This window comes from Echeneis naucrates, chromosome 13 (assembly GCF_900963305.1).
Source record: "Echeneis naucrates chromosome 13, fEcheNa1.1, whole genome shotgun sequence".
Classification (NCBI taxonomy): Eukaryota; Metazoa; Chordata; class Actinopteri; order Carangiformes; family Echeneidae; genus Echeneis; species Echeneis naucrates.
This window is the reverse complement of record NC_042523.1, coordinates 6346906-6491084: the sequence shown is the minus strand read 5'-3', so window position 1 is coordinate 6491084 and position 144179 is coordinate 6346906. Positions and strand designations below refer to the sequence as shown.

At 41.1% G+C, this 144179-nt stretch overlaps 1 protein-coding gene across 4 annotated transcripts; it reads left to right on the top strand.

Moving 5' to 3' along the window:
- Positions 1-31830: 31830 nt before the first annotated feature.
- On the top strand, positions 31831-139636 carry tenm4 (teneurin transmembrane protein 4). 4 transcript variants are annotated; one of them, XM_029516814.1, is made up of 31 exons: positions 31831-32053; positions 32648-32920; positions 48610-48621; positions 63673-63916; positions 66709-66807; positions 67680-67915; positions 74079-74249; positions 76441-76655; positions 77813-78023; positions 81853-81954; positions 82576-82770; positions 84256-84456; positions 88289-88474; positions 90610-90636; positions 93244-93390; positions 94287-94503; positions 99176-99295; positions 102890-103151; positions 104582-104849; positions 104954-105097; positions 107489-107738; positions 108137-108157; positions 111490-111722; positions 112463-112617; positions 117850-118727; positions 122907-123079; positions 126061-126296; positions 129988-130284; positions 131267-132881; positions 134996-135138; positions 138076-139636. In XM_029516814.1, the coding sequence occupies exons 1-31, from the start codon at positions 31831-31833 to the stop codon at positions 138832-138834; spliced, it is 8313 nt and encodes a 2770-aa protein (XP_029372674.1). In that variant the 3' UTR covers positions 138835-139636. The 4 variants fall into 4 exon arrangements, with proteins under 4 accessions (XP_029372674.1, XP_029372673.1, XP_029372672.1 ...); XM_029516813.1 differs by lacking the exons at positions 48610-48621; positions 66709-66807; positions 90610-90636 and adding an exon at positions 52835-53056; XM_029516812.1 differs by lacking the exons at positions 48610-48621; positions 90610-90636; positions 108137-108157 and adding an exon at positions 52835-53056 and having other exon boundaries at positions 63667-63916; positions 74079-74243.
- Positions 139637-144179: the final 4543 nt, after the last annotated feature.

Here is a 144179-nt window from a genome sequence, read left to right as displayed (position 1 = left end):
AGAAGCGAAGGGGCTTTCTTCTTGTTCTTCTCCTTTTTAGAAATTATTATTATTATTATTATTATTATTATTGAGAGAGGGGGGTGGGGGGCAGGGGGTGGCCGACGCAGACTATATTGGTGAATTGTCAACGGGACCGGCCTGCTTCGTTGGATGTCTCTTCAGAATGGTAAGGTAAATGTTTTATTGCGATAAATGTTTTATTTTATGATTTTTTTATTTTTTTTGCCAGTGTTGCAGAAAAGGCAGGCGGCTGCACGCAGGCAGGCATCATGCAGTATAGCGGAGCCGACACCGAGAACTCATGTAGTGGTTATTATTATTATTATTATTTATTTCCGCTTCTTTCCTCTTCTTGTTTGTATTTGCTTCGTTTTGTTTGTCTGTACAAATGTGTTATTCCTCCTCCCGGGGAGGGTGAGTGGAGGTAGAGGAGGGATGGAGTGCAGAGGGGGGTAGGTGGGAGGGGGGGGGGGGGGGGGGGGCAGCTGGTTGGAGATTTAACGGTGTTTCGTGGACGGCGTAGTCCGGGGGAGGCTACCTGCTCGTCGGCTGGAGCGGTTGAACGGGTCCGCCGTGAACGCCGCACCGCGGCGGATGTGATCGCCGCTCGGGCTTTGAACAAAGTCCGCTGCTGGCGCTCCTCCTGGCGGCTCCGGGAGACGGGGAATGGCCGCGGATCGTCCCGGATGGTGACAGATAGGTACATAAATAAGGAATGAGGACGGACGTAGGCTTGCTTTTTGTGGATTCAGGATTCAGAGGCGGGTTAGGCTGCCCTGCTGTGTGAGGAGCGTTCACGGACACTCACCTTGTGTTCCCCAGCTCCTGGCTCTCGCTGTGTGCTGAGACTTGCGTGACTGTAAACGCTGCTGTTTGGGATTTAAAGGCCCAGAAAAGGGTAACGTAGATTTGTTCTGGTCAGGATAAAGACACCCCCACCTTCCCTTAATTTTATTTTTATTTATTTATTCATCTTTGTTTGTTTGTTTGTTTGGAGGTGAGCCCACATTAAACTTTGTAGTAGACTACCCCTGTTGTGGTGTTGTCTACAAAAAGCCCTTATGGATTGTGGTTTCGTCTGCTGGTCTAGTTTTGTTGGACCAAGACTCAGTGCGACTAAATAAATACCGTGGTTTATAGTTTATCCTCAGATCAATAACAGAAAAAAATTTAAAGAAATTCCCTGACAGAGCTCCACCCATGAATCACTGGGATTTTTAGCAACATCTATAAACAAGACATCACTCATGAACTGTTAAATCTAAAAAAAAAAAAAAAATAAAAAAAAATTAACTAGCCTTTATTTGGTTTGGATTCTTTCTACTGTTTTCTCCTGATAATTATATGAGATGAAGTCTTCAAAAATGCATCATCACACGAGGTCACAGTAGTACCAGTTGAATTAGGTGAAATAAATTAGGGGACCTCTCCGTTCTGCAGTTCCCAAACATTTGAGACTGGTGGAGTAAAAGCTTGAGTAGGACCCCTGGGAGTCATTGTTGGGGCCCTACACACTGGCCCTGCATGCTGATTGGGCAAGTTGTGAGAGTAACACATACACACAGATTTTGGATGCTGAAATTTAGCAGTACTTCAGCTGGCTGTACATATTAGTTCACACCAAATCCCACTTATTATGATTGCAACTAGAGATTTTCTCCAGTGATAATAACAAGAAGTTTAGCTGAAGCGAATATATTCCACTTTTGTGTCAAACCAAGTCTTGAAAAAATTCTGTCAAAAATAACTTAAAAAGTCACATTTTCTCTGGCAGAAACTAACTGGCAGTTCTGGCTAATCTGTTCTATCCTCTCATCTCAGTATTAGAATTAGACATTAAAAAAGTGAAATTGCCCTATAGTGGCCGAAAAGAATTTTGATGTTTAATCACAAATTGAAGAAAACTTTTCTCAGACCATAAAGAAATTTAGTATCTGTGTGTGTGTGTGTGTGTGTGTGTGTGTAGTTTTTGTGGTGGTGGTGGACGTTTTGCATATAACAGAACTCACAAGTGCCACAATTGGCTCTCCGTGACCCCAGATATTAGAGGTTAAATCCAGGGGAATCCAGGGGTCCTCCGTCCTCCATGGCAAATGTTTGGCAGAGGCATCAAATGAAAAGTCTGAAGTTGTTAGGTCCCGTCGAGGTTAACCTTTGTAGAACAACGCTGCATTCTCCCAGTTGTCTTTGTCGTGCTGATGAGCTCTGAGAAGCAGCCTCAGCACTATAGTTCTCTGCATGATAAGAGGGGCAACAAGCCTCCCTCTGTGGTCACAAATGAAAAATCTGTTGCTTGTCTTTTCGCCTTTGTTGTTGTTTCATTGTGAACAGAGCGCAGAGCTAATCTCTAAAGGACAGATTGCTGAAAGAAAGATGATGTCTAAGTTGGGGTTGGACCTTGTTATATTCCATAAACGATTGTTGTGTTTGAACTAACGTTGGCAATGTACGGGGGCAGAACAATGAGAGAGCGAGGAAACAATGAAATGCCTCTTTCCCTCTGGAGGTTTCCAAGGGGATATTGTGTATTTCAAATAATAATTGTTGTGAGAACTGTACGGTCATCTAGGGAGGAGAACGGCTGAATTTGGGGAAAATTTACTGAGGGTGGTGAAGACGTTCACTGTCATCTTGTGTGGCTCAGGGGAAAAGAATGACAATAAAAAATGGTCATATTCATTGAAAAATACAAGATAATCAACAGAATAGCTTCAACCTGCTTTGCACAGCAAAAAATCTTGAAATTATATTGATTTGGTTCTCACTTTGATATTGACATATGCATTATGCATCACCTTTTCTTTTTAATCTGTACAGTGTGTGATCTATACCTGCTTGCTCAACTTAACAGAACCGAATGCAACAAAAGAGAGGTGAATTTTCTAGCCTGGAGCATTATGTTTAGTCAAAGCTGCAGTCTGTCATCTTGTGATTTATCACACATAGAACTAATGGCTAGCTGTCACAATTACACCACTTTATTGGACATGAAAGCTGGGTACTGCATTCCTTCTCCTTCGCCCTCCCCCCTTTATCTCTGTCCTTTTCTCACCCACACACATACACACTCACAACTCTCTCATTTTTTCAGATGTTGGGTAGGACAGCTACAGACCTTGTGAGATAAGAGAAATCAAAAACATGTGGTATTGGCTAGTGACCAATTGACTGTTGCAAAGCAGTTTCTCCTTTGTTCATAGTCACCATTTTCATTCTGAGCACAGTTGATCTGCAGTCCTGCTACATTAAAATATGTATAGAAACTTCTGATTTGTGTGTTACTTCTGAAAATTGTTTTTCTGCAGCGTGACTCCTGTTCGCTTGTTGTCGTGTTCACAGAATCCAAAATGTGCCCAAACAACTGAATGTTCATTATAGGGATAAACTGTCAGGGTCCATGCTCGGTGTCTTGTGCCATTAAGCTTTGCTTCGAGTGAATGCAGACTAATGTTAGTTAGATGGGGCAGAGACACACGACTGGAGACGAGGTGGTATTTTTTAAAATGGATGGTTAATGATCCCACACATCGGGGAATTAAGCAACACCAGCAAGATTAAGTTGGCAAGAGGTTCAAAATGTTGCTTTGGATACTTTTTTAGCTAATTGCTCAGCCCCAATATATGGCACCCACGTATATTATTTTCAGGCACAACCCAAAGTAAAGTCAAGTCCTGACAATATCATTGAAAAAAGCCCATTAGCTCCCAACAACGAGAAAGCACTTGGCAGCAGTGAAACCCCAGACAGAGGTGGACTCAGGGTGGGTGGCCGTCTGTCTGGCCGGGTTGAGAGGAAAGAAATGGGGGACAGAGGTGAAAAAAAGGGGGAGGGGGGTAATATAAAATCTCAGTTTGGTGCTTATTGTGTTGCATCATTCTAATTGGACAAGCAGAGAGTTTAAGTAAAAGTTATTTTCGCTGCCATTGTCAACCTGACCTATATTGTTCTGCAAAGGCAGTTTGTGTGTTTGGTGCTTTCATAATTTTTTTTTACGAGATGGTGAATTAAAAAAAACCTTAAAAGGCAAAGGACTTTTTAAATAACTAAAGGGCTTGAATGTTACAGTGCAAAGCAGTCCCCAGTCAATTTTTCCTCTGCGCTGTTCCTTCCAAAATAAACATAAAGTAGAGAAGAGATATGAAGAGAACAAAGAAACATTTGATCTTCCATCTTGGTATTCTGAGACCCCAAACAAAGCCAAGACTCAATTTTATTTATTTATTTCTGCATCTTGATGAGCGATAAGCCACCTCATTAACAGAATTAAGCATTAATTCCATTTTGTTGGATGTGTTATGTATCGGCACAAGCTGTGCTCTCCTGGAGTGTTCCCTCCAAAACTATCAGATCCTTTTTTGAAGAACTGGAATCTCACACCTGCTTGGTGTTCTGAAAGTCAGAATCACTCAAACCAAGTACTTGAGGAGTGAGTTTGAGGTTGAAATTATGCACTTGAGCCCTCAGACACAGTGTAGTATTTCTCTTCTTGGGCACACAGCAACAGACTCCCCTTTGTGTCCGACATTTCATAGTGTGCATGTAGCAGTTTTTCAGATGACTCTCATTTCTTGGAAAGCCAATGACAATCTGCAGGTGTGGCACTCTTGCGCTATTCTACAGCAGAACATTAGCCCATTCAGGTTTTCCTTTACTGAAAATCGACTGTCCTCCCTTTTTTAAGCTTCAGACCGCTCTATAAGATTTCACAAAGCAGAAACATCTTCCTCAGAGCAGACTAGGGTGTAGGTGAGGTGAGAGCACATCTACAGTTATGGTCACCGGAGCAAGTCCCACTTCATGCATTAATCCTGCATCTTGTACATTAATAATGCAAACAGTCCTTTGTGTCTGTTATGCAGAAGAGACAACTTGTATATATTTTTTTGTAGTGGAATTTCTCACCATCCGACAGCCCTGTGTTTTATTTTGTCCGAGAGTCGACACGGTGTTTTTTCCCTGTTTTCATTTATGAAGCAGCAAAAGATATGAGGTTTTCAAAGAAATATAGCTTCTTCAGTGGCTATAACGCTTTCTCTTTTCCCTCTGGCTACTTGTAAGTCTGCTGCCTTCCTCTCTCTGTGTCACGGAAAGACCACCAATTTTTCGAACATGCATAATTAGCACACCAGGGTGTGTAAATAGTGGTTGTGGACATTTTCTCAGGTGTATGAGTATGGATATTAAATCTTAGAATCCAAGACTGTAGCATTTTTGCATTTTGATTAGCAAAAAGTCATATCAATAATAGTATAGATTTTCCTCCTTTTTTGCTTTTTTGTGCATGTGTAGATGTTTCAGCAGCGAAGAGCTTCTCACTTGCAAGAACAAATAATGAGCTCAGTTCCGAAGGAGGCAAACACAAGGCTGAAATTCAGATACGAGTGGCAAGAGGGTCAGATGGTAAAATGAAAATTGAGCTGTGGTTAAAGAAGCTGTAGATTCTCTGCAGCTTTATAATTACTCCAGAATTCCCCACTGTCTTAAAAAAAAAAAAAAAGGCTTAATCTTTAAAACGCACAAAGCTGGTAATTTCAACAAACCTGCAAAACACAAGCACACTGCATCGGTGAGTGTTCAGCAGGTGAGACCATTTAACATTTGATTAGCCAAAGCAAGTTGTTATGATCATCTTTCATTCTTTCTCAAGCACTGAAAGAGGCTAACTTTGGAAAGCATGAGAATGGCTTAGCCCGACAAAATCTCATTCGCACTTTTAAACATGGCTGTGGACTAGTAATGGGATGGGATGGGCAGCCATCTCAGGAGGGTCATTACATCTGATGGTTGCCTTCCATGGCTATAATAATATGAGGCCATTTTATGGGACCAGGTGCACTTAGTGTTGCAAACAGTGTACGCTTAGCATATCCCCATTTTTTCAGATGATCATATTCCCAGTCAGGCACCTTCAAGTGTGATTCCTGAACGCTAGTAAGCCGAAGAAACGATGACCCTGGACCAGGACAAAGTTGGGTTTTCTCACATAATGCGCAAATGTAGAGATATGCTGTTCTGTCTTTCTAACCATCAAATTTACTTTACTTTACTACAAATGCCAAAGAACATAACTGTTAACTGGCCCACTCAACATGGACTGAGAATGAGAGCCTGACTCTAGCGTCAGAAACTGTGACACCGGTCGTTGGTTACCCCTAAAAACATTTGATTGTTTCTTTAGGGTACACTATGATATATGCTTGGTATCTGTGTAATAAGTAGTGTATTTGTGCACCAATAACATGGTTATAAGGCTCATTAGATCATAATTAAACAATTTAACCAATGAAAAGATTTTTGGCCTTTGCATATTTTTAGGAAATACAAATAAAATTGAGACCAGTGGCAGAAAAATAAAGAAAATAAAAAACAAGCAAACAACAAAAGCCTCATAAATTATAGTTCAAAGTAAGTGCCATCAAACAATTTTCTGTATTAGAGCGGATTTGGCACTGCTGACATAACAAATCTGAGTTTGATTGCCCAGCACACTAAAAACTCACCACTGATGGAGCGAAATTGAGGCTGACCATTTGAAACAGCTCCCAACTACTGGTCACAGACTCACTCCGTCTCACTCCGCCAGTGTGTTTTACAACACCAGTGTTAAATGCCGCAGCAAAGTGCTCCACTCATGCTGTTGTGCGTGTACTGTGGCCTGGTTGCCCTTCGAACAGCAGATTTCTTTTGGGTGGGAGGTTAAAAGAAGAAGAAGAAGAAAAAAAAAAAGCCCTTATGAATTCATGACTGAACTTCAGCCCATGGTGAATTTGAAAAACAGTGGAAGGAATAAGATGTCTAGACAGCATTTGAAGGTCACATTATGAGGGTGCTTTCGTTGACAGGCATCACGTTCCTTGCAGCCATCAGACTAACAAAGCTGTATTCTGTATTTTCTGCATCTTCGAAACTTCCCATCAGAGCAACCTCCCTAGTGGCATTTCATCATGACCAGGTTAATCTTATGCAAGATAGTGAAACGGCAGTTAATTTGCAGGTAATTAAACCCCAGTGATTTACGCTTGGAAAAGCAACATATACAGTCAGGTTGCAGTCAATATATTCTTTAACATTTTAAACAATGATATGATCGCAGCACTATCGGAAACCTATTCCTATCTAAAACAGTGTCATGGTTTTGTCGAGTGGAGTGGTAGCAGCTCATAAAAATGGATATCTGCTGATCAGACACTGATATGTGAATGTGGCATTTCATTGTTTGCAGCAATACTGAGCACACTGGTAGCTCCCGACATGAACAGGGCATTTAGTTGAAAAGTTTCAGCAGTCTGCTGTAAATTCAATCAGATTCAAGTGTTGAAATAACTGTGCTATACAGTCTATTTTCCTTCTTTCAACCTATTCATGTGTTATTAAAAAGCCAACTTTTAATCTGGAAGCCATTTTCTTTTAATTGACAACAGATGGACGAATAACATCCAATTTCTATACAGGCTTAAGGAGGGATGTTTTTGGATGTTAGCATGACAAATCAACCTCCTGGATATGATACTGCACATACTAATAACCCGGACCCATAGCATGGAGACAGACAGAAAGTCCTTGACTCCAGCACTGACTTCCTGTCAGACTTCCTGCGTTAATTTGTTAGTGTGAATTTGAGGTGTGATTGCTGTGACAGAGGGAGGGCTATGTTATGTGCAAGACATTTACAAGCTTATGTTACTCCTTGCTGAATGAAGTCCCTACTCAAGACATTAAACAATTTCCAGATCAGTTGTTCTTTTTTTTTCTCTTGAAGTTGGCACCAGTTTGGTGACAGCACCTGCTATTACCTTGTCTTACAAATTGCATGCAAGTCATTTTATATGCTCCTGAAATTCCCATGAAAGTTAATGAGAACTATTTCAAAGGATGTAATTTATGCATTTAGTCCCGATAAAGGGGATTAAATTTGGTTGGGTCCTCAACCAACCCCCCCCCGATGATTATGCAGATACTTTCTCTGCTGTTTCAATGTGCAGCTTGAAGCTATGTTAATTTAGCCCATGGATGTCCATATGATGAAATAGCAACTCCTCTCCAAAGTCAGGAAATATGCCTCTTTTAAGATCAAGGTGTAATGTCTGCTGCTACCTGAACCCCTAGTTAAGAAATGAAAGCAGGAATAGCATTTATAAGTTTACAGGCTTTCAAAGCAAGCGAGAATTCAAACAGTATGATACTTTAGAAGCCAGAAGTTGATTTGACAACCTAAGTATACTTGGTGGACATGCTACAGTAACCATGACATTATGGGATAGTGTACTCTGCGCCTGTAGCCATCAGGATGTCTCTGGAAACATTTATTGGGGATAAAAACAATTGATGAAATAATTTTGCGGTCTGTAGTCTGTGTGTCTCACTATTCCAAGCAATCAGACATCTTCTTAGGAAGGAAACTCTCCCCCTCTGATTATGTCCATGTGCACGCCAAAAAGTTTATGTCTGACAGGGGACTAGTGACATGTGTAGTCTCTCTCTGTACAGTAAAGGACCTGGGCCAAACCTTTTTTTTTTTTTTTTTGTGAAAACTGGATCACACTGGCTGGCTGTACTCTGTGATATCACAGTGCTGCCAACAAGGCCTGCTTTTCTTCATCCAACCAGACACCAGGCTGACATTTATGACATGACATCATGATTGTGCCAGATTCTTTTTTTTTTTTAATTCAATAAGAGAAAATTTCAATCCCAGATCTTTTTACATTTCCTTTTCAGGTCTTTTAGAAATGACATCAGCTTCCCCAGTTGTGTTGGTTATTAAATAAAATGGGAATAAAGGTCTTTTCTTTGTTCCACTGGAGACCTGGCTTTTGTTTGAAACCTGCTGCACACCTGCATTGGGAGATTTTCAGGGGCAGGGGAGTGTTGAAAAGCAGTAGTCAATATATTTTGTAAGTGTTAGGCAGCAAAGTAGAGTGATAGCTCTCGGGAAGGCTGGCCTTAAGCTGTTATTCTATAAATATTAATAAAGCCCACTAGCCTGTCTGGAAGGAAGCTAACAGTTTGCTCATGTCACAGAACGGGCATCAATGTGACAAGTTGTGAAAAGAGTGATGAGATGACAAAGAGGTGGGAAGATGACATTTAGTGACAGGCCTCATTTTTCAAATATGAAATGCCATCACTGAAAATGGAAGCTGAGTCTCCTGACCTCTCTCTTAGAAAACCGTGACACAACCAACAATACCCCTGGTTGGGCTTTATGTTTTGTTGATCTGTTTATTTTGAAGCCACCACATAGCAAAATGAGAGCACATGAATTATTGGACAAAGCCGCTGGATAATACTAAATACTGAATATTGAACAATCTTGCATTTCTCAGTATGTAATCTGATTACTCTCACTGAAGTTGGGGACATTGAGATAAATTTATTGTTTACATTATCACCTCCAATCACGATGCGCCATTGTGTATAAATTGGAGTTAATGTGATTCCACGCTGTAATAACCTTAATGTCCTGATTTCTGAACAGTTTTCACAAATGTACCATCTCAGCATTGTATTCGAATCTCGTAGGCATGGAACACAAATAGAAGAAATTTTGCAGCCAAACATAGCAGGTCTGCCTGCAGCCACTGTTGCTCCTGTGCAATATGTAGCATCTCTGTGTTTTTAATTGCTGATAACTACAAAGTGTTCTGTTCAGATTTTTTGTTGTGATCTGCAAAATAACCACAAATAGCTATTGCAAGAAATAAACATTCAAAATTATCCATGAAAAGGGTACCTCTAAATACATAAATAGGACGAATTAAATTGAATTAATGGGTTTTCATGACAATGGAAAAACTCCTGTAAGCCTGAGGAAAATGCTCAGATTCTTGCCGGGGCTTGAGTTAGATCCACGTGCTGCCTTTCCATTTACAAGATACACGGGTGTCAGATTCAGAGCCACACTGCAGGAGTCAGAAAGGAACAAATAGTCAGTAAATAGCATGTTTCTCGCATTTGTTCTGTCCAGCTCATGTCACTCACCTCGATGCTGTGTACGTTAGCAGCCTGGCTCATATGCAGCCACACCGGATAGCTTAGTCCCAATGTCCAAAACATATATGGCAAGCCAAAGTAAGGCTAAAGCGCGCTTTAGTGTGTTTCTGGTTGTATTAAAAAAATTCATGGCTGTTCTAGCAAAATTATCGAAACAAACTGAAATTGATCTTTTTTTTTTTGGGATGTTTTAATTCAAAGCAATTATTAAGTGAGGGACTCCAAAGCGTCGGTGCAGCAGCAGACCTACTGTGTATACTGAAGCTGGGTTAGGAGCAAAAAAAAAAAAAAAACCTGGAATTTGGCTTGACAGAAAGATGAAGTTCAGCAAACATTGCTGCTCAACAGCAGCACTAATATTGGCTGTGATGTGCACATACCACCCGTGTCCCAAATTTCGCTTTAAAGATGGAAACAATACAGCGTTCATCAAATTATTGCTGCTTTAAATACATTTTTAATAGAGATTAAAAGGCATTTTAGGCTTATCATTCAGGTCATTAAGCTTCAGCATAGATGCAATATTCACATTTGCCATTGCTAAATTACAGTACACAGCACTCTGATTTTATCGTTGGAGAATGAAACCATCTCTGAAGAACAAACAAAAAAAAACGAAAATAAAATAAAATGAAACTAAACTGTATTTACCACAGTCAAACCAAACTGCAGGACAGTGTAAATCATGCTATGCGTTGTTTCTGCATTTCTTTTCACATTCCTGTCTCACATTACAACCTCTGAACCAAATGTAAGTGTCTTTAAACGTCTTCGACTGCCTGGCAAGTTATTCCCCCAGTGTTCCCACTCTGAATTGCACGTCGACACGATTCACTCAGTGCCTGAAAAATTGAAACAGTTGCATTCACAGACAAGATTTAAGTATGGTAACCTTTACGTGGTTTCCAGAGCATTTATATTAATGGCATTCCACACCAGTGAGGAGATAAGCTGTGTGTGTTAAGGTGTAAAATGATGTTAAGCGGTTAATTTAAGATTCAAGATGATGGTGTTAATTAGTTAAGAAAAATCTTTCTAGTATTTTTTTTCCCTTAATCCCTTTGGCCTGAGATTAGGTTTCTACATTTCAGAACACAAGATAAGAACATTGATTTACACATCTAAGAACCGCTACCTGTATACATTTTTATTATTAAAAAAAAAATCACAAGAAGTCTCCCCGACGTTCTTTCACTTCAGACGCTCATTTGTGAATTTGGTTTGAATAGAGTATGAAAATTGCCTATATGGCTCTCTCCCAGTGGGACGGCTTTGGTGGGTTATATTCAATTCCTGAATAAGCCATTTTTCATCAAGGCACCTACTTTCAAAACTGCAGCATATTAAAATACTGTAATACATTTTATATAAATGGTCTTCAAGGCCGGTAAAAGGTAAAAATTGTCCAGAGCGACTATTTGTGAATGTTTCGGTGGATTTGTGGATGGTGAAAAGCCTCAGTGAACTGTCCCAGTAAAATCACAGCAGATCGAGAGCGGTGAAATTAAAGAGCTCAGGGAATATTTACCTTGACAGCTCGTCAAAGTAAGCAAATGTGGTTTCCGTGAGTACATACTGTACATACCGTACAGAAACAAGGAGCGACGGGGGGGGGGGGGCCAAACTGGCTTTCATGTGGAAAAGAAGGGCTGGTGTAGCCTTTATAGCACCATGTAGTACAATGTTTGATCCTCACATATATTGCCTTGAACAAGTTCAGATAGATGTCTTTTATTTGTTCCAATTAAAGAGAATGTCAGGCAAGATAAAGGAAAACATGGCCACCTTGAAAATGTACCATGGCTCTGCTCGAAAATGATAGTGGATCTAATGGTAGATACATATTGGTGTGGACTCTGGGTTATGCCCCCCCCCCCCAACAAAAAAATCAGATAAAAGAGAATCTTTACTTTGGCGATGTTATCTAGATAAGAATTGTCCAAACTACAAAATGTCCTTGTGTGTCTTCAGCTGCAGTTGTGGCTACAATTGTGTTTAGCATTCATTCCTCACAATGTTAATAGTCATCTGCCAACAAAGAAGTGATTCAAATATCCAATGATAGAAATGACCCCTAATCCTAACCCAGTTTCTAATCAGCAAAAACTCAAAAGTATCTCTGATAGATAACATTGTCATAATAAAAGCCCTCTAGCAGCTCTCCACAGTAGAGCTATGATACTGGAGCATTTACAGCAGTGATGTTAATACATGCAAGGCGAAATTTAGAGCAGGAGGTGTATGAGTCCAGCAAACTCTGAGTATGACTTGAAAACAAACAAAGACACGAAAAATAAAATACAACCAAAATGTAACTATGCAAATCCATTTGAGGGGTACATTGTGTAGCCAGAGATGTTGTGCCAGTCAGTTCCTGGTGACGTCCTCCCGATTTGAGTTGAAGGTGGGAACCCATCATGGCTTGGCCCGTCTCCCGGGCAGGGCCTTTCTGTTGTGCATCGGCTTGGTCATCCCCTGCTGCGATGATGCAGTGCAAATATAGGTTTCTGCGGAGCTGGGAGTGTGCGATATCCCGCCAGTGGACAAAACGACATTACAGTGGTACATCATCTGTCACTTTTCTTCAGTTGCCAAGTTGTGATGTGGGCTGCACACGGAGCGAGCAGTGGAGGGAGGCAACAGCAGCAGCGAGATGGGGGTGACTCGCCTCTTTCGGAGAACCTGCACTATGTTCTGCTAAAATGAACCCTTACTAATGAGGCAGCGGCAAGATTTTTTTGTTTGTCATATTTAATTGTGAGTGTCGTGAGAAAAATATTACATGATGAAGTGGAATAAAAGAATATAAATAACACCAATATTCCACCCCCCTCAATTTTTTTTTTTTATTATTATTAAATGTTAATTAGTTTTTTGATGTTTTTTTTTGTCAAACGCTAAAAAAGCAACCAACACTGTTGCTGATGCTGTGCTAAATTACCCAGATACAATTGTCTTTTAGTTATTAAAGGACAAAGTCAATCAGAGTCGAATCCCTGGTTAAAAATACACCGGCTCTCTTCACTTCTCTTCAAATGGTGCAGTTGCATATTTTGAAATACTAGCAGCTGTTCGCAACAACAGTCTCAGTGCAAAGTCTGGCATCACGGTGCTTTTGTGCATGCCACTCTGTGCGTGTGTTTGTTTTGGCGACTGGGTGAATAAAAGTAAGCAATGGAGCGCGAGACTGGGAGACACAGAAAGGGCGGCTTAAAAACTGCTCGTGTCTAATTTGTACCTCGGCACCTCAACTAAGACATGACAGAGCTGGAGCAGGAGGCAATTCAAATAAGCCTCAGGTCTTAACCAGCATTTGGAGAGAGTGTGTTTGTGTGTGTGTGTGTGTGTGTGCGCACGTGCGTATTATGAAATTAAATGAAAACACTGTTATTGGCAATCAGTGTTTTTCCCACTTTTTTTTTGGGGGGGGTGAATGTGTCTAAATGGGTGAGTTGGGGAAAGCTCTGGGCTCTGGCACGTTTTTCATTTCAGCTTGGGTTCTTACATAGAGGACATAATTCTGTTGGTAGTTTGGCATTTTCAGCAGCCTCTGTGTAAGTATTAGTGTAAAAAAATATTGCACACAACAGTACATGGTGACATTTCATTCCAAAATGCAAAGGACAAATGTTTCTTATAACGATATTAGAGGAACGTGATTTTGAGAAATGCAAACATTTCCCTGTGTGCTGTATTCCTCTGAGCTGCCGGGTGTTGCAGTGCGTGAAGCGATACTTTTACCTGCCAGTGGAATAAAAGGATGGATCATCTGTCTCCATATACCATAAAGCTCTTTTTTTTTTTTTTATATTCAAGTAATAGTTGGGCCACCCAAAAACTTTGCATGGCTCTGACTGTGTTTTTTACGTCATTTTGTTTCTGTAGTGAAACACTTGAAAACACTCTTGTGCCAGTTACTGAGGCGTCAGAGTGCACGGCTTTAAAAGAAGAAGCTGTGAACATTTTCTAGATTTCTTCTTCTTGGATTACAACAGCTGCGGTGAACTGAAATCCAGTGGCAGTAAATGTTTTGACTACACCTTGGCTTGTAGCCTTAATAGTCCCTGCAATTCCATCCAACTGTTGTTGTGCTCTCTGCTCACAGCAATACGTCGTACAAGGTACAGCTCACACGGAATCGAACATTTCAGGATAAAGCTTTTTTTTTTTTTTTCTTCTTCTTCATTGTACTTGTTGTCCTCAGATCTGTAGCTGATGATGTCCAGGGAAAGGAGAAGCTTCAGATTTTTCTTGGAAAAATACCAGTAAATGTATTAGTTAATTTTATCTGCATTTAGCATCAGCAGAAGTCAATCGATGGCAGTTTTGGCCATAAATCAAAAATTCACAAGTTAAATATGACAATGTTTAAGAGAAATTATTAAATAATTACAAATTTCATTCAAAAGGTCAAAAGTCAGTTTCACTGTGATATCCTAATGTGACAGGACTTTCCTGGCGACATTTTAACACCGTCTCAGGAACATAAAAGGGAGATTATCACCATATTTCACACATGGGTAGATGCTGTGTTGGTGACACTAATCTTGAATGCCCACCTTGAAGCTGTGATGATGCTGAGATGCTCTGTGCTGTCGGGTGGAAAGAGAAAAATTGCCACAGCTCACATTTTGAATCTGGACTGACAAGGCCATAAAATAGAACTTGGCTGGCTGGCAAAAGAAATTCTTGTTGTTGTTGCTGCTGTTTTTTTTTTTTTTTTTTTTTTTTTTTTTCCCTTGCATTTTTTTTCCTTTGATAAGCAATGTTCCAAATTGTAAAAATGGAGCAAACTGTGTTTTGAACGCTTTAATTAATTTAACGACCTTTGAACAGAAAAGACTAATAAGCTCGTAAGCATTGCTGCTGCTGAAGGAACATACTGAGGATAGAAACAGTTGGATGGTCCTTCCACATCAGCATGTGACCTTTTACACAACAATGCAATGTATCCTTGGATCAGAGAGCATATTCTTAATTTCACATCTGGCATGCGTTTTCAGATGTCCCACTTGCAGGTTCAAGTATTTTGTGGCCATTTAATAGGTCATACATGTGTGCTGTTGAATAAGTAATGGGCTTGCCGCAGCATGCATGCATTTACAGTGCAGATCAACAGGGCTGCTCAATGCACTTCAAACCCACCCAAGTGCCCTCACAGCTTTTTTTTTTCCAGTTCGAGGCATCTGCTTTAAAGCCACACAACATATTTTCATGTATAAATACATGCAACCTATCAGCCTAAATCATAAATCATAAAAAAAAACACCCCCCACCCCCTCTTACTGCAGTGAAATAAAAAAAGATGGCCGACCAGGAGCCTGGTACATGTGAGCGAGCTGCGTGTGGTTTATTGATAATAAATAACTTTGTGCTGCAATTTAGTGCCAACAACATACAAAATCAGTTAGTTCCGCTTTTATCTGTTGTTACTGTCTTACCTGCTGATTATATGCCTCATTAGTAATGCCATTGATTCATATACTCCAGTGTAACAGGTTGCATACTGTCTGATGAGGCTTCTTGACCTCAGTTGACTCCCAGGCTGCGTAATTTTCACACTGAATGTGTAGTTCAAGTCCTGTCGTATTCAGTTACTGCCCATTTTTCCAGCAGAACAGGCCTTTGCTCCCAAAACATGTTCAATAAAAGCTGATCTGAGAAGGACATTGTCAGAATGTCACATTGCAGGCAGAAGTGTAAGCATAAACCAAAAAGTATATGCAACTCTCTCAAAATGGCAAACTTCAAGATCAGAATACGTAAGTACGGAAGTAGGTTGACCGTTAGCCTTAACTTCAATTTCCAACTTTATGAAAATAGAATAGTTGTGAGTTGTGTAGAATAAACAACTCGGTGGAAATGTTCCGGGTTTTTTTTTTTTTTTTTTTCTTTTTTGGTTTTCTTTTGGGATTTTTGCATTCCCCTCATCTTTGCCGTGTTATTTTTGCTCAGTTTGGACTACAAAATATTTACAATCAAATGTGGAATTATTAGTTTTTCTGCTTGGCCCAACTGGACCAGTGGCATGACAAATTTGCTATATTTTCATCAGAAGAATGGCTCTGATATAGGCACAGGATCATCATTGTAAAGCAGTAGGCTTTCCACTTTAAATATAAAACACCAATCATGTATTTGATGCTTGATTTGTTATCTCAGCATAGTTTTATTTGAATGCTTACTGCATCCTGATTTTGGGAGAATCAGGATGCAGGTGGTCTCAATCTGCGACCAAAGATTAGACCGGGCAAGTTGATTTGTAAATTGCATTTCATACACAAAGGCAATTCAAAGTCCTTTACAGAGAAAATAAAATAAAAACTGTGACCTGCATAAAATCAAAGTCATAAAATAATTAAGATGATTAAAAGAATATGCAGCAGATAAGTTAAGACAAGGTACCGTGCAGGTTTCATGCAAACGTGCATGAGGAAAGAAATGTTTTTAACCTGCTGATTTTGCTTCCACTGGCAGTTTGTTCCACTTGTTTGCAGCATAAAAGCTAAATACTGCTTCTCCATGTTTATTCTGGACTCTGGTCTGGGTCCATGGATCGAAGAGTCTAATTAGTGCACATATGGTGTTGCATGTTACTGCTGAACTCTGCTCTCTGTTTATTAACATATAACTTGTTGGGGTTGATTTTCATTTGTAGCTCACATTATTTCCTTGGGCTAATCATTCATCATAAGTATGTTTCAGATGATTGAGAAAAGAGGAGGACTTCCAGAAGCGAGGAACGGATAAGCCATATCTTTTTTCTTTTTTTTTTTTTAAATGAATATCTGTTGAAAGTACTATATAGGCTTTGTGCTGGAGGCATTGCCACTAAAATGTACGCCGTTAAAACAATGCAAAGTGAGAGGACAAGGTATGAGAAACTTCTGTTTCTGTGCTCAAAGAGTGCTCATATGACTCACCGCCATTAGTTACTTGTATTTTCTTCTCTCTCTCTAATTCCGGCCGGGGCCTTCTTGGCTGTAAGTGGTGGTCTGGATGTGCCTGAAATGTTTTTCGTATGCACCTTAACATGAGCAGAAACAATGAAGGGGATTATGTGATATAGAGCACGACTGGGATAGCTGCAGTTGTGCTGAGTTAGAAGAATATCACAGTGAAGGAAACTGCTGCGGTGTAGTACTCAGCTTGACCCATAGCAGGGATTATTTACTGCTGTCAGCTGAAAAGCTCAAACTCCTGTTTTAGTGATTTATTTTTATTTGTTAATGTCATTCCAAGGACTGCTGTTGCGCTGCAGATTTGGAAAAGTCCGTACAAGTTCCCTTCACTGGTAACTAACCTGAAACCAAGGTGTGTTGCTAAACAGAAACAAGTAATGATTAAACTAAATTGATGGCTATATAAGTATTGTGAGATATTTAGATAGCTTAAATGGCTTTTAATGTTTGCCAAACTGCTCACTGAAAGAGGTAAAGGAAATCAAAAGAACTACAATGTACAAAGTTAAGTTTTAGGAAGTCACCTGGCCTGTTTCTGCCAGCAAGGTCTGATCTGATGTGCTCCCCACAGGAGCTCATGCTTATAACAGAAGTAGCTTTAATGAGAGAGAGCCTATAAAAACCTCTGGCATATAAAATGAAATAAGTCATCACACAGAGTCTGCTCATCTGTTTTGTAATAGTTGAAATATTATAGATGATAAATGAAGTGAACCTTGGAATAGTTCAACCCCCCTTCCAAAAGAAAAAATAAATAAATTTAAAAAAAGAACATTGTAATTGATTGTCACCTTTCCATGTTGCCCTGGAAATACCTCAGTAACAAAAACCTGGACCATTGGAAGCTGGCTTTGCACTTTGTAGGTCTAAAGAAGAGGTATGAGGTTTTCTTATATGTAGAACACTTACAACAAACCAATTTGTGCATGAAGAGGTTTAGAAAAGTGGAAAATCTACGCTGACTGTGTGTATGTGAAGGATTGTGACAGGAATATTGTTCCGGAGACACATGTAGAGCACCTTGAACGTGATGCACCAAAATTCATTGTGAAGGTTTAAACTTAAACTGGTGCAGCCACAACATAGAGAGACACAGAAAGTAGAATGCAGTGTTTAGAAGAAGCAAAAATGATTTCTGGAGTGGTTGTTGTGTGTACGGTGTGTCTGGCTGTCAGTAGACTGCCGTCTCATTCAGGCTACTGATCTGTCAGCGAAATCCGGATTGATAAACAATATTGTTTTCTTGCGTTGAAAGGTCAAGGAGCAGATGACCAGGCAAAATAAGATAATTAGAAATGTTCAGCTTAATTAAAGTGTCAGATGATACATTGAAACAGTAACAATGATTATGTAGAGGGGGTTCAGATCTGCTGTGTCACTGAAAGCACAATACGTTTACACTCATTCCCTCATTCCTTTCCCTTTTATTACACATGAAACAGAAGATTTTGATACATTTTTGATCCTGACTCTGTCATTCTGGCGGCCTTTTGAATTGGTAATTTTGGAAATGAACGCATCTAAGGGACAGGCGTGGTGTCTGATTTACAATTACGATTACAACAGGCTTTAGAACGTGATAGGTTGCTAGTCTGGTGTGAAAACGGCCGTAGAATAAATTCATAAAACAAGTAAGTTCTTCATTTTACAGCTTTTTTACTTAAGGCCTTACCAGTTGTCAGCTGTGTCCAGCTCACAGCTTGTGCTTCCTTAGTTAAATCAAGTTGCTTCTCCTTTATGGTTCCCTAATTTCAGACCGCAGGGGGCAGCTACATGTGCTCGCATACTTTGATAGGAAGTGAAAGGAAAAATATTTCCATTTTAAATGTAAACCAGAGTCTAATTCAATTGGCCGGCAATTTTTTTTTATAAAACAATTTTATAAAAAAAACAACAATTCAACAAAAGCAGTCCAGCCAGCTAACAGATTCATCTAAGATATCCTCAAATACTTGGACCGGACTTTGATCTAACCTTACTGGAGTTCTCAGCTCTAAAAAAAACAAAAAAAAAAAACAAATAAAAAATAATGGGAAATCTCATGAAAACTCACTGCGAGCATGGAATAGTTTGCAACAGTCCATTGTGGATCTGTGTTTCTCCCTGAATTTGAGGAATTATCAATGAGAGATATTGGCACGTCCCGTCTCAGTTGAAGAGTGAAAAGAGTGTTTCAGTCAGTTTAGCGTGAGCAGCACTACGGCAGGGAGACGAGCGTAAATGCCAGGATTTTCTCCTGCTGTCGTGGAGTGGTGAAACACCCTCCAATGAGGATTTGAAGGAAACCCCTGCTTGTTTCCAAACTTGTTAAACACAGAGACTGTGTTAACATGCTTTGTTTCACCACTGCTGCACAACCCCCACCTCCACACACACACACACACCCTCAACTGCCATATCCAACCCCCCCCGCCAGCCCCCTTTTTCAAAGTTGAGTAAACCTGCAGGGTAGCAGTGGAGGGAGTTTGGCCCTGATTTCAGTGCAGTGGAGGAGCCAGGGGGCCCAAGGGACACTCAGGTTACTAGCATCAAATCCTGCAGTATTAGCAGGGCGCAGTGAAATAACAGCCTGCCATCTGGAACCAATGCTAAAGCCATCCTACCCTCGCAGCGTTCAATCACATTGACCTCAATTAAGTGTTATTTGTGCAGTATTTTTATTCACCTCTTGCTTCGCCTCCAGATCTTTCTGTCTCATGCCATAGTAGGCCATGATGCACTGTGTAAGATCCAGATTGATGGTTAGAGTTAAGGTTTTTCTGCTCTTGTTCGAGCTCCCCCATTAAACTTTAAATAAGTCCATCTCAGAAGAGGCTTCCAGGCGAGAGCATCTTAAGTGCAGGGGGATAAAGCTCGTCTTTGTGCCGGGGAGGCGCTGCATGGTATGCTGGGTTAAGAGTGGATGTTTTTTGGTAGAGGCTTCATACTTATGCCTCAACGTGGTCTTTCTTGACCCCACTTAAATAGAAGACAATGAACACACTTGAGCTGGTCTTCCCTTTTTTGAACCGTCATGCTCCTCATTCTACACTACACGCAATTTTTCTTTTTCACTGTTTTTTCCATCATGAGTACGCCACGAGAAAGTTACAAGTCAACACTGAAGATAAATAGGGTCAATTTCCTTTAAAGCAACAGCAGATAATCACAAACTCGGTAGATGTCAACTAAATGGCTAATATCAAGTCTAGCCTTTCAGTGTCTGTCCAATGCGGCTTTGTGGAGTTGATGTGATCCTTTCACACAGGTTGCACTACATTTACTTGTAGAAATCACACTATCCGCAAGTAATAAGTTCTGTTTTCAACTGAACCAGAAAGAGTTTCTTACTGATTGAATAGGAAAAAAAGTCACCGCAATATTGTTTAGTCATTTATTATTGAAGTTGTGCTTGACTGCATTTATTCTGACTTGATTTTTTTTTTTTTTTTTAATCTAGATTTATTTTACTATTATTTATTTTGTATTTAAATCAGGTTTCTGCTACATGTGAAACGGATATGTGTTTTATTTGTTTTTTTTTTGGGGGGGGGTGGTGGTGGGGGGGACTCTGGCAAAGTTGGCCACTGCTCTGATCTGAATTTAAGATGTTCTTGTTCTGAATACTCATATTTTGATATGGCCTCCTAGCCATTTTGAGTTATAACCCCTGCCACTTAACTCCTGACAAATTGGATGTGGCCCTTTTTTGTTGCACCCGTGGTTGGATTCCTTAGAAGTTGTGCTGAGTTTCCGCTGCGTTTTAACAGACGTACATCCAGAAAATCTCCTGTTTTGCTTATGTGCGCGTGACTGTGAGCATTATTTCTTAATTAAAGTTTGTTGTTGTGACCTTTCAGCGTGTGGGGGATTTATTCTTGCAAAATTACTGAAGGAAAGTGCATCTCTGTTAGAACTGTGTTAGGAAATGTCATGTAATGTCATACAGCCTGAAAAACATTTCAAAAAGAAAGAAAAACAAAGTCAGTGCCGTGGCGAGAAACTGACTAAAGTGCTTCAAAGTTTTATTTGAATCACACATCCACTTTCACCCTCCTGATTTCATAGTTCATTTTTCACCAGTTTTGTTAACAAACTTTTATTAAACAAGTATTTATGTTTAACTTCATGTGAGTTTCAGGATAGACCAGAGCAAAGGAAAGCACTGAGTTGGTAATTATTTTTTAAGGGACATTACGGACTTCTGGAACAGGGGCTACTACATGTCTTCAGTGTAAAAAGGGGGCAACAGGCAAAACACACCAAACTGCACAGAACGTTACAGCGGCCTTGGCTGACAGGTGATCGATCTCCTCCACTTTGTGAACGAAGTGGTGTCAGAAATTTGAATTTTTACATTGCAGCAACTACCAATATTATGCATAACTTTTCAGTAAAAGGCTTTCATGGTTCAGATTTCATAGCTTTATGCTTCTCAGGTCTTGTGCTTTCTCACTTCTAAAAGTTTCAACTCTGGTTTCAGAGGTTTAGGTTTTTGATCCAGAGAAGATATGGAAAAAATAAAAGCGAATGTAGAAAAGGAAAAATGAAGCTTAGGGGCAACAAAAGATGGCGGTATCATGATTGTGGGGAGTTAAAACACAGGGGAATATTGGTAATGTAGAAGATGCACAAAAATAAGCTGACTCTGTGAGCCTCTCGCTTATGTGTTTACCTTTTGTGATAAGTGAACTCTGGTCAAAAATCGCGTCGTGCTGTCTGCCACCCTGTCAGAATGTCATAGCGGGTGCAACAGATGCCAAGGATATACAGGTGACACAACTAGCGTTTGGAATCCTTTACAAAACATCTGCTGCTATCAGTGACAGGGATCAACAGGAAAGCGCAGTTTTTAATGACCAACGAGACGAGTCTCAGAAGTATTTGAAGCAGGTGACACAGGGAGTGTCGCGGGTGGTTCCTGAGCATTGTGCTGTCATCTCATAGGGCTTTCCGTTTGCACGGCATCCCTGTGAAGCACGGGGCATCATAACTACTCCGAGCGGACGACGTGAACGCCTACCTAACTGCGGCTTTCGGAATTTTACAGTAACTTAATATCAGACAGATGAGCACATTTCTCTCAGGCTATGTTGTTAGCATATACCAAACAAGAATTTCTCCTCTGAAAGCAATTTACCCCTGTATCCATTTGGTTAATAGCTCCATTAAGCAGCATGGCGTGAGTGGAGTGCGGCTGCTGTGTGGAGTGCAGGATGACGTGTTAATTCTGGGTAATTTATTACCCTGGGTGTTGCTGGGAGAGGAGCTCCTGACAGATCTTGTCTTTAGCCAGGCTTCCATGTGCATCGCCTGCTTAGCGGTGACTCCCGCATGTGGTGCTCACAACCGGTGATGCAAGTATGATGTAAAACCCCTTAGTGCAGGAAAACAATGGTGAGGGTGCACATAGAGTGGCATTATGGCAGACAGGCAGCCTTTGAAGGTAGGTGGCTAAAAGCACACCTGTGGAGAGGGAGCAGGTAATCAAATTTCCCCCACAGTGTTATGAGCACTTGCTGGCTCTCATATGTCTTTTATTTATGGAAGTATCCTTTTCTGTCTAGGGCCAGGCCCCGATTAGATCATGGATGCTGATTGTGGCCTAGAGCTGTGGTGATCAATCCTAATTTACTTGGAAAATTAAATTTATATATAGCAGGATGCTGTGCCCTGCCCTGATAGATGAAAGGGCATTTCCCTCTTATGCATCAGCAATCACGATAAAGAAAAGAAGATGCCAGACTTCTCTTTGGTTGTTTTAATAACACAGAACAGGGCGAGTTAAAGCTGCACTAAAGACTCGTGGTAGATGAGTCCCTTCACTCCCCGAAAAAAAGAAATTGCGCTGGCGTTCGTGCATTTGAGGTTTTGCCTATCTCAGCACTGTCTAATGTTAGGCATTTGGGATCAGAGTGCAGACCTCTGGTGTCTTAGAGGCAGCAGAAGGAGGTTGCACAGGTCAACACGGCACCGCCAAGATACCCGTCAGCCATTTCATGTCATTATCAGTTAAGGGCAAATCACAAAGCACCCACTCTCAGTGCCCCAACTTGAATTCTCTCAAGATTCTTGTCTGCACTGTAAGGAATGATGGGAATAATAAAAAAAAAACAACAACAGCAAAAAACAAATGCCCCTCTTCTTGCTCTATTACAGAACCATTTGCCCCCCCCCCCCTTTTTTTTTTTTTTTTTGATGCTTTGTGATTCTCTGTTTTCAGCTCTAGGAATAAAGCACTGGGTGCGTACACTTGGCCACTGCAGCAGCCACGCCCTCTAGACTTAGCATCTTTACAGCCGGAGCTGTCATCCAGCCGATGATGAAACTACGGAGTGATTAGCCCCACCCAGAGGCTGCTGAGATGGGAGATGAGGGAGGTGTGCGGTTGTCAAATCGGGGCTCGTGGAGATGACTCAGTTAGGCACTTAGACTAAGATCATTACCATGCAGGAACCCTCCGTCTAGCTTTGCTGTGTGTGCGGATTTTTTTTTTTTTATTGTTTATATTGAACAGCAACTGGTTTTATTGTCTCTAACAGAATGGTGGGGCTTGCTGTGCGTCCGGTTATCACACGGTTCTCATGTTCATTTCTTCTCGAGTCGGCCATGTTAGGTGATTCATTTTGCAAACCCAGCTAAGATCCATATTATTGCTGTTGTGAGGAAACCTAATTACTCCAGTTTATTTGATTGATTGAAGCTTTTACTTGAAGCGAGCACTTCCCACCGTGGATAGTTCACTTTGACTGTGGGGAGGGTGTGCGGTGTTGATCATGTTGTACTCATTTGTTGGCATGTATATATACTGGATACAATCACTCATGTATTTCCTGCATCTTAGATCAGTTCACGAAATGTGACACAGATGGATAATGGTTAATTGCAGTGCCAGTGCTACTCCTCGTCTCACAACAGACACAACAGCCAGGAAACTTTATGTGATATCTTATAAAGAATTGCCAGCAAAATTAGTAAGCAAATTCAAAGGAAACAACTGGGCTCTCTCCTGAGTTAGGAACTCCAGCTGGTGAGAGGAGATTGGAGGACCTCACTAAATTTGTGATCTCGGAGGTGCACCTTCTTACTCAGGGCCTGCAGGAGTTATCATGAGGAAATGGCTTATAAGTGGTATCCGGCATCACAACCACACCACCGCGCATTCTCTTGGAGGGGAGTTCGTCCACTCAGGGCAGCTCTTTAAGGGCAATGCCGTGGCCTTTTACCGGCCTTGTCTTTGTTATCTGCCACCCTGGGAAAGAAGCTGAGTGGGTGGTTTTCCACTGTGCCGCTTGATGGTGAGAAAATCCCATTTTAGCTGATTGGAAGTGGCCACATAGCGGTAAATACAGGGGTGACTGCACCTACAGGGCTTTTAGGACACATTCATATCTAATATATACCAGGGCGGCTTGTGAGAGGAAGTTATGGATGGAGGTGATGGCCAGCTGTATGTTGTGAGCTGTGAATACAGACTTCTTCTGTCGTTGGTTATTTCTGCCGTATTGAATTGGAGTATTTTACATGCTTATTTGCATATTGGGATGGGAATAGAAATCCAAACTCGAGTGGTCACTTGAGTCGAAGTCTGACTCTGTGAGTCAACTGAAAGCTGCCTCGACTGTAGACAAAATCTGGATTTCTTGTATCTGTTTAATTTAGTGAAGCTTTTTGATTTTTTTTTTTTTCTTCTCTCTGTAATCTTGCGCGGGGGACAGTGAACGATGCATTATCATTATCAGTTTGGATTAAACTTTGATTTATTTTTTTCTTTTAAGAAAATCCCTGTTTATTGATTATTTAATGAGTAAATAAATAGATTTTAACAGAAATTGTAATAATAATAATAGTAATAAAAAACCCAAACAAAAACAACAAAACAAAACACATCATTGTGTTAAACCACTAAATATTATTCATGCACCGTGTTTGGATCTGCTTTCTGCAGGATCATTAGTGGCATTTAGGTGTAATAACATCAGTGACTCATTTTATAAATATTGGATTTTCCAAAAGCACTGCAGACATTTAATCTAACAATTTGAATACAATGTCAATGGCATGGTATCACCTGCTTTAACATTGGTACCTTTACACTTACGAGTGTTTTGAATTACCTCGGTACTGGGCTCTCAGTGTTGAATGGAACACTAATACATAAGATTCACCTCATTTTTCGTTTGATGTTCAGTGGCAACGTCAATTGCAAGAATACCTTTGAGGTAAATGCAGTACACTAGAATGCAGCCGGTTATTTTGAAATGAGAACAAGCCGAGAAACATTTCATATATTATGTTGAGCAATAGAAAAGAGAATTGGCAACATCACATTAAAATCCATCGTACATCCAAAATCAAGGAGGCAGTGTTTCAACTGGTTTCCTTGCAAAGTTATCTTTGCAAAATTAGAGCCAATCTCACAAACTACAATAAGAAGAAGGATGTGGCTGAGTTGTCTACAGTCAAATGGCAAAATTGCTCAGATTTGTCAGTGATAATAAAACCCAAAGTGATCAACACTTTTGCTAACGCAGCCCAAAAATACGTTCACAGTGTCTGTGTAATCAAAAGTTATCATTTCAGCTTTTCATTCAACCCTAATAGCAGGGGACCGCTGATACAGCTACTAACATCATCTGAAAGATATATCGCCAGTTGCCGGAGGATTGTATGATCCAAGCACTGTTAGAGGAGACTGAGTCATGTGAGCTGATCTTAGAGTTGGGGGTCAGCATAAACTACTCTATGTGAGGGAGTGTGTGCGCCTTCATGATGCTGATTCACTGGCTCATGGTAATGTTTGACTTGTCCTCGAATATAACTAGAAATGCAGGTAGCTTTGTTTTTGCTGCTCAAAACTCTGAGCTTTGTGTCTCTGCGTTTATTTCCTTCACCCCAAATATAGTGAATCCAACTGGATCTTTCTGCATGGACCTGTGGACCTGTGTGGGCCTGTCAAGTCCAATTTTATTTATATAACACCACTTCACAGCAGAAGTTATCTCAAGGCACTTTCTAAACAAAGCAGGTCTAAGGCTTCCTGTATCATTTTCTATTTTCTATAGTCTGTCAATTATTCTGAGTAACTGAGACTTTGCCTTTCGAAATATGATGGAGTTTATATCTTAAACTTTTTTTTTTTTTTTTTTTTTAAACTTTGTGAGCACTCGAAACAAAATTAAATTCACCTCCATTGTACTTGGGGCAGTAGCTGAGATCTTAAAGGCTGATATCTCAAAACCCTGCATGCAAAACACCCAATTTTTTTTAATTTATTTTTATTTTTTCACCTGAACCAACCCTTGAGGCACTGGAACAGCACTCAAAATATTCCTTTTCACTGCATCAATTATTTGCAGCATGTTGGTCCCATAGAACTTCCTGGCGTTCCGGCTGCAAACTAAAGCGAGAGGTTTGACAGTAGCAGGTTTAGTTGATTACTGCTTCAGCGTGATGAGTATTAATCGTGGTCTGATGAGAGGCAGGTCAGCCCCACACTGACCTTTGCCCTCAGCAGCTATGCTTGAATACAAAAAACACTTTGGCTCTACTGTAGTGCAGAAGTCACGTTTTAATCCTGCATTTATTTTGTTGTCACGGTTGTTGGAGGAGGAGTTCACAGGAGTGAGTTTTATGGCTGCAGATTATTTATTCCATTTAAGTTTGAATTTATAACTGATACTACTACATTTATATAAATATATATATATATTTTTTTTTTACTACACTTACTTATGAACTAGGAACTATTTCAGCCTGTCAAAGTGCTGCTCACATTTTGCTTTATTTTCCAGGGTTCAGGGGCATATATCGAGGCAGAAAGTGATTAAATAGACTGTTTCTCCCTGTTATTTACCAGGCTGGTTTAAACAAATTATTCCATTGCCTGCTCCCTCTGTCAGGGCTAAACCCTGAATTGCTTAGAGTGATTAGTAGCAGGGAGCGTGCTGCAGCAGTGGTCCCAGGCTGCTTTTGTTTATGTTAAGGCTTTTACGCATTCTGTTTTATGCGGTAGAGGGGTTTGCTTTTGATCCCAGAAGGAGGCGGCTGCTGAAATACCCCCACTGCTGTGCCCCCTCCGCTCCTCAGCCTGCATTAGTGCTACCAAATTCACTTCAGTTTGGCATCCATTCAGTCCCCCACCCCTCCCCCATCTACCCCAAGCCCCCCACACCCCTATTGAAAACACACCTTTCTGTTGACCAAGGAGGCTTTTCTATAGAGCCTAAGCATGTGAAAGATTTCCAGAAAAGAAGTAAGTGGTGCCTGTATGGAGTTACTTTTGCTCTCAATGGATCTCGTAGACAATGTTGTTGATATCTGCCCAAATTTCCTCTGTGCTGCTCTATAGCCTGCTTTGGTGTGTAGATGTTTGACTGCACTGTTGTGAGCTAACTGCTGTTAATCCTTTGACTACGTGGCCAGGTTAGATAAGCATAATTAAAAGCAAAAATGTTCATACAAGATTAGATTTCAAAATGCCTCACATCTTGTAAGTTTACAAAAATGCGTGTTTCATTGTAAGTTGTGGTTGTGAATGATGACGGGATAAAAAGAATTTCGCTTTGGTTTCTCTGGAATTGCGCAGCTCCTGCACTGTATATCAGCAATCATTTGTCTAAAAATGTCATCATTAATCAATAACACATTATGTCTCAATGTTAGTGATCAATACTAATTAAGTGATTTCACAGACAAGTAATGTGTAATTATCTCAGCGCATACTCTGAGGAACAACGAGTGTTAACATTTAGTCCTGAATTGTGCATGGAAAAATCTATGGCATGTGAAGGGCAGCAAGCACTTAAGTATCGTGGAAAACAGGGCATTGCACAGAGAGAAGGTTAGATTTATATGCAGCGGTACTGAATAGCAATTCTCAGCACACTGCTAATTGTTTGATGGATAGTACGGATCCATTTGCATTTATATTGTACCCCAAACGCCTCCCACCTATTTAGATCCCATATTTAACTAACTCCTGACACTGGAGCAATGGTCACAACGGCCTGCCCAGCAAAAAAAAAAACTCAACACAGCCTTCTGTAACCTGCCGTTCTCACTGTGGGTGGTATGCTTTATGCATTGGTTTAACCAATTTTGCGCTAAACTTTTCAGTCCATTCACCTTTTTTTTTTTTTTTTTTTTTTTTTTTTGTTGCTCTCGAGTTGTCTGCTTTGGGGATTTAAAATCTGCTGACTATTAAGAATTCACAAAGAAACTCAACAAAACTTAACACCGTCCCAAGTTTTTGGGCAAAGGAACACAAGGATGCATTCATTTACTCAGACATTTCTTTGAAGTAATTTGAATTTCTTTTAGATTTGGATGTTAATGGATTTTGCAATGTGTATTTTTTTACTACTTAAAAAAATTGGTACTGATCATGAAACGAAGGCTTTGTTGCATCTTCTTACAAATCCGTAAGCATTAACTTCAATTTTTAACACTTGAAATTTGGGGAGCAAGTTATTTTCGGGCAATTTCTAAAAACCAAAAGTAACATAATTTTTATGTATTGCAGTCAAACGGTCTGAGAACAAACTAGACTTCTTGACATCTTCTTGGCTTAGACTGTATTTTCAAGAGCAGACACTCACATGTTTTCAGAGAGAGAGAGAGCGTTCCTATTGGCAGGTATGTTTGCATGTCCCCTAAGATGGACGTGTCTTGTACACATCCTGGACAGACATCTGCCTGTTCAACTACATTGTCCTGTGAAATGCTGCAGTCGTTGGGTCGTGCAAACCATTCAGTATGCCAAAAAACCTGCAAGTTGTGTCCAAATTGTATGTAAGTGTGTTTTTGGTTGATGGCTGAGATGCCACTGACAGCACTTCAGAGTTCTTCACTGAAGCTGCATAAGATCCACTTTCTGAAATGGTTTTATCCTTGATCATAAGCATAAAAAATAGTCAATGGCAGAAGGGACATGCCTTTGCTGGTGATTTGACTCGATGTTTTATGGAATTATGTTTTTGAAATGCATCATTTTGCTGGAGCTGTTAACTATTTTGGAACTTTTTCTTAAGGAGTTTAGAAGATGGTGAGCCGTTCAAATGTTCATGCATTGGCTGTTTTAGATTCATATATTTAGCGCTTTAGGAAAATGATGTCTTTCTGTTGAACATGCTATTAATAATATTTGACTCTGCGGCCATAACCTCCACTTAAACATTTCAGCACATTTCAACTCAAGGGCTATATGCATTGGCAATATATCTGATAATTACATTTGACACCTTTCATAGCTCCCTGCAACAGCTTCTCTGCAGAAGCACATTACTGCTCTGCATACGGCAGCTCAACACCCAGAGACAAACCTCACACTACCCTTGCCAGTTGTAGACAATGCAATTCAAAAAAGTAACATCTGCAATTGTTTTAAAGGGAAAAACAGACCATCCATCATTTCTTTTCTCTATGTAGAGAGACCTCAATAGATTTTTGGATCATTGGATAGATACACAGCTAGTTTCTTTTTGGCACTGCTCAGGCTTTGCAGCTTAGGCTTCAGCGGAACATTGTGTTTGAAATAAAAGCGTGTGATTGCTATCTTCGTTTTAGAGATTTCAGTCCATGGAAGTCATTTTTCACTGGTCTTTCCAAATAACTTTTCTAACTAACTCTTTGTGAATATGCCCTCATTAACCTTTTCTTTCAGTGACTCAAAGCACTTTTCTCCTTTTCCAGATGTCTTGCCATGAGATGATAATAAGACTTTAAAAACAGCCTTCTTGCTGTATCTTACCTAGATGTTGAGGCACCTTGTTTATTATCTTTGCGTACCAGTAAATTGAGCACAAGTACCAATAACACAGTGGTGGCATTGTCTTTGTTTTCTCTATTTCGACCAGGATTTACTTAGACTGCTCTGTGGAGCTGAGACACCAGGATCTTACCAGATGTAGCCTATTTATGAAGAACAATGCTGTTTAGTTTTACGACATGATTTGTGTTAAATTTTTTCAAGCTGGCGTCAAGGTGGACACATTTCCAGGACCTCCATTTAGAGTCCATATCTCCTGTCATTGTGGAGGGCCCATTTCTTCATTGAAAAACTACTCTGGGTTTCCCATGGCCCCAGAGGAACATCATTGCATACAGGCCGATTAATAAAGAGGAGGAAGGGCGGTGCAGAGGAGAGATGGCTAAAGCACCCAGTCCAACTCTTTGGAAACAAAAACAATGCACTTTACAGAACATTCTTCAAACTTTAGAAAGCTGCTTGTTCTCCACTCTCACATTTGCATAGCATCAAGGGTCTTAAGCAAAAGGTAAAAAATTAGCAAGCCATACAAGCTGCGTCTGAAATCTCGGGAGCAGCTGAAGTGCTCTTGCATCTGTAGAGTGGGAGCGTTTCCCCCCACCCATGTGGCGGAGGTCCTGGTATTGAGGCCCCAAGTCATTAATCACTGGGATCTTTTCAGCTGTCAATACATACAAAAAGAACCCCTAAACCCCACAATGGTGTCTTTAAAAAAAAAAAAAAAAAAAAAAAAAAAAAAGCTTTTTTTTTTTTTTTTTTTTTTTAAAGCTAGGGCAAATATAGTTCACTGGAGAGTATTGTTGACTGTTGTGTCCGGCACAAATCTCATAAAGTATTCATAAAGAGCTTATCTTGTGGAAATATCCCTGTCAGAACAACCCAAGCATATTGTCAGTAAAAACTCCCAGACATGCCAGGAGTAGTTTTCTGCTCTTTTTCAAAGAGCTGTGTTTCTCTTATCCACTGACTTGCAAGTGTGCGAGCAAGTAGAAATCTGCAGCAGGAGTGATAAGGTTTTAGCTCATGACTTGTCATTGTAGAAGAAACTGGAAAATATTGAGTTATTCCTCCATATCGAGCTTACTACTGCTGCTTTGATCAGTAATTGAGCTTCAAAGTCAACAGTGACCCAGCTTTTAATCAAGATCACATCCACATTGACTTTTCTTAATCCAAATCAATAACTCATAACCATCTGGTCACTGTGAATGAGTTGTTAGCAAGGCAATAATATTCTACTTATTTGTCTAATTTATGTGATGTTGCACTTAGAAAGTTTAGTTTTTTCCAATAAGTTCGTATTTAAGCAAAACAGAAATAATTCGATTTGGATGTATTAAAATTGATTAAAAGCATGTAAATTTGTCTGATAATATTGTGCGCTTCATGGGAAGAAACGCGTGATGGTGAAATTCTCCCTCTCTATTGATTGTGCCCTCGCTCTGCTATTTGACGGTTGTAGTTTTATGTTTCAGATTTTAATCATCTCTGCTGGTTCAGTTCAGTCGCGGATTTATTTGGTTCCTCAATTTTCAACTGGTGATGATTTGTAACTTATAAACAGCACAATTCATGGAAGGACACCTGCCACTTTTACAGATGCTGGAGGCCCGGCATCATTTCTATACGGCACATAAAAAGGAATATTTGTGGGAGACTTGCACCGTAAACTTTATAGGTGCAAGATTTGTTGTACCGTATTGTATTAAATCTCCTCCTACTGTGTGTACTGAGCCATGCATACACTGCTGCCTGGAAACATGCATTTTATTTATTCCTACTGTTACTCGGTTAAGTGTGTGCATTTTTGCGCTCTCTACATTTAAATGATCAATGATGTTGTGCCATTTAAAATTTATTGAAATGACAGTTCCACATGGTTGCCCGTGATAATATGTTTGAATTAATCACATTTTCAACATTTTGTAATGCCTTTAATCCTAAATGAAAGGAAAACAACAAAGTCATTCAAAAGGGATTTTATATAAAAACCAACACTTTGTCAATACATATTTTCAGACATTAAATGTCTTTCCTTTTTTGTGTCTCTCTTCCACAGAATCACTCAGCCTAAACTGGCAAGGTAACTCCCGTTTGATGTTGAAAATCGTGTGGAGGAAGCCATGGAAGTGAAGGAACGCAGACCTTACCGCTCACTCACCGCTCGGCAGGACACAGAGCGCCGATACACCAGCTCCTCAGCAGACAGCGAGGATGGCAAACCCAACAGCAAATCCTACAGCTCCAGTGAAACACTCAAGGCCTTCGACCACGACTCAAGGATGGCCTATGGGAGCCGTGTTAAAGAGATGGTTCATCACGAAGTCGACGAGTTCGGCCGGCAAGGTTAGCCTTAGCTACGTTGATACCAAAAAAAAAAAAAAAAAAAGAAAAAAAGAAGAAGAAGCTGTGGAGATGTTAATTGACACCAGTGTTGTTCATTGATAAGTATATCATCAGTGCACAGTGAGATGGGCATTTATTAGTCTAAGGGCATGAAACGGTCTGGTTTCAATGTATGCATCAGTGCTTTTTAAAGATCTGTCCCTCGGTGATTCACATTCACACCCTGTAGAGGTCACTGCGTAGTATAACTGTTCACAGAGGCGCCCAGGAATTGCATTTACCATGCCACTGTTAAAAACTGCATGGGTGACATTCATACCTTCGACCTGCTCTTTAAAATTTATTAGTGATAATCAAAAAAGGTCAAACCAAATGTGATGGCTATATTTTTTATCATGGAGTTCAAAGATATTTCTACCTCTGATTGTTTTATGTTAAAACACACTGCACCCTCATGTAACCTCACCATGGCTGAAATATTTCACTTCTTCTGAAGGCCAGGTGAATCCTGCCATCTTTTTCTGCAATGCGTAAACTTTGTAATGTTTAGTGATACAATTAGCAGAAGAATAAATGTGTACTTGCTTGCTGTAGGGGCGGACTTTTCCCTCCGAGACCTCGGCTTTGGAGAGGGCCTTCCGTCCCACGTGGCCACGTACAGGTCTGACCTGGGGATGCCACACCGTGACTACTCAGTCAGCGTGGGCTCGGATGCAGACACAGAGACGGATGGCATCATGTCGCCGGAGCACGCAGTCAGATTATGGGGCCGCAGCAACACCAAGTCGGGCCGCAGCTCATGCCTTTCCAGCAGGGCCAACTCCAATCTAACTCTCACCGACACCGAACACGAGAACACAGAAAACGGTACGGCACTCTTCTCTTTTACTTTCCTCTGCCTCTCCTTATCAGGCAGGCTGAGTTTGCTCTGATTTTTTTTTTATTCCATGTGGATTTGATTCTCGTGGTGAAATGGAACAAATGACTGTTTATTTATTCAAAGATGTTACTATACACTGAGGCAGAATAACATGCTATGTCTCAACAAAGAACACTGTGTTGCACGATACGGCTGTACGCCTGAGTAATGATCGTGTTGATTTGGATTTGTTTAGTTTTTTTTTAAATGCTCAACTGGCATTCATATAACCACAAGATGAGTTGCATCTTTTCTGTCTTGGTAAATAGCTGGGTGAATTTGACCCACTGGAACTGTTTCAATCACACTTAATTGAAGTTGACAGGTTTATTAAACTTTGCTAATCTCTGTTTGCATTTTTTCTGGATTTGGCTGAAGACCAACATATTTAGGATATGACCTCCTTCAAGAAAAGACAATTGCAAATGCTCCAGTAGAAGCAGGGTTTTGGCATATCATTGCCTCGGCTTTAAATCATCATTTTGTTCTTGCTTTCTCTCTGTTTCTCTCTGTCTCAGTGTGGGAGTTATTATGCATGTGTGGCCTATGATAGCAAAGGGTCTGGCAGGTTCCTTTTGGTGACATCAGTGCCAGAAAGTGGGGAGCCATATGTATTGAATTCATTTCTCTGTGGCTTGGTGTTTCTAATTTTCCCCCAAGGGCCTGATGAGTCGGTTTGCTTGCTCAGAAGGTCACTTGAGCAGAGGAAATATGTAACTATGAGCCATTTCGAGTGCCCGAAAATGCCAGAAGATAATAGTAGCTCTGCTGAAGATACCCTCATTCAAATTGTAGATTAGTGTACTATAAGGTCATGTTGTTACAGGATTCTGTTTGGAAGCAGAAATGCCATTTGGATGGTCAGCTCTGTATTCCCCCCAAGCGCTTATTTGTCGGTGTCATTTTATTAATTGCAGTGCTAGTCCATGCCATCAGTGCTGCTTGGAGGCTCCACCTGGCAGACACGTTTCCTTAAATCCCATTTTGTGTCCAAAATGCCTGCGTTTTGTTTACCTGAGTTTCTGACAAAATGTATTAGTTTCCTTCTTTTTACTACACAGAGGTGTGTAGTAAAATTTTAAGTTCAGTTTCACATTGTGCATACATTAAACTTCATAGATAGAAGAACTCATCAAGGGCCTCGCGGCGAAATTCTAATTGCCTCTGCACAGCCTTGCAGAGAACCTTGTGAATAGTTTTGCATTTCAGTGTCACATTATGTATTAGCTTCTTATTATAACTGACAGAAATGAGTCTTGGAAGTGGAATCCATTTGCCCGAATGACTCAGGCCCAGAACGTGGCATCCCTCTGCTTGATCATCTGAGATGCCAAGGGACTTGAATTTGGCTGTATTGTACATAATTAAAGAGAATCTCCTTGGATGGCTAGTTCAGAGGTTGGTACGCTGGAATGTGTTCAGTTCACCCCGAGCTGCTGCATCACGCTGCATCTGTGAGACGCAATCGAGATTCTAAGTAGCTTTTTATTCCACTCACCGAAGCAGAAAGAGCACTTGTATTCAGCATTTAATTCAGTAATGCCTGATAACATACAATTTATATATGGCAAGTTAATTAAAATCCATCGAGCAGACCTGCTTGTGTGTGCTTTAATCTCTTTAGATCAACAAACCATTTACTCTGCTTTAATGTATTCAAGCTGCTGGGCAGCTCTCCCCCTCTTCACATGTGACTTACTTGACCCTGCTTTTAATGCATGCAAATAAGCAATAGCGATTTTGGAACAATTTTTTTTTTCATGCTGAAGTGATTCCAAGGCATAGCTTGTGTGCTGTGAATGAAAAACCCGAGCCAATAATAATGTTCTCTGCTAAGAATGGTTTCAGTTGAGAAGTGATTATAATGTTAGGTCTTTCTTTTACTGACGTTCTAACGTGCAACTTGATTTTAGACCAAACACAAACTGTATCAGTATAGACTGATAATTTGGGAATTGAGCACTGGGCAAGTAATCATGTCCAGCAGGGTCTGTTGATGCGTGCGTGTATGTGTGTTTAGTGTATGCATAGGTGCTGCTGTGTGCTTATTTGTATGAATTGCTTGGTGCGTTCATGCAGTGCGCGCAGGCATGTGTCTGCATCCTACCCATGCCACTGCCACTGTGCTTGCAGGGAGCCCCTGGAGGACACAACCGACTGCTGCTGACTGCTGAGTCACTGCACGTCCTGCTGAGGTTGAGCAGCAGTTTGGGGAATAGGGCTGCTGCTCTTGAGTTCTGGCCCATTCCAGCTTTTCCAGATGTGTGTTCACCCCCCGCCACTGTCATGGCTTGACTATTACATTTCTATAACCATGAGAACTGGCAGCCCACTGAAGAACTGTTGTTATTCATATGTGCCATAACCTGCGGAGAAAAGTAATGCGGCTAAGGCCTGCGCAATTCCTGTTGATAGAAAAGTGCTTATGTGACTGACACTGGTATAATTCATTGCCAAAAGGTAATCAGTTCCATCGGGCAGCTCATTGTATCATGACTTTGGGTTCCTAAAAAAGTTATATGTGTGCATATGTGTGTGTGTGTGTGTGTTTGTGTATATATGTAATTCTGTACAGTAAGTGCGATCATGTGTTATATGTGGACTCTTTACACTTAAGGTATTCATCAGAAAAAATTGTGTTACCTAAATAACCTTTGTTTTTTATGCATTTAATTTTGTCAAAGAATGAACTCTACTGCGTTGGACTCATGTCCGTGATATTTGGCTTTTGGAGTTAGATAATTTTTATTACTGTACATTACTGAACTCCTGATAGCTACAGGCATGGCTCATGGCGGCACCTCTAGGAAATTCACTGAAATGTTTGTGTGAAAAGTCCCTCCACAAGCTTTGAGCTGCATTTTCTGATTGAATGACTTCCAAAGTCATTCAATCAACTCTGATTCATTGTTTTCATAAGGGCACAGCCTTGAGTTTCGGTCGTGTTGTTATATACGCTTAAGTAGAGCTAGCACTACTTATCCAATAATACCAATAGCATTATTTTGTTGAAAGTCAGAAAAGTAATTGTCATAAACTTGATTTGTCTCGGTGGAATTGCCTTCAAAAACCGATGTTGTGTGTTCTAAAAACAACCACAAACACAAGATTAGCAGGGCTACCACGTGTCCCATTTGCAGAATTGAATCCACATGCACAGCAAGCCGGCCGGCAAGTATTGATTGATGGACCCGGGACCCATCTGTGCTTTAAGAGTGTTCAATAAATTCCTGAGCCTGATGAAGGAATTCCTACAGGTATTTGGAGGAACGAAGGATTGGTGCGATGCATTCTTGTTTAAAGTGCTGACTGAATCCCTGACTGATGCACTATTGAAGATGAGGTTTACGATCATGTTATAGCAAAGAATCAGACATAATGAACTTAAAAATGACTTAAAAAAGTCCACTCTTGACCTTGAAGGCAATTTCCACTATGGTTTCGGAAATTCAGAAGTAAAGGAAGAATGATAATTATGAAAAGTATACCAGTCTGCAAGAGAACTTTAAAAATATTCTATTTGTCCATATTTTCTTTTTATTTAGTGAGTATGGGCACCAGCCACTTCCCAGGCTCCCCCAGTGAGTAATGATTTTATATTACAAGCAAAAAAAAAAAAAAGATTGGGGTGTTGGGATAGGGGGACTTGGAGGATGAATGATGGTCAGGTTTCTTAATTCAGTTCTGCTTTTTGTTCTGCATGATTAAACAGCAGTCACCAGTCAGCAGTTTTACTTTCAAAGCCCATCGTGGCTAATGTGCTGATGCCATCGTGCTTTTAGCTGGTAAGAGCAATATTTATTGATGTTGAGTCGTTGGATATAAAAGTGTCTGCTATTTTCATGTGGATTTGCCATGTGCAGGCCATTTTTACGCAGATTTGTTTACTTCTGTTGAGATTAGACCTTTTTTTTTTGTCTCCTGCTATCGCAGCTGCTGATTTTCATATAAAATGCCTTACGATTAGTATGATGGTGTCACGCTAATGAAGCCGATCTGCTTTGCGCAACAATCCCAACGTTACAAATAATAGCTATGAATTGCCATTTATAGCCATTATTATTATTTATAATACTCTGCTGAAACAAATACAATTACTTCTGCAATAAATTCTTCCTCATTTAATCGAAGTTACAGCTTCTACATTTTTTCGAATCCAACAATAAAAACATCATATGATGAAAATAGCAACTAATACTTTTCTAAACTTGGATTCTAAAACAAATTATGAAGCAGCAACTCTTGCAGTAAGAGCATACTCCAAAGTGATGTTGATTTATTCCCATGCTACCTATATCAGATGCTTGTTGGAGGGTTCAAGAATCAGAAAAAACTTTGAACTGTTGAAAGATTGAGGTTAAGTGCTCCAGGGCAGTGCACAGTTACAAAATCTTTGAACATAGCATGGCTGTCTATAACGGACAGGTGTTCTTGGTAGAAGCATGTGGCAGCCCTGAAAAGCTGAGGGGCTTTGAAAAGCAAATCTCTGGCAGATTTGAACTTGAGCGGGGAGTGAATCAGCCCTGTCCCCCAACCATGTTGATAGTGACGCGTTGAAAGAACGTTTGTTCAGCTCTGTTCACTCATGTTATTCTTGGCTCAGGCAGCTTTTCCTTTGCATAGATAGGCACCCACTGAGCTTGAGGCTGATCGCTCACTGTAACTGTTGAAGGGAAATTAACTGTATTAACGGTTCATTTTCTTTAGTTAAACGGTGTATTTTTCACATTGACCCAGAGATGGAAAAAATTTAAATTTTGTTACGGAAACTAAATTCTTACCGCCGTCCATTAAAATGCTTTTCTGGTAGGTGTTTCTGCGGAGCTGCACACTGCTGATGAACGGACACAAGGAATCCTGTTGGAAATGTTCCCCCCTGCTTAATGAACTTAAGTTTTCTGAGCTTAACTTAAGAAACCACAGAACAAGCAACACTGTTACACTCGGATGCAAAACCCACTCACCTTCATCTTGTCCCTCATGGAGTGTGCGCTGAAATATCAGTGCTGATTGCCATAGTGTCCTGAGATGAATAACCAAATTTCTTTGATGATCACTCCACATTTAAAATCCATTTTATCTTTGAACTGATTCCCCCCCGGAGCTTTGCTGCAATATTACAAAAACCTGTTGGGTGAAGTGAGATCAGACTTCCAATTAGAAAAGATGTTTTCTGTTTTACAGGGGGTTGGATTCACTGGAGTAAGTTTTATAGCAGTGTGGCAGGGTTCGGGTTAGAAATGGCAGTCTCATCACAATCTTGGGGGAGAAGCGTACTGGCACTCAAACACACACACACATAAAAAAAAAAAAAAAAACAGCAAACACACCAGAAATAAACATGAAGAAATAAACATTTTTACATTAAAGTATGAAAAAAAAAAACAGCAAAAATGTTGGAGCAAAATAGTTCTGAGGCTTTCTTGGTTTGGTGTAAAATGACCTAAAAAAAAAAAATAATAATAATAAAACATCAGCATGTTTTTGCTTTTTTATCTTAATGATGATTTTAATAATGTCAGTATAGCCTCCCTTGTTTTGCTCTTTATTGTTTTTACACAGCAGCATTTAGTGGTTAACATAAAACTGCTTTATTTGATGCCTTTGTTTTAGCAGCAGTGACTTTTAGTTAATTTCCCATTAAATGACATGTTTTGTGTGAACCTTGAATGTTTTAACAAGCTGTATGGAGTGTATTTTAATTAACCTGGTTTTACTATTGATCCCAGAGCTGGCTTTGTAATTCACTGTGTGCTGCACAATACACAACAAGATCAGTCTTATATAGTCAGTAGTTGCAGTAACATAATCTTTAATCCTCTCGTGCATTACTGTAGATGTTGGATCGAACAAAACAAAAAGCCAACGTGTTTATGTAAAGACAGACATGCCGAAAAGGATGAATACCATTATCTGGTGACTGTTACAAGCTTTTATCAATCCTAAACTGTCTTTCCCCTTAAAATCTTCTCATCGCCAGCTGTATTCAATTGAAAGTCTTCCTCTATAAGAAATGGCTCCATTACATGGGACTGGTTCAAACAAGTCAGAAGCACGCTCAAAGAATGCAGATCAAAGTAAGTAAAACAGTAAGCACTATTCATCGAGACTCTGCCTCTTTTTCCGAGACAGACTTTGTGTTTGCCAGAGTACAAAATGAGTAACGAGCGGAGTGTTGTGTTTTAAAGAGCGTCCGCCACAATTACAGCGTGCGCACGTGAGGATTCGTAATTATCAGTTTTCCTTTAGAGGCAAACATAATCACTTTTCGAAAGCAGTGGTATCTTGATGCATCATTACCTTTTGGCATCTGTGATGGAGGCACGGAGGCTGTGATCATTTGCTGTAGGGGACATTGTTTGTTGTAATACTGAAATCTGTAATTTCACTGCAGCCACATTGAGCACAACATGGAAGCTTGTTCTGAAACGGTCGCAGGCATCGCAGCAGCGGAATATCAGGCGAAATGATGCTTCAAAGAAATCACTAGTGGCTTCCCAGCTCACAGCTGTGGTTATTTCCACCCCAGTATTTCTTGTGAAGTTATTTATTTGTTTACTTTTTTGGCAGAGTCTCTGCTCAGATCATGGATTAGTAGAGATATTCTCTGGCTCATTTGCAGGCTAATTTGCTGGGTTTTAGAAGCCCTTGTGGACAGTTTTGGGCTGTTATCTGTGGAGTTGCATACCCCGCTCCCTGCCAGTGCCTCTGACAGTCTAAACCAACAGCACCCCTGGGCCCATCTCACCACCAGGGCTCAGGGACCCCACTACAGCTCAAAGCACAACACGGAGCAGGATGAGCCCTCCTCCGTGGTGGATCATTCTAACCCAGCCTCACAATTTCTGTCCCTCTCTCAGCAGTGTCCATTTAACGTACAGCCCATTGCCTACGCTCATGTTATATTTATGCTAGTTTCAGGGAATGCATCCTCTGCTTAAAATGAGATAAAAGCCTCTGTGTACTGATTTTCTATCCTGTATCTCTATCAGCACAAATACCGACGTTATTAGATAAAGAAGGCGTTAGGCCGAGGAAGCAGCGATCCTAACATGCTGTTGCTTTGGCATGGCAGAAAAATCATTAAACTTGGGTGTTGAGATTCATCTAATAAGAAATCACCTCTATTATATGTTAGAGGATACAGGTACAATAGTTTTAGATTTGATAGACCAACAAGAGGCTCATCAGTAAACAATAGCTCTGATATTGATCATGTTTATCTATGTGTGTTACATCTATATGTGGGATATTCGAAACTAAAAGCAAAAGTATTAAACATCAAAACCACTTTGAATCTGAAAACAGCATGATGAAATGGTCTCGTAACAGAGGAGGCAGATGACAGATATATATCATAGTAACAGCACAATATTTGTGCTTATGTGGAATCATCTGTGCGATGACTCGTGTGCGATGAACGTAACTGTATGATAAATGATTTACAACACTCCTGTTTTTGTTCTCAGGGTTTGTTTATTCTACATGACTCAAAATAAGATTGTCACTGCTAAATACGGAGGTCGTGCACGCACAGGATTTTCACACACGGAAAGGCCCTGCGGATCCAAAACCTTGTTGAGCTGGACAGCTCGGATTCTTCCTGGATTATTTCTCTTCCGCTGAAAGTAGCCAAGCACAGTGAAATTTCACAGCCTGTACATGTTGAAGAAAATAGCTCAGGACACAGGCTTTAGATTTTTTTTTTTTCTTGGTGCCTTCAGAGGTCCCCTTAAAGTATTGCTGTCACACAGAAACATTAGTCTTATCTCGGCTGTATAAATTGCGAGCATCTGCAGCAGGTCACACCAGAGCTGAATTCTTTCTGTCTGCAGCCCTCAATGCTTACACCCTCTGAATTACCGCATTTTGGCATAGAAGCACTTTGGGCTATCTAGACAGTGGGAGCTGACTTATTACTAGCTGAGCACTAATAGTGGTTTGAATGAGTAGGTTGCATGTGTAACGGCTTGTGCATTGCTTTTAGTGCTCCAGGGAGAGGTGGTCCATCCTGAGTTCATTGTTTGCAAAACATCAGGGGACAGCCTTATTCAGGAAATGGCAAATGAATTGACTTCTGACATTCAGCTGATTGATAACTTGTCACACTGCTACGGATTGTATGATCTTAAAGAGTACAACACGGCGCAGAGGCTGAGATGACGATATTGCATGGCAAATTTCCAACCTTGTTTATATCAGCTAGTATAAAATGTAGACCCTAATTTCCCTAAACTCTGTGAGTATTTTTTGTCTTATGTAATTGTTTAGGGTTTTGTTTTAATTTGTTTGGTATCTTTCACCTAGAAATAGGCTTGGAAAGAGAGCATCAGTGACTGCACTCTTGGAACGTTCGATCCAGGGTCAGACTTTAATGGTTGTTTAATTGTTTTTTAATTGTATTCATTTTCTTCCCCTTGTCTTGGTTTTTGTGGTCTGTTTAATGTCAGTACTTTGTGACAGACAGTGAAGATGTAGCTTTGAGGTTTTTAAGAGCACCCCAGCCCTCTGTGTACACCATAAAAAACGTACATGCATTCCTGACGAAGGAAAATGGATAACAAAATTAAAATAAAAATTGCTAATGATGGGCTGCTAACAAAAGAGTCTATGAATAACTCTTCCTTTTTTTTTTTTTTTTTTGCACTAGACATGTCCTACTTGTGTGTAGGGCGTATTGCATGACAGGAAGCCTTTAATATAGCTATACTCAGGCCGTTATTATTTTTAAACATTCATAAAAAAACACATTTAACAAAGATGCACTTCATTGCGAAAAATGACAACATAATGTACTATAGCTAATAATACAGCCTATTGTCTGAGTGCCCTAAGCAAAGGATTGAAAATGGATATGGCTGTATATAGCTGCACGGAATCCATTTTAAAAATTGATTAGTTTTAGTCCTGATCCTGAAGATCAACTCAGGACATTCTGGGTCCAAAATCATTGATATAAAAAAACAAAATATTAATAAAATTGGTGAGCGTAATTGACTGGACTGATGTGAAGAGAGATGGAGCTGGGCTCAGCTACTATACAGTTATATTTTTTCTGCGTTCTGTCTAGAGGCTTTGTAAACACGTGACCATGCAAAACAGCACATTGCAGGACATGGGTACGCCTGATAGTAATTATCATGATTCAAACTACCACGAGTAGCAATGAATGGTACACATGAAAAACACATTCTGACTTTATATTGGTAATAGCGTATTAAAGGATCGTACCGGTGCGCATGTTACTTCCCATCTCCAGTTGCTAGGACTCCATCTACCCCAGGCAACTTCATTTCTATTCATCGCCTCAGTAAAAAATTTGGAATTGAAATTGTCCTACCTCGTTCGGGCCAAAGCCTTTACAGTTATGCTCAGGGACACGCTTCCTGTTTGCATTTGCGCTCTTGCGTTATTGTGGTCTTGCCATTACCACTGTACTGGATGCATATTTGGGATAAAATTTCAGGAAAGATGATTCAGAGATGCCCTTCAGTGTTGACCAAATGTTGAGTAATTCAAAGTCAGTCATATTACTCTATTACTGGCAAAGTCTCGTGGAGTGGTTTTTGCCATGATGTGAATTATATAAGCACTCAGAACTACAAGCCTCTTGACAGCATGTGTTTTAGATAGCCTTTTGAACTGTCATGCACTCAGTGGGAGCCGGGAGGCACACGCAAATCAATTCTTTAACACTGCCAAAGAAATGAAAAACAGTGGGCTTTAATGTATGCTATCTGGAGAGTATGATGCGAGGACGAAATTATGTTTTGACAGAGGTGCTTTTCTTTAGCATGAAAGCATACAAATTAATCTGTGGTGTCTTTAGACAACAGAGGAAATGGGCACAAATGAAGCCGAGGTGGTAGTCCCAATTCCCATGCTCAATATTATAAAAATTTCATTCCTTCATTCCTGAAGTTTGGAAGACATGAAGCTGTTCGCTTATTTTGAGGCGATACTTTGGTTCTTTACTGTCTTTTATCAGGAACGTGTCTTTTACTTAAGGGTATACTTTAGAATTTTACTAGGCCAGTCCTTAAAATGCGCTGAGGAATGGCAGGATGGGGATGGTGCCATCTTTGTTCAGCAAGGCCCCAGGCAAGCCACATGTAGCCCTAATGAGTCGCTTACAATTTCAGGCTCCGCTTACTCTCAAACACCAAAAGTAAACTTTTGTCCCCTCATACCCCCCCCCTTCCTCCACTATTCGGGGACCTTAAGAGGATTGTGGGGTCATTATTTATTCATGCCATTGTGTTTATTCACCAGCTTCTGTGTGTGATGGGAGAGGGAATAGAACAGCCAATGCAGACAGAGTAAAAGCTGATAATTATCCACTATTAGCATTGTTTTTTCAGCCATAGTTTAAGTCGGCTCAGTTGATGATCGAGCTATGATAGAGCCACAGAAACATCCATTTAAAGCAGATTACCAAGTGCATGTCTTTGAAGTCTGGATTCCTCCACAGAGGACGTGCTGGATGGGTGTGGATGCGTTATAAGCCTGTTTTCTGTTGTGCTATTCAAGCAGATATTCTGTCTCCATGTTAGCTACATACACTTGTGTTGACCAGGAGATCCTTAAAAACCGCCATCACATGCCTGCAGGATGTTCTTAACAGCTAGAGGTGAGGAGATTGGAACCTTTACCTTTTATACCAGAACAAAGGAAGCCCCAGGGATCCTTGAATGGGGCTGGATGGAGGGATTTAGCAATGTCAGACTGCATCAGAACTAACATTGATTCAGAAATCCAGTGAAGTAAAGAAAAAAAGGGCTTTTTCCAAAACCTAAGTTTTGAAAATAGTTCAGTTAGTGATTACTCAGTTCTGAAAGAGCAATTTGAGAACTGGCCTTAATTGTGGTGCGTCAGCTAAACTGTCCTGACGTGGTTCAGCTGGGCCAGGACATTATGTTCTGTGCAGTTCTGGTTGTCCACTAAAAACTTCTTTTGTGTATAACTTTGCAGTGGGGCAGTAGTAAGGCCTCTCCCCTGAGCAGATGAAAAAAAAAAAAAAAAATCCATTGGCTTTGTTTTGCATTTCAATTTTACATTTCTCGTCTTATTCAATGTGTTTGTCACAGAGAAGTCAAAACAGATGGTGGCTTTCGCTGGGATTGCGTGGCATGCTGTCTCTCTAGCACGGGGAAATAGAGTGGACTCAATGGATGAGAGCGGTAGAAGCCAGGCAGGGATGTGAAAAGCGGATGACGGGGGCAGGAGTCTGTTCTTATAATATCCCTGAGAAGACATGCCATATCTAGTCTCAGCCACTCTGGCCTGCTTTTCATCTTCCTAGGTGATACTCTGGAAAGCCACTGGCATCAGTATTCTGCTGTGTGCTACTGCTGACTTAGTTGGATATTTCCCTCCTACACCATGTAGATGAATAGATTAGCACAGAGTGGGTACATCTTTCTAGTAGTGCAATTTTAAGAGCAGTGAAGGGTGGATGTCCAGCACTCATGGCTTATAGAAACTGCAGCAGTTATAGATTTGATCTAAATCACTCTGTTGACACTCACCCATGCCCAATCTGTTGTGGAGGTACAACACTATCTGTAGGAGTGGCCAGTAATTTCTCTCTTTTGCTTTGTTTTCTGGACTTATAATGGACACCCATTTATAATTTGGCATTCATCATCTCTTCAAGAGCATACTGTAGTTGTAAGTAATGGATGCTGGGTTTAAAGTGCTGATAGAAATGTTGTGGGTCAGCCTTAAATGGAATTGTTCCTTGTGTGGTAATGCTTTTTTTTATTACACGCAAATATAACTTCCATTTTCTCAATAATGGTCAGACATGTCTGTTAAAAAAAAAAAAAAAAACGTTTATGGGTGTATAGAATCTGTTTTCAGCCTAGTCATACATTATGCTCGCTCTCCGTTATTATGATATTGATTCCTAACAGGTAAAGAGCTTTGTCAGGGATTTTTTTAAAATCATTTTTCCAGTGTTGCTCTATAAAAGCTAATTTCCCACTTCCCCGTGCGTAGTGTGAACTATGCGTCCTGTCGATCTGCACCTTGCCTGACAAAAAAGCCCAACACTGCACCACAAAACCTGAAGAAAAAAAAGCTGCGGCATATATTGTATAATCACGAGTAGGAAGTGTAAAGATAATTAATAAACTTTTGTGGCGGGGGGTGCTAAAGACGACAAACACACATACTTATGTGATACAGCTTATAACATTTGCTTCATTCAGTTTATGACTTTTTCAAAACTGTCCCTTTGGGCTGTATGCGGCCTCATTTATTTATTTATTTGATTTTATTATATTTATTTTTTTTTTTATGAGATGAGCTCACCTATCAAGTATTAATTTCACAAAAGGCTAGTTATGGCTTGCAGCTATGCAATAGAAAACAATTATGTCAGTTTCGGATTCCTAATATTACGAAAACTAGAATTATGCCATCGTGGTTGTATTGCCTGGAGTGGTTTGATATGTGTAATTATTACCTGAGCACATACACCAGTGATTCATGACCACATCAGCGTGTTCCCAAAACACAGAAGTGAATAAAAATAGTGAATACATTTATATAAATTAAAATCATTTTATAAATTCTCAGGCATTGCTAAGAATTTTTCCTGATTACTTACTTACAATTTAATCCATCGCCTTTTTGTTCCATCCAATCCAGTGACATCTCATTAAATTCAACAGGACAGGAAAGTAGGATATATTCTTTTATCTTATTCTGAAGTCAACCACCTTAATTAATTATATGTGTATAAGTCGTGTTCTGCAAAGAGTGTCACATGTCAAGCTTTAGCTTTGTTTACATGCAATGCACAGTAAATTTGCAAAGGAGAGTTGAGATCTAAGTTTTTACCTGTAAAGAGATAATTAGCTTCCATGTGCAGTTGTTCTGGTACGATTGATCATTGATCAGTAGAACATTTGCATTAATTGTTTACATTAGTCAGGTGAAAATGCAGCTCCTTCACAAATGAAACGTTCCTGAAGAATTAAAGCGTCACAGGCCAAAACAGACAAAAGCAAATTAGTTCACCAATCAGCCACTAAATAGCATCCCCTGAGTTTCAAGGAAATACTCGCCAAATGTTTGCTATTTGCTCTATCATAACTATACTGTCCCGCGACCAGACCCCAGATAAGCAGATGAAGGTGGATGGATGGATAACCAACTATTCTGTAACGTAGTACATTTTCAGGAAATTTCATTGTCTATTTGATTTGTAGATAAATAAAAAAAAATGAGAACTGGCAATTTAAGAACCAGAAAAATCATGGTACTAAATATCCTGCAAATCCACTCGGGATAAACAACATCCCCTGTTATTGCCTTACGTCCTGATACAACAAAAAAAATATTAAACAGTAAAATCTCTGATGTTTGACAGATTTCTAATTTGGCAGTATTCTGGCTGCAGTCATGTAAGCCAGCCCAGCCAGTGTTCTTCCCGTCTTTTGCGTCACGTTTTAAAAACACAGTATTTCCTTCAGCCACAAAGATGTTGGATTTCTAAGACCGTCAGTGACACAAAGACAGGACTAACACTGCCTTTCCACAGTCTTTGAAGTTAATATTCAACCAAGAACAGTGATATTGTAGGAAAGAGGGAACATTTAATCAGTCATAATAGAGCTCAAATACTGCCAGTCAGCTCTATATATATAAAAGGGCACCCACACTCCCTTTCACGGTTTTGCAACTCTAAAGCCTTTGGATCGCATGACATTTCCAGGACATCTTGATCCTGACTAGTGAACATTTGTGTTGCTAACTGTAAACATGGCCACTACAGCTAAGCAACAGGACATCATTAGTACGATGGAGCTGGAACGCTGAAAAGGGAATTGATGATGTTCAGGCAATCTAAAAGCCATTAAATGTCCAATTAAGGTACCTTGTCGGCCCGACTACCTTGTAGGCAAATGTAACTCAATTAATAGACCATTATTTATATTCGGTGTAATAAGACTCTTCATAAAACCTACCAGTTTTCTTTTCCTCTTTGAACATGCTCACATCCTTAATCCTTTATATCAATACTTGCACTGCTGCGTTAATGAATTGCCACAACTTTGTGTTTTAATCTAAACAACTTTAAAACTCACGACTCATTCTCAATTAGAACTACAAAGGATACCCTACCCACGATTCATCATTATTTTTTATCCTATGCACATTTTGTTTTTCCCTAAACAGCAGTTTATGGATTGAATATAGGATTAATGTTAACAACAGATATACGTTTATATCAAGGTCCCGAGGATGCCACTGTCTCCAACACTCTAGAGGACTTTTATTCCATAATCAGTGACTCAGTTTATGGCTGTGAAATATGCCAAGCGAGTTTAATGTGCACAGAAGTGCAAGCTGCCTGTGCAACTCTGGTGCAAGATTTAATCAAGGAGATCTGGTGTGCAGCAAATCTGGTGTGCATAATCGCACTTTGACAGCGAGTGCCACTCAAATTAGAAACTGCAGGAGCAACACATACCTACCTCCTTCAGATGACTCTAAGGAGAGTTAATCAGCAGAAAGGAAGGAGCTTCATACATGAAAGCTATTGTGGCTGACAAATGCTTGTAAGAATCAGACATTAATCTTAAATGCGCCTCCCTGGCATTGCCTCCATAATCAAAAACGGTGCAATTAGGTGTCTGCTGATTGAAGAATGTATAATGAAAGTGAAACACACAAGCAAGACATACTTAAAAGGGGTAATGTTGGAGAGAGTCAAAAAGGTGCACCTCCACCAATTAGCGATGCAAATACCACAGAACGCGTCGACTTGGTCTGACGAAAGGCTCGCAGTTGAGCACACTTTCACACGACGTGCCGCTGACGCAGAGGGAAGTGTCCAACAGCAACTCACTGACAGCGCTCACAGCAGACTGCTCTGCAGCCACGGGTGGGGAGCGAAACCCACTGCACCTCAGGAAATCTCGATTTGTGCCACGTTAAACGCACCCACACAAGAACAGAGCTGTAGATTTTCCCACCAACAGGGAGGATCTGAATATTTACAAGCTGGTCGTTGCATTAACATTCAGTATAAAATCCAACAGAGACAAATTTAAATTATGACAAATGCTTTGAAAACGCCATCAGACTTTGGATTGAATCCCACTCCTCCTACATTCCACGGCAAAATTGATGTCAGGAACAAATTACGTAACACTTTCCTGATCTTCCAAAGACAAACTGCCAACCTTTCACATGCCCCTGCGCGAACACCATTATCCAACGATCCACTTCAGTTTGGTAATACACAACATGGTGTCACTTAAGAAAATATCGAGACGTAAAGAATTTAACATTAGCACGGCAGGAAAGTGCTGTCATCTTGACAGCATTAAACCTACATGCAGGTCACTGCGCTGCGCTGGAGAATGGGCGTTTTAACATGGTCTGCACTTTCCAACAGGAGCAGCAGTGTGATGATGACATTCAGTCCCTGCTGAGACCCTGAGTCATTCCTTTGCCGCCTATATGCTTTGTATGCCGCGCAGCGTCAGTTGATACTACAGGATGTTTGTCTTTTTTTCTTCACTGCTCTGCAAATACGTCCCACTTCTTTTTCTTTCTTTACTTTTTTTTTTTTTTTTTCTAAATAGATGCTGCCCTGCAGCTGTAGTCCTTGAGCAAACAGATCACCCCTGCTGTCGCTATGGAGCCACATGTCTGCTTCACCTTGCTCAGTGTTTTGATTTTGCAGCACATTTAACTAAGGTAGTCATGGTTACTGGGCTGTCATTTGAAGAGCGATGATTTTTTAGTTCACTGCATTTGTCAGAATTTCTATGTGTAGCCTTAGAATTTATAACAGTTAGAGGCAAAATGAGAATGATGAGTTAAGTTGAGGGAGTGAAAATAAAAAATAAGGATTCTCTAGATGAGAGGTATTGTCTCCTCTTACTCGATTTTCGTCTCACTCGATAACATCCTCCCTATAAATTATAGTCTCTATTTACCTGATTGAATTCTCTCTCTCTTAGCCAGAGAAGCCTTCTCAAATACATTGAAATGCACACTTTTATGTATATGTTCACACGGAAATAGTGACTAATTCTCCCCCTCTCTCATTCACAGTCTTAATCGTTGTTATTAGACTCGCAGTTTTGCATGATTCTGTGTTACAGCCTCTACATAAATGGCTGCAGTTACTCTGGGTGGGTACAAGTATGCTGAATTCTTCTCCTACCTCCACTCGTTAGATGCCCAATATACACAACCAGAAGCACACAGGCATAAACACGTTAATCCCATTAAGCTAAAACACAGAGGTTAGTCAAATGTCTTTGGAGCAAAAGGTGCACCCACAAATTCTTCTTAAATCATACTTAATTCTTAGTAGGTTTTAGTACTGAAGCAATTAGTTGATTAATTCACAAAAAATTAAATTGGGAAAGTCTGTTAATGGTTGGAGTCATTTGTATTCTTGGGTCCAGCGTTTTAATGAGAATGTGCTGTTTTTGTTTTAATATAATTGTAAAATGCATATCTTTGGGCTGTTTTTTTTTTTTTTTTTTTTAAATTATTAATTCACCTTATATTCTTTCGCATTATTTAGTAAATTACTGATTTATCTTGAATAGAATTCACTGTTAGTTGCAGCCCTGATTTTGGTATGAAGCAATATGATTCCTATTCAGTCTTAAAGGTGTGAGGTAGAGTAGCTTCAGGCAGTTGTAAGTCACGCCATAGTAATAAATGTGCAGAAAGAGCCTGCTTGAATACTGATTTTAAAGGCAAGAAATGTTTTATACCCGTTTTTCTGCTGGCTGATAGTTTGCCAATATTTAATATTTTCAAATATGGCCTTTTCAATGATTTATCATTCCTGCCAGAAGCTGATGAGAAGGGTCTTTAACGTATCCTCAGCTTGGTGTTGGATGATATCACAGCATACAACAGGACACATCAGAGATTTGTGAAACACTGTAGACTGGGGCAGTTTTATGGTAAGATTTTCGCATAGATGGTAACTAAAACAAGTCTTTAATATCTTATTAAATTATCAGGATGTCTTTAATTGTATTTCCAGAAACAAAGCACAGAGCACCTTGTAATATTTTTCTATCTGAAATATACAGTATACAGCATACAGTATATTACCAGAATGGGAAATTGGCCTCAGTCTATTTATTTTCCATATTGCCTACCATTACTTAAGGTCATTATATCAAATCTGCTTTGCAGCTAAGTTTATCTTTAAAAATATGAGTGGCCCCACAGGAGCAGAAATTACCCTGCAACCAAATAATCACATTCTCTATCTCTATGCTCTGCCCCAGCCAGAGCACGCACGTCAACGTTCATGTGTCCTTGCAAAGTTTTTCAGTGCAGAACACCTACTTTCTTTTTTAATGTAAGTTATGGAAAAGAAGTGTTTCTGCAAAGCTGTCCGCCCACATGTACATTTCTGCTGTTGTTCAGGATCTGTGTCATACCGTCACCACATATTGTTAATATTTTAAATAAATGTCATTCTTAGAACCAGAGCTTTGATGTAAAGTTTACATCTTTTGAAATTCCGTTTTATGAAGCACTTCTGTTATGTTTCACAGCATTAACAATCAAACTGCAGTATTTTTTAAATAATTTTTTAATGCATCATTAATCTCTTTTAATAATGTAAGATATCATAATCATGCTACCTATACTTGCATAATTAAAGTAGAATCACTTAAATTGTTATACATCATCCTAAAAACATGGTTTATATTCCCAAACTTATTACAAGACGTAACTGAAGCCTTTTTTTTTTTCTTTTTCACGGCACACGTCAGTATCCCTAGCTGTAATCCTTGTCCTGCCTATCCCAGACAACAGTTGGTTTGTCTGTCCTTTAAACTCTATTGCAAAGGGGTCGATTGAGAACTATGATGCAATGAGTGTTGTTTTACATTTGCAACAAGGCCAAAGTCATTGGTGCTTCCTGTAGCTGTCAGAAGCCCAAGCAGTAATAGACTGTCTAGGGCCTCCTAAGTAAAGGTCCACTTTTGCTGCAGTTAAAACAATGAGTGAAGGCAAAGCCAATCAACTCTGGCAGCTGGAGAAACTTGTGGCCATCTCAGGCTGTGGCTCCTCGCCTGCAGAGGCCCCGTCTGTGGCTCTAGGTGCATGTGGCTTTGGCATGAACTGCACAAGCTAGCATTAATTAAACGCAGTGAGACAGTGAAGCCTTTGTGCAAGAGACTAATGGCTGCCAAACCAGACTACCTTGACCTCACTTAGCATGTGACTTTAACTGATTTTAGAGGATTTTAATCTTATTCCATCTCACTGATTAATTCTCTCTTTGACCCCCCCCCCCCAAAAAAAAAAAAAAAAAGCTGTAAAATTCAATCAAAAACCTGGTGCAGCTCACTTTTGTCCTCCATGTCAAGATTTTTAGTCTTGTCTCTGCGCTTATCTTTTATCCCGGCTCAATGAGTGGTATTTCAGAGTGCTGTTATTGTGACACACACTAAACGCAGTGTATTAAATGCATCTGGGGGATTCTGGGAATGAGGGGTAATGATGCTGTTGTCAACATCTCCTCTCCTGGCTGTACATCGCCGTATATTCAAGCACAGCGGTGTCAGAGTCATTAACCCACAGCATGGCGCCCGCACTTCTGCACCCATTACTGCACTGGCATTAGAGGATTGAGGGCGAAATGAAGTATGCGGTGCGACGTACACATGAAGCACAAACTGTGACTTTCCGGGGCAGTGGACATTTGCTGCTTGTGTAGGGCTGTGGCTGATACGTTAATATCACTAATTGTTTCCTAATTAGATGCGAGTCAGTGAGTCGTATTTTAATACTCTTCAGGGATCATTACAGAGCGAGAAGAAATTTATCTCTCCTGATAGATGATGGTCCAGTCAGCAGGAATTTCAGCATCAAGACCAATGGGCTGATGGGAAGAGGGAGGGAGAGCTGATCTGATGGCATTGTTCGCCGCAGTCATGTTACTGAACTACCACATTTTCTAGCAAGGCGCAGGGCTGTAACAAAAGTTAATCATACGATAATAGCAGCTCCGTGGTGGTTTCATGGCAGCATGTGACCGAAGCCAATAAGCCTTTAAGAAGAAACTCTGTTATGATGTAAAATTCAGTTTTGCATATTAGTTTATAACAGGAAGCTGCAAGCAGTCCCATCTGTAAATTATTCATATTCTGCTGTTCAGGTGAGTGGCCAGTCTGAACACCGGGGTACTTTGTATTGCCGACAAGTAGGAAAGCTGAGATGGACACAGGAGATAAAAGGAAGGATTGGCTCAGGTTGGCCTCATCTCTTGGCTGGCAGGTTTTTATTTGTTTCCACAGGAGGGGGCATTAACAACTCCACCATATTTAGGAACACATTCATATGCCTGATGCACAGCAGGCAAATTTGATTCTGCTAGTATAACTTTTGTAGTTTGGAGGAGTGTGTTTATGTTAGATTGTGTTGTTTAGAAAGGAAATAGAGAATGTTATAGCTGAGAAGGGATTTTTTTACTATATCTGTCTGATTTCATATGCTCTTGTGCTGAATACAGATTATGCCTTCTGGAAGTATCCACGCAAACCAATTTGAGCATATTAACCTTTTTACAATTTAACATCCCCAAAGGTTGTTTTGTTGTTTCTATTACTCTAAACCAGTGCCAGGCATTTGCCTTTTCTATTCTATCTCAAAGTCGTTTTACTTGTTTGTATTGTTCTTCTCAGCTGGGGTGAGGTGGCAACAAAGACAGATGTGTCCCTGTTTGTTTTTGAAGTGTCAGAATTGAGTGTTGCGTGTGAGTGTCTGTGTTTTTGCCCTGATGTGACGTTGCCTGTGTTTGGGTGTGTTTCATCCCCCCCCCCCCATGTGTTGTCTCTGTTTGTGGTCCACAGGTCCTCCGCTGCATTGTTCATCCGCCTCCTCCTCCCCTGTTGAGCAGCTCCCATATCCTCCCCCTTCCATTGCAGCCAATGAGAGCCAGGGAGAGTTGCTAGGTAACTGTGCGGCTCAGCCAGCCCAGGACTCTGACTCTGAGGATGAGTTTGGCCCCAATTCATTCTTAGTTAAAACTGGCTCAGGGAACCTGTATGCTCCTGCCACTGCAACTGCTGATGGTGAGTTGGTTTTCAAACTACTGCTGCTTTCTAGAGGTTAGCCTTCCCCTGCTCCTGGACATGTTGTGTTATAGGTCATGCAGATGGCTACGGGCAAGAATATGTCCCTTTTCTTTTTCTTTTTTTTCTCTGAGCACCATGAGAGAGTAGAAACTCTGAGTCGATAAGTAGCCTCAGGGAATGCACAGAGCTCTCTGAAACAAGGTCTGCAAAGTTCAGAGTCTCGCTCAAAGAGATGGACAATTTTGGTTCAGCAGGAGTTTTTTGTCACGAATATTTCTCTTCAGTTTCATTGTACACTGGTGGGAGTTACCAGCCTCAAAACCCCCTGAAGAGTTTTCAGAAACAGCAGTTTGAGTGCATCCTCCGCACCTGAGACAGGGCAAAAAGCAAAAAAATAAAATAAATAAACAGTTACTTCATACCAGGTGCATCATGGTTTTCATCATGTATCACTGGAAGATTTAATTCCTTTGAACTGGCCTGCGAAACACATACTGTAGTTGTGCATTTTGATTACAGCTCAAAGGCAGGCAGCTCCGTTCAATGGGTATTGAAAAATCCATATGTGGTTTCTCATTAATAAATGCCAGCCATTCATTGCTCTTGAAATACTTGGTGTCTCCTGCTGTTGGATTAACATTCATTCAGACTGACAGAATGACATTTGCACTCGCGCTGGAAACACAGTGTTGACAGTTGCCAAAAATTCACTCCCTGCGAAAGCATGTACAGTAGATTTACTAAGTAGCAGTCACGCATAGAATCAGCAGTTAACTCATTCTTTTAATTATTATGAAGATTTTATATGACGTGACATTGTGGGTGCTAATTAATTGTGTGTGACATGATAGTTTGCCTGGACTATGCGTTGAAACTGTGCTGTTGAGCTTATATTATATTATTTGTCTGTTGCTATATCGCTGATTGTCATAGATTTATAGACTCTCGTGGATTCATTACCAGCTCACCCTGGATGCTCACTAATTCAATACAGTTTGTTTATAACATCACAAACAATCGTGGCATGGTGTAGGAAAATATGCACAGACAATGAGCTCTTATCAAGTGTTTCCTCAAGGTAACCTCCGGAAAGGAGATTTATTGATATTGCCACATGTTCATATTTGGACCTGTAGCAGGTTATATATTCTTCTCTCCAATCCATCTACGCGGAAATACAAAAGCTTGTCATTCAAACGCAGTGATTTATGCCACATATCTCCCACAACTTACATATTTGCATGCTGAATAAGTTCTACTTTGATATTTGAATGTGGATATCTTTCGTCTGCAGTTGCTATTGGCTGCTCCCAGGGGCACCGCAAACACAAAACAAAATAAAATCATCTAAATAATTGATCTAGCTTGCAAGTTAACTACCCAAAGGGTGGAAGTACATCAAACTCCAAAAGTGCCCCAGCTGCCTGCAAAGAAAGCCCGGAGAATGGGTTATTAATCTGGCTGCCCTCGCCCAACCCCACCTCTCTTCATCCCTAATTCCACAGTAGCAACAAGCTGGTCACCCAGCAGTAACATGACTTCAGGGGACATTGGGGGGGGGGTGCTGGCCTTTACTGCAGTAAATTTGTCTCATAACAATGACACTGATTTGCATAGGCACAGCGATTTGGTCGGCCTCGGGCTGTCAGTGAGGGGTAGCAGCAGGAATATCCCAGAGCTCTACCTAAGTCGTCCTCAGGCTTTGTAAGGATGCTTTTAATTTGCAAAATAAAGCGTGTTCTTGCGTGCCTTTTGCTTGTGGAGGCAAAGCCTTTTCCCACTTCAATATCTCAAATATATCACACTGCACTCATTTCTACTGTGGCTCTTGCCCACTCTGAGGACCTGTCATCTAGCCAGCATTATATATAGATAAATAGTAAATTATGCAAAAGATGCCTTTCTTTGAGGCGCGCTTCTTTCACATTCTTCTTTGCGTGATTTCAGAAAACCTTTGATGGTAAAATTACAAGTGGGAAAAGAAAAGGAAAGAAAAAATGATAACATTGTTGATTCACCAAAACCAGCTACTGAGTCACTTGAGCTTGTTCCATGCCCTCTCTTGCATTTTCCATGTCACATTCAGACACTTTAAGTTTGTAAAAATCTATTTATTCCGATCTGAATATTTTTTTCTTTTTGGTCAAATTTATTTTTACTCTTTCATTCAAGTTAGTAATGCACTGTATTCCCATTGGGTGTTCTTTGAAGCAGGCACTCGAATGAAAATGTGATTTCTAACACAGTCGGTTCGGTTAAAAAAATGACAATTTGCATTGCTTTAAGATAGGTATTGTTTTATCTTTTTACAAAATATACATTTTTGTGTGTATATTTTCACACAGGATACAGTGATATCCAGTGACACTCCATGCAAATTGCCTCCAGACCCCAAAGATTTTGGGGCAAATAATACATGTAACTGAATAACTTTGTCAACCCAGGCTAGTTTCATGATTTCAGGGAAAGAAGTGACCTTATTAATACTTCTCCAATGTGTCACAACACCGTTCCCTTCAGCTTAATCTTAACTTAATCTTGTCAAGGTGACAAAACTAGCGCGAGCCAGATAGGTTGTGGAGAAGACTTGGCTTAAAAACCAGTGCTGCAGACACAGAGCTAGATATCTGCATGATTAAACCGGCTGTCCAGAACTGTCTAATGAAATACATGGCAAATGAATTTGAATGTTTTCTGTTCAATGGAGACATAGGGGGTCGGTGCCGGCGGTTGGCTGGTGGTTGGGCGACTTTGTGTTTCCAAATGTAATATAATGTAATCTTGAATTAAGTATGCATCTCAGGTTTTCAATGGGAATTACATGAGAAAAAAAGAGAGAGAGATGGGGGAAAAAAAGGTAAAAAAAAAAAAAAAAAAAAGGTAATTTAAAAGCCACGATGCAAAAATGACTGGAATATCAAATCAGATCTCTTTGACATGCAGGTCAGTTATCGGAAGAATATTCAGTTGACACGGTATGGGAAAAAAAAAAAAGGTATGCCTAAATAATTGGCTCGCAGTGTATCTGTTGCACTGGAAAACAGGTGGCTTTTTATCACTTGGGATTACATTTGCTCAAGGTCATCTTTGAGCCCACACACAGGACTTTAAATGTTCTGCAGATTGCAAAAGTAAACGCTTTCAGCAGCATGTCGTTATTCACATTAGTAGCCTTCAAGGCTGCAGTGTTTATTTTCTTTCTTTCTTTTTTTTTTTTTTTGTGGGGGGTGGGAATCCTGTCTTCATTTGAAGGAACACTGAGCCTGGATCTGTGTGGCTGACGAAGCTGATCGCTGAAGCCTGCAGTCCTTTTGTGCAGCATGTGTTTCAGTGTGGCCCTCGGCTTTCTTTTAGGGGCTTCTTCCTGGGGAGGCTGGCAGCGTGAGCCCGCTGCCACGCTGAGCCAAAAGATCTGAGACAGTGCAACCTCCCAGCATTAGCATCTCTTAATGCAAAACAGCATGGGGCCGGGCAGTGTTGGCTTTCAGTGCGGCCGGGCTCCCCGGTGAAAAGAGCCAACACACCACAACCTCACAGCTGACCAAGCAGGAATGTTGAGCTGGGTGGAAGGCTTGGGGACGTGGCGGTTCCATCAATTCAAATAAGTTTTCATTTGAACTGCTTAATCATCCCCCTGTGTGTGTAAGGATTGGGGTGGGCGGGTGGGGGGGCTGGCTGGTTAAAAGAGGTCACGCAAGAAAGTAAATTATCCACCAACACCATGAGGAATTAAATAATCTGAGGCTAAATAATAATTTAATGAGTAGCACATGGCGCTTGCTTGCCATGTCCCTGTTTTCTGAATTTGCAAGATTTCAGTTTCAAGTAGACATATGAAAACGAACCGGTTTCTCTTGATCCTGATGTTGAGTTATCAGTGAATTGGAGCCGAGAGACAATTTGTCCAGTTCCATTCCATGTGATGTTTGTCAGCGTACAGGGACCATGGATAATGCATTTTGCATACCTACATATCTTCTTTTCACCGACATAGATTGAGATGCATTACTTTCATTCCGTGATAATTGCAGACCATCTGTGCCCTCTTACAAAATCCTCAACCTCTTGATGGATATGCAGCAGGGTGACATCCAGAGCAGAGCATACATTACCACTTGTCTTGTTCTTGCTAAGGCAGCTCGAAACCTGACAGAAAATCTATTTGATCTCAGAAAGAGAGGGAGAAGCATATGCTCCGACTGGTCTTAATGGATTAGGTTGCACACTGTGGTAAACTCTGCATTGAGAGAAAGCCATCATTTTTTTTTTTCAACTCCATTTTTCTGTTTTGTTTTGTTAGGTTTGAGTTTACTTTTGCAAGGTTTTGTATTTCTGTTGAACCCCAGAAAAGCTGGTGCCGGGATGTTGCACAATAGGAGGATTTTTCTCCTTCAGTTAGTAATGAGGTCAAACTTGTATTTAGATTCCACAAGATCTTTTTCCACCCTATTCCCATGGAGAGAACCAGTGGAGAGCTGAGCGTTATATCCACCATGTGTTGTTTGTGGTACCTGTTACCCCTCAAATGAGTACAGGAAAGACAGCTAGTATTCCCACAAGGCATCTCCCTTCAGACTTTTCTAATGGTGTTGGGAACAGCAGGGCCAGCTTCATGGAGGTGGAGAGAGTGTGGCTTCACTGCCTTCATGACAAATTCTATTTGTATTTTTATAGACAAATGCTACTCAACTGGAAATTCTGCTCCTATGATTAGCCATAGGGGCTGCAGCAGTAAGGAAGATTTAATGATTTATCTGAGCCCTGGATAGCTTTTGATTAATTCTATATCGAATGGCTCACACCTCAGCGCGTTGATCGGGTGTCCGGGCCATGTCATATCACTTTATTTCATCAGGTGTGACCATCAGTCCTCTGTGATTTTATCCGCTGTCCTTGTTGAGACACAGACAGGCTGGAAAATGATGTGAGAAAACAGTGTAACCAAATGTGGGAAAAAATTGTACCACCATTATTTTTTCATGTGTCCCTGCAAATGTTACATATGTACATATATTGACTTTCCATATATGAAACATATATATTGATGAATTTGAAGCATGTATGCGAAAATTATATTTAAAGTGTATTTGAAATACTAGGCATTTCTTTTCATTTAATTAAATTATGAATAATAAAATACAAAAAAACCATAGGGATGTTTTTTTTATGTTAGTTTCTTTTTTAAATTGAATACAAAAATGATCTTTAATATATGCATAATACATTTTAACTATAACTTATGAACATCTATCTTCATATCCTGAGGATTAATATACAGTTCCATTCCAAACATTCATTCACTCATCTTTCTTCTACCGCTTTTTCCATTTCTTGGTTGCGAGGGGTGCTAGAGCCAATCCCAGCTCACACTGGGTGAGGGCAGGGTCACCCTGGACAGGTCACCAGTCCATCACAGGGCCAACACACAGAGACAGACAGAGACCAACAACCATTCACACTCACACTCAGACCTACAGACAGTTTAGAGTCACCAGTTAACCCAAACATGATGTCTTTGGACGGTGGGAGGAAACACAGGATCAGGGAGAACATGGAGACCCCACAGAGAAAGGTCCCAGACTGGGAATCAATCCCACAACCTTCTTATTGTGGGGCCGCAGCGCTGCCCTGCAGTCAAAACAGTAACAATAATATGTTCCTTTATGTAGCAAATAAAAAATGTGGCATCACGTACCATCTTGTTATACATCTCTCAATAGCTAGATGCCAAATGTTAGTATTGTGTGGGTATTGTGCCGATTTCAACAACTGTTACATTTTCAATTTCATAAATTTAATCTCACTTCACTTTCAAATAGCTATTCCAAGAGGGAAAATTTTTGCACTTTACAAATAGATATGAATTAAGCTATTTTACCGTTTGAACAGCACGTGGCACTGAGTACAGATTACTTGGCTCATCTTACATTGATTGCTCCTAATGTAAAAATTTCAGTACTGCATACTTACAACTGCTACCATCTGCTAGCTAAGTATCCTATTAAATATGTATCCACTGAAATAAAGTCTGATCCTTTACATATAGATTTACTGCTTCAGTGCAGTTTACTGAAGTGTTTCCATGGCTACCATTTCTGACTTCAGTCAGGTGGGACACAAGCTGATGTGGAGAGTGAGATTTGCAGGAGCTCTCCACAGGTGTAGATTGGCATCATTACTGACGTGTCAATTCGAGCGTGCTATTTTTTGTCATCCAAGAAACAGAAGCTCTTGAGTAGGATAAGTAGTTTCCTGGTTTCCCCAAGCTTTCTGTGCCTTATTCATTTTAGTTTATTCAGATAAATTATGATATTTATAACATTTTAATTTCATTTGTTAATTTCCATATCCTTTTTATTTGATGCAGTACACCATACCAAACAATCTACACTGCAATCTTTGTACCACAAAGACATTTGATACATTCAACATGGCCTTTTTGGGATTTGAAAGCGCTCACACAGTCCATCTGCAAAGGTGACACAATCCCCTAGAATTTGTTATTTTCATAATATACAGGTTTAGATTTTTTGTTTTTTTTCCTACATCTGCCCGGGGATCAGCACTAAGACATGAAAAGTGATTCACAATCATGAGTTACATGTACCAGGTTTTTCTCTTTTAAGTGAGTTAAGTCAGCCACTTCTTGAGAAGATTGCATGCTCAGAAATCTTGACTTTCTAAAAGTCCATGCTTTCTTTGTGGTTTTTCATGAACACTCATGAAAGTTACTGTTAGTTTTAATTTCATTGGGAGACTCACAAGTTGGCAATTATAACATCTTACCATTAGGCAGACATTCCTGTAATCTCTCAGGGTGGGGGGTGAAGTCACAGTTAATGAAGTGGATTTGCCTTAATTACTTGTCTAGAATAGCGTCAGGAGGTCTAAACTAGTGCATACATTTGTTAGAAAGAAAAATTAAAACACATTCCCCGACTGAATGGATATCTTCAAGCTACTATTTTGAATGCCATGTGAAAGTTTGGCTATTGTAGCAAAGTCCCCTTCTCTGTCTCTGTGATAACAAATTAATCTCCTTTTCTTGCCAATTTCATTGTGCAAAGCAGGTCAATAGAAAGCCATTTATTTTTTTCTGTCCTTTGGATAGTGGTGAATAATTGTTGCTGAATCGCCACAACCTGTGGGGGTCACGTTGCCCTGTCCTCTTATAAACAGTCCTGTTTTCTCGTCTTTCTTCTTATCTCTGTTTATCTGTACAAAAATAACCACAACTACTCATGAGGCCATTGAAGGGTTATTCACTAGACAAGGGCAAGTGTGAATACAGTTAGCTAGTGAATTTATATCAATATGCAGTGCTCAGCTTGTTTGTTTTCTGTAGGACATCCTCTGCTATATACGATGATGGTTATGGTTTATGCGCAAATAAGTAGACAAGTGAAGTGGACGAGTTCAGCAGCACCTCTCTGCACAAAGTGGAACATTTGGATGGAAATGAACAATATTATTTATAATACTGTATATTTCTGCATGGTTAGTGACACACACTTTAACCTTCTGCAGAGCATTACATTAAGTATTAAACTCTGACTTAATCCTTGTTGGGGAAACTTCCTTTAAAATCAATTTGTATTGCAATCAGCTATTTCTGACTTCAGAATTGAGCAAATCAGTGTCCAGATTATTTATTTATTTATTTATTTATTTTTATTGATTAAATACAGAATTATTTTGTGTATTTGTTCAATATGCAATTACATTTTTCACATTTTTTTATTGTGTCCAATTTCATCATTTGGATTTATGTAAAATTAATTTAAATTAATTTAAATATATTTCTATGAATTTCTGTGAATGGGGAGGAAACTATTGTCAAGCCCTTTAACGGTGACTTGCTGGCATATAATAGGTTTGCAGGTATTAATGCTTTTTCTGATAATCTCATAGTTTATTAATATACACTGATAGATTTCTGAGGTGAATTAAATTTAAAGTCTTTGAATATATAACAAAAATGAGTCTCTGGGAAAAATACTTTATGTTCAAAAAACAAAGCACTTGTTGCCCCATATTTGCAACATCATCATAGGAAGTTTCAATTTGTTTACAAAGCAGTTAATACCTCCCACACCAGGGATGCATTTGTCCCTGTGATATATTTCGCTTTATTTGTTTGCTGTCCTTGTATCAAATTAGCATAACCTTATTAATGGCTTTGGGGATCAGGTACATTACTGAACCCTAAGGAGGTCATCAACAACTGTGCGGTTTTACCACACACCAGTCTATTTTTCATCAGGACTGTGATGTGCCCCACTCTCCGTCTTGGCTGATTAGAAGGGCAGCATTGGTATGGAGTCATCCGTGAGCATGGCTGATGCATGATATAGCATTCTTTCTTCAAAATGAAGAGAAATGAAACCAGTTCTGTATTAAATGTGTGAGCCATGTTCAATAGCAGGTGTGAAGGTGTATATTAGGCACAGCTCTGACCTGGCATTAGCCTGCATCTCAGCTGGTCCTCTTGAAAGTGGACAACTTTAACTACCGAAGTTCACATCTGGTATTAGAATGCATCTGCACAAGCCTCTCCGGTGCCTCTTGTGATCCCGTCTCACTTTTCAACTTTATATGCAAATAAACGCATATTCCCAAAAGGGAAAGTGATCTTAGAACTTTAGGACCCCTGTGTGCATAATCTCTGTTAGCGCAGACCAAATGTGTTGGTTTTTTTTTATCTTGGATGACTGTGACTACATTGTCAATGAGTTTGCCTCTTGAGGAAATAGAAAGGAGCAAGGAGAGGCTGAGCAAATCAGTGGTTTGTGCACGTCGCCCCAATGACTAAGATTTTAGCCGTTGGCGGGGATGTCAGCTGAGTAGGCGGTCTGTCAGTGTGGGCGGGGACATATTTGTGCTCGCACCCCGTTTCCATCGCAGACCACTTTCAACTGCGGCCCATGTAAGTGGATCAAAAATGAGTCCTTGCTGTTTCTTGGGTGCGTTCGCACCTGTACTTAGAGCTGTCCACTTGTGATTTGATCACCCTACATACACGTTAATGCCAGGTCTCAACAGGGCCTGAGTGTTCTCTACTTTTTAGTTGTTGGCAGATGCAATGTACACAATCAAAATAGAAATGAATTGAAACACAGGCATATGTGAAAAAATGCCAGACTCCCTGTGAAGCAACTGCTTGCTGAAAGGCTTACAGAAAGAGAGTTAACCAGATGCTGGGGAACCACACTATACTTTCCTCCTGTTTTTCCTTGCTGAGCTTATCAACAGCACATTATCCGTGAACACAACGGGCTCCCTTTCAGTTGTCCTAGAATGCCCAGAGCCCTGAAACCTAATGCTACTTTTGTTCTCAGCACATCCAGTTTTGTGCCTCAACAGTTAATTTATCCGCCTTGATTGACACATGTTGATATGGCAGCTTCATGTTCCTGACCCCTTAAAAAATCTGAAATGTCTCTAAGCTTCTTGACTGGCATGGTTGGGCATCTCTTTAATGAAGGAGCTGATTATACAAAATAACCCCTCTGTGTGTGTCTATATTCTACTCGTTCTGCTGTGAATTGCCAATTTGGTGTTGTGGATATCTGTGAAATAAAGGAGGCTTACTGCTATAAAGAAAAGCCGATCTTTCACTCCGTGTAAAGGCTGGAGTTCATTGATTGATGAATGGCTTAGCAGATGTGGAAATAAATGGATACAGAGCTCGCAAGGACACTGGTCTTCTCTCTTGTGAAGTGCACAGAGTAACACATAGTGTATATAGGACCTCTGGGTACAATCTGTTCTGCCAGTCCTCATATCTAATAGTTTTAAATCCTCTGATTAAAAGAGACGACAGATGTGGTTGAAAAACAAAAAATTAAATAGCAATTAGTCATTTCTGCTAAAAAAAACTCCTGACTTGATATTAATATCTAGTTAGTACATAGCCAAAAAAGGACAATTATCAGTAAAATAGACATCGTTACCTTTTGGTTTCTGTTATAGATTATCAGTTGCTTCAGTTAAGCGGTTGCTGTGGTGAAAAACTGTGCTCCAGACGGAGTGACACAGGCTACAGTGACTCAAACGACCTTCGAAATAAACTGAAGTACTGGACAGTCTCAAGATGAGGACAGTTAGTTTATTTGAGCAGGAGCCTGTATCTGATTTTTGTAAACTGTCAATGGTCTCTGTGGGAGGCCGAGAATACTCTGATCAAGATCAGTTGGTTGGAATAATGAGGAAAAGAAAGACTTTTTTTAAGTGTGGTCCATGTAAAAGCTTTGTCGCTCTTCTGTCAGAAGAGTGTTTTGATTTTGAATTGATGTGCTGCTGGCGAGACCACAGCTAATTATTTATCAGAATATTGAGGCTCTGAGAGGTAAATTAACACCACAAGCCACAAAATAATCAGTGACTTTTTTCCTTAACCTGTTAGCACAAACGCAAATCCATTCATTACCATTTCAGTGGATCTCAGGTACTTTTGAAACATGTGCTGATGAACAAATAGTGAATCTCAGTGTCTTTGACAGTGCTTTCACACAAGAAGAATTCAAAAGTACCTTGAAATACTTAAATTGTTATTATTTTCTGTCATGTCTGTACTGTGCTTCATTTCTATTCCCTGTTGCTTTCAGACGGAGCCTTTCAAAACCATTCTCGGCTGCGGACACCACCTCTGCCGCTCTCTCACTCCCACTCGCCCAATCCTCAGCACCATGCGGCCTCCATTAACTCCTTGAACAGGGGAAACTACACGCCTCGGAGCAACCCGAGCCCTGCACCCACGGACAGCTCCATTCCTCCAGAGGGCCCAGCCAATGGTCAAGACTCCGGCAGCGCACAGGAGAACTGGCTGCTCAATAGCAACATCCCCCTGGAAACAAGGTACCGTGCAAATTGTCCCCTGGACATATGTATAGAGTTGTTGGTTTGTAAGGCTTGACCTGGTGTCACTGAACGCAGCTTTTCATGATGTCTACTCCATGTTGAGTTACCACTGTGCTAGTAAGGAGCTTACAAATAAAATGGATAATACCCTGCTCAGGGCAAAGGCCTTCATTGTGATGAACATGATTTTGTGGCAAACAAGAGAAAAGTGTTGCTTTTGAGTTTTCATCTAATGTTAGCAGTCCAAACTGTGAGAAGTATTGAGTTTAAATAGCAGAGAAATCATATTCATGTTTGATGTGAAATAGTTCTTGCAAAATTATACCCAGGCTCCTCTGAGCAGGCTTCATAGCTCCTCTACTTCAGTTCAGAGTTTCATTTATTTCATATTAATCAGTATTCAGTTCTCTAGTACATTTCTCAATAGGAGGCCCTTGTGTGAAGTCGATCTGACAATTGCTATTGTAAAAAAGGGAATATCTGTTGGTATTTCTTCGCCTGACTTTATTGCAAGGTGGCGTGAAATCAAGAGTAGCAAGCCAGAATCATCTCAACCCTCCTAATGATCACATCACATTACCATGCTAACATTAGAATAACTCCCTAAATCAAACCTGTTCTCAGCCTGACCGGATCGCCTGCTGAGCAAATTTAAATAAACAGCCATAATGAAACCTTGGCTTTGAAGGAAGTTATAATGAGTAAATAAAGACATTTCTCCCTATTAAACTACGTTACTAAACTATCCACAGTGGTGCCCAAATTTTTTAGACCACCCTTCAAAGGACTTTATTTTTTATTGCCATGGTAACCCAGGCCATCCAACCAAATATGGCATCCATACAGTATATATCAACACACGGATTCCTACTTGTTTTAATAAATTTAGGTGTAGCATTAAAATAAAAAAAAACAAAAAAAAAAACAACTCTAGGCATTTTTGCTGCTGCACTTTCTGTGATATGTGAGGAGAGAAGACACGCCGCTGTTCTGAACACTGCCAAGTAGTTTCTTGTCACATCTAGGAATGTGCGGCACCTCTGTGAACATGCTGTCGTACAGTGATGGATATCCACCAGCAGCAAAAAAGTGTCTGTTAAGCTGTGAGCCAGGTAGCGTTCAGCGTGGCCTAAGTTTTGCTGGTCAGCTCCGAGCCAATTGTCTTTCAGACGTTGTCGAGGGCGTCAGCATTTCTTTGAGCTTTGTTTACCATGTACAGTCTTTGCATCACTTGCCCAGATAGCCACCACTTCTCTGACTGCAGTCTGGAAAACTCCTGGGCCATTTTTACTACAGCGACTATGCTACTTAATCCTACCATCTTAGTTTTGACATGTTTTAAACATGATTTATAATGATTTATAATGATTTTATAATGATTGGATTCGTGTAGCCGTGTGGATGCCCCCACAGTATGCAAAAAAATGCACTGCCAGTAATGAAACTACCGCTGACAGAATAGGTAATGGTTAATTTGGAATGGCCAAACAATCAGCCATGAACAGACTCGCTGCCCCTTCCTGCAACTCTGAGACGGTTCAGTCAACAGGAAAATGAGCATCAATTTTAGCTGGTAGAAGGACAGTTAGTGCTATAATGACTGATTATGCGTCATCCAGCTCCAAAGTTAAACCTGCACAGGTATTCCCTGTGGAGCAGAAAACAGATGGTGAGGAGAGAGGATCTGCAACAGGAGGGAATGCTGCAGAAGCCACATATGTAATCTTTTTGACCTGTCGCCCTGAAAAGAGATCAACCACTGAAGTTCCAATAATGAAATCGAAACCATTAGTAATATCCACACCGACCCTGAAGTATTAAATGCCACTTTTACTTAGTTAATAGTATTTCAACAGCCCTCTCTCACTTACTTTTTCTGAAATTTAATAGCCCTTATAAATTCTGCACTGGTAGGTCTCGGCTCTGCCGCTGGATAAATGCCAGCAGTTGGCCGGTCCTATTCAGCCTAACCAGTTTCTTTAGAGTTTCTGCCAGGTTTCTCTCTCCCTCTCTCTCTCTCTCTCTCTCTCTTCATTAAAAGTTGCGTTCTTCTTCAGAAAAAGTTTGAGAGACTGTCAACAGACTTCACTGCAAGCCTTGAAAGGGCAGGGATCAAAAACAAGGCTTTTCTCTTGTAACACTGAACATGTTTGGCCAGCCCATTGCATGTGGACAGTTAATTTCTCCATTACATTGCTACGGTATTTCCTTATGGAACAAGAGCTCTCCCAGGGATGAGTGCATCATGAGAGAAATGGGACATGCGCCCCTTGAAACTTTAGAAGGAATCGAAATGTGTTTTTAACAGCAGCACTTCAACGTTTAATTTGACATATTAATTTTTTTTATATATATATAACAAAAAAAAAGAATTTTCTAGGCATGGGAAGTGTTTTGTATGAAATAAGTATTAGATACCTTAAGTTTCTCATTTGTAAGTGATGCATTGTTTTCTTCCAATCACAACCCTTTAAAGGAGCCAGAATACTCTAATGTTTATCAGAGAGGAGCAAGACGCTTGCAGAGAAGGGCAGGGCTCGTACAACACAAGGTATGGCAGTGCCCAAATGAGGGGAATAAGATAGCTAGATGTTATCTGTCTCACACCTTTGTAGAAGTAGTTCCATAAGGGCCTTGGTTTCTTTTTTCCCCCCATGCCGTCTGTCTTGATCTTCATTTGTCAACTGTGGTTGTTGCTTGGTGATCACATACTGTATTGGCATTTCTGTGTTTCCTTTGCACGTACATCTCACACCAGCTTCATATCCCATCTTTCCACCTGTGTGTAGAAACATAGCAAAGCAGACATTCCTAGGGCCATTACAGGACAACCTCATTGAGATGGACATTCTAGCATCAGCACGCCACGATGCCGCATACAACGACGGGTATGTGGCATGTTTGCTATCTGCCTTGCACTACTGTCAAAATCTGCTTTGCCATGAGAACAATTGTGATGCCTGCGCTGCTTTCCCATCAAACATCCTCTGTTTTGAAATGCTGTCAATCACCCGTGTATGTCTTCTGCAGAACGCGAGTCTTTGCCCTATGTGTCCCATCCCGTCATTAATTACAACTAACAATTTACATTAAGTCGCACTGTCTGATTTATTTTTATTTTCGCCTTTGATTTATGTGTGGCACAACCACTTTATGAAACACACTTGCTCATGTTATCACTTGTTAACAGAAGTGGGATATGTGAGTGATTTTGTCTTGATATTTGTAAAGAAAATATGGTCTCGGTGACTTTCCACATCATACATTGTAATGTGACATTCAATCACGCTCATGTCACTGTCGCTCGAGAGCTTCTTGTAAACTTGTCAGTGGAACGGCCTTGACAACAGAGCCCCTGCCACCGTCTCTCTGATGGGCTGATCATATGCACTTGGACATGCAGCTCTACACATGTTTTCTGAGATAGCCAGCCATGTTCTTCAAGGACAAATAAATCTGCTCAACTCCAAGCAGCAGCCTTATATACCGTATCTCGCCTCTGGACAGCCTTGACACATAGTCACAGGGAATTACTCTTTGCCAGGCTGGCATGAATACATAAACAAGAGTCAGCCGTGGTCACTAGTCCTATAAATTAGATTTAATATTGATTCACAGTTTTGGCGGGGGAAAAGACTGCTTTAGTGCTCTTACTAAGCCAGTAGAAGCTACCGTACTCGGGATAGAAAGTTCCCTAAACTATTGTGATCACTGTGAAATGACTGCTGTCAAGACTGAGAGGAAAATATCTTTTTTTCAGGCACTTCCTGTTCAAACCAGGTGGAACATCACCAATGTATTGCACAACGTCACCAGGATACCCTTTGACCTCCAGCACGGTGTACTCGCCTCCCCCGCGCCCTCTGCCCCGAAACACCTTCTCTCGCCCTGCCTTCAGCCTGAAGAAACCCTATAAGCACTGCAACTGGAAGTGTGCTGCTCTCAGTGCCATTCTCATCTCAGTAACACTGCTGTTCCTGTTGGCCTACTTTATTGGTGAGTCACCTCTGATGCTCTTACACACCAGGACGGGGACCTCTGCCAATCAGCCTCCGGCCTTACCCCTCACTTAACTGCAGACACAGAGCAAGTCCATCCTCCGTTGTGCTTTCTCTCTATTCTGTCTACCATTTCAATATCATGGCATCTTCTGTTTTCTTTGTTTGAGCCCAGCCACTTAGGGTCTCATAGATTGACTCATTGCCCTCCGTGTCTGAAATAACATTGTTCTTAAATGGGTTTGGCTGAGTCTGCAGGGATGGCCAATGTAGTTTGTTGCTCCTGTGAATAGGTCGGATAGGGAATGAATAATCATTTTATATAATTGAATAACCAGCATACCTACGTCTGAGCTGGTTAAAGACAATCAGCTATGATATTTAAATCATACAATTAAATTGGACTTTTTCTATTCTAGGGGATTGACATTTATACCTGATAATATAGTCTCTTATTTAACTGTGTAATATAAATTAGAGACTGCATGACACGACCCATGGCCAAAAAATGCAGCTGGGGATGAGGTTTAAAAACTAAAAAGAGAATTTATGCAAGTTATTGCTTTGATGTTGTTCCTCCAGCTTCCTCATAGATCAGACACCAAACCAACGCTGTGTAATTATGTGGAGTTTATATAGATGCTGTCTTTCTGGTCTGTTTTACACACAAAATCTGGCGTGTGTTCCTCACGTTTCAAATGGCGAGAGGTTGAATCACGATTGTGTGATTCAAATCCATCAATCCAGGCAAAGCTGAAGTAGAAAATTGTTATTATTGCTGTAAACCAAAAGGAGATATATGGGAGTTCATAGGTTTTGAGCAGCCAGAAATAACAGGAGTGTGGCCAGTCAAGTTAGTTCCTGGGCATTTGTGGTCACATATCAGCCGGTTTGCAGAAACGGGTGACTTATGTCAGAACCAACTTTTGTGTAAAGTAGTGCTGTGAAATTGGCTAACGTTGAGCGTGAGGATGTAATGAACAAGAGCAGAACAGATTGGAGAGAAACTTTGTGGGAGACACCGGGTTACTGTAGTGCAGTGAGGGGAGAGAAGACGGGAAAGCTCCTTAAACTCTCATATCAAACAAGCACGAGTGGTTTAAGTTCTGGATTGAAATATTGTTGAATATCTCTGTTGCCTTGGTTGGCAGACAGTTCCAAGGATGTGATGAAGTGCTTGGAGAAAGCGAGCTTTTTTAATTCAAGTAATAAAAGTTCAGGCTGATCCATTGTAGCATATTCAAATAAAGATTTGATACACGCTTCTATTTAATATATTTTACCTTATAATACATGTCTGATTGTCTGTGGATACCTGTTTAACATATAAATGGGTTCACTTTTGTATTCAGTGTCGCACAGTAAAAGAAATTTTTGTTTCGCATAGAGGGATGGTGAGAACATTGCATATCATTTGTATGAAGTCAATGAATGAACAGCCAGATCTTTCTGTATGGCCTTCATCAGTGAGATAAATGAATTGCTCATTGAGGACATTTGTTATAGATACGTATTATACAGTCATGAAAGCTATCGTCCCTGCTTCTCTTTGAGGCCAAACGAGCTCAGGATCTGATTATTCACTTTTTTTTTTCTTTCTTTTTTGTCACCAGATAAATTTAAATGGTTTCATTTGAAATTCAGAACAGCACTGGATTATCTATGTATCGAGCTCCTCTGAATCAATGATAGTGGGTGTGGGCCGGTTCTGTTTTGGCTTGTTTTGGGTATCAGCAGTGTAATTTAGCTGTTGAAGTAGATATACAGTAGGCCTCTCCTGTTTGCTGCTTGTGACCTGGCCAAACGCCGAAGAGTACCATCAGTCTGATAACGCTTAATCAGGCTGTGTAATTACTACCTGCAAAACTCAGACCATCTCCCGAAGCACCACAAGTAAACATGTTGGAGACCAAACCTCATCCTAAAATTGGAATTTCCAATCAAGAAAGAAGGCCATATTTAATTAAGGGCTGATGAGAAAATACATTTAATTTGAAGTGCAATTAATTATTGAGGCCTGTAATTGGGAACTCTGGGTGAGATGTCTAATGAACCCAATTATGCTTCATGACTGATGTTGTGACTTGCAGCATGGTTTTATTTTGTCACAGCTTTGCAAATCGACACATTTTAAAATCCAAGGTCGGGGGTTAAAGATGGTGCTCCTTTTCCTCCATGGTTGCTTACCCATTAGCACATTTGTTATGGATTTTATGGTTGTCAGTATCCTCCTGTGTTCGCTGCCACTCTCCCTGGGTGTCTAGCCAAGGACAAAAAAGGTTGGGCTTCAGGAAATGTTTCACTCCACGATCATCCAAACCAGAGCAAAGCCTCTCTACTACAGAGATTTAGTCTCTTTCTTTTTAAGCGCTTAAGAAGAATCCAGTGTGACATCTGCGGTCTTTCATTTATTAATACGAATGTTACTCTAAATGAAAAACAAAAAAGGACTTCAGAAAGTTGGCAACATTCATTTTTTTTTTTCACCAATCTTCTAATTTACTAGAATCTAAAGACCAAAAATCATAAAAAAAAAAAAAAAATCAATGTCCTTAACTCTCACATCTCTCGTTTGTGCTCAATTTAATCACACAATACCTTGTCCAAATGCTGTATCCACATGACAAAATGCACAGCAATCTAAGGCAAAGTCCTCTGGTCGTATTATCGCATATTATGTACACTGCCAGTCAAAACCCTTTCTCGTTCAAATGAATAGGAAAGGGTGTCCAAACTTTTGACTTATATCAGGAGAACAGTCTGTCCTACAACATAACAGTGTGTCTTCTGCATGAATTCAAATCAAGCAATATTGGCTTCAAAGCATAGTAAGCCATGACTCGTTCATATGCATGCTATTTGCCCTTGAATCGTGTGTGTTTATTTCCTCTTATTATTAGAATTACTGATTATGATTCCATTCTTTCCATGTGGGGAAATAAACTCTCTGATGCATCATACCACACTAATTACAGATACAGTGATGAATAAATGAATGAATGAAGAGTGTTTCCTTGTCCACAAAAACAATATTTCAGCTCAAGTTTAAGCTCAGCAAGAACAGTTAACTGGCTAAATGCATTTTTGTTTTCTATTAAAATATTTCTAACTTGGATAATACAAAATTGAATTTTCTGTCTGTCCAGTTCTGAAGGAAGTCAAGGCTCCAGCCTAAACCCGGGCATAGCCAGCAATTCTGACATGGGAATTTTGTGTAATTAATTTCCTATCCCAGGGTTCATTTAAAGTTTTTTTTTGACTGTGCTTCGTTTTAAAGCGATCCAACAGTTCAGTGATGAAACAGCGTGGCTCTTGAAAGAACTGTGGCTTTGATTATTTAGCTTCGAAATTTTCAAATTGTAATCATCATGATATGATATTACAGAAATGTATGGATTACACTGTAGACTGGCAAGTTATTTAAGGTTGTTTAGCCGGTATTTTGACTGACTATTAACAGTTTTAAAAGGATTGGCCATAAGGTTAAATCTTTTTTCACACCAAGTTATATGAGACTGTGTTCTCTGCTGTCTTTTTTGAAATGCCTCCTGATATTTAGCTAAGGTAAGAAAACAGGTTCTACTTTTCGTAGCTTCCCTTGAAGTGAGCACTAGTTAGAAAATGCTCTTCAGATCAGAGGATAGAAGCACAGGAATTCTGGCAGATGACCCACAGCAATAAGCACTGACTTCCCGAGATTGGCTGATAAGTCTTCTCCTACAGTACCTCTGTTCCCTAATTGGCACATGGCGTGACCCAACTTCCTGCCAAGAGATAAGCGAAAGGAGGGCACAACATGTGCTCAGGACAAAGTGGGCAATGCTACGAAGTTCAGTACTCTTGACAGGCCACTGATGTCTCTGCCAGTGGCCATCTCATTAAAAGTACCTTGTTATTCCTACAACCTGTCTTCATTTTGCAGCCAATTGTGGCAGGCTTCTGAGTGTCATTGCGAATTGTGTGGAAAGTTTGAAAATTGAGCAAAACAAAATCAGGAGGCTCTTCTCTGGCTCAGTTCCAATGTTCTGCATATCATAGATACCAAGACGGCGCTGAAGTAAATCTTTAAGAATGGGAGGGAGGGGGGCTCTTCCGCCATTTCCCATTAGAGGCGTCGGGGAGACTCTTTGTGAGGCGAGCCTCACAAAGACCTGATTACGAGGACACTTGGAATGACACCCTGCGTGGTGACTTTGCAATGGTTTTTCCAGCAACATACACAAACTCTTTTTCCGTTTCACCGGTCGATGTAGAGCTACAAATCAAAAGTAATGTTTTTCCAAAGCTTATGAAATGGCAAACAAAGCCATCTGTCTCTTCGCTGGTTGTCCTCCACTGACACAGACACTGGGCGGGCACAGAACAGATGTCTGCAATTGCAGTTTAACTTTCATCTTCTCAGAAATGTTTGTGTTGCATTTTTTTAACCAGTTAACCAAACTATTGCCACGTGTATTAAATTGCTTAACAACCATCTAAATATTCCAAAAAATTGGGTGGCACTGTGAATCAAGTGGGAAAATATTCTTTAAAGTTTTTTTATTATAAATAATGTAAAATAAAAAAAAGGCAAGCTGTTATACATATCTCAATGGAGGGACCAAGCGTCAGTCTGATACACTATAAAGCCTACAAATCAATCCGTTTCCCCTTGAACTTTTTTCCTCTGGGGTTTGCTGTCCTTGGTCAAGGTAGCACCTGTTTTCACTGCACATGACTCGAAGTATCTATTTTCACCTCCTTCTGTTCAAGTGTGTCCATTAAAAAATGGCCCTATCGTGCAAGCAACATATGCTAAAAATATAATAATAATAATAATAAAAAAAACCAAACAGCTCCTTTATACGTATGATGTGTTAAAATAGTACAAGTTTGTTGTATTTAAGTCTGAGTCTGTAATAAATGTTTGAAGCAGAGGTTGCCGTTTCCTCGTCTGCTGCCACACGTCTTTGTGTATATTGTTGATAGGCAAACTTGATTTTAAGCTGTAAGGGTGAAAGCGTTATTACCAGCCCCTCTAACCTTGGGCAATGACCAAATAATAAAATTTGGTCCAACAAATCATCTACCTGAGTTAATTTGAGTTTTGTGTTTGTTCTGTAACTAAATGGCTCAGTTTGCAGAAACCCATACAAATATACAAACAGCTTTTGGGCCAGTGTGAACAGTTTCAGTGGTTAAAGAGCTTTCGTATGTAATTGTATGTGTTTGTTAATACATCCGTTTGATATGTACGCAACAGGTAAAGACATCAGACAGCGTCGCTCTGTCTGTTGTCTGAACAGTCCCTTAAAGGCCAGTGACACCATCCAGTAGATGCACTTATGAAGGAAAAAAGGATGAAAACACACTTAAAGAAAAAGACATTGAGAGTCCCGAATAAGTCTTACTCTCAGTTTTGGTCGAAAACTGATTATTTCACTCTTTATAATTGAATTGCGTGGTTATGTACTTCAGGAGTTTAAGAGAACCAATAAACCAATAAAATTGCTAAATTGAGTTTGTGGACCTTTTCTGCTGACTGGTGACTTCCTAGGTGGCTTTTGTCTTGCTAAGCTGGTCTTGTCCATTCTCTTATTGGTGATCTGTCATGGTCAGCCCCTCCTCCTCTGTCGTGCACTCTGCTGCCATTGTTCCAGTAGACGTTTCTTTTGTCGACCTTGTAAAATATCAGCGTGCTTCATCGGCTGTGTTTAACACTGAAACACCCCCAGTGTCTCCTTGCTGATCTGTTTCTTTCCTTTTTGTGCCCTAGTTTTGTAGAGGAAGAGAGAGGCACTTGGGTAAAAAAAAATAAATAAAGAAATAAAATAAAATGAATTAAATAAATAAATACCAGGGCACTAAGGGCGTTTCGTGCCAGTGCGGGTGTGTTGAGACAGCTGTTGTCCCGGGGGGTCAGGATCGCATTCATCTTCTGATCGTACTGCTCAGCACTTTAGAAGAATATACTATTAACCATTAAACCATGTATTGTTCTGCGTTCTTTGGACTTTACTTTCTGCTCCCCCATTTCACAGCTGTCACCTTTGGATAATTACCCCAAAGGAGAGAGGAAAAAAAAAAAGTTTGGGGCTGGTAGAATGTATTGTATCAATAATTCTTATTTGAGATAAAGTTCTTTAAGAATTCTTTATGTGTCTTTATGTTTAATATTCCAGTCATGCACCTTTTTGGATTAAACTGGCACCTGCAGCCCATGCAAAGACAGATGTACCAGCTGGCAGAAGACAATACGAGTGGCCTACCTTTTCCAACTGACCTGAGCTTGCCACCACTAGGCAACACGGGTCTGGAAATACCTGACCGTAAAGGAAAAGATGAAAGTAAGTGCAGTCTTTTTCATTTCATTTCCTCAAATAATGTTAAATATTCTAAAGTAAGTGCTGTCCATTTTGAATTTTTAGGATGATTCACATCACTCTCATTTGCTTCGAACTTCAGAAAACATTTTGTAATGGAAAAAAAGTTGTTGGGTTGTTTTTTTTTTCTTTTTTCTTTTCCTTTTTTTTTCTAATCTTGGAAGTTTACAGATGACATTTTGAAGCTCAAGCAACTTTGTTAATATGTTGCTATACAGTTTCGCGCTGTGGTCACTTGTCTCCATGGTATGCAAAGAGATCTGCTTTGTAATCCTATGAAAGTTGTTGTAAGTGGGAAAGTGTTATTTGTTCCTGGAGGGAAAAAATGGGACAGCTTAAGGGACTGAGTATCCAGGGGCTGGAGCAGGGATTAGCCACTCTGTACCCTTCAGAGCGGATGTGATCCTTTCATCTCCTAGCCTGGGCTGCCTTTCCTGGCAGCCAACGAAAGCATGTGCTCACCCCACGGTACCAAATGCTCGACTCGAGGAAAGTTTGCTCTGTTCTATTCTGGAACAAATGGACCCAGATTTAACCATGTGATTCACCACTGGCAGACTACAATTGGTAGCAGATAGGGTCATTACCATATAGATGAATCTAGGAGTTGTCTTTGTCATTGGCTAGATTGAAGGAATGTGTGTTTAGGTATCAACGAGCATGACAACATCTGAACTTAAACTCTGCATGGCAAGTATGTTAGGAAATCAACAGTCGTATACATATGCATAAAAATATAAATACATCAATAAAACTCGTTCTGCAGTCCCGTCACCACAAACAATGATGAGTCATCTCTTGCTTTATCCAGGTGATGCAGATGTGTACACCTTTGAAATTCAGCATAGTTGTCTCTTTCTGGGTCTTGTCTTTCCATCAAAGCGTTATGTTGCAGTTTAGCCTGCAAAACAACAACCATTTATTTAACCATGAGGCCATTATCACTGGTCTCAGCTTATGATTTATTTAAACAGCCTGATGAGTACACCATTAATGTGTTGCATAAATACACACACACACACACACACACACACACCCCAACATGTGGAAAAGAGGCTGTGTGCTGGAGTGTTATGTAAAACCCAGAACTGGGAGAGGGGAGTGCGTCCTGTCTGTTCTGATAAAACCCATTGCTACTGATGGACTTTTGAGAAGACTGCCATCTGCTGTGCCACGTGTAACCTAAAGCTGTGTCTGCCACCAAGTCCTGGGGGTAGTTTGTATGGGCGTCTGCTGTAGTAGAAAACGCTGCAGAAATTAGCTCATCTACATGGGCAAACAGATGTTGCCATTTCCACAGAGTCCAATAGAAGTTGTATTATGGAGCATATGGGTAATTTTTTGGCAGAGAATGTGCTAGCACCTGAGTGGTTACAAGCATGCTTCTCCTCTATAATTACAATTTTCACTTTATTACTTTTACTGTAATTATAACTGTATTTTATCACAGCACTGAAGCACTTGGATATTCCCAAATATTTTTGGTATGATTTTACCACCGTATGTTTGGCCTTTTAAATCATATTTTTTTATTATTTTTTATCACCAGGATTTATGAAATGTGTTCAGAACATAAGGAAGCAACAAATACGACAGCGTGGGTGTTTGAGTGGATGTCATAAACATCCATGGTTCGGTTCCGCCCCGAGACCATTCTGCTCTTGCTCCCTGTTTGCTGTCGGCCTCTCTGCCACTATCGGAATAAAAGCATAGATATAAAGCCCAAAAAACCAAAACATAAAGAAACACAAAAATACCTCTCGCTTGAGCAAGCCACCTCAACAAAATGAGCATATAATGATCTGCGGTTTAGTGGTGAGCTTTCCGTGTTTTTAATATAACCGTGGACTTGTGTTTTTGTTAATATTCCATTTCAGAAGAATTGGCGCAAAACACTTCAGGACACAGGTAGAAGTTTGATGTTCAGTCAGATTATTCTTACTTTTGTTCTCTCTCCTCTAGAACTGGGAGTGCAATTGCTGGCAGTGATCAGATGGGTCTTCCATTAAATTTTTTTTTTTCTCTGGCTGTCAGCCATGTGATTGAATATCTGTGATATGGTCAGACTATCATGCTTCAGCAGACAGACTCTCTCTGCCGTCCACATGCTGGATTAATGGTGTGATCTCTGTGACCGATTTACTTTGTGTGTGCAATGCAGGCAAATTGGACAGCTTGTTCCCAGATGACAGCTATATAGATATGGGGGAGATTGACGTGGGGCGCAAGGTCGCACAGCAGATTCCTCCAGGTATCTTCTGGAGGTCCCAGGTCTTCATTGATCATCCCATGTACCTGAAGTTTAACGTGTCCCTGGGCAAAGATGCCTTAGTGGGGATCTATGGAAGGAGAGGCCTACCTCCGTCACACACACAGGTGGGACACTCTAATGTTACAGACACCCATTCACTTGTTACTCAAGTATTTTTTTTTCTTTGTGCCTTTTATGTGTATCACAAGAAACCCTAGACACTTTGTGAGCTTTTAATTGACATATTTGAGTGTATTCTGTGAGGAATCGTTGTGTTTTGTTGATTTAAGACAATTGTAAATAATGAATGTGATTCTGTAAGAAATGATTTATAATTGTGTCTCTGTAGTAAAAGGATTCAGCCTCTTTTTCCAGTCTTCCTGTGCCATAGAATATAAATCGGGATACAGTTAGGGAGAGGGGGAAAAAAATCTATCTAACCACGTGAGAGCGTGTCATGAATGCAAACCAATTCATAAATCTCTCTATTGTATTATGAATCACTTTCTTTGTTGTAGAAAGGATTTATTGCAAATTTCTTTTTTCGGGTTCAATATCATTAATGAATCACAAAAGTGTACAGGGCTCAGGGGCCAAGAACAGGAGATTTTTCTTTACACTAATTTCCCATCTATGTGCAGTGCAAAATCAGATATATCATGTGATTAATCATATCTGGCTGCTTGGTTCACAGGGTTTAGATTTGTGCTGTAAATGTAACTGAAGTTCAGCAAACATTGTCTACAGCATCATTTTTGTTTGCATTTATGTCCAATGTGATTTATTTCTCAGTCAAAAGATCATTTTAGTCTCTTCCCTCTATTTCGACTTCAAAGAAAGTAATCTGGAGTGGAGTTTCCATACTGTGACGGATTACACATACAGTGGCAGACGAGTCAAGATTCTCTTCCTTGTGTAGATGGAAATGAAATGCTGCCTTATTGGTATTCATTGAGCCACCACTGATATGAGGCAAATGGTTTGCAGATGTTATTTGGTAAACAGCAACCTAAAATTTTTTACCCAAGCTTCCCTCTTTCACTTTAATAGATTTAAACAGGCTTTCATATAAAATATGTGGAGTATGAAATTATCACAGGCGATCCAGCCACGATGTGCCAAGTCTTACTCAAGCTCCTCAGGAATGATGAGTTATTTGTGCAGACCAAATGATGCTCTGCCATAAAGAGAGCTGAAAGCACTCAAGTCTCACGTGTCACTCTAATGGAATGTCTGCGGTCCATCTATCAGTCTTTCTCACCTTCTGTGTGTCCGTCTGCAGTTTGACTTTGTGGAGCTTTTGGATGGGCGGCGGCTCCTGGCCCAGGATTTCCATGGTCTGGAGGGCCCCGTGGCTATGCAGCGGAGCCTGGTACCAATCACCACGCACGACACAGGCTTTATTCAGTACATGGACTCGGGCATCTGGCACCTGGCCATCTACAACGACGGAAAGGAAACTGAAACTGTCTCCTTCCTCACGACTGCCATAGGTGAGCGCCCTGGGCATGACCTGCTGCAGAAACCTGTAATAGCAATCCACATAATCCCGATAATACCAACTAGCAGCGCTCCACAGCAAACAGCCCAGACTCAGGGCACAAGTCAGAGATGGTTTTCGGCGGATTTCAATAGCAAAGGAAAGTGCAGGTTAATCAAAGTGAAGTTGAATATTACAAAAATCAGGACATCAGTGATACCCTGCCATGCCCCTGAGTAGGGCATTGAGAGATCATAATATCCTCATTAGCCTGAGTGTTCCGAGCGAATCAGGGGTCCAGCTTCTGGGAACCATTTGCATACAATTCAAAGTATGATTGTACCATCCCGCTAGTGCCATTTTTGATCGTGATTTGCTCCAATTTCCATCTCCTTTCCATATATCAGAGTGGGGAACGATATTTCTCACTGCTGACTATCTCTGCGTGGTGCACGGCTATGTTTCAGACATACGTCTTTCTTTGTGAAGGTGATTTCATTTTATACGCTCCCCTTTGTTCTCCCTAAAGCACCCTTGATTAGCGCTGCTGTATCAAGAAAGGTGTGAGAGGGCCTGAGGTGTCGACTTTCTCAGGGATGGCAGCTGGGAGCTGTTCTCACATGCTCTTTAATTAAAAGCTCCTGGGCCAGAGTCCATCTGTGACAGTGGGCTGTGCCAGGCAGCAGATCGATGAGAAGCTGTCCTCAACACCAATGTAACACCAAGCAGAGACAGGCAAGAGATGCACTATGCCCTCCCCCCCCTGCTGTGCCAACAACAGCTGTAATTCAATACTTAATATATGAGATGACACGAGGAGGGGGTTCACGGCAGCAGGTTTGCTTTTTTTTTCTCGACTGGGTGTTCATTGAGGCCTCCTGCAGTTTGTATCAGCGAATACCCAACAGGAATAAGGCGTTCTGTGCAGCAAATAGGGATGGAAATAGGGCGGGGCAGCGTTAGTCAGAGCTAGAATTTTTCCTCTGTCCATTTGTACCAGAGCCGATCTGCCCACAGGAGCTCAAGGGGGGCAGAGGGGCCCTTTCTAAAATGGGTCACCAGTTAAGTGTCCTTCAGCAGAAATTGAATCTGACCAGCTGCCTGAATTGTATTGAGCCATGGAGGGATGAAGTTGACCTTCAAAGAGAGTAGCCCAGGTATAGCAATATATGTGAACAATATTCAGAACAGACGCACAGAGAGACACAGGCAGCATTGGTTATGAGACGCTAGTAGGAAAAATGATTGTTGTGTTTCAAATAGTGCCAGATTTTACCATCAGCGATGGTAAAATCACCTTACATCACCTTGTGCTCTTCACATGTAGTAAATGAAATGTTTGCTCGTTGCAAATAGCCACGCCATGATACATCTGGGGGATAGAGCGTCCGTGTCCCTTTAATCTGGGTTACTCCTCATTACTTGGCTGGGGCTCCATGGCAATGTGAAATGTGTCCCACTGAATGTTTTGTATCACAGCCCTCTGGAGCATGAAGCCATTTGTCCCTGCTGCCTGGTGCCAGAGATGGCTGCCTGAACAGAGGAGCAAAGCAGAGGGAAGCAAAGACCCAGCACCAATGTCTTACTCTGTATCCCGTCTCACTGTAGCAAGAGTCTCCTTCTGTACACAACCACCCATCATTCAAAGGTGCTGAGCATCCTCGGAGAGCATGGCAAGGCACTGATTAAACCTGCCTACTGCACACTACACTGTCCTCGCTGACTGGAGAGACTCACACAATAGTTAGCTCCCCTGATATGAAGGGTAATGAATTTCAATGAAGCTCTGCTTGAATCCATGATTTATGCGTTGGCCTATGTCGAGTGTGTGGCTAAGAGATATTCATGGCCTCCCCTCCACGCTCTCGGAGGAAACGCAGGCAATATACATGGGGAGCGTGCATCCAGGATGGGAGCACTGCAGTTCATGATTACTCAATTAAACACGTACAGTTTGTTGTTCACCATAGAAATACCCATGGTACATAAAGATAAGATAACTTCAATTAGGCATACATTAATGTCGAATGGCTGCCAGCTTAATATGCTGCTGGGTTACATCCTAAACTAGATCTCGCTGCCTTGCTAGATGAACATTAAATCATATCCTCGCTTAGGTTTCCCGTCCCTATGTGATTGAGCTGCACCGTGCATGCCAACAGTTTCACTGACATTGTACTGGGAAGAATTTCTGGTGGCAAGTGTAATGCACACATACCACACCTCATTTTCCCAACCGTAAACCACTTCCCACCTACATACTGCCGGTGCCCCTCGCTTTGAGCAAAAAAAAAAAAATAAATGCAGAGGCTTCCCAGTGTAGTTAGATGTTCTTGTTGGAAGCCATCAAAAGCCCACCAAAATGCTGATTTGCTTCCACCACGCCGGAGGAGAGTCTCCCTTCACTGTCCCAACATGACACAGGCAGGCCCGCAGCACAGAAAACATGAACAGCATTTCTCTGCTAACTGCTTACCCCTCTCTATTTTTCACTATACCTCTGGTCTCCCTCTATCTCTTTGCCTGTCTCTGTTTGTCTGTTCTCACTGTCTTTCATTGCATCCTCAGTGATGATTGACTCTCCAGAGTAAAGGCAAGCTGAAGCCATGGCTCACATTTCTAGCCCTTTGAGGAACACAAGAGATTCTTTGTTCTGTGAGTTATGCCTCAGAGCCTCTGTTGCCTGTAGGCAATGGACAAGTCTGAATATTTTTCAGCACCATTTCAGCCTTAATTCAATGAGCGTCATGTTTCAGAATGCTGCTGCTGTTGAGCTCCTCAGACATCAGTGGTCACTCTTATTTAAATACAAGTGTCAGGCCATAGTGCTAGAAATAATTGCTTTGCCATTTTGCTTGATTTACTTAGAGGGATCAATAGAGGAAATGATGGAGAGGCTTACTCATACTCTACTAATTGTTTGCATCTCACAAAAGCGCCACAGCTTTTTAAGGAGAGATGAAGTAATAAACCAAGCAATCAATTTGAGAGTTCATGTAAATCACATCGAATGTGTGTCCAAGACATCTGCATACGAATGCCAAGTACAATAAATACAGCAAAGCCTACATATTTAAATGTGGTTTCTCTTTGTTGGAGTTCAACGCACATGTTCTAAGAAGCAGTTATGCTTTTCTGAGAACTGCAATTGTTCAGAGGGCTTAAATGGCAATGTGAACGCATGTATAAGATGTTTTCATGACAGAAATAATTTCTCCTTTCAAGGTTTTATTTGAGTGTTCTGTGTTCAAAAATGTAACTGAGCCCTTCATGTTCCGTTTTTTTTTTTTTTTTTTTTTTTTTTTTTTTTCTGTGGGTCTGTGTTTATAACCTGCATATATTTATATGAATAGACAAAACAGTAACATAAAATAGTCTGTCTTGTCTGTTAATTGTGTTTACAAATACATAAAGCAGACTGAGAAGAGAATAGAAGAAGAAAATATGATGCAGCATTGGCATTGGGGAAATGTGTTTTCCAGCATCGCTGAGGCTTTGAATCACCTGGTTGTGGCGTGCCATAATAGTATCTAGTCGAGTTCTTTGAATGATGATATGACGATGTGACATCTACTGCATCAAGAACGTGTGAGAATTTATTTGCTTTGTGACTTTCGGTCCAAATCCAGGAGATCAGAGCTTTACCCCTTTTAGTGAATTCTCCCAAACATTAGGTACTAATGGCTCAAAATGTTTTTCAGTGAAATGAAAATGTTGACAGGAGAGCTTGCTCATCACTGTCATTAGCCAAGTGATAATAATCAACCCAGAGAAAATGAGTGGGAGGAAAATTATTTTTCAAACCACATTACTCAGAAACACTCATGATTACCCTTTTGCAGAATCTATTGATGACTGTCCCAGTAACTGCTTTGGGAACGGTGACTGTGTTGGTGGAACATGCCACTGCTTTTTAGGATTCAAAGGACCCGACTGTGGGCGAGGTAAGTCATTCCTTCTGTCATAATGACTATTGATCCCCATCATACAGATACATAACGTTTAAGTGTGCTGCCCTAATTATATTCACTGTGCGACCACACAATAATTTTTAATTGTTCTTTGAATCTTCCTTATTAAATGAAACTCCTGTATTGATAGAAGAGTTTGAGATTGTAGGACTCGTGATGTGTCATCCCTTAAATTTTTAGACATCAAGGCTTTATTCATTTTTTTGGCAAATGAGAATATTCTTACAAAAAAAAAGAAAAGTTTAGACAATGTGTTCAGACGATAATAGTAAGTTTGTTTTGGTTGGATCTTTAAACATGGTGCCATCCGTTGTCTATGTGCTAATTAAACTTTTTATTAAATTCTTTCTTTGCTTTTTACAACCGCAGAACAGTGGTGGTGAAGAGGTTATATACTTCCCTGCTAAAAATGTGGGGTTACAACTACACAAAATCCCAAAGTGCAATAATTTGTGCCGCATATTACAAACTGACAAGTCAGTCTTTAATCATTCTGGTCAGAGGCTCTCAAGCACAACTTCAGCTCAAAGTTATTCTGTTCGATAGTTGGAGAGCTCCATTCAAATGGATGTATGCTGTCTGCTCTTTTCAAAGCTGCCTGTCCAGTCCTATGCAGTGGGAACGGCCAATACCTTAAAGGTCGCTGCATGTGTCACAGTGGCTGGAAGGGCGCCGAATGTGACGTTCCCACCAACCAGTGCATTGACATCACTTGCAGTAGCCATGGGACCTGTATCGTGGGAACCTGCATCTGCAATCCAGGCTACAAAGGGGAAAACTGTGAGGAAGGTAATTGTCTTAATAATTCATGGTAATGTATCCTAAACTTGTAAAATTCTACTTTATACTCCTGCTATAACCACAATCTGAGCTTGTTAGTGCTTGACATTTTAAAGGGCCACTCATAATTGAAATGGCTACTATGTTGGTGTGACTTACTTAGCAGTCTCGACAGCAGTAAAGACAGCGCATCCGCTAGGAAGAGCATTGTGCTCATAAAACTCAAAAGTCTTCATCCCAGCTTACTTTTCTCACACAAATCATGCGTACAAGGCTTAACTCTGATCAGAACTGTCCGTTTATTGTATGAAAGTCAGCCACAAAGTCTGATTTCAATCCATTAAGAGCTCCACATTCATGATGCTGGATAAGGCTCGACCAGATAAGATTGAAGAAGCCATTGTGTTTGTCAGCTGTTGAAGGCTCTCATTTCAAAATGAAAAATGGAGCCTGGGAGTTTGATAAATGGGGGTTTGTGACATCCATAGGCCCCAATTCTATTTTGGGCATAGCGTTTGCCATAAGGAGTGGAGGGGAATGTGGACGGCGGCCCTCTAACATTTTTACCTTTCTTCCCTACGACCTTCAGCCTCGATGATTAATTGCCAGGAGAGACTTGCTTGTCAGTTAGCCTCTGATCTTTGTGCCTTGTGTTCAAACCATCTGCTAAGAGGCAGGAGATCCTGTTTGTCTTACCATAACGGCCTTTATACTCATTTATGTCATGGTAAAGGGGAACTGCCATGGCGCGGCATGCTGCTCTTAGTAGATAGACATTGCTCCTGTGTGGTGCCCATTTGACATCTGTGTATACCATAAACATATTGGCTAGTAGAAAGAATGTTATTGTTGTGACTGTATGTCCTCACAGCCCTTATGCTGTACAAAGCGAATACTCACTGAGCAACACGTCATGGGATGAGATAGTATAAAAACAGCCACTAATTGATATTTGCATGTGAACTGAACTTGCACAGTAAAGGGAAAAGGAAAAGGAAACCAGTGATGTCTCCTTGAGACAAAGTGATATCAAATTGGCTGTGAGCTAGTCAAGCATGTCGCTGCCCTAGGCCTTTCCTCAGTTTACTCCCCTCTCTCTTTTGCAGTCTGTTAGGGGGTTGGGGGGTTGGAATATTTTTAGTTTTGAAGTACTCATCATTATTAAAGCGCTTTCCCTCTTTGGTATGAACATTCAGGGTGAGATGAATGTATAGTCTTGGCAGCAGTGTGGGCAGTTCCTGTATAAGGCCTAGTGTGGTTAAAAAAAACAAACAAAAAAAACAATCAGTTGATTTGGCTCCAGTTTTAAAGAAAGAGGGCTTTGTTACTCTCCACTTCCCTCGTCTTTACATTGTATCTCGGCACTAAACCAGTTGTACCGCCCACTGCCTTTGTCACGACACTGGCTGAAATAGATACAACAGGTTGACTCTGAATGAAGGTAACAGCAGGTGGCTGGTGTGTCTAACATTTTCTGTTTGGACCCCTTTTTAGTGGACTGCCTAGACCCAACCTGCTCAGGGCGGGGGGTATGTGTCCAGGGAGAGTGCCACTGTTTTGTGGGGTGGGGAGGGCCAGGATGTGAGAGCCCCAGGGCCTCCTGCATGGACCAGTGCTCTGGACACGGCGCTTTCCTGGCAGACACCGGAACCTGCAGCTGTGATCCCAACTGGACAGGCCATGACTGCTCAACAGGTGAGTACTTCCCTCAAATGAGAAAATACATTGGCAGAACTCCCCCTTCGCTAGCAGGTGCTCATTTAGCTCTAATTACCAAGCAGAAAAGAACAGCAGCGCATTCACAGATAACGTTGCATAGGTTAAATTCAAGAATATGTTTCTCATTGCAGGATGGAAACAAGTTTTGGGTCATCATCTCAGATGCTTGTGAAAGTACCCGCTTCATAAATAGGGATGATTACAGAGTGCTCTGTAGAGAACAAAACATAATTTGAGATTTTGCTGTTGTATCACAGCTGTGTTCCTCAGCTCCAGCAATATTGGAGCAAGGTTTCTCAGTTATGCAATCTTTAATATTTACCACTTCTCCCATCCTGACAGTGATCACAATCAGTATTTTACAGTACCCAATGTGACTTATACATCTCAGTATGTGCAACATTCGCTTAAGACCTCACAACTGTCAAGAACAAGTAATAACCTTGAATATGCTCAGTTCATGTCTGATAAAATCCTTGCTTTTTTGTCGGATTGATTGCACAGCTCGATTCAGTACAGCTTTGGTAATTATTATGCTTCTCACGGAGGTAAACATTTCTGATAATGTTACAAGAAAATGGTTCACATAAAAGCCCCAATTATTCACATCATTGATCAGCTGGAAGTCCACAGCTAGCTATCGAACGCAGGTTGATCTATTTCTTTCTACAAACGGTTTCATCCTCAATCTGCACATGCTTAGCTGGCAGCCAAAGAAAAGAGGGGAGTGCATAGCTGGCGTGATCTAATACAAGCTGATGCTCTTTCTAGATTTTAGGACTTCTTCATGTTGGCAAAAGGCGCATAACTGATGATAACTCTTTCTGCTGTGGCGGATTGTTCCCATTGTGTTCATTATGTCCATGGGGAATCTTTTCTCTTGACAGTCAAGAATATGCTTAACATAAGACACAGTTTTACCTTTTTCAGTCTCTATCGACGAAAAAAAAAAAATTGTAGCAAAATGTAACTTTGGCACTGACAGCAGCCCACCTGCTCACACTTGCTAGAGTATTTGACTGAAAAAAAAAAAAAAACAGTCGTAGATTATTAAGGAGCTGTCAAATGTGGGTATCCAATATAACTGACTTGCAAGGTTGGCAGATGCAAATGTTCCAGTAAAAGTAGGTTCTTTTTATTGTGAAGCTGGCTGAAGAGTTTCACAATTTTCCAGACACGCAAATGCTCATATGACACTGTTTTTTATGGTTTATGGTTATTCTCTGGCAGATTAAAGCTTCATTTAGCTCTGGTCGAACAGGCCTCTTATGTGTTGGTAATCAGCATATCAACCCTGTTTTTTTTTTTTGTTTAGATGCCGATACAGTTGTGGCCTGCAGCTTCCTTCATTTAAACAACATCATTTGTATTCTCGCAGAATATTTCCAAAATGAGAGTTTTAGTCTGCCAGTATCTCTGATCCACGAATCCCTTTATATTCTAGGCAGACACAATGACCTATTAGGTAATCTCAGGGATTTGGAGGGAAATGGGCAGTTAGTCTGAGTCTGCCTCGGAAAGAAAAGAGCTCTGTAAATGATGATGAGTTGGCTCTTTATCCTCCTTTATCCTGTTCATTGTAGAGCTTTCTGTGGTCTAATACAACACTAAGCCTGGTGGTGTGGTAGTACAGCTAGTAGCCTATAACCTTGGAGACTGGGGCAAGAAAAAGATGGAACGCTTTCAATGTATCTTTCAGGATTCTGTAATCCCCCATCCCAATACTTTTAAGTCACAAACTCATTTTCTCATGTTGCTCTGGTACAGTACAACCTGGGCATTCACAGTTGGTTGTAATGCTGTTACCAGCCATAAAACAATGCCTGAGGTTTTTATGTCCTTTAATATGTGTGTTTTTATGCCATTTTTGCCATTCTCCCACCCAGAGGAAAGTTTGTTTACACAATCCTTTAGTGCAAATAGTAAGGGCCATCATGGGAATGGGGGTATTTCTCACCGTGGACTCCTCTGGCTAGGGATAATGAGGGTTTGCCTGCAGGCTGTAATTGCATCTTTATCACTTTAAAGGTTTCTCCTTTGTTCCAAGTGAACAGTTGTCTCACAGTCAGTTTGGGTCCTTTTTCTCTGATCGCTATGTGTTCCTGTTGGGGTCAGTTTAAGAGTGTATTTCAGCCTATATGCTAATGAGATCACTCGAGATCTTCATCTTGTTCATTAACACCTCCTATTTATCACTGTTAAGGATGTTAGAGGATGTAGAAGGTATTGTTGCTGAGTAAATGGTTGGTAGAAAATGATTGCTGAGCAGACAATTGAAAATTAGTGGAAGATATTCTGTCTGCATGTCTAATGATTATTTTGTGTGTGTGTTTTGTTGTTTTTTTTTTTCTCAGTATGCAATTTTTTGTCCCCTGTGTAATTTCTGACATCCCGAATAAAGTTGGGAATTAGAGGATAGGTGAAAGGGTTAGACATGAGTCGGTCAAGGTTAGGTTTTAATGTGTCAATCCTATCTCTTAAACGTCAACTGCTGCAAACATAAACAAGGATGATAACATGGTTTTAGGATTTGGTTTAGGTTAGGTTTATATAACATTAATGGTTGGTACAGGGCATTTAGTTTTGTAAGTACGGTTCAACTCTGTGTGTGTGTGTGTGTGTGTGTTTTTGATCAGTCATAAGGGGCAGTGATTCAAATGCTGCTAGCATACTGTACCTCTAAATCAAAAGTCAGATGTAAAATTAGCATTTGCATAGTTTAACAAAGTGCTGAGCTGTAATTAGCAGGGGAGAGTGATTTTTAAAAAGCTTTTTAAGCTGCTAATGTCATGTTATGGTTTGTGGGTGAAAATACCCCTCAAATTTAATTTGTAGCACTGACAAAATAGGCACAGTAAAGGCAGTAATTGACTTATTAAAAGATTTTACCTCCAGTTTGGTCCCCTGTGGTCATATTTGAATTGGCTTGGCTAATAAGCTAGGAATACATTTTGTATTGTTCCTCGTTGCCCATACCGCTAAGCCCCTTTTATAACAGAATGGTTAATAAAGAGGTTAGCATTTCAATGAGATTCATAAGTAATCTGTCAGTGTTTAATTTCTTTGAGCCTTGGTCTTGTCATACTCTCCCCCGAGTTCATGAGACGAGGGTAATGTCCCAGGCTCTATCACAGCCTGTCAGGAAGGTCTTTCAGGTGCCACACAATGGGACCGGCTGAGCTTTAGTTCTTCTCTCCATCTCCTTCTTGCCATGAATGTACTTCTTCCTCTGCTACACTGAACTTAAGTAGAATTAAGAATTTGGCAGTATATTGATATCTGGAATCTTTTCTACTGAGCCTTACAACTGAGCCTGCATCCCACAGTAAACACTGTGGTGAAGCTATGAAGTGAATTTACTCTTTAATCAAAATGATAGAGCTCATATTGCTGCAATTCGTATGAGAAGTTCCAGCTGTGAATTTTTTCCGTCTTTACCTCCATTGTGACAGAGAGAAGTGAATTTACAAAGAGAGGAGGCAAAGAGAAGAATAAGTCTGCTAAGGCCTCTACAATCCATGTCTTTTCTTTGTAATGGACTTATTAGATTTGTATTGTCAAAAAGGATTCCCCCTTATGAGGTGCAGGAATTTCTTTTCAGCTACCATCAGACAAGGTAGTGGAGCGTGGCCGCCTTTCCTTGACAATAACTCCTGGATTTGTCTTTCCTTCACCCTTGTTGCTTTGTCCCGTCACCGCCTTGTCTTCCCTTTCCATCCCACTTCTACCCCCTCCCTCCTTTCTGTCTGTCTTTCCCCACTCTTTTTTTTTTTTTTTTTGTCTTTTTCTGTGTCCCTGTCTCCCACAGAGATTTGTGCAGCGGACTGTGGTGGTCATGGCATTTGTGTCTCAGGCACCTGTCGCTGTGACGATGGCTGGATGGGCACTGGGTGTGACCAGAGGGCGTGTCACCCTCGATGCAACGAACACGGCACTTGCAGGGACGGCAAATGTGAATGCAGTCCGGGTTGGAACGGAGAACACTGCACTATTGGTAGGATGGGAAGAGGTTTTTCGCTTTGGGTTGGGGGGACTGTTTGCGTCCACATGTGTGTATGTATGTGTATGTCTGTGTGTAAAGGGGGAGGGGATTTCGGGGTGCCGACAAAGGCATAGGCCGTCTGTGTGCCTGCGTGCATATGAGGCGCTGGGTCTGAGGGGAAAGGTCCAGCCGGAGAAGAGAGGGAAAAGCATGCTTAATTGAATTTGTGCAACTCGGTAAAGCATGAACAGGTTTACTCAAGGATCTGAGGCTTGCCTTCATGCATTTTAATGTGGGAATGTGCTAAGGTGTCCTTTCATTTTACTCACCCTTTTCCTCATCTCTTTCTTTGCCCACTTTCCATTTACTATTAATTTCAAATGCTTACATGTAAGTCATTGTGAGCAGGTCAGCCACCACTTTTAGCTCTGTAGTTACACAAATACTTGTTCTTCTGCCAACGCTTGTAAAAGTTAAGTTTCCAAGACCTTGACTGAATGTCAAGAGCTTTTCTTGAAAACTTTAATACACTTGAACATAAAGTTTTTCACAAAATTGTTCAGTGCTTGACAATAAATGAGCCAGCATATACTGGATGATTATACTTTATTATACTTTATACTTTATACTTTTTTAAGTATTTGTTTTAAGGAATTAGAGGCTGCTAATATGTAAATAACGGAAGCAACAGATTCAGCCGAGCTGTTATCGTAGGTAAGCAAAAGTTGACTTCTGCTTTTGACCTCTCTCCTGTGTTTGAAATGACCACTACCAGAGAGACAGCATGAAGATATTTTTGAGTTGTGGTGATGGATGTTCTGAGGTTTGACAGCTTATTATTAAGCTTATTCAGATGAGTGTTTTGATAGCACCATGATGTTTGCCTGTCTGGACTGTCAAACCTCCTCTGAACACCAGAAGGGACCACCCAGAGAACATGCCTGCTTTGCAAGATTGCAACTCTGCCATTCCCCTCCTGTCCTTCTTCTCCTCTCTTCTTTTCACTTAAGCGCATATGCATACAATTTTGAAATATTGCTTTTTTTATTTGGATATTTCTATATTTTCCTCTATATTGCAAAGGGAAATATTTTTAGCCCTGTGACCCGGAAACAGAGAAAGCGGTTGAAGATGAATGAAGATGAATATTTTTACCCCACATCAGCTTGAATAGCATATAACATTACCCAAAATAATGTATATTTACAAAAATCCCGATATTAACCAGCATTGATCATTATATGGTTCCAAAACTCAACAAGCATCAAAGAGCAAGTGGCAACACAATAGCTATTTCTCTGCTGCGGCATTTCTATGAACAGAACTTTACAACTAATTCGATAGAAAATTGAGAATGCCCTATAGGTGAAGGTTTTGTTACATATTGAAAAAGGTAAAAATTATTTTCCTCAACATTGTCATGCATAGCTTGAAAAAGAGCTGCCTTAGTGCAGAGCCTTGGATCAGTCTGTGAATGTTTTATACGCTGGTCTTACATTATTGATGGGCCTTTTATAAGTGCCATATTGAGATCCCCACTCCCTTGACAAGAATATACCTCAGTGCCCACCATTAAGAAGCCAAAGATCCCAATTTAAATCAATTTTCATTATTGAGAGCTCTACATTGGCCCAAAGCCCTATGCAATGGAGCACAGGAAGGTCCGATATGGCCTCGCCGTTGGCAAAGCCTCTTGTGACCTCATTGTCTATATAGGTGTTGGAAGATTAAAAGCGTTTTTTCGCTGGACATCCTGACCTCTCGTCTGATATTGCTTGAGAGATTTAAGCCTGGTAATGTGTGCATCAATCACGCTGCTTTTGACACACTCCCCTAAGATATTCCGCCGATTCTGGCAGTTGATAAATGGGGATGGATTGAAATGTGGCTCGTCTTTATTCTTCCCTCTCATTCTCTCTCTCGTTGTTCCAACCTCTGTGTCTTTTTCACGTCTCCATCCCTTCTCCCTTTGTGTTTGATTGTATTTGTTGTGTTGCTTGAAACGCATGGTTTTGCTTTATGACTGCACTCTTCTTTTTATTTTCATTTACCTTTTGTAATGTACACTAACACCTTGCCTTGCTGTCTTGTCATGGAAGTGGCACTGTTCAAACCTCCCTTATATGTCTTGTCTTTTATCTCCCAAGCTCACTATCTGGATAAGGTAGTGAAAGGTATGACATTCCTCCTTCCTTCTATTTTGCCCTCCTTCCATTGTAACTCCAGCCAGCATTAACAAACCAAGCACACACACCATGCTCTTCCCCTACATTGACATATGCAAACACTATGCACCTCCTCTTGCCCCAAACAAGTCATTTGAAACATCTCCACCTTCCATCAACTTTTTTCCATATTGTCACACAGTAATCTCCACTTAGCACTTTCGCACCTGGTGAGTCAAGTTGTGCTCCTTTCTTTATGTGTTGAAATTGTGGCGTGTATATATGTGCGTGCGCGCGCGTGTGTGCGTGTGTGTGCGTGCAGCCTGACTTTCTCAATTGCGAGACGTTGGGAAAGGGGCTTCATAACCTGTGCCATGCATTATGGATGAGCATGCAGCTGTGAGCAGGGCCTGATAGGTGCTGAGGCCGCATCCTACCTAATTAAAAGAGTTCATGGTCTGGTTGGTGCAGGGCAAGCAGGGGGTTGAGGCTCTGCAGCAGCCTTGCTTCTCTGCCTCCGGTCCCCTCTTTCACTCTCACTGTGTCCTTGGTAATGGACCACCTGGCATGACAGCGGCTGCCAGAGTAGTCCTTCGAACACTCGCACCCTCACGTCTGGAGCTGTTACAGGCTGACTTGGGCAGAGCTCAGCGGGGGATCCTTTCTGAAAGCACTGCCAATTAAGTTGAACCGATGCCAAAAGAGAGCAGATCTTTATTTATCCCTGTAATAAACATTCAGAGCCTGCTAATCATCTGTCTCCACTGGTCTAACCAGTGTTGTTTTGTCCATTTGCTCAATAAAAGGGTGACTAATACCCAAACATGTTTAGGAGGGAGGATACTTTCTAATGGCACTGGCCTTCTGCAGCAAGTTCCTTCCTCAGGGAAATAGAGAGGAAGAAATGGGGATTGGATTATTTATTTTTCTTACATTTTTTTAATGCTCCGCAATTTGCTTCACATTAATGAAGTAGTCTGTGTGCTGGTGGCTCCTTTTGTTATTTACCTCTATTTCAACAAAAACTCTAGTTTTTTTCTCCAGGGTGTATTTGGAACATATCAATGAATCGCGACAACCGAGAAAGCACAACTGCAGGTTGGGCATGAAATGTTTAATAATTTGTTCTCGATGGGCCAACTAACATGGCTAAAAGCCTCATATTTTAATATGGCACTGCTGCAACAATATTATATTATGAATTGGCTTTTTCATATTGGAAGGACAGGAGATCATAAAATGCCTTTCACTTCTCAATTCACCTTTTGAAAAGCATGAATGCACAAATGTGTTAGAACAACACTGTTGTAATTTTGCATCGCCACAGCTAAAATGCAGCTGATGCATTACTCAGCGAAACATGTGACCTACAATCTCATCCCATCTTTTTCTCATTCTGCTTTTACCTTTATCTTCCTAAAGACTTATCTCTGTTTTTTACTCATCACTGTTTCTTCTTCAGCCGATCCTGCTCCCTTTAATAAATATCCTCCTGTCCCTCTTCCTTCTTTCTGGTTCTCTCCTTCTCCCTTTTTAATGGAAGACCGCAGAGGTAGCATGCCCAGACTCTCTAGTTGATAAAAATGGGTCAGCTTAGCATTCTCTCTATCAAGACAGCTTGTTAACAACACAAACTTTGAGAAACATATGTGATATCCTGAGATGTAACCCTCTGCCTCTACTTCAGTGAGGGGATAGGGATCATAAGGTACTAGATAAATTCTAAACAGCCACAGAAAAATGGGTGAGATAATCCCCTGATCTATGCCCTTGTGAAGGCCCATTCAGAGCAAAACGTTTTACCTGTCATTCTTTTCCAGCATGTTTTCAGCTCTACTGAAGCTGGCAGTTTGTGTCCAGGAACAGAATTAGCGCAAACAAAGTCCTCTCCTGCACAATGCTATTGAGCTCAGCTTTTTCCATTTCCTACTATTATATTTTGCATTCCGCTCTCGTTAATGAAAGACTACACTTTCCCTGAAGGGATAATTTTAACAATTTATAAGAAAAGTCATGGGACAACTTAAAAAAAAAAAAAAAGAGAGAGAGAGAGAGAGAGGAGAGATAGCGAGTCGTGGTATACATCTTTTTTTCAAGAACTAATGCAGTTCTGATGCAGCTCATTCTTTTTTGCAGACGACAGCAGCAGCAATGCTATAATCGTAATGATGGTCACATTTGAAAATCACATAAAAACAGATCCAATTATGTGCAAGGCTGCCAGCATGTACACCATTGCTCTTATTACCCAGCCGTAGTACCATAGATACAGAAGGCCAATCTACTGTAGTAATGAGCGAATATTGATTTAGAAGATCCCCCTTATCTGATTTTACTGCAAAGGGATATTATAAGCTTCACAAAAGGTGTATCATATTAATCAACTTCAGCTGAGGCTCATTAAAGCCACTCTCACCCATTTAAAGGGACTTTTGTCTATTGCCAACAGAGAAATATTAACAACAATTCACAATCATCAATAAGCTGCATTGCTGTCATTATTTTACTGTGGGAGTTGGTTCACAAACAATATACAGCGTTTGCGTGTCTCCTATTAAACCTGTTTAATTTCGTATTCTGTGCCGACCTCTTTGTTTGTCCTTTTTCCTTACACAGAGGGCTGTCCTGGTTTGTGCAATGGAAATGGTAGGTGCACTCTGGGTAACAATGGCTGGTACTGTGTGTGCCAGCTGGGCTGGAGGGGCACTGGCTGTGACACCTCTATGGAAACTGCCTGCAGTGATGTCAAGGACAACGATGGAGGTAATATCGCAAAAAAAAAAAAAAAAAACACACCACAATGCCTGACCCTGGCAAAAGTATCAACGGGGACTCTTAACTAAACATGATTTCACTACAAAATCGTCCACCTTTTGTGCTGGAGAGTATTGTGTACTGTACCTGCCATGCGCTGCCCGGGCTCAGTTGTATTCTTATGCAGGTGAAGATGAGGAATGGCTTCCAGTCAGTCCATTGGACAAGAGGGTTTTTTTTTAAAAAACAGACTAGATGGCCCTGCGCCCCAAGCATGCACTGGCCCTAGGGAGAAGTTCCTGCTCTGCTCGATAACTAGCCCCAGGCACAGTCGAGCCTGCACACAGAGTCAGCCAGCCAGGGGTCTGCGCTACTCTTAAGGCCAAGTGGGAGACGTGACTTCCTTTCTTCAAGCCCTCATTTTTGGCCTCAGCTATGCACTAGCATCCCTTATTTATGCAGGGGCTGTTTGTCTCCCCATCACAGCGCAGGGACCACGGGGCAGTGGCAAAGACTTGGGTGCTGCTGGGGATTTGACTGACTCCTGACAGCATGGTTTATTTTTAACACCCATCTGGCCAGATAGGCCCCTGAAAGTAAAGGGTAGACAGTCCGGTGACCCACTTCAGCAAAGTGAAGTGCATTGCAAAGCCGCTCGCTCTGTTTTGTGTTATTACAATGAAATTACAGAAACGACAAGCATCCCCGGAGGTGTTTTGAATTTATCTCCAGGATGAAATATACATGACATCATGTAGTTAAGTCATCTAGTAAAACAGCAGTCAAAATGAATAACACCCCAATGACTCAAATATATATTCTCAGCTGTTTGTTCTTTTCCAGGTGTTTGACTTGACGGTTTTTTAAATGCTGGCATGCATGTGTGACTTCTTTCACCTTATCAGATGGCCTGGTGGACTGCATGGATCCAGACTGCTGTATGCAGGCGACCTGTCACACCACCTCTCTGTGTGTGGGCTCCCCTGACCCCCTGGATATAATCCAGGAGACACAGATGTCCTCTACACAGAGCAACCTGCAAACTTTCTATGAGCGGGTTCGCTTCCTGGTGGGCCGAGACAGCACCCACATCATCCCTGGAGCTAATCCATTCGATGGAAAGTGAGTGACTCGTGCACCGTCTCCCACCATACACCAGTGACGCTGGCATTCAGCAACCAGATGAAAGCTATTATTTTCTTGGGAAGGGATTTTTGACATCAATATTGAATTGAATTTTCCTTTTTTTTTTCCTACTCTATCATTAGTATTTCATGCCTGAGTTTCTTGTGATATCATACTTCAGTTGAGTCATTTAAATTTGTAACTGCTGGATTTAATATGTTTCATATTTTAATTCTGCTGCTCAGGATGCTTGACTTTGATCATATACACACTTGTGCAGCTCTGCTCATTTCCACTAGATTTAACAGTGATCCAGTTTGAATTCACATCCTCGCTAACCTCACACAAGTAATGACTTTACAGGTGCAAGCACAAATCAATCAGTGGCTTTCATTATTAATATAGGCTAATGCAATAATCACAATCTATGGGTATTGCACTGACAGAGCTTAGGGAGGGTTTTTGTTGTTTGTTTTTACCCAGACGATAATGTCTGCGGGAGGGAAGTAGTTGTAAGCAGCAGGGGCTGAAATGGTCAAGGCTGGTGTCATAAAGGTTAATGATGGACAGATGATAATGGACAAACTTGGAATGTGGCAAAAAAAAAAGGCATCTCATATTCATGTATTATGATTACTCTTACTGTAATCCATCCGAGGCCCACTCCCAGAGGGAGAGCTCACGACACCTCGGCCATGGAATCTGAGATGCTTTCATATCAGACAGGATGGCTGTCAAACTCCCATAAGACTCCCCTATTTCCCCTTTGCCTTTGTCTCCTTCTCTTTTCATCTTTAATCGCTTGCTCTCGGATCTCTCTTATCTTGGCTTATTGGACTAGTGTGAAACGAACACAGCAACATAGTGAGTTAAATACATTGAGATTGTTTCAAATTTTCATTTGCTTGTGATATTGTGATTATTTTTTTTTTAGAATGCTGTCAGAAACAGCGGGCAAATCAAAACAAACTTCACAGCGTGGAGTTGTTATCTGAGTTGTTGCTTCTTTTTTTTGTTGTTGTTGTTTTGTTTTTTTACCGTCATACAGATTTGTTTTTTATTTTTTTTAACTGATGGCAGAAGGTGGTGGCTTCAGACATCACTATTTTTATTCCAAAAGAGTGGTTGCTTTGAACTTGAAGGGAAAATTCAATTTGAAAGTGTCCCTATTCCAGTAGCATCATTTCCTTTTAGTATGTTTTACAACACAGCAAATCTTAGTATTGGTTTGTTGTTGAGATGTGCATATAATGTGACATTTGCTAACCTAATGCTGCGTTAGTATTTGTACTCAAACATGTTTTTATCTATACGCTGTCCACACTTGGCATGTTGCCTCAGGGTTTTTGTCTGTGTGCAAATAGTCATCGGCAGTCACTCAGTTTACAGTTAGAAAAGAAAATAAATAAATAAATCAATAAATCAGCTTTCATTGGTTTCATACTATGCCTCTTTTTGAACTTTTAGCGGTCGTGTCAGCCAATACTTGAGAAAAGCACTCTTAACTCACTTTGTGACATTTTCCCTCATTGACATTTTTCAAGCTTTCAAGAACCACTCAACATTTTGCAGTTCTTCACTGGACAGAGGAAGAGGCGTACAGGGCCGAGTAATACTCTTGTCTCTCTCACAAGAAGATGCAGCCATAAATAAGTAAAATCAAGAATTCTGCGATGAGCTGCAAGAGATTGGAGGCCTTGACTCACCTAAAAATATCAGTGTTAATCTATTATTCATGCTTGGTATTCATTGCCCACCCTCTGACAGATATGAGCGGTTATGACAGGAGGCTCTAGGCTTCAGATGAGCCTTACAGGCACGGTCTTAACGTCTTCCTGTTACGCCTGCCCTGGTCACCTGATCATCTCGCTATTGATCCACTAACCACTTCCTCATGCTAGTAGACATGTTGGAGTGCTATTTCTGATGTTTCCCACCACAAAAAACTGCAAAGGTGCCACTGAATAAAGCATCTGCCACTGCATAAAATGTCTCAGCCCTCTGCTATGACACATAATACGAGAAACTGCCAAGGCCTAGTATTGGATGCTGACTAGAATAGTAAACAGGGACTTTGTCCATAGAACAGTTTGGGCAAAGATTGATAGCTGGCTTATAATACCAAAGCAGAAGCCATTTGCTTCATTTATAGGCTTGTGCTTTTATTATTCTATTTATATCTTTTATTAGACTCAGACCATTAATGTCAGAATACCTCTTATTTGTTTTCCCTCACACTGCGCACTGTCCCTTTCATCAGCATTATATGTTCGGTGAGCTAAAAATTTACCTTGATCTCTCCTTATTTCACACTGCGCAGTGTGCTGGATAGCGTACAGGCAGGGGGAAAGGAAGGCTGAAGTGACATGCTTACATTAGCAGCAGCGTTTGCCCTATAATCAAGTCATTTGTGTGGGTAATGATGTTTTTGTTGCTTTTGTGCTGATGGTACCATTTATTAGCCTAGCTCATTGAAATTTCCCTATACTTAAGTCTGGTATGCATATTTATTTAGTCTAAAATACAATTGAGCAGTGTGGTAATTATGTGCCAGTTACTGGGCCATTTTACAATTTTTTGACAAATGTATTTTGTGTAAAAGTTGGATGTCCATGATGCCTTTGTGGGGATATTTTCCGCCAGTGCTTTGTTCACTAAGAGTCATTTGTGATGGGCAATCAGCTATGTTGGAACAGGCAGCTTGAGGCAAATGAATATGAAATTAGATTTATTTTTTTTTGTTTTTTTTTATTTATTTATTTATTGTGAAACTGCTGTAATTAGCTGTGAAAATTAGCCTTCCCTTTCTTTCACCATACCATAATCAAAAGCCATAATCTTACTACTTCTAAAATTTCATTCTCAATTATTTCAACTTCAGACATCAAACGTTGAGTTTTTTCAGAAGTGCTGAGTGCAAAGTTTATTTGCTCGATGTGTGGCAAAAACCTCGCAAAACTCCCCGACATCTGATCAGACGAGATCTTGATATCCATAACCATCCCTCTCCCTCTTAAAAGAACCTGCTGAGCTCGCGGGTCTCACCTGTTGGTATGTCCTTGCTTTGCTCTCTGTTTACATGATGTATGATAAACTGGCGGCTGGAGATATTGTGATGTCCCATTTGACTTTGGACAAGCGAAATCTCCCGTGGAGCCGAAGTTCCTGCGGTGGATGCTTCATGATTTCTCTGCTTCTCTCTCTCCATTGTATTTGATGTCAATATTTAAATCATTTGTCTTGACAGGAATCCCATGTGGTTCACAGAGGCAAGAGGGAGATAGTTCCGCTTTCACACCTCCATTTGAAGAAATGGAGGTGTGAAAGCGGAAGAAAAGATATGATTGGCTCTTCAAACAAGACTCAAAAATAAACTGCTGGCATGAATGATTAATCGCAGACAGCCAGGCCAGTGCTGGGTTAACTTTGGTAGTAATTCTATGTAAATGCATCTCGATAGATCTTTGGGTATCAGCCCAAGGATTCAGAGCACTATATCCTTGCTTGTTTACAGTGTAGTGGTGGACAGCCAAGGTCTTCTGAAGGGGACCCACCCTAATTATCATAAAACTGGGTTCCTGGGGACCAGGATAGCGTGGGGTGAATGATCTTGCCTCTGGTAAGGACATGTTGAGGGCAGCTACTAACACGCTAGTGTTAATTGTTTCCAGTTCGTGGCAGTGTTTAAGACCCAAATGCATTAAAAATAGCCATGGTTTAATGAAGATGTGGCAGTAAGGCATTTGTTAGGGGACCGATTTTAGCAAACGACTACAGGAACAACAGCTGACCATGAGTTGGGCCTCACTAATGACGAGGGCAGAACTCCACAAGGGAGCTGTGATACAGCAAGGTCTGAACTCATCAGTTCAGTGAGATTAGGAGTTGAATTTGGACGACTTCCCACTATTGATTGGTGGGGACTGATGATCAGATCTAATTTATGCAGCTTCTGGAGACTCGATGTCAGTCTGGAAATCTGTTGAGGTCTTGATCACCAGCCAAGCAAGTCTTGCAATCTGCAGTCCTATTATTTCCCTCTCTTCCATTCCATAATGGAAAAGATAAATCCTCTTTTTTTTAATTAGAGCAAAAGCAAAGTAAAGCTTCTTTATCTCATTATCCTGCCATTCTGGATAGAGAAATCCTCAGAGACAGGCTAGGAGGTGTTAGTTCGTTCCGTTATGGCTTTTTGCTTTTATTGTGTCCAGTATTTTATTTTTTTTTGACAGCAGCCATATTTACTTACTTTACTGCTTTTTCACAGTTAAAGGTTCTTCGTTAATTTAGTTCCCTGTGAGGAAAAGATAGTATGCCTTTCATTTATGCATTCTGTTTATTGGATTACCAATAGCAACCCATGTACAATTCACTCCTGTTGCTCTGCGTTGGATTGAAAATGGTCAGTTTTTCTGACATGGAGCCAGAGAGGCATTGATTTATCTCTGCAGTATTTTTTGACTTTCTGGTAATGTAAGTGCTTTATCCATTCCAATTTGTGTGTGTGAGGTGAACAGACTGCATTACAAACAGCAATGTAGAGTAATGCAATGCCGCCTCTAATTAACAGGATTTATTGTAGGACTTCTTCTTTTTTTATTGCTTGTACACAATTGCTTTGGTCCCTTCCATCATTGTAACAATGTTGTTCCATCTGCCTCCCATACAGGCATGCTTGCGTCATCCGTGGACAAGTTGTGACCTCAGATGGAACCCCACTGGTTGGAGTCAACATCAGTTTCATTAGCAACCCGTCCTATGGTTACACAATTACCAGGCAGGATGGAAGGTTAGTTTTTAGACTAACACACCGCACACATGAACAGAAATGAGCAATGGAATGCCTCTTCCTGGTACCTAAATAAGTTGTACACAGATGATATATATATATATATATATATATATATATATATACACACCATTGTCAAATACTATTGTTAAACTGTGCTGAAATCTAATGATGGCAGGGGAAAAAAAAAACACAGTTGCCACTGCAAACTGTGCTTCCATTGATCTGCTTTGTGCTTTCATTTGGTCCAATTTTGGCATCCTCGGCTCAATTCCCAAAGAAATCAAACAAAGACCTTCTGGTACACTCATAAGTTATGCTTCAGTAGCAGCAGGGGAGGAGACAGAATAAAATATGCCAATTCAAAGCCGCTCACTGGGGCTATGAATCGTAGTGCAGATGGACGGTATTTATTTGACAATGAAAGATTTTGGGAATTGAGTGAAAAATGTAAGTTTGGGCCCAGACGTGCAATTAATTTGTTTTGCATCGTTCTCCTTTCATGTTATAGCTTAATAATATGGTATTATATTATTAAAAATTATCCCAAAATTAACCTCAACTATTTCTGCGGTTGTTTTAAAACCACATTCATGAAATTATGCATGCTAAATGCACTGATTGACATAAATCCATAACACTCAAGTCCACAATCTGTATCTACTTCCTCTGCAAGAAAACTGTAACCATGTCAATAAACTCATCTAGTTTCCTGTTGAATCATTACAATACCAATAGAACCCTTCTGGAGTGAGATAAATCATTGTGGTGAAATAATCTTAAAAAAAACAAAAAAAAAAAACAAGTGGGAAACAATCTGAGCTCCCTGTGTGTCACTGCTTTAGAACAAGGAGAGTTTCTGAGAGAAATGCAGACAAACAAAACGAATGACGAATTTTGACATTTTTTTTCTCTTTTCTTTTTTTTTTTTTGGAATCAAAACAAAACACCTGAGACGAAAACTTTGGGTAATGTTGTCTCCATAGCTTTTGTTCTTTTCTGAGAACACTTTTTAAGATCGGATTGCAAACATACAGAACACACTCTCAACCTCCAATCCCCCTGTATCTCTCAGAGTAGTCAGTCTCAGTATGGCTTTGTGGCAAACCAAGCCCCTCTATCACAGCACAGCACGAATTGGTGTTTGCTCTCCAAGCTCCACTTCCTCCTGACACTTTTATCAGTCACTGACACTCTAAAGGCCCACATTTTTGCCGCTGGTCTGATCTCGATCATTCTTGCTTCTGCTCATTCCTTCCATCTCCTTGTCAGTGTCCTTTTCCTAGTTTTATTAGAATCTCTCATCTCCACCTCATCTTCATCTTCCTCACTCATTTCATCTGCTCTCCATCCCTTCGTGCTCCTCCCCTCTCTAATCTCCCACTGCCCTTAAGCCTTTCCTTTCTGGGCACTACTCTTTTACTTATTTCCTGTGCTTTTTTTACTTGAGCACAGGTCTCCTGTCCTTTCCACGGCACTGGCTTCCTTCATCTCTATCCTTTTCCCATTTAAGCATGCCCCATTTTTCTTATGCATCACTCTTTTTTTTTTTTTCCTTTGCAAAGCCCTATATTCTTTTCTCCCTTCCAGCATATGTGTAAACACTACTCCATCTCCCAGGTTTCCCTGTAAACATACCCAGTCTCCTGCAACTCCCCTGCAATCACTGTAAACACGCTCAGTGCAGCGTGAAATCAGAAATGCACCTGTTCAGCCACTTAGAAATAGGAAAGCTGTCTCAACTCATTTTTATGATGTGTTCTTTATTGTCTAAGGGCTTACTTTTTTAAATTACCTTTTCCACTATCTTGAAAAGTTTTCTAGCCTAAACAAAAGAGGTTAGTTTAGTTTCTTTACAGCTGTGTAGCTATTTTCTGATTGGCTGAGCATTGATACAGGCCCATTCCCTTTTATACTTTTCTCCAATAATGAGTAAATGCTGACATGGATCTCAGCTTATTACATTATTAGGTGCTTGGAAAACCTCTATAGGAGCCACAATACATATGGGAAATTCAGTATATACTTGATGACTCGGTTATTTTTTTAAAAAGAGGCATTCTATTGACCTGAAACTGGCTACATTTGACCTCCACTTATTTCAATTGATGCTCGGTAATTTATTATTTTATATTTGTAATTTTTACAGCATCTATTTCCATGATAAATGTGGAAGCGCCCAGCTCTTATTTATTCTCACTGACTTTCGCCAGGCCCATGATTCATTTTTGCACCATCAGTAGTTACCACCCAGGTCATTATAAATCTACAGTGGCTGAGAAATCATTTTGAATTTGTATGTAGGGGGTCCAAGTTCATTCGCAGGGTTAACTCTTTGAGTTTGATGCATTCCTCGTGGATACAGGCAAGTAAGGCTGTTCGAGGTAACTTAATATGTTTTGTCACGTGGCTTGAGGCTGTTGTCATGACAGCCAGTGAATCCCATCATCGTCTGTTCGCGAGTGTTTTGAGCATTCATAGCCAGAGCCAGCCAGGTGTCAGGCAGACTGAGCGGCTTCAGCTGGACCGCTGGTGACGGCTCATGGCAGCACAAGGTTGGTGCTATCACAGCTGCCATCAGCTCTTCAGCCTCTGTACCACCGGGCAAACTCACTTTCCTCTCCATCCCACCAAGGGGCGAAACACTAGGGTGGAACAAACCTTTGTTTACCGCTTCAGCCAACCAGATGCTCACCCTCCAGGGAAGCAAATTCTTTATATAGAACCCCAAACCAAGAGGGAGGTTACCAGGTTTACAGGCCACTATTTGGACCCGCTTATTTACCTGTAATTTGTGAAAGATGCTTTTTTGTGTGATGATGAAGCCCCGTCCCAGGAGCCCACAGGCAAGCAGGTGCTAATTGGCTCTTAGAGAGTGGTGACAAGAGCTGCAGAAGTCCAGTGCAGGTGCAGACACTCTGTTGTCACCATGCAGCAGTTAGAGGTGATGAAATCGCCTGAGCTCAGCCTGTTTACCGAGACACACTCAGGTCAGTGTAGAGGCAGAGGCCTTTTAATGCAACACTAGATGGGATTGCATTGCAGGGCTTTTAGACTGATGTTGGAGTGGACAGCCTTCGTCTAAAGGATCGATGGAGAAGTGGCGGCTGCCTCCATGCTGCAGCACAAATCTCCCTCTCTCACATATAAATGTGAGCACAGGGGCAGTGAATTACGCTCACCCACAGGGGTGAAGCAGTTAGGTCTGAACTCAAAACACACATCTGCTATTTTCTTCAAATAAATCCGACAGATTATGACACTAATTAAAAGACGCGCTTCTAAGATTGTTGGCAAGCATCCTACTGGGTTTTCAGTAAGATCTTTGTGCCTCAAAGATAATGTAAATGATGAAACTGTATCCACTCATAGCTTCGTTTACTAAAACACATCAAAAAGAATTTATTACAGTTTGATCTGTTACAATAACACTTAATGAGAAAATGTTCATTATCCTCAGAAAACCATGGCATGGTTTAAAAAACAGACTGCATGCGTTGACAACTGTATTTGTGTGAAATAAATGTATTTTATGTTGTCTTCACTATGAAACGTCAGTCATCGTCTTGAACACTGTACATGTCTGTTTTCCAGTTTTGACTTAGTGACCAATGGGGGCATAGCCATAGCTCTGCACTTTGAGCGCGCTCCATTCATCACCCAGGAACACACTCTCTGGTTGCCATGGGGACGCTTCTTTGTCATGGATACCATTGTGATGCGGCATGAGGAGAATGACATCCCTAGCTGTGATCTCAGCAGCTTCACCAGACCCAGCCCTGTGGTGTCCCCGGCTCCGCTCACAGCTTTCGCCAGCTCCTGCTCCGAAAGGGGGAACGTCGTTCCTGAAATCCAGGTGATGCTCTGCTGCTCGCCATCCTCTCACTGCCCCTCAGGTTGTGAACTACACGGGTCTCTCCTCCAAATGATTCATGCCACACATCTGCGAGAGACTATGAAGACTATTCATCAAGTACAAGTGTAATAGTAACTCAGGGCTCAGGGCAGTCCTGTGATTTTATCTCTCTGGTGTAATTGGTCCTTGGAACTTGGCCGATTTATAATGTGCATTGTACTGTCTCACTGCAGAGTGATGATGATTACCTTGCACACAGAAAACTACCTTGACATGTTTAATTTCTCCCCAGTTGATGGGCTCCCAGGCTAAGCATTCAAGCACCACTAGGAAGGATTTGCTTTTATATTTCCTGACTGTATACAGTTTGATTTCTGTCTACATGTGTATGTGTCTTGTTGGTACAAGCGCACTCTTGTATGGGCCTGAGTGTACAGCTGAATCTGAAACAACTGTGTGTCTAGCAGACATCTCTGTGCCCTTCTCTAATTACTTTGTCTCCCAGTTTGCTTCACAAGATTTATGGCATATCAGTGAATTTAGTATGCAGCGCAGGCTATTTTTAGTAGCCTTGCCTTTGCTATTCCTTGAGCTGTAATAGCACTATACAAGAACATAATCTAAATTATATTAGTCCATATAAAAGACAATTCTGACCACTTAACATTAGACCAGCTGCACTGTGAGCATTTAAAAAGAAAGAGATCGTATGTGACATGCCCTCTGAGCGGCGTTGCGTTGGGTAGTTGTGTTAATTGTCATTTCATTCCGTACTGTGGAGACAGGTGATTAAAAGTGACTTAATGAGAGCAGAGAGGAGCTGGCCAACCAAACCTGTGCTGTCCCCACTTGATCGAACACTCCTCAATGGGTGCTGGCCTGCTGCTGTATCATTAAGAGGCTGTAGATGTGACCTTAGTTGAAATTTCCCCCAGGCTTTAACATCTTTACAAAACCTACTTTCATATTATTGCACTGTTTAAGCTCTGAAGTCAAGTGCACAGAGCCATTGCCGTGGTCGTATAGATTGCGGGGAAGGCTACTGTCCTGGTGAAGGACCTGCTGTGATTAAAGCAGCTATGAAAAATACTCACCAAAGTACACGATGAACAAATTTTTCATTGGTCTCTGTCTAATGAATGATTATAATTGTCCTCTAATTGATGTTTCTAATCTTCCCTTGGGTCCAGATATTCAGTTGGAGCCAAGGATATGAAAAATTGGTTGTAGTTCCTGCTGATGAATTGACAAATTGATTGCCAGCATGATAAATAAATAAATAAATAAATAAACTAACAAATTATTAACATTGCCATAAACACTGAAGAAAATAATTTCTAATCAGTCTACTATTTACGTTTGCCGTCAGCTAAGTTGAAGATTTATGTCTCTTCTTGCTGTTATTGATGAGCTGCTTCTTCTGTCCACAGTCCCTGCAGGAAGAAATACTTATACCAGGGACGGATATGAAACTTGGCTATTTAAGCAGCAGGACCCCGGGTTACAAGTCAATACTGAGGGTGACCCTCACCTACTCCACAATCCCTTTCAACTTGATGAAGGTTCACCTCATGGTGGCGGTGGAAGGCAGGCTGTTCAGAAAGTGGTTTTCTGCTGCCCCCAACCTCTCGTACGATTTTGTGTGGGACAAGGCTGACGTCTACAGCCAGAAGGTCTACGGATTGTCTGAAGCTTTTGGTAAGTGAGGAAGTAGATGCTGCATATATTGCACATTTTTATTTCTTTCATCCAGAATGCATTTGGTTGACTGACGCGTGCTTTATGTTTTCTGCTTTCTCTAGTATCTGTGGGCTTTGAGTATGAGTCATGTCCAGACTTTATTCTATGGGAGAAGAGGACTGCTGTTCTACAGGGCTACGAAACCACAGCCTCCAAACTGGGAGGATGGACTATAGACAAGCACCATGCTTTAAATATCCAGAGTGGTGAGTCAATTGCAAAATCTTATTATCAGCCATGTCATTCTTTCATTAGATCACCAACTTGAAGGGAATTTTTTACTGCAAGAAATCCTTGTTTAACCTTATTATTTATTCAGCTGAATAAATAACATTACCACAATGATATAAATGCATTTGTGTCCCAGCGCACTTTTTTTTTTCTTTTTTTTAGAATTTTTGTCGGCATAATGTAGATGTATTATTTTATATTAGTATGCGGAAGCAGGTTAATCTTAGCAGTTTTACCTTAGTTGTATCATAAAAATCATGAAAGGGTTCAATACCAGCCTCCGTGTTTTGTTAAAAATGAACCCTTCTTGTGGTACAAACCTTTAGTCTGTCGCTCCTTATTGCATATCATAGACATCTTTGAAATGTGCACAAGAGTGCGGATAACTACCACCATGTTCGTAACCTTAAATGATGCTTTTAGTGAAACAGTGAATTGTCCTCACTGTCTGTAGCCTGTAGAGTCTTTTTCAGTACGGCAGTATCGTGCAGCCTTGGGTAGTCATCTGAATTTATTTTTTTTTATTACCACTTTCCATTTTAAGGTGAGGGGGGGGTCAATTTTCTTATTGCGAGCAAATTGCTCCTGAAAGGCAGAAGGAGAAAAGCGAGAAGAGAGAAAAGCTTTAACACCTGTCACCAGCTTGGTTTTAGTCTGTTTGTATCTGAAAAGGCTCGTCAGAGGAGATTTGGATGAAAAATGTTCAGGGAGGTGGCACTTTGATCTGTCACACTAAACCTGGTGAGACTGAATGTGCTGTCCGGAGGAGGGAGAGTCTGCCACTTGCCCACACATCACCTCTACCCCATCCCCACTTTGGCACATCCATGTCTTGTTCATGCCCAGGATTTTTAGAATCATCCTTAATTTAATTGCGATCAGTCTGCTGCTCCCAGCAGCAGCAGGCCCTAAGATTAAATCACGTCCCAGTTCATGGGCTGCTTGGCTCATTTTTCTTGATAGACCAAATGCTGTGCTGCTCAAAGAACTCAGGTCACCAAGTACCATCAAAAGCTGAAAAACTACCCCAGACATGCAGATGCTGACTTTCAAATATAATTATACTGATTGGACAGCAGGAGCATCTTTACATTTACATATCTGAATATCTTCCAAGTGTAAATTAGCACTACTGCAGGAAACATGTGTCTGTAGGTGCAGACCTGAGTGCCTGCATTTGAACCGTACTCATGCTGCTCTATTTTTATTCATGCACAGAACCTGTGGAGGTAAAAAAAAAAAAAAAGCAGGCACAGTGCCATTTTAATTGGGGCAAGTCAATTTTTTGCGATTATGTCTCTCTGGCAATTCACTATCTCTAAAAGACTCCACATGACATCTTAGCCTGTATTTCCATCCACCAGGCCCACCTCAATTTTCACACTGGCAGAAGTGCAGACACACCTGTTCCTCAGATTATTACCTGTGTGTTGACTTCCACTTATTTTGAAATTTGTTATCTAATAATCAATTCTAACTGTATTAAGCAATCACTAGGTGCCAGGGACTTGCAGCAATGGAGCATTGTTACCCATCCAGCAGAAACGGGTCTACACGCAGTAATCATCCCATTTCATTTTCAAAGCCCTCTGTGCATCTCTACACACCAGACTGCAAATCTATTCTGTACTGATTGCAAATTCATTTACAAATTTCTGGAAGGATAAGATGGCAGAATCAGGAGGTGTCTTGATCTGTTTCAAAAATTAAACTCCAAACAATATTTCTTCTGTGAAATGCAGAAATAATTTCTGTAATCAGGTTAAATGTGGACCTAATAATAAATAAAATAAAATATCAAATAATTCCATCAACAATCTGCAAAGGTGGAGGTAATACATGCACATAAGCCTAAGTAGATACGACTAATTGGGTCCAACCTTTGGTAAAAGGCACTTTCACTAATTACTAACAATGTTAAAACATTTTATATTTTTGAGGTCGCATACGAAGCATATGAAAACCTTTTTCAACTAATTTGAAAAGAGGTTTTTACACATCATTACTAATGGACAAGAATTTCAGCGTGCCTAAAAATGTAAATTCAACCTGAATTGAGACAACATCTTGCTTTGGTCACATATTTTGGAGGCCATGCATGTTAATTAACTGCTGTATAATTGTGCCGCTTTGTTTTAAATAAAATTTTCAGTTTATCAGAAAACACTGATTACAAAACTGCCTGTTCTTCGAGTCAAGGCTCGAAGGCTCGAAACTGCAAAACCTTAGCCATGATCAGCCTCCATTTGGGTTTTTGTTTGCATTCAATTTTTCTGAAAGAACAGCCCGCGGTTCTTAACACCTGCAAACTGCTATATCAAAGCAGGTTGCAGGTGTTACTCTTGTCTTTTCTTTGCCCTCATCAGGCATTCTTCACATGGGAAATGGAGAGAACGTCTTCATCTCCCAGCAGCCTCCCGTGATCGGCAGTGTGATGGGGAATGGGCGCAGGCGCAGCATCTCCTGCCCCAGCTGCAACGGCCTGGCTGATGGAAACAAGCTGCTGGCCCCTGTGGCTCTGGCTTGCGGCTCAGATGGAAGTCTATATGTGGGAGACTTCAACTATGTGAGGAGGATTTTCACCACAGGGAATGTCACCAGCGTCCTGGAGCTCAGGTAACGAAGGAGTAGCATCCTGCTAACATCCTCTCAGTACCGCAAGTTTGTGCACAGGGGCTTGCACACAGGTCATAAAACACCGAGGTCGATTGAAATAGGCAGAAAATGCCCAAAAGGCCCGGGATTGATGGTCCTGCCTCTCTCATCCACCTGTGTCAGCTGGAGTTTGGCCCCGATGGAAGCTGAAGAGGATGTAATGGGGTCTTAACAGAAGACGTTTCCAAGATGAATTCCTTTGTCTGTTTCAGCGGTCACAATTTTCACTAGATTGGGAAAAAAAAAAAAAAACGTTTTAACGTGTTTCTCTTCCAATTCATTTTTACGTACTAACAACTAACATTTCCTCTCCTTTCTCTCCCTTCTCTCATTTTCCACTGCTTTTGTCAAACTGACAGAAACAAAGACTTCAGGCATAGGTAAGCTGCACAGCATTTGCCTAAATTAAGTGACACAGTCCGCAGACGTGATGCTGAAATGACCATTTGAGCTCATTTGAAACAAGCATTTATGAGCAATTTTAGATTTAAGATATTAATTAATCCAGACTTCCAAATCTCTGGATGTGGTCTGCATGTGTATCAGTATGAGTGATTGCAAGAAAGAATCCAGACAAGTGTTGACTCAGTAGAGGCTGCACTTCTCCTCTGGGTTTATTACAGGAGTAAATTCCTTTTCCAATACATTGTTATTTATGGCATACAGAGCCTCAAACAGTTGAAGTATTGAGTAAATCTAATATTGTGCTTTTTAATATATCCGTTCAATTAACATGGCAGTGGCATTGTCGTCTATAAATGAATCTTGTTCTGAGAATATAGGTTCCATTGCCATTAAGTGCACTTTACTACATCGATTGCAACCCAATACTATCACACTGCAAGAAATTAAAGAAATTAAGCCTCTTGGAAAAGCCTCATTTCAGTTTTTCTTTCTATAGACATAAAACATTAGTTTATGGCGCTTTTGAACTGACTTATTTGATACTGAAGAGTAGGAGGTGGCCTAAACAAGCGTGTGTCAGAGTAAAATCAACATTTTCCTGACCGTGTTAACAGAACATGAACATGAAGACCTGTCATAAAGGCTTTGTGTACCAAGCGAGGTGACCAATCTCAAATGGCAACTTCGTGTAGATTTTATCAGTGGCTTAAAATATAGAGCTCTAATTTTCCATGGCAGGAGGGGAATCTCTTTCTGCTGTCTTTAGATACCCTGTCTCCAGAAAAGGGCTCCAGATTGATTTTCTATCAGAGGGTCATGACTTCAGTAGGTGTACATGGAGTCCAAGTGAGGATGAAAAGCCCAGTGATGCTAGTCACTGGCCTCTATTATCAAGAATGACCACATTAACTAAAGACTCCTTTTTTTTCTGTCTCTTTAACTATTTCTTCTCAGTCTTTTCATCTCCGGTGTTTGTTCAGTACAAGCTAAACACACACACAAACTGTGCGATAGAGCAAGACCAGAGAAACGTCAGCGCTCTGCCTCCTCAGTCTCAGCATTCCAAACGAATTTGCATATTAAAAAGGAGATTTATCCTGGAAAACACAGCATGTGCCTGTGTATAACGGGTGGCTGCCTCCTGTTCATGTGCGAGCCAGCGATAGTGCTGGGTGGTGGGTGATCTTGCTGTTATGTTCATTGACCCCCCCCTACTAAGGAAGTCCCCATCCATTCCAACCACACTCCCTCCATTGCCACGCCAGCATGCAGCAAAATCCAATTATCTTCCACAAACTCGATGTTGTCAGTGAATATACTTTAGATGGGGGATATGGCCATAGCTCAAGGTCAGGGAGTAACATGTTATAGTCTCAAACACTATGGGGGGGTCCAGAGCTGTTCTACATGCAACTGGGAGCTGATAAGGTATCAGCCGATTTGCACACTGCAGATCGAATACAAAGCAGAATCCAGTGATTGAGACTTGCCCCTGAACTACTCAAAGATAGCAGTCGTTTTCTTAAGCCAGCAAGCCGCCCGTACCTGGAATGTACCGTAAACCCACATATCAGTCAACTTCTCTGAGCTGATGGTGACATGTGTGCCTGAGGTGGGCTGCCGTGTTCTGTCACCACTGATTCACTGAAGGTCAATTGTCATTTAAAATTATGTGCTGGAGTTGACAACTCCACAAACTCACTGCTCTTGTGATCTCTTTGTATTATTAAAATATAAACTTTGGCACCACCGTGCCAACCACAAGCCGAAGAAAGAAAGAAAGAAAAAAAAAAAAGCCCTCAAGGTTATAGATGAAATTCTGTCTTAATCCACTTTGAATTGATGTCCTGCTGACAGGTTTCTGCATAATGCTTATCAGGTCTGGCAGAACTGTTACATCCTGGTCTGAAAGCTCCAGTCATCTTAAAGGTGACACTAACCACCACGTTTCTAAACTTGCTGTTAATTCCTTGTTCAAGTCGGCCGACAGTCAAAAACTATAAAATGCTCAATTTGCAAAAGTCACTTAAATTTAGATATGTGTGTTACGCAACCATTAGATTTGAAAAAGCAAAGGTATTAGATCAATCATTTGGGATTGATATGTTTAAGTAATTCATTTAAATTTAAATTTTAGGCTATTTGGCTAATTGCTGTTGATGCGTTTCCTGCATCAATAACATATGGGAAGATGAAAAGTGAGCAATCACTGATTTTCACGTGTGACCCCTGTAGAGAAACTAGCCATTGAAATCAATGCAAGATCAGTACTGCCTCCTGAATCCAGGAATGTAAAGTGGCACTGGGCTTGTCATGCTTTTCCATCAGAAGCTCGTGTGTTTATTAGAAGCGAGCAGAGGTTTTTATTGGAAGTAATCCTCTCTGTCACTTAATTTGTAATACTATGGATTTGCCTACAGTTATCATTGTTTTCCTGACACCTATCCTGACTGGGGTATGCCAATAAATTGCCTGCATCTCACCACAGCAGGATTGGCTATATTTGGTTCTTTTGTCCGTCTGTCAGGTTGGGTAGCCTCCTGTGGATGTGAAGGATTACTTTGTTGACTGGCTCGCGAATTTAATGGGATATTTTTCTGTGCTCAAATCTCTGCCTGATGGATGCATAACGTGTTTGGATTGCACAACGTTCTCATTTCTCTCTAAAAAAAAAAAAAAAAAAAAAGTCCCAGGGGAGGCAGAAAATATACTTGTTTGTACTTCTAGTAACAACCAGGCTGCAGCTACTGTATAAAAACTTCATGTTGTTGTTTTCAGACGATATCACAAAGATTTTGTGGGTCAGAAATGATGTACTAATTAGTATCTGTGTCAAAGGATCCAAAAAAATTTGTCCCAATAGGGAATCTTCATTTATCTTTGACGATATATTTTCTTCAAAGGGACTATTTTTACGAAGATTTGAACGAAGGTAGAGATCTGTATCTGTAATTCTGCAGTATTACATGCACATATGTCTAGAATCTGTGTGTGTCTATGAATGTATATTCGGACCAGTGGCGTGTCCTCTCGGGTCGCGGGTCTTCTGACAACAGGGATTTTGAGCTAAACTGACCGTATTGTAGATGAGTTCTAAGCGCCACCATTTTGTCAAGTTTCATCTCATTCTATTTTTTTTTCTTTTTTTTCCATGACCATGGTTTGAACTGTAATTGTGCCCAATTGACTCGCTAAATGGCTTTTGAATCCATTTTAATTTTATTAAACAATGTTTCTTATTGAAAGCAATGTAGCCCTCTCAGCTTTACTGACTAGGGCATCTTCCTCTGATTTCCTCTTCTCTCAGCAACAGCCCCGCTCATAAGTACTACCTGGCCACCAGTCCCGTGAGCGGCGCAGTGTACCTTTCGGACACCAGCAGCAGGAAGGTCTTCAAGGTGAAATCCCTGAATGTCGTGAAAGACGTGGCCAAGAACCTAGAGCTAGTGGCCGGTACCGGTGACCAGTGTCTCCCATACGATGACACTCGCTGTGGGGACGGAGGAAAAGCTGTTGAGGCCACTCTCACTAATCCCAGAGGTAATAAACGGAGTCAACTGAGTCTACCGTAGTCTGTTGGGGTCTCCTTTTCTTTTTTCCTCTTGAGTGGACAAGTTGTCCCAGATGTCAGATCAATTTATTCTCCCTCTCACTCTTCTCTTCATCGCTATGCTTCAGTCATTTTAAAATTGAGTTTATTTTGGAAAGTGCCCATGTGTTTTTGTCCTTCTTCCTCTTGCTTCTATATTTGGATGAATCATTAGTCATTTGATCACATGGTTAGTTGTTGTCCTCCACTGGGATGAAGTTGTGATTCATATGTACTGAAATAACATTCAACACGCTCCGAAGTGCTCATCACGTATAGTCCACATTTGTGTTCTAAAGAGAGCATTTTGACCACAACAGCTTTTGAGGCATTGAAATAATTATGTAGTAGTGTTTGTCAGAGCATGATACCAGAAAAAAGGGGAGATGTGCTTATCCAAGATTCTTGTCCTTCATTGTAACTTGAAGCTGAGAGCAGAAGAGAGAGAGATGGCAATGATGGAAATTCAGTTGTAACTGAATCAATTTCTACAGTGTTATTTGTCTTTTTTTGAAGTTGCTATTGTTCTCCATTATTGATTAAGCAAATCAATTCTAGCATTAGTTTTCATTGCCATGATTAGTCTTTAATTTCCAATGGAGCAGATGACCCTAAATTGGCACTTAGTGGTGCTCTGTCCTCACTATAAGTCACAGACAAACAAAATAACTGATGAATATTTTATCTGCAGGCATTACGGTGGATAAGTACGGTGTAATCTTCTTTGTGGATGGGACAATGATTCGCAGGATTGATCAGAACGGTATCATCTCGACTCTTCTGGGCTTCAATGACCTGACCTCGGCCCGACCTCTCAGCTGCGATGCTGTGATGGACATCTCTCAGGTAGGCTTCAGACCTGCGCAGCCAGCATGCGCCAGTGTCCTTGACTGGTCCCTTGCCTCCTGGATGCTTACATCTCAATCAGCGCTCCTGTTTCCTCAGTTGAAACTGTTCTGGATGCAGGAACGTTCGCTTTAGTTTTGATACGCATTAGCATGCAATGATGCAAGATATTAGATTCACAAGACATGCAAAGATGGAAGACAGTTAGACTTTAGAGGCATTTTGCATTCAACCCTGGAATTTCCCTTGTGTTCAACTAAACCCATGTCAGTTATAGCTTTCCTTATCTTATCCATCTTATCCATCATGAACGATGAGGCCTGATGCTTGAAGTAGTTCATGTTACTTTTATGCCACAAAAGGAAATTCCTTAAGCAGCAAAAAATAGAACATGAAAACGTGAAAGCGCTATGTATTCACAACAAAACCCAAGAAAAAGTCCATGTAAGTGTAAAAAAAAAAGCAAAAATAAGGTCAATTAAAATTTCTAGTCTGTTCAGTTAAGTAGGAGACAGCTTGTAGTATTTGAATATTTTTTTGTTTTACCGCACCTAGAATACATTCATATTTTTGCATGTTGCTTCTTTTTTATTCAAAACTTCCACCTCTGACCAGAGAGGAGGATGTTAAATTCATTAAATTAAAGTCCGCAAGATAATGAATTCAGGAAAGCAGGCCTAAACACAGCTGTGCCAGCCTGTTAAATTACAAAATTTAAATCATCTTATGGTTAACACATCAATACAAATGAAAAAAAATGAAAATGAGCAGTTAATTGGACTCGGTCCAAATTGGAGTAACAGGAATAAGCACAAAAGCACCGGAGTATAGAGCCAGGCTGAAATCAGAGGCGGCACTGTAGTCCCAAGAGTTTCCATGTCTGTGTCAAGTGACCACATATCCCCAAATGCACGGGGCCGTTGACCTATAGCTGTAGGGAGGTGACGAGGATGACCTGTAACCTCACTCTGTCGATCCACACACACATGTTCACTGATGCGTACAAAGCCTGAATGTACACACATATGCACTCATATGTCCAGGACCACTACATCAGACAGAACATGTCCCTCAGGCAAGGGCAAGGCACTGAGGTCACATCACTCCCTAGCTCAGTGACCCCCCCCCCCACACACACACACACACACACACACACCCTGAGGTGACAAGACAGACTTTTTGCATATTGCAGCTGCTATTGTCTGGTTCTGTTTTCCTCACATTATGATTTTAAGTACATTTTTTTTCTCCCATCCCAAACAAATGCCACACTAATGTAGTGTGTGTGGGTTGTGGGGCGTTGTCTACCAGATCTATAACTGTTTCAGACTGACTCCCACAAGAAGAGCATTCCTGGGTTTTAATGATAAGTGTTGATGGATGTCTAAACCATTGTCCATGTGCATGCACTAGTTTGTTTCTTCTCCCACCATGGATGCTATTGAATACAATCATCAGGCAGGTCCGGAGGGGCTGGGATACGAGAGGAGAGAGGCTTTCTGTGTGTGTGAAATAATGTATTCAGTGGAGGGAGCAAAGCCTCCAGCTGCCCATTACCAGCCCCATAGGGAACTCCATTCCCCTCACAAACTCTGCTTGCTGCTCCTTTGCCCCCCTCTGAAGCACAGACACACACACGCAGGCCAGGACCTATAGATGCTCACTATCCTAGCTCCACAACGGAGCACAAACAGGGAGACTGTCTGCAGCTATACAACGATGACAAATCGCACAAGCACTCAGACAGTAAAAAGCATCCCATTAAAAATTCATCCAGGGCACAGATGGGTGACAAATTAAAGGAAAAACCAACATAAAGTGTCTTAGTAAAGTGTTGAACCGCCACAAGCTGCCTGAATGGCTTTAATGTGCCTCCTTGGCATTGATTGCACAAGTCTCTGAACTCTACTGGATGGATAAACACAATTCTTTCAAAAGATTCAGTGCTGGTGGTGGAGAGCACCGTCTAAAATGTTAGTCCAGGCGCTCACGTAAATGTTCAACCGAATTAGATCTGGTGACTGTGAAAGGCCACAGCATATGATTCACATCATTTTCCTACTGAAACCATTAAGTGCCCCGATGTGTGAGGGCATTGTTAACATGGCAGTGACCACTGCAGTAAGGATACAAAAATAAAGGTGATCACTCAGAACAATTTAGCATTCATTTGAAGTGTCCCTTCCCATCAAAGGGGACAAATGGAAAGAAGCATCCAGGTGAACTTGTCCACCTGTCCAGGAAATGTTGGAAGAATGACTCATTTGGCCATGTCATTTATTTCCACTTGTCTTTATACCAGTACTGATGCTTTTCGCGCGGCTGGACTTGGAAATGTGCATTCATCTTTGTAATTAGGGGTTTGTGCACTGCAGCCTCACTATAATACTCCTCTCTATGTAACCAGCAGCAGACTGTTCCTGCTCAGGCACTCTGATCACGTCCTGCTCCACTGACACTCTCAGTCACCTGAGGAAGAGCTGCTCTTCTCTTCCTCCTTACGTATCACTCCAACGTAAAAAGCATCACTGTCATCAGATGCGCTGCCGACCAGAGTTTCTCAGTCTATCAGCTGACTGTCTCGTAGATCTAGATGCAGATGCCACTTTGATCACTCTTCCTGTTCCAGCAGCAGCCAGTGGATTGTCTTTGTGACTGAAGCTCCATCCTGCCCTAACAATGAACCCTCAGCTGTGTCTCCATGTCACAGAGCGTGACTGGACGGGAATTGGTTAATGTTGCTATGCGGTGCACTTATATGGAAGCCTCTGCATTTGTTATGTTTTTCCACTCATTTATTCATGTTTTTCCTTCAATTTGTCACCCATCTGTAGCTTTCTATCTCCAATAACCCCCCCTCCGCCAACTTAAAACCAAAGTTTCTCTGGGCGAGGCATCACTTTTGTTGAACTTCAGACGGCTAAGGCAAAAAGAAGATCATGTCAATTTTCTCTCTCACCTCTGATGGGGTCATTGTTTTCTTGCCGTGCCATCTGTGCAGGAACCACACTGCAGCAAAATTGACTCTTAATTCAATGTGCATCTCTAACCTTTCTTTCTTTGAACGTTTTGTTTTTATGCAAAAGGACAAGAGTTTGACCTCATTCAAAAATATTTTAATTTGTTTATACTAAGGCTTTGCTCTTTCAAAAATTTGTTCCATTTCCTGTTCCAATCTTCCCTGTATCTCCTGCTGAGTTCACACTCGAATGGACGGAAACCATCTCTTAAAACAGGATCACATATTTCAAGGATGTTAGCAGCTTCAGAAAGCTTTATCAAGGCTCTGACATTCAATTCAAATACGAGAGGGACTTCAAAAAATGACACATTACTCTTCCTCATATCACGCTGGTCGCAGTGAAGAGGTTGCCAATGGAAATTGGAATCATAGTTCTAATATAAATTCACATACGTTTAAAAATAGCTGCGATGTGCTGTCGGAAATCCATGGCCCGCTTTCTCGCCTATTCAGTGCATTTTGGGGATTCTGCTGGTGGCGACTCTGTCAGGCACACACTACTGACAGCTGCCCCATTGTATGATGAGGAGGGTATGATCGGGTTACGGCATATGGGACAACAGCTCGGGAAATATCCCCTCATCAGTCAGAGTGGCGTGAAAACCTCCTTTCAGGCAGCTCCCCCGAGCCACTCCACATTCTGCCTCATGAAATATTTAGCCCCCAGTGTTGACAAGAAATAGGTTTTAAGAAATTGAAAGTCTCCCCTTCATTTCCCAAGTAAATTTATTTTCTGCTTGCTGAAGGACTGCATGTATCTGCTGCCTGTCTTCTGTTTGTTGCATGTGGGCAAAGAGATGCAGTATTATGTAAACCTCCTCCGTTTTGTGGGCGATGAAGGGAGGTTTATGGGATGTAAGCTGCGTCTGAAGCGCAAAACCTTATTTTCAATCAAAGGTGGACAAATCACTTGCTTGTATGGAGTGACAGGGATTGAAGAACACGACCGACATAGAGAGTGTACAAACGTCCAAGTAATCATTTGTCAATTTGAGGGAAATGATTGTTTCAATGCAAATTTGTTCGAAATTAAAAATATTTTCATTTAGAAAAGTAAACAAAAGGCACAACATAACTGTATTAGCTGTGTAACCTGCTGCTTTCTGCTGTGTGGAGTGTTACAGGACCCCTATGTTTTGTGTTTTGTGCTTTGTGATTTTTTTTTTTTTTTTATTCACTTATTGTTGATTAGACGTGCACATTTCTTTTATTTTTATTATCCACTTTTTAAACCTACACACCTAAGTAAACTTGACAGTGGTTGGGCATTCGGTTTGCATAAAGTGTGCGTTGTGCGTTTCCAAAGCACATGATCAAGGATAATTACACAATAATCATGTTAAAGCACACATAACTTAGCAGCCCAGTTAATCTTCGTTAATTTTTAGTCACCAAGCAAAATAAATTCACTCACTTTCCCTTTTCCCAGATGGAGGACAAAACAAAGTCTAAGGCTGCTTCCTCCAATACGCTGCCTAAAATCTGAACCTGTCTTTGTATTTTAGTCCAGTTTTTAATCAGACTCCTTTGTTGGGGCTCCAAGGCTCCTATTGAAATATGGAACTTCATATTATGTTCCCAAGAGATCCCCCTGGGATCATAAGTGAGAGGGAGACCAGTAAATTGGATGAATCCAATCATTCCAATTTGTTAAAAGCCTGATACACTGTTAGCAGAACAATAAGTCATCATTTAGGAGGCCAGAGGCAGGCAAGGCTTTCATTTGGTGAGTGTGCTCCAGTTTCTTTTCAAGGACTCATACATCTTGGCATTACAAAATTAATAACCCAAAGTGAGGAAAAACACGGGCTCTGAAATAGGTGAATGATGTAGAAGCCTAGTCCTTAGATGTCCAAATTTCTTGTGATCAACTGTAGTTGTAGTACTTTCTCAGTTAATCTGATCATTTGAATGATCTCGCCTCATCCCACCTTTCCTCACCATAACTATTATCATCTTTGATCTTAAATTTCATGTTTTTCCGTGTCCCCTTAACAGCACACTAGATGTTTTTGTCCTCTTTATCAGATAAGAAATTGCTTGAAAAATGTGTTTTTGCTTCCATGTCCACACCTTTTTTGTTAGTAGTTTTCAGTGATTTGTTCCTTGAGGGACTGTTTCCCTCAGCGAAATTGAAAAATGGGTGGATCAATAAGAGCAAGGTCTGTTTTGTGACCTGAAGCTGACATTTCTGCTGTCTTCTTCCTCAGGTACGTCTTGAGTGGCCCACAGACCTGGCGGTGAGTCCTATGGACAACTCCCTCTATGTCTTGGACAACAATGTGGTGCTCCAGATCTCTGAAAACCATCAGGTCCGTATTGTAGCAGGCCGGCCCATGCACTGCCAAGTACCTGGGATTGATCATTTCCTCATGAGCAAAGTGGCAATCCATGCCACCCTGGAGTCCGCCAATGCCCTAGCTGTGTCCCATAATGGCATTTTGTACATAGCCGAGTCCGATGAAAAGAAAATAAACAGAGTACGACAAGTTTCCACCAATGGCGAAATTTCTCTGGTTGCGGGCGCACCAAGTGGCTGTGACTGTAAGAATGATGCCAACTGTGATTGTTACTCTGGAGATGAAGGCTATGCCAAGGATGCTAAGCTGAATGCACCGTCTTCCCTGGCCGTGTGTCCGGACGGAGAGCTTTACATCGCAGATTTGGGCAACATTCGTATCCGTTACGTGCGTAAAAACAAGCCCTACCTGAACCCCCTCAGCATGTATGAGGTGTCCTCGCCCATTAATGATGAGCTCTATCTCTTCGACTCCAACGGTAGCCACATTTTCACGCAAAGTCTGACCACAGGAGACCACCTGTACAATTTGACCTACACGGGAGCAGGCGACCTGAGCAGCATAACCGATAAGAACAAGAATACGGTGCTCATCCGGCGAGACACAACAGGAATGCCTCTGTGGCTGATGGTTCCCGATGGACAGACGTTCTGGTTCACCATTGGCACCAACAACGCCCTTAAAACTGTCGCAGCTCAGGGTCAAGAACTAGCTGTAATGACCTACCATGGAAACTCTGGACTTCTCGCAACCAAGACGAATGAAAATGGATGGACAACCTTCTTTGAGTAAGTAATTCTGAGAAACATTTGCAAAACGCTTTCATAATCCTTATAATCAGAGTTTGGATCCTAGTTTAGCTGATTATAGATTAGTGCTTCACCCCAGAGAGCAACTAAATAGATCTGTTAAATCTCTTAAATCCAAAATAAAGTTTGTACAAAGTCATTCCTGGATTATCTTAACTGGGAGCTTGGTGTCTGCAGTAGCACTAAATGCTAAGATGCTTTAGTGAGTGAATGTTTTGAGTTGAAAAATTTGAGTTTATTCTTATTTATCTGAGTTTATTGGCACGTGCACTACCTTCTTATGCCTGAATGTGTGTGTCACTCAGAAAACCAAGACCTGTGTAAGTATGGATGTGATCATATTTGCTATTATCACAGCAAATAGGATTACTGCTCGATATGTTACTCATCTGCAGACCATTGCTTGTTTAGACTTGGAAGGTACATTAGTGGCATGTCTGCTAGTGAGCACATTTTACCAGTAGGTCTGCAGTGAGACACGGGCAGTGTATAAGCATAATAGATTAGCCAGAGGTGGTAATTGACTGAGGGCAACCACACATTGCGAGGCGGCAGTTGAACACTCCCACATTCTGCAGGATTTCATGTTCTCGTGACTTCAGCGGAGCAATCTGTCCCATAGTTTAATACACTGCACCAAGGGATCCTGCGCTAACTGCATGTCAATCCAAAAAGTGTGATTAAGCAGATTGGCTGGTCAGACATCTGTTATACCTCACTGGAGGAATATAACACTCTTGACGCATAATCAGACGCTGTGTTTAATCTGAGCAGACATTTATCACCTGTGTTTGATTTGGTTGTCATCTGAGACGGTTGTACTGAAAACGATGCAGCGAACATGGCACTAATGCAGCCATGCATAGGCGTTTCTCAAGATAGAGTGAATTCCCTAGGGCTTAAACAAATCTAGAGGGTGATTGGAATTCTGAATGATTTCTCTTTGACTTTCTCTAAAACATCTGCTGTTGTAATCAGGTTTTAACATATTCTCACCTATTATGCGAAGAGAAGAGAGCGATAGTGTTGCACCGGTGACACAAACTTTTGTAAGATAAAACACAAACAACTGAGATTCAAGGTCTTCCAAAGTTCTCACAAATCTCACCTACACTGTGACGTACAAAGCAATTTCAGCTTTTTCAGGATGTTATCATTTACTCACAGAGATAGAAATATGGAAATAGGATTAACCTGGTGTGTGCATATAGTATACTAGAGTTGGATGATTGTTTGTCTTTGTCTCCGGAGGGATAGCAGGTATTCCACTAATTACAGGGTTGGTGTCTGGATCTATAGCTCTTCGTGTCCATGTGTCAAAGTGTCCTCAGGGAAGACACTGAACCCCAAATGGCCCCTGATAGCGCACAACCAATGGTGTGTGAGTGAATGAGATGCAAATTATTAAGCGTGTTTGTTAAAGGACAAACCGTTTAAGCCTTCGCCAAAGACAGTATGTTGAATTTATCATGGATGCTTTTATTATTCAAATCAGATTATAACACAGCATCACAACAAAAAAGAAATCTAAAACTCAGATGTGATCATGATTAGTTCATTTCCTTTTTAAATGGTGAATATAGAATTCTATTCAGAACATAATTAGGCATTGTGTAAGATATTGATGTAATTATAATAACATAATTATGTATTATATTATATATAAAATGCATTCAATTTCCAGTTTTTTCTTTTTTAAATTGAAAAATAGTTTCACGCTTTCCTACAAGCAACTTAGGTCATCCATGTTTCTTCGAAGCCTGAGAGGAAGAGAGCCTGTTTTTTTTTTTTTTTTTTTTTTTTGAATAATTAGATTTGAAGGCAACTCCACCACCTCAGGGTCAAAATCAGAATGTGCTACTATCAGACATACAAAGAAATCTTGCATTTATCTCTGGCCAATAATGTACCCTTCTAAACACTTAAGAGTGTTTTTATCAATTAGCACATAAATCATATAGCCAGCACATCAAAATTAATTTGGTCAAATGCAGAAGCAACAAGATAACACAGAGGCCAAGTTCCCTGGAGGTCTCAACTGCTCTTAACATTTGCTGTGCTCTCAGATCCGCTGTTGAGCTCCTTATGTTTTCTTTGTATTGATAAGTACTTACTTACTTATGGGTGACTGTGAATGTAATAAATCATCAAGATGCTTAATTGTTCTCTTAGCCTCCAATTAACAGGGCAGTAATGCTTCTGTTTAGTAAAAAAATGGGCTTTGGGGCCTGGGCTCCAGAAAATGGTCTTCAGAAGATTAAATACTATAATAAGAGCCAAATGCAACTGTTAATGAAGTTAACCAGTCCCGTGGTAGTTGCCTTTATGATATTTTCCACAGTCACATGTGTTGTGAACCTCACAGGCTGCAAGAGGAAGTGAAAATATAAGAATACGTGTGCATAAAACAGAGAGTAGGCATGCTGCAGGGGATGCTGATATGAAGTTTTCCGTCTATTGTTGGGGCCCAGCGTGAAAGGTCATGGAGCTAGCGTGTGACACAGAGGTGATGCGATCCGAATGGACTTGTGACCATCCAGGGGGAAAGCAGTCCTCTCCTTCTGCTGAGAAGCCTGCCCCAGCATGGCCCTCTTGTCCAGAGCAAGCAAGCTAATAGGCAGCTGAGTTGAAGCAGGCCAGAGCCATTAGAGCTCAGTGGTGAAGCCCGAGGAATGGCTGCAGCTCAAGGCCCTAATTGAGACAGAGAGGGTTTGGGTCAGTGATCAAGCTGGGGCATGCAGCATTGCTGTAGAATGAGATTTCTGTCTTGTGGACTCAGTCTTTTGTGCAGAGGTGACGGTAAACAGGAAGACTCTCTTTGTCAAATGAACGGAACAGTTAAAAGAGGTAGAGAGCAGATAGTATCCAGGCTTTAATGCTTCCACGGCAAAAACTTTGATTGCATGATGAACACAGCAATAAAAGCCAGCAGTATCAAAAGGAATCATGTGATTTTAGATATAAATTACCTCGGTAGTTAGTATTTCCTAAAGTGTAGGACCTAGGTTGAAATGCATCTATGAATCTTAGTCCCTACAGCTGTGATCAGATAACATTTATCTCACGGAGATGATTCCCCTCTCCCTCTTCCTTTCCATATTGGATATTTGAGATGGCAGCGCTGAGGAAATATCCGTAAACCAGTACCCGCCATCTCATTTATTAGAGGCTTTATAATGGCAGGCAGCAACATCGAAGAAGGCTTTCCAATCTGTATTCAGTGCGCAGATAAAAGTCCTCATTCTAAGTAATGTACCGTTCACTCGGTCCCATTCTGGAACACTGGCAATCTGAAAGATTTGAAATTGTTCTATGCTGATGTGCTCTCTGAGCGAAATGAAACAATCTGGCCACTCATGTTCCTGTGTGTGATGAACTGACTGATTTGTAGGCTAGGGAGGTGCTGCATCTCTTGAAGGAGCGCATCTCAGTGCTCCTATTTCATAGACTGTATAATGAGATTAGGTGATATCGCTAATCTTTTAAGCTAATAAGCAGTTTTACAGATGTGGAAAGGTGTGTGCTTTCCTGCCTTGGTTTTTCACTCGTTAGGCTTTCATTTCGTTTCCATTGCAGGCTTCCAACCTTCCAAAGTTACATAGAAACTGTGACATTAAAGTCACATTCACATCCTACGGGAAAAACTCGGAAAGACCAAACTGTTCCTGAGCAGTGAATTGAAGCAGACATTGCGCACTTTTCAAAGTTGTGCTGATTATGCTTCAATGATAAATGCAGATAGTTTTGAGTTTTAGCACCTCAGGCTGCCAACATCGATGGATTTGTTGCCGTGTTTACTGCCGGTGTTGACACATTTCCACAATTTGTGACACCAAGAAGGAAATACCAGACACTACAAAAAAACTCCTCATTCTTACTGTAATTACTACTGGATCAGTTTATCCTAGATAGCAACTCATAATCACTGTAAATCTGAGATGACAGAGCAGCTCATTAGTCACATTTATGTACCTCCATCAAATCATGCATACCTGACCTGCATTCACGATTATGATTGATTCTTTTAGATTTGGCAGCATAATTTTTCTTAGTGCCACGGCACTGTTTAACATTCTGCTATAGTTACTCTTTATACACACTTTGAAATGGCATGCCCCGTTTGCCTCCTTTGGCTCACATCTGTGTTTTTCTTTGTAGGTATGACAGCTACGGGCGTCTGACTAACATCACTTACCCCACGGGCCGAGTGAGCAGCTACCGTACAGACACCGACAGCTCAGTCCGCATCCAGACAGAGGGCTCCAACAAAGAGGATATCACTGTCACGACCAACCTGTCAGCTTCTGGCACCTTCTACACACTCATGCAAGGTGAGTGTCTTTTGCTGTAGCTGCAGCAAAAGACACAGCCGGTGCTTTTTGCCTCGGCCAAGGAGGTCATGTTTCCCGTTCATGCTTGTTTGTTAGTTTGGTCATTTTGTCAGCAGCATAACGGCAAAAGCGCTGAACCGATTTGCACCAAAGTTTGTGGAGGGCCGGGACGTGAGCCAGGCAGGGACTTTTTTTTAATCACCTTCCTTAATCATGATCTGGATTTTGGGTTCTGGTGGAGTGCTTTGCTTCAGCAACAAAACCTTTTCATTTCCGGTCTTTGTCTGTAAGGAGATGGTCAGGTAGTGTGAATGTCATTTCACCAACAACCATATCAATTCCAGCACTGCGTTTTTGCAGCACTTTTATTTTTATTTTTTTAGATATTGATCAAATACTGGCACACATTTAGCAATAACTTTGAAAGTTAGATTAAAATCACTGTGATTATTGGTGTAAAGAGGGTTGTGTGTCCTTCTGAGCCTGGACATTGTGTGGTTAGGATCAATAGCTGTATAAGATGTCCAAAGACAGCAAGTGATGCCTGGAATAGAAAGCAAACACTTTCTGGCTAAGCCCAAGTCTGGGTGGGCATAGCCTTAAGTGTAATATGGGCTGCTGCTATCTGGGCCAACCAACACTTCTCAACTGGAAGTTTTCTGCAGGTACTCCAATAAAAAGCTCTTAATAGTGAAATTTGGATGTTCCAGAATTACCAGGATATTGTTTATGGACTGTGACATAGCTGTTGGCTTTCCCCAAATTAAATTTTCCAGTCCTTGGAAGCAGTACAAACAAAAGTCCATAACCTTGTATCTTAGTGTAGTGAGGCAGAGGCTAGACACAGATGTCTCAAAGCCTGGGCAAATACAGCCAAAACTACCTCCATGGCCATATCAAGGAGTTAAACTAGTAATTAAATTTGTGTGTGTGTGTGTGTGTGTGTGTGTGTGTGTGAGTGAGCTGACCTTAGATGAAGATGTAATGCCTCATAACTTACAGAGCTTACTCACTGTAATATTTGTTGCTCCTCTTTTATTAAAAGCGTGTCATGTAGAGCAACTCCCATTTACCAGAATGGAAATGGAATTGATTTTCTGTCATAAAAACAAGTCATAAAACACTGTGCTGGTGGCCCATGCTATTCTTCAGGTTTAGGATATTCAGTGAGAGAGATGCAGGCAGAGGGCGGACTGATGTTGTAGCTTAGTCTTCCACATTTAAGGTATCATTTTCTGATTTCCCGCTCTGTGCCTCGAATGACTGCTTCATTGATCACCTGTCGACAGCGTTGAACCTTCTGGGCTGAATTCAGCTTTTAAAAGACCCCCTTTATGTTGTGTGTGATTTGGACTTCAGCAAGTCCCACACCTTTTGGCCTGACTGTTGCACTGTGAAACTGTGTCCAAAACAGAAGACCACACTCCCCGCTTCCTTACTGTTGCTCAGAGGACTGGTCACATCCGTATTGTGACCTTGTCTTGGACATCTGCTCGTGAGTGGCGCCAGGAACTCTGCTGTTAATTAATTCACCGTTGTCTGCTCTGTAAGCCTGCAACTGGGTGATCACATAACACACAAATCCATGGCCCTTGTGATTCTTTGTTCTCCTCTCTGCTTCAAGGATGTCTGCTGAAGTATTTAATTATATAAAGCTGACTACATGTAAAGGATTGTAGATGGATCCAATCAGCTGTCAACTATTTAAGATTATATACCAAATAAAAAGTACCAATACAACAATGCACACATCACATTTAATTCCAGTATGTTATTACAGTCTAATGTATGCATAAATATGCATCCCATGAGTATATATACACAATAGAGCAAAAAAAGTAACTATGATTGTATTTTTCATTGTGTAATGTGTTGTTCACAGTTTTTCATTCTCTAACAAAAACATATAAAATATAAAAGTATATAAAAGTTCACGTTAGATTTTTCTCCTCCTGAACTGTATCCATGCGTGACCCCCTCCCGCCCCCACCCACCACCTCTCCTTCAGCAGTGATTCCAGCTTCATCTTGTCTCAGAGGCCTCCTTTTTGTAGGGTTTGTCCCAGAGGCCTTTGTTATCCCCCAAAGTGTCTGCATGATGGAGAGTGGTAAGGGCCAGTGCAAGGTCAGCCCTGCCTCCTCTGCCCATTTCTCTTGTCTCAGCAGCACAATATATCCTGTGGAACTCTGTGCAAAAGAAGAAGATATAGAACCGAATATAAAATATTGTCACTTGATGCTTCTTGTTGTTCTCTGTGCAAAATAATAAAAAAAAAAAAACGTTATAGTCACTTAAACCAGAAACGTGTGGAAATTAAAGTATATGCTTTGATTTTTTTTTTTTTTTTTTATTTTTCAGTTAAATGAAGTCAACTAATTAATCTCAGGTTTGACAAGCCATTAATTTCCTTTTTGTCCTTAATGAGAATAATATTCACCCTGGTCTGTGTCAGTCTAATGACAGGAGGCAAGGAGGAGGCATTCTCTGATGAATGTACATGAGATGTTCAGTGGAAGCATTAGTCACTGGTCTGGAGCAGGAACACAGGTGGCCGTCACCGAGGGACAGTAATGGGCTCAGATTTTTCCCTACTGATCGTGTTTGCATGTGTTCATATGTGTGGATGCAAGTGCGCTTTCCCAGTTCTGTCGACTGAAGAGAGCTAGAGCCTTTGATAGTTTTTATTATTCCATATCCTCCAGGCTGCAGCAACAGCTGTAAAACTTTACTCTGCTGGTGCTGTGCACACTCTATCTATTGATCTTTGTTGTCACAGGCCCAACATTATTGCAGCGGTTCAGTTAAATACTGCTGCTAAAGCCTTTCTCTTTGCTGAGCAGCCATTTTAGGTCATTAGGTTTGTGTCTCACTGAGATGAATATTAGATTTAGTCCTCTTACATCAGCTACAAGGAGCTCTGACTGTTTCTCTCCTAACCCAAATTCTAATTGTTTTCCCCTATGCTCCCTCCGCATTTCCAGATCAAGTTCGCAACAGCTATTTCATTGGTCTTGATGGCTCGCTGCGGCTAGTGTTGGCCAATGGCATGGAGGTATCCTTGCACACTGAGCCCCACCTGCTGGCTGGCACAGTCAACCCCACAGTCAGCAAGAGGAACGTGACCCTGGCCATCGATAATGGCCTTAACCTGGTGGAGTGGAGGCAGAGAAAGGAGCAGGCTCGTGGCCAGGTCACTGTTTATGGACGCAGATTAAGGGTAAGCATTCCGCCTGACTAAAAGTGGCTTGTGCTTGTGCACGTTTAAGAAGGATCACAAGGTGATGGTTTACGAGTGGAGGGGGTGTCCCCTAAACCTAGAAATTGAAGTTTAGTTACCTCCCGAAATGACTGCAATGCAATATCATCCTGCACCACACTGGACATTCATTTACATGCACATATTCTTGGAGAGCATCTTGTAACATGAATAGTGTAACGCTATCCTGGTTCTTGCAAACATTGACACAGACCAGAAATATTTTGGCACTGACTTTTCATCTTTGCAAAAATGAAAAGTCTGGCCCTAGAGCTCAGATTTTCTTTGCAACATCTTGGGATGATTTGTCCTTCAGACTCACCGATGTGTTACTCCAACTTAATTTCTCAGGTCATACCTTCACCTTTTCACCTGACATCCCCACACCAGAGCTGCTCCTTCCCCTTTCAAAGGTCCCATGTAGAGATTAGAATACAGATCCAATGACTTGATTATAAAGGAGGTCTAGGTTTTACAATAATGCTATGAGAGTATCCAAGAGCTATGTATGCAAAGAAATACATAGAGATTTCAAACAAACAATCGGGACTTAGATAACTTTGTGATATCACAAAGGCCGTCCTCATGCCCTCTTCTCACTGAGTGGCCCAGCTCTGTTAGAATGAAGTTTAAGAGTGGAGATGTTAAACTACAAACATAAAACACTGGACAACTGGAGCCTTAAGACAAAGCAGTTTTTGTTTAAAAGTGCACTGTGCAGTGTCCTGAATAAATTTGTCTGGATTTTAGTCTGTAAAATAAAGAAGTATATAACTAGGCAAACAGCTTCAAGACTCAACTATTCGCAGGATATCAACAGGTCACGTTTCATAAATGAACCAATGTTTGACCATAAAAACTTCTGCTGGAAGTTACTACAGTATTAATACGGAGGAGCACTGCACGAATGGATCCTGATTGATTGGCTTGTATTGTTTTTCTTGGTCGTGCGAGGCAAAAAATAACTCTGGTTAAGTTGTCAACATTCTCTGGGAGGTGACACAGCTAATGGGGAGGTGCCACTTTGTCTGTCATTGGCTGTTCATTTAATGGCCATGTCATCCCTTTGGAAGTGAAAGCTTCTAATGTATGTTACAGACAATGGCCCCAGGGGTGAGATAGGAAATGGGAGCAGCCTAATGGCAAGAACAGAGGGGATGAACAGAGCTGGAATCATTGAGCGACCTTGAGTGGCATGTCAAGTGATATTATGTGGGTGGCTGGGTGAGTGTGTAGCAGTGCACAAGAAAAGGGCTTAGATACAGAACAGAGGGATGCATGTGCGTGTCTGACTTCACAGATCCTTGTTCGGTTTGCAGTGAGCAAAGATGATAGAGAAAAGTATTTTTCTTCATTCCTTTCTGTGTCCCAATTTGTTCATCCGACTGTAAAACTTGGTTTATAGAATTACATGCGTTTGCTGTGTTCTGTTTTTCATGTCCTCAGTGTAAACCGGTCTATCGACAGTCCCTCAGTTTCCCCCCTTCACAGTGATATGTGCCACTCTGGCTTCCCTCAGCCCACCCCCCGACACCGTTCCTCATTAATGTTGCCCAGTCACAATAACTCTTTCCACAGAAACACACCTTCCTCTAAGATATGTTTGTCAATGTAAAACAGCAAGAAACTTCAACCACTTCAATGTGAATTCAAAATAAACACAAAGCTGATGTATCTGGTTTAGCATTATATTATCATCATATTGTTTTATATTTCAACGTTTTTTTGTTCAAAAGAAATCTGGAACCAAACAAAAAATTTAGGATTTGTTTTCTTTGATTGCAATCTCAGAATAAACAGAACTGATGTTACTGAAGAAAAGGGAGTAATTGTTGAATTAATCATGAGAGCTAATGAAAGCGTTTTCACTTGCGAAAAGACAGACTCAGACTGTCACGTTGATACAAAAGTAATTGATACTGATTGAGAGCTGAGGATAGTTTAAAAAGTAACATTGCTGATCTAATATACTGTAATAGTCTCTCTTCGTTTTCTACACGTCTGCTTTCTTTGAGAAGTTCCCTTTTAGAAGCGATGGCCAATTTAAAATAATTCCTCTTGAGTGGGTTTTCATTCTCATGGGATATTGGGAACTCTGCTTTAAGAGGGTTTTTTTTTTTCTACCCTGTTGAGTCTTTGGTGAACCAGATCCCAGCATGAGGACTTTTCTCTTTCTCTCTTACACCTTATTTTCTTTCTGAAGTCATCTCAACACAATCTTTCTGGACAGGCAGCAGGTCTGTACTGACTATGAAATAGGCTGACACACTGTCCTGAGCTTCAGGAAATGCCTAAGCAGGAGGGGCCTTAGTCTTCAACATCCAGTCACTTATATTTAGGAATCTAGGCCATTTCGGGCATTGCTGTCCAAAAAGTGTAGTCATTTCTCTTTTGACAGTGAAATCTGACACTTGTTATGACAGGAAGTGAAGGTAAAACAGAGAATACTGAATGTGGGGCCCATGTTCTTGTTTCTAGATCTGTTGAGTCAATTGGAAGAGCCCCCCTCCTCCTCCTCAATCCTCTCAGATTGCTTGCGTTGCTCCAAACCATCATGGAATTGTTCTCCTTGAAAATCTGTTGCTTTTAGTGTAAAATAATCCTCTCAATTAGGTATCAGTGACCTTAATTGCCTCTGGTGTAATTGTCCCTTCACAGATGAGAGGCCTAAGCATGCTCCCCATGTGAAATTGAAAAAGTGTGGCCTCTCAGCAAAGCCCCTCGTGACCCTTACTGTGGCATATATCTGGAAGGTAGCCAGAGGCAGCTTTAAGATGTTTTCAAGCCTTGCCAAGTATTTTACGAGTCCAAATAGTGGCACACCTGAAGAGAAGCAAGAGCCTGATTATAATACAGAATCAGAGGGGTCGTCTAAAGAGACCATATTTTCCAAAAGCTACCAGATGGTGTAAAAAGCAATGTATTGTATTGAGATCTGTTCTGACCTGCAACCTTGGGTCCTTTCCTCATCCTGATTTGATTTTTTTTTTTTTCTTTTGTGGCTTATGCTGAATGAGAAACAGGAGCTGCCTCCAAGGTAAAAAAAAAAGCGGCGGGTTTGTCTGGGTGCTGACCTAGACGCCGCCATAACAATCACGCTGTGCAGAGCGGCTTTATTCTGCTCTTGTCAGAGTGAAGCCAAGAGTCACCCTGTGCAGCCTCATACATCCAAAGGAGGCAAGCAATGTAAAATGTCATTTAAGCAATGTCTTGAGTTACAAAAGAAAAGAATAGATTTTTTTTTTTCTTTTCCCCTCCTCTTTTCCAATTTACGGAAATGGCTAAACAAAATGAGAGTCATCTTTGCCTGGTAATTCTGAGCAGTGGAAATTAATTTAATGATCAGTGTGGCTCTAATGTTGCACACATGAATAGACATACTCCCTCAAAGATTCTTCTGGATTTTTACATAAACAAAGAAATATGGTAATTCTTATAATTTCATCACTTAAATGACTCCTGCAGTCCTGAGATACAGCTCCTCTGCTGCATAATCACTTTGTGATTTAAGCTCTCCTCATAAGGTCCAGCTTCAGAAGAGCAATGCACCAATTCCTCTCAGTCATTTCAAACCTCAATGGATGTTTGTTTACTCATAGTGGAGCGCCTGTGGTCAAATTAAAAGTTTCTGACTCAATGCCTCCTCCTACAGGTTCATAACAGGAACTTACTTTCACTGGACTTCGACAGAATCACCAGAACAGAAAAGGTCTACGATGACCACAGGAAGTTTACGCTGCGGATCCACTATGACCACGCCGGACGACCCACTCTGTGGGCGCCCAGCAGTCGTCTGAATGGAGTCAATGTCACCTATTCCACTGGGGGCCACGTGGCAGGTATCCAAAGAGGCACCATGTCTGTACGCATGGAGTATGACCAGAATGGCAGAATCACCTCCCAGATATTTGCTGATGGTAAATCTTGGAGCTACACATACCTTGAGAAGGTACGAACTGTTTCTGTAATTATGATTAAATGGGCTAAAGATAAAAATTTTATATAAGACGCCAGGTACATGTTGGACAGATAAATGGTGAAAGTGGGTTTATGTGAGAACCTAATTTAAGTATCTTGACAGGGGTCTTTAAACTGGAGTTAAAAGTTAACTTGTAATACACCAGCTGTGTTTTTGCTCCATAATCAGGCTCTAGCGCAGATATCAGCAGAAATGTAATTAAACCCCGCCTGGTGCACTGCACAATGTTATACTCTGTTACTATAGCCTGATAGAAAAGTTCAACCTGAAATGGCTCTGACGAGGAGAACAGAGTGAAATGTCACTTTTTGCTCATTAATTGAAGCTAAGATTGTAGGGAAAAGGTGAAGAGCTGCGATTCTCCATCGTAGACATGGGATATGACTTTGGAAGCTTGTTAATAGTCTATAGGCAGTTTTTCAGCAGCCTCTAAGTGCTGAGATACTGGACGCCTGTTGTGACAGCCTGAGGATTGATTTAAAGACATCATTTACTGGCCAAAAGAGGGTGCAAATAGGATTTTTTTTTTTTCTTTTTTTATTTTGCCAAGTTGTGAAAAATTCATTTCTCTCGTTCTCTTCGAATCAAAAGACCCCACAAATAAGAAACACGAGGCATCATGTTTTTGAAATGATCTCTTAAGGAAATTGTATTGTCAGTGGAATACTCCACTTTCAAGATGGAAATCAGATTATCAGTGACTCTGACTTGCATGAATAACATGTTATCACTTTTGACATTTTGCTCATCCCTTTGTGGTAGACCAGCCTAGTGTCTTATGCATTCACAGCCCACACTTATTTTCATGTTCTTTAGGCGACAACAAAAAATTAAAAATGAATTGATTAATAGATAATTCATTGTTTCATTGCATCTAATATATATTGTGTTTGGTATGTTTCATCTGTGATGAAATCACTCAGAGAGTACTTGTTTCCTCTTCTCTTCCCAGTCCATGGTTCTGCTGCTCTACAGCCAGAGGCAGTATATCTTTGAATTTGACAAAAATGACCGACTCTCCTCCGTGACAATGCCCAATGTGGCACGGCAGACCCTGGAGACTGCCCGCTCCATTGGCTATTACAGAAACACCTACCGTCCCCCTGAAGGTAACGCTTCAGTGCTCCAGGACTACAGCGAGGACGGTCAGCTACTACAGACCACCTACCTGGGCACAGGCCGCCGAGTCATTTACAAATACGGCAAGCTTGCCAAGCTGCTGGAAATCCTCTATGACACCACGCGCATCGGTTTCTCCTATGATGAGGTGGCGGGCATGCTGAAGACGGTAAACCTGCAGAGCGAGGGCTTCACCTGCACCATCCGCTACCGTCAGATCGGTCCGCTCATTGACAGGCAGATTTTCAGGTTCAGTGAAGAGGGCATGGTCAACGCCAGATTCGACTACGTCTATGACAATAGTTTCCGTGTAACTAGCATGCAGGCTGTCATCAATGAAACGCCACTGCCTATCGATTTGTATCGCTATGACGACGTGTCTGGTAAAACGGAGCAGTTTGGCAAGTTCGGGGTAATCTATTACGATATAAATCAAATTATTACCACAGCAGTGATGACACACACCAAGCACTTTGACGCTTACGGCCGGGTGAAGGAGGTACAATATGAGATCTTTCGCTCACTCATGTACTGGATGATGGTGCAATATGACAACATGGGACGAGTGGTAGCCAAGGAGCTAAAAGTCGGGCCTTATGCAAACACCACACGCTACACATACGAGTACGATGCAGATGGTCAGCTCCAGGTAGTCTCCATCAACGACAAGCCCCTTTGGAGGTACAGTTATGACCTCAATGGCAACTTGCACCTCCTCAGCCCTGGAAACAGCGCACGGCTCACGCCACTACGCTACGATATTAGAGACCGCATTACCCGCTTGGGAGATGTCCAGTACAGGATGGACGAGGACGGCTTCCTAAAGCAGCGAGGGAATGAATATTTTGAGTACAACTCAGCCGGCCTGCTGGTGAAGGTGTACAACAAAGTGAGCGGGTGGAGCATCAAGTACCGTTACGATGGCTTGGGCAGGAGGGTGTCGAGCAGAAGCAGCGTGGGCCATCACCTGCAGTTTTTCTATGCTGACCTGTCCAGCCCCACTCGGGTCACCCATATGTACAATCACTCCAGCTCCGAGATCACCTCGCTGTACTATGACCTGCAGGGTCACCTGTTCGCCATGGAGCTAAGCAGTGGGGATGAGTTCTATGTGGCTTGTGATAACATCGGCACCCCTCTGGCTGTGTTCAGTGGCTCAGGCCTCATGATCAAGCAAATCCTACACACAGCGTTTGGAGAAGTCTACCTCGACACCAACCCCAACCTCCAGCTCATAATTGGATATCAGGGAGGTCTGTACGAGCCTCTCAGTAGACTGGTCCATATGGGCAGACGGGACTACGATGTCCTCGCTGGCCGCTGGACTACGCCTGACCACGAGATCTGGAAACGTCTCAACAGCAACCACATTGTGCCATTCAACTTGTACATGTTCAAGAATAACAATCCTCTCAGCAACAATGAGGAGATAAAGTGCTACATGACTGGTAAGTTCACATCATGTTTTACAGAGATAAGATTTTTGTTTGTTTGTTTGTTTGTTTGTTTGGCTTTTCATGCCAAAAAGAAATCCCCCTTAAAACTTCCTTTGCAGACGATGGCAGCTTGGCTTCAAAGTGGTTACAGTGGATTCTGGTGGCAACCTGGAGTCAGTGGGGGAGGGGGGTATCAAAACATTCATAGAAATTTCTAAAACCACGGCTGCCATCCTCTGCAAAGCACCAAGCTGCAAACCTGTCAGGGCCGCATTTCAAACCCTCTGGCTGCTCCTGTGTGATACTCAGGCAAGATTTTCTACATTTTCTTCACAACTATAAATGGAAGAAAGCCAGATGCAGCCCTAAAAAAAAATACAATTATTTGAACTGTTTAAGTGAGTGCAGGTATATAAATAGTGGATGACAGATGTTAAGTGAGTCTCACAAGAGCAATCAATATTGCATGTAATTTTTTTATGCTGCTATAATTACATGTGTGCTGGGACCCCCACATGAATCTGCTATCGTTTGCAGTTCCGCAAACTATACTCATTTTAGTCTTTTATGTCAAAGTTGATGTGCTTTTATTCTAAACAATGAGCCACAAATGGAAGAACAGACCCTGCCAAGATTAAAATGAAATGCAATGTGCTAGAGAGGTTTTTAAGAGCCGCCTCACTGGGACATTGAGGTTGTTTCTCTGCCCTGGCAAATGTGTGTGTGTGTCTGTGTGTGTGTGCATGCATACATACGTGCGTGTGCCCAGTGGCTATCGTTTTTTTTAAAGGGCTCGAAGGAAACAATGCTGCACGGTAAAAGCCCCCTCTGTTGCTCAACACTCAGGTTCCTTCCCAGAAATATCACATCGTCTCTGTGTCGCTTTGTGGTGGGGAGGAGGTAAATGGCAGTGAAAGCACCCCAGTGGAGACAGAGAGCACAATGGATTCATAGAAACCTTAACCAGGGCCATACATATCAACCTCTTTGGCTGGAAGTTAAACAGCATTGTTAAGGATGCTAACTGAGTTCTCTGAGGTTCAGCCATATAATTCTCTGTCATCATTCTGCATCATATTTGCTCAATAAAGCTCATGAGAGCTAAAATAAGAAGGTTTTTCGCCTTTATTCATTTACCTGTGGACAGTACCAAGAGGAAAAGTAAGCACTTTCATTCCCATCCCTCTACTGGTCTCTGACCAACAAAGCCATTTAGTCGTCTGCCAAACAGAAAAGCATTCAGCTTCACAGTCCACCATTAGGAGTCGCCTGGCATTAGAATGCTGAGCAGACTGTTAGATATACTGTAGCGGGTCTGCCTCAGCTGTGATTGACAGTGCTGACATTTCCATTCCTTTCACTAAATTACCGAGGTCCTTTCATTGTCCTCAAACAAATTCTTATTTAAAAAAGCTTTGTCAAGTGCCACAATGTGGCATTGCCAGCCTGTGACAGACTTACCCGCCAAGTGTCACAGCAATGTGTCTGCTGCCCGTAACAAACACATTGAAAGGGGCAAGAAACAAATGGCTGAAAACTTAACAGGCTTTGCTTCCAGTCATGCCTGTAGCCGTTGTGGTTTGCAGAATTAATGACAACTTATCCCAGGGAATGGCAGCAGCACCTACAACCTTTTGATAGCCCACATTGTCACAAGAGTATGGATTTGAATCCCGGACACATCACGTTCCCCTCTTTTAGCATCTCAAAAGAGAAAAGGAAAAAAAAAAAAAAAAAAAAAACTGCAGAAATACCTGCTGAGTGTTCCCGATATCTGCAGCTGAATTCCTGGCAGCTTTGAAATAACATGAAGTTACAGTATATAATTATAAACACAGCAGACGCTCTCAGATGTCACTTGGCGGCTGCGGGCCCCAGCTGTATGTCATTAGTGCAGCACCTGCAGGAGTGGACATGAATCATTGACACTATCTCGAGTGTTTATTATAGCTCGTCCATTTTCACAAACAAATCATTGGCTCAGACAAAGTGAGGGGTATTACAAGGAGACACCCGACTGCAAGATCCCAATTTCTAAATTGAATTGAATGAGTTGTTATTTTGTCTATCGGTATAAGTGCGTATATGTGTATCACTGTTTAACCATTTTGATTACTCCTTTGCAGATGTGAACAGCTGGTTGGTGACCTTTGGTTTCCAGCTGTACAACGTCATCCCCGGCTATCGAAAGCCCAGCACAGAAACCATGGAGCCATCGTTCGAGTTAGTCAGCACTCAGATCAAGACTCAGGAGTGGGATAGCACAAAGGTAAGCCAGCTTTTCACCTGACCACAGATCACCTTCTTCTACCTTTGCCCTCCTCATTTTCAACATCATTAGCAAATAGACACGCTCTACGTAGCCAGACCACCACAGGAGATGCCTGCTATCAGGCTGAAACACGGCCCTGCGAGCCCGGTCCCTGCCCCTGGTCCTCAACCCGGTGGGCTCAGGCTAAACAGCGCTTGTAATTGTCCTGCCATTAGGGAAATTCACTCTCCATTCCCTCCACCACTGGCCATTGATTTCATCTCAGTTTTACACCATCAGCCAAGGTCTGAGGAGTAGTAGACATGCTCTGATTCCCACGTTTATCAGCCCTTTTAAGTTACCTCCAACTCAACTGAATTATTGACAAGGGCCCTGTTGTTGTCTTGGGTTTGGTTACAGCTCCACTGGAGAATGCCACCCATCAGGAGGTCAGATTCACAGTCAGTGACACTCTGGCTGCAACCTTAACACAGTGGGGATTTGTTGTTATAAAAAGTGTGCTCTCATCTATTTGTAAGCCTAAAAGCTTCTGGCATGATACAATACAATACAATACAAGGTTATCTGAGTCTGTGATCTCTGATCTGACCAACTGACCATAAGAAGCAGGCAAGCCACTATTAACCGCTATTGCAGAAAACCACATCTTATGAGGGGAAGGTTCCTACCTTGAAGATTTAAAACGTTACAAATACAATGAAAATACAACGATATGTATCAAATGTTTCACATTTTGATTTCAGAATTCCTCAGCTATAAACTGTGATTATATAAATCTCTCCTCATCTAGTGTTGGCTACTTTTGAATGGTTACCATCAGAGCCCCCTGGGTCTGACTCATGCATGCTGCCTGCCTGACACTCTCTGAGAATCACTGATCTCACCCAAGGTACCAATGCGCAAATAGGCCGCTACAGGGAAAATATCAAATTTAATCCAAAGGCATCCTGCCAATTTCAATTTCAAATATTTGAGAGAAGATTTAATGGAATAGTCTCGTAGATTAGAAAGAATGAATGCAAATTTTCAGACATACAGTTGCAATTCGGACTACATCAAACTACACCGTTTTTCAAGACCATGGTGCATCAACAAGCAGCTTGAACCATTTTTGCTCATGTTTGTGAAGGCGGTCTGCCCTCAGCTTGCCTGTGCAATATGTGGCCTGCTGCAAATGATATGTAAGGATAGATTGAGATAATTAGTCTTTACTGCATGCATGAGCCAGGGCATGATATTCTTATCTGGAATTCCTGCTTCAGAGATGGTGTTTTAAGCTGGTTAATGCCATGTTTATCCTTGCTGCAGATGGTCCAGCCAAACTAATTAAATGTCAGGTTCTTTGAAGCATAGATATAGATTTAAAACTACACATGGTACGTATCCCGTGCACTTGGCACTTAATTTTATTACGTATGAGAGAAGTATGCCTGCCTTTCTGTCTCTTTTCATTTAAGCCTCCATTTCGCCATGCTACTGAATCTACACACGTGCTGAAAAATGCCACGAGGGGCTGGACCGATGAGTTTTGCGTTGCACGAGGCTTGATCTTTCATTCTGGGTTATGCTGGAGGCTCATTCCACCCCATGATATGTGAATGATGCTTCTCTGGGAGTGTCCCAAGAGGCTGTTTCTGTGAAGTGTAGGACATTGTCCCCTATCCTTCCTAGTGCCTGTGGGGCAGCTGACTGGGTCGCAGTGTTGGCACGGTAAACAAACATGGAGTGGCATGGTGTGAAGTGTCCCCCCAGGCCATTGCTCCTCAGGGGCCGCAAAACACAGCTGCCCCCACCCTGTCATACGTTTCCTCCTTCATGCAAAAGATCTGACGCCATGTAACATCAAAGAGGGGGGCAGACAGGCTGGTCAGTGCTTCTCAACCCCACCCAGCCCCCCAGCCTGTAGCCTCTTTTTAGCAAAGGCACAGAGCGACAAAATGCGAAACTGTCAGGAAGACTTTGAATATGACTGGTCGACAAAAACTCCGCAGGATGCTCACAGCCTCTTATCTTTGGTGATGGCAAGAAGGCACAGTGTTTAAGGGCCCTTTTTGTTTCTCCTCAGATCTATCTAGGCAACTGTCTCACTTTGTGTTGGCCAATTTCCATTTCATCTCACTTTCCTCATTTCAGCATCCCCCTTTTTTTCCAGAGGAATACTCTTGTCAAGTACTGTTAGGACAAAGTATTAATTTTGGCTAAGGGGAATGTGGAATCCATACAGAGCTTTGATGCCTTAGGGCATGAGACATATACACTAGTTACCAACAGATTCCTCTTTCATATTTAGCACAGCGTGGCTGTCAGAAGACTGTAATTTCGCCCTTTTTCAAAATATCATGGCTGTCACAAATAATCAGAGAGATTTGCATTAGCTGAGAAACACCTCTGCCCTTACCTCGACTGTATGGCACATTCACACTGTTAGAAATTAGTAGCTTGTCATTCATAAAGAATGTAACCATGTCACTATTTATTTACGCACATATGCACACATGCAGAGATATTTATGTCAATACAGTGTGTGCATGAGTTTTAATTTATATCATATTTTGATGCACTTTTTACGAAAGGTGTTGAATCGTTCCCATTCAGGCAGACGCCTTACCTTAGAAAAGAATGGCTTAGCATCGAACCGAATACGTTTGAAGTGTTAAAGGAAGCAGAAGGAATTTTCCCTTTTTGGAGCACCTGAGCACCTTAAAGCAGACACTCCTGCCTAGTCCCCATTCAGAGGAGGATAAGGATAAAGTTAATGACAAAGGTGTGAGGCAATCAGAGTTGAATATTCAGTTAAATATCTGACAGAGCTTTTTCAAGCAGGCAGCGGAGTAATACTGCGTTAATTTATTTGTTGCTCAGAGAAACAGCATAAGATATTTTATCACGTTTGTGGATGCTACGTGACTGAACAGAATTGTCTTTGTCTTACAGTCTCTGCTGGGCGTTCAGTGTGAAGTTCAGAGGCAGCTGAAGGCCTTTGTGAAGCTGGAGCGTTTCGGACAGATCTATAGAGCCAAAAGTGCCGGTTGTCCTCAAAGCAAGAGCAAGAAGATCTTTGCCTCTGGGGGCTCCATCTTTGGGAAGGGGGTGAAATTTGCCATACGAGATGGTCGCATCAGCACCGACATCATCAGTTTGGCCAACGAGGACGGGCGTCGCATGGCGGCGGTTCTGAACGACGCCTTCTACCTTGAAGATCTCCACTTCACCATTATGGGAATAGACACCCATTACTTTGTCAAACTGGGCTCAGTGGAGGGAGACCTCGCCCTCATTGGCATGACAGTGGGGCGCCGCACGCTAGAGACTGGAGTCAATGTGACCGTGTCTCAGGTCAACACGGTCCTGAATGGCAGGACTAGGCGCATTACTGACATTCAGCTACAGTACGGCGCCCTGTGTCTGAATACGCGTTACGGCAGCAGCGTGGATGAGGAGAAGGTTCGTGTGTTGGAGCTGGCCCGGCAGAGAGCCGTCGCCCAGGCTTGGGCACGGGAGCGCCAGAGACTGAGGGACGGGGAGGAGGGCTCGCGAACCTGGACTGAGGGAGAGAAACAGCAACTCCTGGGCTCGGGGAAGGTCCAGGGCTACGATGGTTACTACGTGGTTTCAGTTGACCAATACCCCGAGCTGGCAGACAGTGTCAACAACATTCATTTCATGAGACAGAGCGAAATGGGCCGAAGGTGACATGAACACGAGGCTCTGCGGTGACGGACTCAGATGTAGGACATGGGACTTCTTGCCAAAGACAGTTGTGTACATGACCACTTGTTTTTCATTTTGTTTTTTTGTTTTTTTTCTTTGACTGTGCTCAACTTAGTTTTTAATATACTGTAAAGAAAAAAAAAAAAGATGGTTGCAATCAGTTGCACTGTATTAATAGAAGCGTGCCCTTCTCCTTTTGAAGATTCTTTAACAGTCTTTGCCCTTCAAGTGCGGCTGCTAGAGGATGAAAATTTGCGATGTCTGTGACTTATTTTTGTGACTCCATTTCCTCGTCCCTGTTGGTGATTCTGTTCAAAGGAATCCAAGAGGAGTATCGGTAATGCATTATGTTCAGTGGCTCACTCTGCTGCCAGACTTGCAGATTGTTATTCACAAGCTTGCTCCATTCTGCCTTTTGCTGCGCCTCAGCCAAGGAGATTCCTTCTCTTTTAATCACTTCTTTTTTATACTTGAAACCCTCATAGCCCCAGTCATCCATAAATTATGAGAGCGATTTCTGTTGGAGGTAGAGCCCTTCATCAAAACACTAGCTGTACTTGTCAGGGCACCTTCATTTGTTTGATGTCTTGTAATTTTTTTAACACAAGGCCTGATACTCATCTGTGGTCTTAGCATGGAAGGCTTCAGTGCATCCTGATGGTGCACGTTGATAGCCTTCTTTATGAACTGCAAATTTAGCAAACTGCTTAATCCTGCTTAAACTGTATGATGAAGCCAACAAAGGGATATGAGGTCACTTTTTTTTATTTTGTGTGTGTGCGTGCTTTCCTTTAAATTGGTTTTGGGTTTGGGTGTTTTTTTGTTTTTTTGTTTTTTTGTCTTGTCTTGTTTTTTTAATCCAAGGAAGAAAATTAAAACATAGAATAAACCTTTTTATTTGACTGTGGTCAAGCTACTCAATTATGAAAATAGTGAAGAGCCAACAAAAATACTGTGGAATTAATGTGTGTATTAAACAACAAAAGGTATTTTACAGGAATGGTTTTTGAATTACATTTTAGTTTTGTTTTATAAATAGCTATATGAATTAACAGTATAACAAATGTGAATTTAAAAAAAAAATGTGAACTATTGTCCCTTTTATTGTTAATTGTTGTACTTGAACAATACTTAAGGGTGTTTCAACACATGGAATAAACTATGAAAGGTGGTTTAGTTACATCAATTACTGTGTTTTTATTAGACCAGCTATGTTTTACTGATCTGAATATGAAAGGCAGTGTTTCTTTATCATTGAGCTTAAGTCAGTATTCCTCATCACAGTTTCCCATCAGATAAAGTTTAGGAGGAGAATATTTTTTAATAAGTGATGGCTAAGGAAACCAGTCTCATCAGTGATAGAAACCGCATTAGTGTATTGGCTGCTGAGATAGATGGGCTTTGCGTAGTGTTGTGGGTGAGATGAAAGATACAAAATGCCTTTGCCCTAAGGGCTGCCTGCAGGTCAGCATCGAAAGTGCTTTCATACCCCAGAATAGGGCTCCACTCGGTCCCGTGGCTGGCTAAAACACAGTACACCTGCAGATGTACTAGTTCGTGTTTACAGACTAAAGGTCATCAATAGACACCAACCTTGGAAATAACCTCCGCGGACACATCCTAGCTCTGGTTTAACAGTGTCCCACTCCCCACCTCCCTCCCTTGCTCCCCTCAGTGGAGACTGCAAAGGACAATTTACGTCTGCTCATTCCAAAATGTCATCGTGTGAGAACACAAGAGGAGTCAAGACTATTTTGGATAATTGTGACTTTAATTTGACTTCTGATACTTTTTGAACTATGCCAAGCCACTGCACACTCCTGACCTTCTTATAATTTTAACCATCAAACATGAACTTGTTTGTGTGTGTTGGGGCGGTGGGAGCATGATTGAGTGTCTCAATCTGTACAAATGTTAAAGCTAACAGTAAATGGTTATTTTTTTTTTCCCCTCTCTGCTGTTGGTTGATTCAGTGATGTTTCGTTTCCAAAACAAAAAAAAATGTATGTTTAGCATAATATGAATGAAGGATATTTGCATTGTGGAATATTGCACTGAGAACCGTTGCGTTATAAGACTGTATCTTTTTCTAAAGTTTGGACTCACTTTGAGTTTGAGTTTGTTCTCAACACTGTGTTTTTAGCGCTTCTCTTTGACTATGTAAATACGAAGACATCAAAGTAAGCTGTAAATAAAATGCAAATGTAGATACCTCTTAGAGCTACATCGGTCACCCTGTGTAGTCTTAAGGTAGAAAAAAAAATAAAGGGAATATTTTGTGTTTATTTCCTGTGTTTTTTGTTTGTTTGTTTGCTTGTTTATATAATATGTATATTCTATATAACACAAAAAATAATTCTATGTCAAAGTGACTTGAGACATGTTAGATTCACTTTGCTACCACACCTGATTGTGTAACTTCTAAAATTTGCATCGCATCCCATTTAACGTGGACAAATTAGCTGATCATCTTCACCTCCAGAATGTTCCACACACACACTAATTCTCACCTTGCATCACATTTCGTGATGATGTTAATTTGATGCAATTTGATATTACGCCTTGTGCCTTTTGTTAGTTAAACGCGCACTACCACCTGTTTAGAGCATCAATCTATTAAATCCTGAAATGAAGTGATCATGTGGTCGATCACCAGCACATAAAATACATACCATTCATAAAAAAAGTTAATGCATTTAAAAGCCAGGTGATAAGCAGGCTTCAAGGGATGCTGAGCAAAACTATTAAACTGTCAAAGTTGAAGAACAATCCTTTGATGTTACAAAAGCCACCGGGAGACTGTGTTTTTTAAACTTGATAACTTTGTTGAAACAAGTGGAGCTCAGGGTCTAATCCTGTTAGCAGGCGGGGTGGCTCGGGAGTTCCTGCCAGTATGTGGTGGCAGGAAGGGAGCCTGGAACATTTACACTCACTGCAGGCAGAGCTGAGTACGGTGCCCAGAAGAAAGCGCGACGGCCCGCTTTTCCTAACCAGGCAGCGCTCTCTCATTTGCCCCCCCCACTATGTATTAATGCGAGTGGAGAAAACCGCTGAGCTCTCTGCGTGACTGGCAAGCATCAGGAAATGATCACACCCCAGTGTTTGCCTTAGCTAGTTTGACTTCACAAGTTTTTTTGCAAAGCAAATTTCAAATCTGTGTCTCCCATCTTCCCTGAGACAGACTGAGCCCCGAGCCCCACATGTCTCAGATGAAGAGGATTTCTCTGCCGGGGGAACAGAAAGTCCTGCCAGCAGAGAGTCTGAGCAGGATAAATTCTGCTGCAGAGGCAAAATGCCCTCTAGCCTTGAGGGTTGTACTTTTTCAGTCCAACCCAAACAATAACTTCACCTCAACCACCTCTGTAAGGAGAAAGTCTCCACAGGGCACTGTGACAATGGGAGAGCATTTTATTTCTCACATACTAATTAAGTAAAAACATTTGGTACAACTCCTGTCCTGTTTTGTGGACAATGCAGCATCAACGGCCATAAACATAACCCATTAATCGCAATCTTTGGAAGACAACTAAGGTTCAAATGACTTGTTATTTGTGGATAAATACTGTGTATAATAACTGAAATAATGTCTTTTTACCGTGATTACAAGCATGTCCTGTGATGCTGACAGGTTGCATGTGGCACCACGCTGCATCATTGAGTAGCTGAAAATATGAACAGAAGGCAAGGAAAGCAGTATGTGCCATCAAGTGTTGAAAACAAAGGCTGATTCACCATGCAGGCTGAAAATAATATGTGATCTTTTGCTCACGATGCAATTAATATTAGACAGACCAGTGTCTGTTTTCACAAAGGTACACACAAAACTGTTGTTATAGCCGTATTGCCAAAATTAGCCCTTTCGGTGGTTTGCTGGCCAGTTGAGAGTAAATGGTGCAAATTCACCATCACTCGCTTGCAGAGGTGCAAAGCAACGCTAAAGTTAACTCTTGTTCTCTATTCCCACTACTAAAGTTAGCATGCTAACTGGCGATAGCCTCAGCTCAGCCGGGCCAAACTATCGCTTTAAGAAACCCAGTCACTGTTGTGGATCTCCTACCATGAGGAGGCAGCACTGCCCAGAGGGTGTTTAATAACCTCTTAACACATCAATGACAGAAGCTCTTTGCTAGGAACTATCCCCTCCATCCCTCTCCCAACAGGGCACAGCATTCAGCAGCAGAGAAAAGTTACATATGGAGCTTTTAATAGCAAGAATATTCTCAGTGCTGTGGCTTCTTTTCCCTTTGTGTCTGCAGCAATTGTTTTCAGGTTCAATCAGAGACAGACCTGTTCGACAGCGACACTATTTGTGGTTCATGCAGCCAAATTTGCTCTCGCGTTCACTTAACAACTACCATTATATTCAAATTTGATTGACCTTCTTCAAGTTATTTATGTGAGAGAAAAGAATAAAATCTTGCATCAGTCAGATTCCACCTCTTTGACGGGCGATGGGAGGCAAGACCTTCTTCTAAAAACCATGCATGAACTATTTTTCATTACCTGAGTCGAGACTGATGAGAAGAGATATCTCTGCAAGGCTTTCACACTCCATCTGTTTCCTCTCGCTGATAATTTTAACATTCTTACCCCAAGTGTTGGATAAACACTGGCAGAGGTATTTGCTGTTAAAATCAGTAAAAGGTTGGTTCCTGCTGAGGGCCAGCAAGCCAGCCAGCCAGCCATTCCCTCAGTGAATCCTGTCCATAGGCCGAAAATAACCACCAAAAAGAAACACCTGCTGTCTCTCATCTTCGTCTGTCTGTCAATCTCAGGTATTGTAATTGCATGACGGTCAGCTGCATGTTTTTCCCTGAAGATCAGTAATGTTGTTGACATGCAGCGCCACCTCGCACTGCCGCTCCACCACTCTTGAGAATTCTAAGCAGACCGGTCGCATTTGTTCAAGTTTTCGCAACAGCCATAAAATAGCTGGTTGGCATGATAACAACATATGTCCGAATGGATGGGACAGCCCCGACTTCCATCTTTAATCATTGAAGTCCTCGTTCCCCTCTTTACCAGTTATGCAAATGCTGGACCAATCGTAAAAGCTAATGGGGCAAGGAATGGTAAACCAACTGGCCATAGAGAAGTGAGACAGAATTTTCCTCAGGGTTTGGGGTCTCATCTGGATGCCCGCTATGATGACAAAACCCACCAGTGATAGAAGCACTCAGTAAAGTGCAAGCTTCGGAAATAAAAATGAGGTGATGGTTTTCAAAGTGTCATTTTTCTATGGGTCATACAAAGGCCAGCGTTGCCTCACATGGCAACCGGCCTGCAAGGGGAAATGGAAAATGTGCAGTACCAGCAGCACCTTAAGC

What these genes read in the sequence shown, in the direction of transcription:
- tenm4 (XM_029516812.1), top strand. Translation starts at nt 31,831, where the DNA reads ATGGAAGTGAAGGAACGCAGACCTTACCGCTCACTCACCGCTCGGCAG. An exon ending in ATTACCAGGCAGGATGGAAG is followed by an intron (nt 99,296 to 102,889) that starts GTTAGTTTTTAG and finishes TCTGTTTTCCAG; the next exon opens with TTTTGACTTAGTGACCAATG. An exon ending in GGATGGACAACCTTCTTTGA is followed by an intron (nt 118,728 to 122,906) that starts GTAAGTAATTCT and finishes TTTTCTTTGTAG; the next exon opens with GTATGACAGCTACGGGCGTC.